This window comes from Apus apus, chromosome 4 (assembly GCF_020740795.1).
Source record: "Apus apus isolate bApuApu2 chromosome 4, bApuApu2.pri.cur, whole genome shotgun sequence".
In the NCBI taxonomy this organism is placed as follows: Eukaryota; Metazoa; Chordata; class Aves; order Apodiformes; family Apodidae; genus Apus; species Apus apus.
Window position 1 is genome coordinate 75,702,062 of NC_067285.1, and position 121,896 is coordinate 75,823,957.

General features: G+C 37.4%; 3 protein-coding genes across 7 annotated transcripts; 2 read left to right on the forward strand and 1 right to left on the reverse strand.

Annotated features, from left to right (window-relative positions):
• Positions 1 to 26,286: 26,286 nt before the first annotated feature.
• ANXA10 (annexin A10) lies at positions 26,287 to 53,771 on the forward strand. The gene is made up of 12 exons (XM_051616491.1): positions 26,287 to 26,304; positions 35,960 to 36,041; positions 39,961 to 40,055; positions 44,040 to 44,153; positions 45,207 to 45,297; positions 46,142 to 46,221; positions 48,218 to 48,271; positions 48,383 to 48,476; positions 49,927 to 50,022; positions 50,642 to 50,700; positions 52,739 to 52,861; positions 53,703 to 53,771. Exons 1-12 carry the CDS (start codon positions 26,287 to 26,289, stop codon positions 53,769 to 53,771), a joined length of 975 nt encoding a protein of 324 aa, XP_051472451.1.
• Positions 53,772 to 55,898: 2,127 nt separating this feature from the next.
• Positions 55,899 to 66,969, forward strand: LOC127383483 (uncharacterized). Of its 2 annotated transcripts, XM_051616473.1 has the most exons (8): positions 55,899 to 56,639; positions 58,043 to 58,129; positions 58,325 to 58,558; positions 60,263 to 60,285; positions 61,184 to 61,329; positions 61,906 to 62,006; positions 62,102 to 62,203; positions 63,274 to 66,969. In XM_051616473.1, the coding sequence occupies exons 1-8, from the start codon at positions 56,106 to 56,108 to the stop codon at positions 65,056 to 65,058; spliced, it is 3,012 nt and encodes a 1,003-aa protein (XP_051472433.1). In that variant the 5' UTR covers positions 55,899 to 56,105; the 3' UTR covers positions 65,059 to 66,969. The 2 variants fall into 2 exon arrangements, with proteins under 2 accessions (XP_051472433.1, XP_051472434.1); XM_051616474.1 differs by lacking the exon at positions 62,102 to 62,203.
• A 1,320-nt stretch (positions 66,970 to 68,289) lies between these two features.
• On the reverse strand, positions 68,290 to 114,733 carry LOC127383479 (probable ATP-dependent RNA helicase DDX60). 4 transcript variants are annotated; one of them, XM_051616438.1, is made up of 39 exons: positions 114,649 to 114,733; positions 114,208 to 114,285; positions 112,871 to 113,239; positions 112,667 to 112,736; positions 111,570 to 111,747; positions 111,106 to 111,447; positions 110,554 to 110,661; positions 109,746 to 109,907; positions 108,662 to 108,820; positions 108,022 to 108,163; positions 105,450 to 105,611; positions 104,836 to 104,938; positions 104,219 to 104,334; positions 100,442 to 100,599; positions 99,138 to 99,390; positions 98,081 to 98,244; positions 96,438 to 96,590; positions 95,216 to 95,365; positions 94,042 to 94,161; positions 92,549 to 92,644; positions 91,769 to 91,884; positions 91,101 to 91,246; positions 90,808 to 90,917; positions 90,596 to 90,700; positions 90,381 to 90,509; positions 88,231 to 88,358; positions 86,980 to 87,138; positions 84,783 to 84,927; positions 83,197 to 83,349; positions 81,806 to 81,910; positions 80,744 to 80,944; positions 79,620 to 79,724; positions 78,143 to 78,281; positions 77,384 to 77,505; positions 74,699 to 74,846; positions 72,331 to 72,473; positions 71,216 to 71,367; positions 69,059 to 69,121; positions 68,290 to 68,938 (listed from the first exon to the last, which is right to left on the reverse strand). In XM_051616438.1, exons 3-39 carry the CDS (start codon positions 113,223 to 113,225, stop codon positions 68,836 to 68,838), a joined length of 5,463 nt encoding a protein of 1,820 aa, XP_051472398.1. In that variant the 5' UTR covers positions 113,226 to 113,239; positions 114,208 to 114,285; positions 114,649 to 114,733; the 3' UTR covers positions 68,290 to 68,835. The 4 variants fall into 4 exon arrangements, with proteins under 4 accessions (XP_051472398.1, XP_051472397.1, XP_051472399.1 ...); XM_051616437.1 differs by having other exon boundaries at positions 112,871 to 113,260; XM_051616439.1 differs by lacking the exons at positions 77,384 to 77,505; positions 78,143 to 78,281; positions 79,620 to 79,724; positions 80,744 to 80,944; positions 81,806 to 81,910 and having other exon boundaries at positions 112,871 to 113,260.
• Positions 114,734 to 121,896: the final 7,163 nt, after the last annotated feature.

Consider the following 121,896-nt stretch of genomic DNA (forward strand, 5'->3'; position numbering starts at 1 on the left):
TGAACATCCTTGTTGACAGAAAGAATCACAAACTGGGTCTGCACTAATAAAGAGAGCAGTCCAACAGGAGGAGATCTATCAGGCAAAACAGTTGGTGCTGAAGACATAGCATCCACACTGAAAATATCTCAGGAGCATTTCCATTCATGCTAACCAGAGTCTGACTCTGTTGTGACCAAAGTGCATTAGATGCATTTCTGGAACAAATTTTCCCATTAAGCTTTGGCTGAAATCAAGCCAGTTCACAATTTGGGAAACTGCTCTGCAATGCAAACCAAAGCTGTGAGAGAAGATATAACCAGGAGATTTGCTTCAAAAGTTCATTCTCCATCTGAATTAAAACATGAAACTGTTATCATTGCAGCACTGCTGGCCTTAAGCTATACAGTTTGAAATGGACAAAACCTTACCTTTCCATAGAACCATGTACCCATCCCTGCAGCGAAGCTACAGCAGCAATTTCAGCAGATGTTCCTGACCCTGGTTTTGCCATGAGGAAAACATTTGCCTCATTCCCCACAACTGATGGCATGAGAGCACCATTTAGTATAATTGAAACCACAGGTCAAACACATCCTCTGCTAGCAGGCATCACCACATCTTATTTGAGAAGTAGGAATTTAGTATTTTTTCTATCCTACCCTATGCTAATTAAATAAAAGCATAAGGAAGTTTCAAGGCCACACTGAATTAATTTTGAAATGTACTCTACTCTGGGCTTTTTTTCCTCCTTTCCATTAAACCATCAATAAAACATTAGTTGTGAATGGCTGATTTGTTCCAGTTCCAGCAGGTACACTCCAGGCTCACTGCAAGACTTTTCATTTTGAAAATGTTTTTCACATAACATTGCTATACTACCATCTGCCTGAGTGACAAATCCCAGATAAACAGCTTTACTGAGACACCCTCTGTCCCTTAACACACAATTTACACTAAACTTCTAGAGGCAGTTTTAAACATCTTACAACCAAACCCAAACACTACAACTTGCACCGTATGGAAGGTTATACTAAGCATATAAGGTATTAGAGGCTCATATAGAGAAAGGGAATTGAAAAATAGATACTGTATTTCTTAAGAACTGGGGGGGGACAGGGGAAAAGTCTGCAATCCAACCCATGCTGGTTTTCCATCTTATGATGGATGTCATTACAAGCTGCAAGAAAGGAACAGGAATGGAAGAAAGGTGTCCTTTCCCTTGGAGGTGGTGTAGGAGTCTGAAAGCTTTCTGTACTTCATAGCATATGTTTTAAGAGCAAAGGTCCTTTACTGCCATCACCTGGAATAAATGAAATCAAAAGAAACTTCCTCTTCAAGCAATACAGTCAAAACTCATTAAGTTGTGTGCTGTTTTGCAGATACAGTGACAACATAAGCTTAGTTCCTCATGACAGTATTGGGAGAAACAGTGAAATTAGAAAATGGTATCTCTCAAGAGAAATGGATCTATCTTCACTCAATATCTGCACAGTGAAACCAAGTATGATATCTGCAAAGCACAGATTCCATTCTACATCCAAGCAGGGTCAGGGCTTCCACACCTGGTGTGCTCACAGAAGAACCTGCAGAATTAAATCTGCAGTTACCAATGCGATAAGAAAAGAAAATTAGACTCCAGAGCATTTAGGAGAAAGTGTGTGTAAAGCAAAATCAACCAGGTGTATCAGACAAAGGCAGTGGGGCTCTCAAATCTCCATTTGTTGATTATAGTAAAACGGCTAAATATTATTATCTTCCTTTGTGTTACATGCTGACATCAAAATGAATGCAGGTGATATTAGGAGAGAAAAAAAAAAAACACAACACAATGTTCTAATCCTTATATATATATATATATATGTAATTTGTCTGCCTTTTAGTAGATCTCATATAGGAAAATATCCTGCAGCTTCATGTGACAGACATTTCTACAGCTGAAACCAACAAAGAAACAAAAGGCAACGATCTCTGAATCTCCCTTAACCTTCACTGCATAATCACTCAGAAGTAGACTGATCTGGTAGATATTGTAGAAGTCTTAAACTAAGAAACCAGTAAGAGCTTCCCTACCTAAACAGGCACCTCAAAGCATTCCTTGGGTCAAAAATAAAGATTAATCCAGTAGCTTTGGATCACTTCTCTAAGATTTTTGTATCCACTTTTTTCATTCACTGCAGTGATTTAGGTCTAAAAAAATACTCAGATGGTATGTGAAGCAGCTCTATGTTGTCTGCTGTTACATATCACTGTATACAATACATAACATGTATAACATTAAGGAGTTTTAAGACTCAAAATAATACAGGAAAAAGCATCCATAATTATTTGAGTGAAGTCTGTGCTATCACAGAAAAAAGCCTTCCATAAGCTTGGTGTTTAATATATTGTCTTTTCTTATTCAATAAGGTCAAGTGTCACAAAAAAAAGCTGATGCTGCATTTCAAAGTCTGAAGGGACTAGATTTCAGAAATGCTGCAAATTCATAGGCTAGAAAACTCAAAACAATGGTGCACTATATTTCTTCATTTCCCTAAGTGTGTATTAACTTAACAAAGGGGAAAAGATGCACAGTAAGTGGCACTTTGATGGTTGTCAGACACCCAGCAAAAGTTGTCTGCTGTAGGTGTGATTTTGATAAGTAGCACGAGACCTGTATTCACTCCCTCAAGTTTTGTGGATACCACTAGTTAAAAACCTAGGCATAAATTCTTCAGTTGGTACAGGTATTCATGGTTCTTTCATGTAAGATATATATTCTTAATGTTTCATTATGTCCTTTTACAAATCAAGTCAGTAAGAGAAGTACAGTGAGGGCCAAAAATAAAAATCAACTCAAAAATGTATGCATGCTCAGTTCATGTTTTTATAAAATCCTTGTGTCCATCTCTTGAAAATGTTTCTTAGCTGTAACACCTATTCCAGGTCAAAAGTAACAAGCCTCACAGTCAGAAAACTTAACATATTGAATATATTACATGAGGTAAATGAGAATGGGAAGCACGAGAATAGAACAGCAGTTCTGTGGGGCTGGAGTGCAAAGAGTACTTGCTCTACAAGAAGAGGTTGGCTTGTGGTGGCATACATGAAATAGCAGTCTTTTGAGGTGGTATGTTGCACTAGAAATTCACAAATTTGCACACAAATCTTTTCAAATGTACCCTTGAACACTTCACAAAAGCCATTTGACATTTGTTCCCACGATCAACTACAAAATACAGGAATTTGGCCCAAAAGAGAAGGCCTATTGAAGACAAATTTCAAAAAATAAAGTAAAATGCCAACACTAACTATGAAAACCATCAAAACCAAAACCAAACACTAATTTGAGCTTTTTATGCAACACCTTAGCTTAAATATTAAGCAAAACACCTAAAGAAAAGATTTCAAAATCTGCTAAAGACTTCAGAAGCCTGTATCCCACTGGAAGTCACAGACATAAAAGAGTTTATTATGCTATGAATATAGGGTTTATTTTGTTCAAGGTTCTGTTAGACCAGCAAGATTAAATTTCATGTGCCTTTGCCACATATACATAGAAGCAAAGACTCACGAATAATGCAGGTCAGAAGACACCTTTGAAAATCATCTAGTCCAAGCCCCTCTCACAGCAGGGGCACTTCTGCAGTTAGAACAGGTTGGTTAGGGTCTCATGCTGCCAAGTTTTGGAAAGCCCCAACAATGAATATTCTGCATGCTCTGCAGGTAACTCATTTCACCTTTGGCAGGTCATTCAAACAATCTGATTCCCACCTGTAAAATGGGGTAAGGACATAGCCTTAATTCAAGCAGTCATATGGGAATAAATTCAGTGCCTGTGATACAGTTACCTTAATTAAGAGATCTACATACACATATAGGCAACATCTCCGATTCCCACAAATTTCAGTATCTCTCTGCTAATATTTAAGGACTTGGGAATCTAATTTTTAAAGGTTATGAATATAAAATACCTCTGGAATGCAATTCTGATTCAAATACTCACTTTTCCATAACATAATAATCAAAACTGTAAGAGAAACTGGAATCATCTGCTTTAGGAAGCTCTACAATACTTTTTTCAAGACAGTAAAAGCTTTTTGAGAGGAACGGTCCACTACTTTGTTTTTGAACAGCACACTGCAGAACAAATCTTTACCTTTTCCGGCATTATCCCCATTTTAGTCCAGTCCTTCTAGAGCTGCTATAAAAAAAATTGTAATAGTACTTTTTAATAAACCAATTCAGACTTTATAAGTAATTGCTTTTCCCATAGAGTCACCCTCCCTCAACTCAGACACAGCTGCAGAGTGCCAAGCAACAAATTCAGTCTAAAACGTTTCCTGATAAATTTTCTTTGGATGAAGTTAATGGCCCTGAGTCTTGTTTCAGGTCATTAACCCTCTCAGTCATTAAAACCCAGAAATTGCCCAGGACCTCAATTGTTACTGTTTCAGCACAATAAATTAGGTTTTGAACAAACAAAGCAAGTGAAGTTTGATATTAGGAAGCAGAATTCAGTGAAAATTAAAAAAATTCTGAGAAATATATAATAGGTCTGAATCAGTTCAAGGGATACAAGGACTTGATTACAAGGTCTTTGGTGCTTACTGAGGACAAGGCCAGAAGAGTAGAGAGTTTACCTCTAACTTCAGTGGGCTTTAGGTCAGATCCTTAATGCTCTAAACTCTCACTTCTGGCATGGGGTCATAAAAGGTGCCTATCATCTTGAAAACACAAAAAAAATATAAATGCATGATATTTTTCGTTATCCTGGGGTAGACAGTGCATTTCAAATACACTGTTGATACTAGAAATACTTCTTCCTAGATTTTCAAAAAGAAAATTATTTGGGAACTACTTTCATGATGGATTTTTTTGGGGCCCCTCCTAACACACACAGAAAAAAAGCATATTGCTCTTGAATATTATAAATTATATCCATGTTTCCCTGCAAAATGTGTTTTTTCCCCTCCTTATTCCACTAGCCTAGCTTTATTACATTATCACTACTGTTTGTAAGCAGCTACAATCAACTCTCTTAGCCAAAAAAAAAGAGCTTTACTTTCCAGCTTCCTTTAGGTTAGTTTTCCTATGCAGCATTCAGCTGGTTACAGCTGGCCCACAGAGAACTCCTCCTGCAAAGGTGAATCTTTCAATTCTACAAAAACAGTTGAGGTTGCACCATTAACACCATCTTCCTTCTCAGTTCCTAGGGAATTTATACATGAAGACAGGGAATTTATTATGAAGACAGGCAGAGAGAACTGGGGCTGTTCAGCCTGGGGAAGAGAAGGCTCTGGGGAGATCTCATAGCAGCCTTCCAGTACCTGAAGGGGGACTAGAGGAAAGCTGGGGTGGGGCTTTTTACTAGGGCTTGTAGCAAGAGGACAAGTGATGATGGATTGAAACTTGAAAACGGTAAATTTAGAATAGACATTAGGAGGAAATTCTTCACTATGAAGGTGGTGAGGCAGTGGAACAGGTTGCCCAGGGAAGCTGTGGATGCCCCATCCCTGGAGGTGTTCAAGGACAGGTTGGACGGGGCCCTGAGCAACCTGATCCAGTGGGAGGTGTCCTTGCCTGTGCAGGGTTCAGATCTAGATGATCTTTAAGGTCCTTTCCAACCCAAACCATTCAATGTTTGTGTTTCTATGAGTGTAGACAGCAGCAGCATATGGGCTAACAGGACTTAACAGACCAGAATCAGCTCAACCATAGTGCAAATATCTCACAGCTAGAAAGGAAAAGTTTTGCGCTACATTCGTAAGCCTAAGCCAAATACTACTTTTCTAGTTACAGACTATTATATACCTATGGAGCTCTTACTCACAGTAGGAGAGTAGCAGCAAATCAGAAGCTGTAAACATTGATAATAAACTGATGTTGTAGAAGTACAAAACACATCATGTAATGTCTATAGAAGATGTCAAAGTCATAATTTTATAGGCCATTAAGTAACCAGTGAAACATTTCAGGAAATTTAATGCCAAATAATTAGGTAAGCAGAACTTAATGGTGCCTTAAGTCAGTCACGTCAGATCATACAGAGTAATCAACAGAACAAAGACGAGTGATATTCACACACGCTCACTATTTTCCACAGATTTTGGAGATGCTGTACAAGTAAACCTTCTTCTTGTTTTTGCATGGCCCCTGCTAGAGTTCCTATATGTTTGCACAGTACTAATAAATCACTAAATTTACACAAATAGATCCACTACCTACCACTACAACATAAGCAAATATTATGCCAAAAGGTTCGTTATTTTCTCCTAATAAACGATTTTTGTTAGCAATTCCTTGCTTTCACAGCTTTCCAACAGTGTAACAGCACAGGAACTGTGGGGGTATCAGTCACACTTGATCTATACTCCAAAGAACAGCTCTTGCTACTTTTTATCAGCATAACAGACTGGGCCAGCCATGGAACATGGCAGATATGGTGGTTTTATCCTCGTTCCCACTATTATCTCAGCTTAATACTGCAGCAAACAGATAGATACCCTTTTCCATTCTGCTAACAAAACCAAACATTTGTACTAACTGAGACCTTAAGAACATAATATACTTTGTTTAAAATCTATCAGTGTGTACTGAACATCTTACTAAGCTAATACTATGCACTAATGCATAGCAACAGAAAACTACATAAAAACCAGATTATATATATAGCAATATATTTTAATATGTTTTTACTACTGCCTTATTCTGGATAATAAGCTTACAACCTAAATCTGTCCTGCATTAAACAAAGACTTGTACAAGAAGTCGTTTTTACTCTGCTATTGCTGCTCCCTAATACAGATCACATCAAGCAATAGATATTTATGTTTCCAGAGAAAACTTGTGCCACTCTGAGCAAAGGCGAGCCAAACACAGCTAACTAGCTGCTCCCTTATACCAAAGGAAATAGGGATCATCCGTTAAAGTACCATGCATATCTGTACAGCCAAATAGGCCTCCTTCCTGCAGTCTCTGACTGAGTGTCTGCAATTTGGTTCCAGAGTCAGCTACTGTTTTGGGAAACAGCCTCCTACAGCACAAAGAGTTGCTACCACTGCCCTAGTCCCATCCTGGCAGCATCAGGAGAACATCTGCCCAGGGCTCCCCTACTTACGGAGGGCTGCTCTGTTCCTGAACAGCCATTCAAAAGGCACAAGGGCTGCTGCAGGGAGATGTGAGCATCCTCCTATGGCAATGGAGAAGGTCACTGCAAGTGCACATATAGTGGTTTTCTATAACAGGACACTGGAAGAGGAACAGGTCTGCCTGAGAGCAAGAGAAGAAAACCCTTCCTTCCCTGGTCTCTGAAGATCCTCTGAGCTCTTCCAGCCCACCTCCCATGCTGAGAGTCCTCCTTCACCAGCAATCTCTAGCAGTCCATCATTACCCACTGGCCAGTTCTAGCATCATTTCTGAGCTTCACAGATTCCCTTGTGCTCTTCCTGCAGACTTTGAGAACTCCTACAAGTCTCTTCACAATCTGCCATACCAACCCTGCAAAGCCTCCCCTGTGGAGCTCATCCTCAGCCCCACATTTATCCTTCTCAGACCCCCACCAGACCTAACTTCATCAAAACCTCCCAACATATGTAGAGAAATATTGCATGCTTATAAAGAGTATTGGATGGGAAAACTACCTAAATAGACATAAGTATTTTATGTTGTTTTTCTTTAAGTGAGCCATAATGGTTGACTTTGAAAAAAGCAGAAAAAAAAATATATGGAAAAAATCTATAAAGGATTTTCCAAGATTAAACCCACCATATTCTTGGCTTATTTTCACACCTTTTTCCTGATCACCTAACTATTGGCTATTCTCAGTGTCAAGAAACTGTCTTAAATACACAACTGGTCTGACATGCATTTACAGTCATTGTCAACACCAAGTAGTTGTTTATTAAAATCTTAAGCCACTCATCTTTCATAAACTATTTTTTTTTCCTCTGCTCTTCTTTTGCTTGACATTGTGAGAATTACTAATCCTGTACATCTGACTTCCAAAGTAGTTGTCATGGAAATTTAGGTCAGCTTGCAAAGAGTAAATAATGATTTCCCTCTAAGAGCGAACAGGGAGAGAAGAAAGTGGTCTTGTTTGAAATTGAAGCAAGAAATTCTGTTTTGAGCTAGACAGCCACATTTTTACTCAGTGGTAGACAGGAAGATTTAGTTCACAAGCCAGCAGAAACCATCCTATCTCTACTGTAGAATTTATTTAAATTTATCTGGGCTAAGACTACAACATCCCTCCCTGAAAATTTTATAGTCATCTTAAAATCAGTTTAGAGTTGCATCAGTAATTATTCAAAGACATTCATTTCTGCTTATTTCCAAAATGTTGTGGTAAATAAAAAATGGATGTCAATTCTCTTGCCACAGATTCTAAAATGCAGTAAAATACAAGAAATTTCAATATTAATCAAGTTAGCAGTAGGGAAGTGACAAACCAAATAAAGTATTATTTATCATTCCAATGCAGATGGTTTCTGGCACAAACCTTTCAAAACAATGTTTGCTCTCAGTAATGTCCTTGAGTAGAACTGTGATACCTCACTTTGTGGAACTGGATTTTATCAAGTTATAATATGACTACTTTGCTGTCTGATCTCTACCACAGCACTTAAAATATCAACTTAAAAAAAAAAAAAACTAACAAAAAAAACCAAACCAAAACAATAAACATCTACTCTCCTTCTTGTTCTCTGGAAGTTTCCAGGAGGAAAATATGCCCTTAACTCACATTTCCCTTGCCAAGACAAAGTCAGGGCCTCCCAGCATCCCTTATGGAGTATCCCCCTATACAGCTTGCTTCTGTATTTATTGACTTATCTTTCTTCAAACTCCTGATTAGCCAGAAGCATCAGAAGATTGTGCCACCTCTTCATAACTGTTCAGAAGAGAGGCTAATCAAAATTCTACCTACTATATCTTTAGCAGCTCCACTTAACTTTTTAGCTACTTAAGATTATTTATTGTTACATTCTCAGCTCAATAACATCTCATCATACTTTAAAATATGTCTGTCTTACCAAAGCTCAGCTCAAACTTTGTACTTGTGATAGAAACCAAGTTTTTTTCTTTCCAAATTGCTTGTTGCACTTGCTTCTGTATTTTAAGCTACAAAGGCTGGTGTTTGTTTTGTTGGTTTTTTTTTAAAAAAGTAATTAATCACTCACAGCCAAGTTTCAAAGAGTGGTTCATCTCCTTTTTTTATAGATGCCACTGCCAAGATTTGAAGACAGATGCTAGAAAGAGAGCAACGTTGAAAATAAGGACATCTAATTAGGTGTGAAAATGAGATTTGGGAACTACATTTCATTGATTTCAGTTCTGAAATCTTGGAAACAATATTCACTAGTATATCATCAAATTAACTTCACATCGAGGTTCTGCTGTCATGGTAACATGGCTCCTAGAAGATTTCCAGATATTTTTTTTTTGAAACCATAAATGAGAAGAGTGGGGGAAAAAAAGACACTTTCACTTACAGTCATACATCAAACTGCTCTCACTTCAAAATTTTAAGGCATAAATGCCTAGAACTCTGGCTTAGCTTTTCAGACAAGGTTTCAAGTGACATCTCTCTAAGAAAAGCGAGCATATATGCAGTGGATGCTTAAATGTGTTGCTACTTCATCTACAGACACAATTTGAAATGCTTATGAATATAAGACAGTCATTTGGCCCCTTGGATTTTTGTCCTCAGCCTAATCAGACAGTGTAGAAGCATGAGAAAAATAAAGCAATGAGAGGAGAGCAATTGGGCACAGTGGGTTTGGCTTCACTTGCATGCTGATTGATGATCTGATTCTGGAATTTTTCCTCCAAAAAATTCCTCATGGAAGCTCTACCCTACCCTCAAGGAAAATATAATTTACTCTGCTGGATTTTTCACTTCCTTCCCTTCTAACTATACCTATACAACTAAAGTAGGGATAGTTGGAAATACCTCAAATTTGGAAAGGAAAAAGGTCTGCCAGCCCGTAAGAATGGGTTTCTTCCTTTCTTTCCTTCCTCTTTTCAGTACTGGAAATATCAGAAGTACAGCCTCTAGCTGTAGCCAAGGATGCAGACACAGAGTTTAACTACAAGCCTCTAGTGTTGTTTCCCCTAAAGATAAATAATAAAAGATTTGTTTCAGTTGCCTACAGTTTTGTCTTTTCCCATACTAAAAAGAAGTGGGATGTTTACAGAATACTGAAGCAGCTTCATTCTCCTTTTCAATACAGTATTCATAATTCCACAGCTTTGGGACGACTCAGACAATACTTGCCACACATTGTCCTTTAAGGATTCAGTAGCTTCAATTTCCCTTTTTGAATGCATAAGCTTTGCCAGAAAAACCCCAATGCACTACAGCACATTAACTAGCAAAATGTAATTATCTAATAAACAGGCTCACAGATCATTTTGGATAATTTGCTTCTAAAGCACTGCCTAGATCATCATGAAGTGCAAATGATTATAAAAGCAGTTTAGCTTCATTTACAGAGTATATCACATTAAAAATTTAGGCAGATTTTTACAGCATTATTAAAAGAGATTAACAGCATTAACAGCATGTCCAAACCCGCATTTTTAGCAGTCTGCTGAACTACACACAATACAGGATATGTCTACACAGATGCATAGTTCCGCTGGTTTGGAAGATGCTACTTCACAAGTACATGATATCCAGGTGTTTATTTTTCCAAACAGTTCTGCTCCAAAGCAAGTAAAGTTGTATCCTTCCTGCATCTAAATAAATTTAAGCTAATCCATATTCATCAGAACTAGGCTGGCATGAGCTGAATTCTTTTTAAAAGAGAAGATAGGAAACAAACTTGTAGGATGTCTATGTTAAACATGTTACTTTCCTAACTATTGTACCTGTTAACTCCTAAAAGGAAATTTTCTTACCAGGAAAGCTCAATTTAATGAAAGATGTTTAGACATATTAAACTGCTATGCTTTCCTAAGGTCTGACAACATATCAAATTTCCCTGAATTGTAGCACGTTAAGTGTTGGTTTTAAATGATCAACGTGTCAGTATCTGCACAACCAAGAGTCTCCTACTGAAGGTCAAATCATAATTTCTCCAGGCCTTTTTCCCCAAAGCTGTGAGAATTCTCCTTTGTAGAAGCCAGATACAAGTAATTACAGGAAAACTCAGATACCCTCAATTATTCTTCTGCTGTTCTAAACTTTACTTAGCTGTTTCAAGATGTTTCTAGACAAAAATAACTAACGTAATGACATAATGCTCAGTGGTAATATTAATACTCATAAATATATAGCTATGATTCCAAAACTGTATTTCTAAGTCAGTTGCTGTGCAGTAGGCTCAGTTAGGAACCTCATGGTGGGTCTATAAGCAGCACAGACCCTGACACTAGCTACAGCATCAGTAGGTAAAGAAGACGAGAAGGACAGTCGTTCATGAAAGAAACTTAATTTCACTATGTGCCATGCTCTTTCCATGCTCATGAAACAACACTGACTGGGGGTTGGGTTTGCACTCTACTCCACTCCTGGGAGCAGCAGCTGAAAAATCTTGGGATGATAGAGGATGCATGAAGCTTATAGTGCAGCAACTGAGCCATTTTGGGTCAGAAAGCATGAGCTATCAACACTGCTGATTGCTAGCGGCTGGTAGCTAACTAGTGTGTCGAGTATGGTCGCTGTCCTCAACTTGAAAAGTCACTGAGCAAATTACTTTAACTGGAACGGGGCTCAACTCCCTTACAATAGTTTCAGGACTCTTAAATCTTGATCTGTCCCCTGAGAGTAACAAGATCTGGCTCCAAGGGATCTGCACAAGGCACACAGATCATTTCTAGACTTCCAGTGATAGGCATTTGTTATCACAACAGTGTCCTCAGAAAGGACCCCTGTGAAGTTAATCATACAGGTGTTTCAACATTGTCTTCTTCCACTTGTCTGTGGTAGTATATTTGTCTTTTTAAGAAGCTTATAGAAAAACAAGTCAAGTAAGGTGATTATGAAGCTTTACCCTTGTATCTTCAGAGAGCTGTGACAGAAGCCAGGTAAATCTAAAGATGCATGCTAATCAGCACACAACAGAAGATGTAAATTCAGATTTGATGATCAAGGAGGAACTAATATCTGAACAATAAACTTCTACTGGGCTGTGATTTCCCATTGCCTAATCATTGCTTGGGGAGGGGACGTGGAGGCCAAAACAAACCAAAATTCTCAAAAGGAAGCTTGTGCTTTCCAGACTGACCAAGGAATAGCAGGAATCACAAGGGTTTGTTTTTTTCCTCTGCATTTGTCACACCCTGTCAGGCAAGAGGAGTGGAGAATCAGGAGAAAGTCCTCTGGCAATAGAAGCAGGGAGGATGACAAGAATTTCACAGGCAATGTTGGACTTGGGGTACAACAGTACATTTAGGCTGTTATTCTCCTGAAGAGGAAAACACTGAAGTAAATAAAGGACAACCAAAAATGAAGTAAAAAACAAATATGATTGAAAAATACATTCTGAAATGTGATTGTGTGCCTTCCTTTCATACCCATTTTCATCACAGAAGTGTTCTCAACTTCCCATGAATAGGATAAAATAAAACCATTCATTCATGGCTAAACCTTGTCTAATAAAATAATTTATTCTCAATTATCTAATTAATAGACTATACAGTACTTCTCAAACAGTGGTAGGGTTGTTGCTGAAGCATTCCACAGCCAGAGTAGGTTCTGTGCCGTAACCCCTCCCCTGCAACCCTTCCCAGCCTGGTGGTGAGCTGCCTAACATATTCAAGACCCACCTCTGACAAAACAGAGCTGGATCACCTCAACTCAGACAGCTTTTGAGCTGTATATATGTCACTCAGAGCTTTTCTGCACCAGCTAAGGATGCCCAAACACACCAACTAACCCAAAAAGGAAGGCATAGCAGTGTGAATGCCTTGCTGAAGGCAAACAACACTTGCTTAAACTTTTGAAAAAATGCTCCCCTAACAAGAGCTTACAAGCAGAAGCACCATCAAACACAGGTATTCCTGCCACCAAGGCAAGTTAAGTGCCCTGCCAGGCAAACATGGATCACTTCAACAGTTCCAGGCAAGCTGGGTACAAATTACACCCCTTGCTATAGACTACCATCAGTGGTATTTGTTTAAACTTATCTTTTTTTTTATGAAGTTCTGATATAATACAGATGGTTATCCAACAATTTATTGAAAACCCTGTAAATCATTAATGGAAAAAAAAAAATTATATATTGAATCAAAACCAGACTGTAGTAGCCAAGGCAAATGGCTGCAATATTTACATGAGTCACCTGTACAACATTTTGAAGTACTAAGAAACAGAAAATTTAAAAAAAGAGCAGAATAGAGAAAAAAAGATTAACTGACTACAATTTTGATGACAGATTTCATAGAACTTGAACTGAATGGTACTGAGGTTACTGATGGGAACATTAAATTGCCAGCTAAAGGCAAAACAGTGTTACTGGGTAGGACTTCTACTGAGAAATCAAAGGATTTCTGTATTATTTAAAAAAAAAAAAACACAACAACTTAGAAGAGAGTAAGCATAGACAAATAAATAAAATATTGACTAAATAAATCTGACAAACGGGTTTCTCAGTATCATGCAGTAATGGCTCCGCTGTGGAGAGATATTAATCTGAATACTTAAATATTGCAGGATCAAAGTTGTTTTAGTAAATGTAATGAGCTTGGAAAGAATAAGAAAGACGTACTCCAAGTTGTGCAAGTCTCTACAAAATGAAAATTCTGTATCATTGCATACATCCTCCAGCTTAAAAACAACATTCTATATACAGAAGACAATAAGAAGTTTGTTTGGATGTACATAAATTCTGCAGACTGGAGTCTACTTTGCTTTTGAATGTACGTGAGAAGTAGTAGTGATCTTTCAATATGGAGATCAGATCCAATAAAAGAAACAGAACTTCCTTGCCACGGAGATACCGGATATCAACCTCATACTTATTTTCAGCCTAATGTATTCTTACCTGCCTCCTGCTTTGTAAGTTATTTATATTCTCAGGATAATATATTGCATACAAGACTTTGTTTTTCATGAACAGCATCTAAGTAACTTTATAAAAGGTACCATTATACCCATTTATAGAGGGAAGATGGAGGCACAGAGAAGTTAATTTTCCCATGGGTCCTCAGCCCATTGATTACACATCTAAAAATACAACCCAGGCATCCCAAAGTCCATTTGAAGGTTTTATCAATTCTATCTCACAATGGTAAAATTATTATTAAAATGCAGAGATTATAACCTCAAAGTATCACAAAGAGCCATGTTCACATGGGGAGATGGTTTAAGATTATTCTTACTTTTTGTGACCAACTTCAGTAGGTTAGGCTGATGTTATCAGCTATGTCTCTAAGTTTTCTTTTTTATGCATGGTGGACATAAATATTTTTTTTCCAGATTAAAGTCCATATGCTAGTGCTAACCTTACTCCAGTTACTAGGGCAACAAGAATACACACACAAAATGCAAAAGCTAGATAAAATCAACTCCTGTTTATGCATGAGTTGTGACTCTCAGCATTGGCAAAGATTTTAAAAAACAGACGACTACTGCTACGGTTTTAAAGAGGTAACATTAATTTTATTTTCTTCTGCTGCACACACCAATTTTCATCACATTTTAGTTATGTCCTTTTGACTTCACTCTCAAGCAGAAAATTGTTCTGCCTTAAGTATGTAAGTTATTATCATTCCTTCCTTCATATTCAGGCATCCAAAGAAATGAAATTTCAACAGTGCTTAGAATCAAGCAGTTTCTAGCCTCTAAGGCTAGTGGAACCATTAAGGATTAAAAGTGGTAAGAACAGGCTTAACCATCTGGAATAATGTAGGCAAAATCTAATGTCACTTATGTGAAGTAATTTGACAGTTAGGGAATAGTATTATGCCTTAAATTGTACCTAATCAAGGCTAAGTTATAGCATCATATCAAACCTTTATTGAACTCATCTTTGGAAAACAATTCTCATAGAAGTTGATTCACTTTATCAATCACGCTTTACTCACAGCAGTCACAACGCTGCTGTAAAAAACTTGCTAATTGTATTTCTCAATCTTTATGGTGGGGAAACATGCTAACGGATTTAAGTGTGTCATTACAACAGAAGAGTTCCTTGCAAGAAACAAAAGCTCACAAAAAAACTGCACTCCCCAGCTAAATTGTGGTTGCCCCACGTGCACATCCAAAGCCACTTTGCTCCTTTCTGAAAGCTTGCATGAGCGATGAGTAACATCCATTATCAGTACAAGCAGCAGCAGAGAAATGTTCCATCCTCTGCAAGATCAAGTGCTTGCATAATGGAAATAGTGCTGCAATGGGACAGGTTAGCATACAAGAAATCATACATTCATTATGTTTTCTACAATCTTCTGTGTAAATCAGTGGCCTATAACCACTGATTCATTATATGTGCTGGTTTTGATAAAACTTACAACACATGCCAAGATATATAGTATTTAAACCAGGGATCAATGTAGAAAGTCACAGTTACATCTTCCAAACAGAGCTGGGCTTAACGAACTGCATAAATTCACAATGTTTCATATTTTATTTATATATATTTCCTTTAAAACGTTATGTGCTGTCTATGGGAGTGTAGTGAACATTACATTGTATAAATAAATCTTTACATGTTTTTCATAAAATATATCAAATCCTTGAAATGCTTGCAGTAAGTTCTATATGTATAATTACACGTTTATTTTTGAAACTTATTGGATAAATTACATACATATATTATTTATCTGCCATGGTACTAATAAAGTTATAATAAAATGCTGTGCTAATCAGAACAGATTTCATCCTTATACAACTGTATTTCCAGAGAACTGTATTAATTTTAAACTGGAACACAATTGGACCAAGAGGGCTAGGAAACATTGCTGCCATCTACACAAATAAGTAGTGAAAAAAATTGGTGACTGTTTCCTTTTCATTTTGCAATAATATTTCAGGTAGCAGTTTTAAGAATCTTAGTGCTGGGATAATTCTGTGGTTTATGGTGCCTTCATTTTTTTTTTTTTCCGTTTCTGTTTATACTGTTATGGCTATGTTATGTTTTCCTGTTATGGCTATCTAGAGAAAGTGAATTTTGTTGAAATTAATACAATCCAGCACTTTTGAACACTGTGCAAGACATCCAGGGAAATGTTTTAAGTAGTATTCCTGCTTAAGCACAAGAAAAAAAAAAAAACTCTTAGGAGGACTCATTTCCACTCACTCATATTTTCACTACCTCACCGCATAACTTCCTGAATACATCAGAGGTGCACTATATTCTCTAAGTTTACATTTGCCCCAGGCATAAATTAATTTTCTCCACAAAACTTCCTAGTTCTCCCACCCAACCACCCTTTGAACAGTCATTAAAAAAGTAAAAATAAATGAATATTTCATACAGTGCTGGACTTCAGCCAGTTTTTCTAGGTCAGCTGAGATCTGTCTTAGCTGATACAAGTATTTCCTTCCTATGATTTAACATATTTAAAGCTTAGGTTTCAACTTAAAAATGTTAATTACTTTAGCCTTCTGAACTATCAAAGAGAAATGACTAGAAGGAAATAGCTAAAAGAATAAATCCTAGGGCAAAGTTAAAAGAAAACATTTTCTTACATTTCAAGAAACATGCAATGCCTTTTTTTCTATGGACCCTTGCAAGGGCTCCTTATGCCTCAAAAGTACAGCTCTGTTCAATAAACTTTCTTTGAATGGCTTAAGAAAAGCCTGAAGAAAAGGACTTGGGGGTTTTGGTTGATGACAAGCTCAACATGAGCCAGCAACATGTGTTTTAAGTCCAGGAAGTCAACCATACTCTGGGCTGCATCAAAAGAAGTGTGACCAGCAGGTCAAGGGAGGTGATTCTCCTACTCTATTCCAATCTCATGAGACACCACCTGGAGCACTGTGTCCAGTTCTGGAGTCTCCAACACAAGAAGGACATGGAACTGTTGGACTAAGTCCAGAGGAGGGCCATGAAGATGATCAGAGGGCTGGAGCACCTCTGCTATGAAGACAGGCTGAGAGAGTTGGGGTTGTTCAGTCTGGAGAAGAGGAGGCTCTCAGGAGACCTTACAGCAGTCTTCCAGTACCTCAAGGGGAGGCTACAGGAAAGCTGGGGAAAGACTTGTTACAATGACATGTAGTGATAGGACAAGGGTGAATGGTTTTAAACGGAAAGAAGGTAGATTTAGATTAGATATTAAGAATAAATTATTTAGTGTGAGGATGATGAGACACTGGAACAAGTTGCCCAGGGACAGATGCCTCATCCCTGGAAGTATTCAAGACCAGATTGGATGTGGCTTTGCACAACCAGGTTTAGAGGGAGGTGTCCCTGCCCATGCAGAGGTGTAGGAACTACACGACATTTATGGTCCCTTCCAACTCAAACCATTCTATGGTTGTAAATTCCTATGCAAGTTCTTTAATCTGCTTTCCAAAACATAATTCATTTCTATTTCCATAGCAAATGTATTTTTGACAACTTTACATGTATTCTGCTGTTTACATTAGTATATATGAAGAGTAATTCAAAGAGATGTCACCATAGGAAATAAACGTAGACATGTGCACACATACTGAAATGAACAGTAGACAATAATTTGAACCACAGGTAGACAAGAAAAAGTACAAAAACTGGGCACGTAACAGTGTGGCATAGAGATCCCCAATGTAGCACATACCCAAAGTTGGTATTTATAACTTCACATCCCAGAAGCAGTACAGAGCTGTTGGTGCTGTGCTCAGCCTGAGTTAATAAGGCCTCCCACTCAGAAGTAAATCAAAGCTAGTTCCACCAGCTAGACCATGTGGTTGTTATGCTTGATCATTAGTCTCACTCCCTTGAAATAGGCTTAGTGGGATGTACTTCAGTAAACCCACCACCATATAAGACTGTTTTTGCTAAACCAGCATTTCAGAGTCTTCTTTAAATAGGAATCTGCACTAACAGCAGGACAGCAATTTTACTAAAAGTTCTGAAAGCTTTGACACATGCTACCAGCTCTGCTACCTGCTTCCTAGATGAAATACACAAATCACTTAATCACTACTTTCTTCATCTGGAAAATAAAATAGTACTAGTTTTCTGGGAACAGCATATAATAAAATAAAATATTAGGCATAATCATTGAGTATAAGGTGCTACAGATACGAATAATTAGTAGAAACTTCTCTGAAGCAAGACATTGATAGGAAAAGCAAATTATGAAGTTAACCACACAGTTTCTAGTCAGGGAATTGATCCCTTAAGCTTCATATTCAACAAAGCCTGCAGTTGACAAAAACTTCTCCAAATTTCAGGATAATTTACTAAGCACTGGTAAAATACAGAGAATACTGCTCAGCAAGAGATAAAACCTGTAAATAATTATGGTTGGGAAAAGATCTTGCCTTTAATTTGCCCATTTGAATGTCTGTCCTTTTCATTCATTAATCTTTTTCTCAGTTTTACTGTAACCTTGGGAAATACAATAGTTGAGAGATAAACAAAAGAAACAGGATTAGACAAACTATCAAATGCAAAAAAAAAAAAAAAAAAAAAAAGCCAGCTTCCAAATAAAGGAATAATAAATTAGACAAAGCAGAACGGTTTTATTGTACACTCAAACTTTGAAGCAAGATCAGTGCTACGCATTTTTTTGACAAATACGTACTGTATTTTTATATATATATATATATAGCTATGGTTATATAATATACTGCTATTATATTAAACCCATTACATTGACCTTTCCTTCCATCTGTACTGCACTATCCATAGATACTGTGCTATCCATTACTAAATGTTTTAAACTAACATTTGTAACAAAACATCATCTGTGAACAAGGACAAAAATCAGTTTGGTTTACAAGTGAAATAATACTTAATACAAATTAGCAGTTGCCATGGTAATGACCAAGACTCAAGAAATCTGTATTTTTGCTTTTTTGGCATACACAATCTACCTTCCAGAAAGGAGCACAGTTAAATTTCTGTAGGAAGACAATACCAAGGTCAGATACTCATTCTCCTGTCATTTACTTAGTGCCATTAAAGTTACATGTTAATATTATTAATTACACTTGGCTGCCTCCTTTTCCTGTTTTTTTAAGCATGTAATTCGAAATTTCTCACTCTAGTGAGAAACTCTTTCCATGGTAGTTAAAGAAAAATATTTTTAAATAATGTTATTTTATTTGCAGTATTAAGTTAGCCACTGTAATTGTTAATTTTCGTTGCATTAATTCCAATTTTATATTTCAACTGTGAAATAGAAAATGCATCCATGGTGCTTCAAATACAACCATTCCAAAAGTGTCAGAAGTTCTGTTGAAATTATTTTATACAGCTTTAATAGGTTTTTAATGAAAAGTTTTTCTTGGCTGGAAGCATATATTTATTTTTCATTTAGCTACCAACCTTTGACAATGGATATGTTGAGTCGTTCATTGACACAGGTTTTAAAAATATCACATGTGTACAGATGTTTGCTTTAATACTTTCTCAATGTTCAGGAAAACAGTTATAAAGAATTTAGAAACGTATGTAAACTGGCCAGCAGAACAGAGGTCCAAAGAGTGAGATGTTCCTTAACATGAATTCACATCAACTGCGTGCATTCCTAAATACAAATCTGCAGAAACAGTTTTCACACCCTTAAAACAGTCACCCACAAACACTAGCACTGTGTCATTAAACAAGAATAACTTTATAAAACAAATGTAAATAAAATATCTAAGTAATACATTAAAATTATATATTCTTCCACAGGAAGAAGCCAAGACATCTTGTTGAGAAAAGAAGGCCCTAACCAATTCCCCAAAGCCAGTAAGCAGAACCCTACAAATCTAGGGGCACATATCTACCATAGTGTTAAACAGGTTAAACATGAAAGAGCTATAAAAAGTCTAAAAATTAATGCAATTCCAATAGCAGAAAGAGACTGTAGTGTAAAATAAAAATCACAAAAGAAATTTCAATATTCTTCCCATTAAAAACAATCTCTATCCAGAAAACAGTCTAAAATCACAAATACAGAGACAATTGTATATAACCATGATCACCCTCCTTTGTCTAACAGTAGATGAAATTAAGCTTTCACATTTGAGAGGGGCAGATAGAAAGAAAACATCTGAGGGATGAAATGAAGAGTTTTTTATGTGAAGCAGTAGAGCTAGAGGGGGATCTTAGTCATCAGAACTGCAAGCTAGTGCACATGGGCTGCCAGAACCTAACAATCCTTTCATGGCATTCAGAAAGTCTTAGACTGTTTAGCATAGAAAGAAATAATTTTGTATGTGTAAAATTTTTTTTTAATTATTCTTCATTAATTTTAGTACTTTCACTTTAATCAGGGATCTCTGCTTTTGATATACTGAAAGATTGTTCTTTTTTAGACAAACTATGCTTTTCCCAAGGGTCATCCTCTGAGTTTAGGGGTCTTAAAAATCTGGACTCTCTTTTCAGTTCCTTTCCCTTCCCTTCAGTTCCTTTCCCTTCCCTGCTTCACACAGCTAATCCTGTAAAATCATAAAACTTTTTTGTAGATTAAAAGGTCTGTTTAAAATAAAAACCACTGACCTTTCCAAAGTCTAACTTGCAAATTACTCAAAAAACTTCTGAGACCCAGTCAACAAAAAGGCTTAGCTACCTGGTTACCACTTTAGGCAGCTATGTCCATGTGACATTGACATCTTTCAAATTCTCATGGCCATGCCCAGCTCACAGGTCGAGGCAAGCATCCTTACTACACCCCAGCTTCATAATGGAACAACTGATCACGTTTTGAGCCTTCAGCCCTTAATCTAGTTTAAGTGGGTGCCCACCAAGTATGAATAATCATGGGATCAGAATTGCGGTGGAGCATGGGGCTGACACGCCATGATGGTCACAAGTATCAGCAACCTCTGTTAATAGGTTACATCCCATTCTTATACCTTTTTCTACTGTCCACGTGCCTTATGCTTCCTTCCCATTGGTTAACAGCTTCTGTTCACGCATTCTGTCTTACTTTGTGATAGGTTACAAGTTGCTTACATTTTCTTACAAGAATGTCAACATGCATCCCTACGGCTCTCATACCTTCTTTTCCCACAAACATGTTTTTCTCTAACAGCCAAGGGCACAGCTGTAGTTTGTTAAAATCAAGGCCATTTGGGGCCCGTAGCTGATGCCCACACAGAATGAGCAGGGATGATAGACAGTACATCTGTCCCAAAGAGTAAATATTGCCTAAGAAGCTGCTGGTGCAATTCCTAACTCCTTCCCAATAAATCTTCCCTGCAGCACACCACCCAAGATCTCAAGAACTGAACATGCTTGTTGGCCTTGTCTCTGTATTGGGATGGCAGGTTGGGAAGAAGGAAAAGGGAAGAGGAAAGAGAAGACTCACTGGACCTCTGCTTTCAGGAGCTCCGTCAGGGGCACCAAAACCATTAATGGTGTCTGCAACAGAATCGTCTCTAGGCTCCAGCTGGGGAGACTCACGACCACTTCACAGCTTGTGGTAGCACCAAAGGACATCACAAGATATGCACTTAGGAGCTTTATGGTTCACATTATGCAAAAAGCCTCACATTTTTTGTGGGAAAGAGTAAAGACTTGGAGAAATCCAAGGAAGGGATTCTGCATTTCCTCTAACTTTAAAAACTCTATGAACTGATATTTTTAAAATGAAGACACCTCTGATAGTGTTGACACTGGTAATTTGGAGGATTAGAGTTTTGCCATATTTGTGTCAGTTTTGTTTTGGATGGTCAGTATGCAGATATTTTAACAAATCATCTATTAGCTATTGCCAAACTAGAAGTCTGGGAAACTCCTACTTCACTACAATTATTATACTACTTAAAAATACTTTACAGCATAGGACTCCGAGCTAGGGCACTTCCAGAAATGCAAAAAAGTGCAAGTCTAGCATAATTTCCCCGTATCCAAGTCAGTGACATGCAGGACTGAGAAGCAGTCTGTAGAACCAAGACCTTTTTCACCTTCTGCTGACAAACCACCAGAAACTGTAATTCTAAAATATAGACACAATGACGAAAACAGAATTTTACACTCATTAAGTAATAATGCTTCTGCTGCTTCTAGAAAGCTATGCCCACTACACTTTTCATTAACCAGTGTCTCACTCAAACCCCATTCTCTTCTTTAAAAGCCTCCATCATTTAATGTGGTCAGCCTTCTGCCACTATGCCCCAAATGGCAGCTGTCAGTCATACTTCCAAGGCACAAATCACCAGCTCCACAGTCCTCGCAGTCTTTGGTATTTCCTCCTATGTGCACACATTGTGAACAAAACAATTCTCAGAAAAAGAGAAGAACATGGTCCTGGCAAACCTAATGGGAATTAAAAGGTAGATAAGTGCCCACATTTCTTTTGTAATATAAATACAGACCTGGGAGTTGTGAAAGTTGAATTTGACTCATGGATTTTACAGTGATTCATTGTGTTAAGGTATTTACCACTGTATACTGCATTTAATCATGATGAGTAAGATTCTACACAATTCTTAGGTCCTACTGTGAGTATAATTCCCATGGCCACATTTGTCAAATGTGCAAGACTGTTAATATTACACTAGAGCAAAAGATTACCTTTCCATTGATTCTTCTTGACTTCTTTCATGTGCTCATGAATTCCCTACTCTGGCAAATGCTAGCAATTCCACCCACTCCAGTTATGTTCAGATTTTTTTTCCACCACAAAACCGACATGCTCAGCAGCACGGAATAAAAATTCCATGCTTTTAACATATTACTGCTTGCCACTACAGCAATATTGGACAAAAATTGTAGTACAAATGTGGCTTTTGGATTCACATTTCATTTATCTGAAGAGACTGCAGAACAACACCTGAAGCTTATTGTAAATTCAAACCAAATTTCACATTATTGGTATATGTAACTGATATGCTAGAACCCCATTTTTAAGGAAAAAAAATAACTTTATATTAAATTATTCTATTTAACTTCTTGCTTTATTAAACCTTTCTCTTTAGAAGTATATGATCTCTAATTCATTGCCTTCTTTTCACTGAAGGTTTCCTTAGAACAACATGGAAATGATCACTTGCAATGTCTAAACCTATATACATCAATGAGCAGAACAGAGGGAGTTTGAGAAAGAACCATTAGCACAGGTGAGAAATTCCATGGTCTGGGAGGACCTGAAGAAGAGGAACCGACCCCTTCTCACTTGCACAGAAAATAATTAAGTCTCTCCAAAAAGGAAGAAAAGGTAAGAAAGTGAGAAAGTAGAAAATTAAGAAGGAACATAAACAGGAAACTTACTAGCAAGAAGCGGAAGGAAAGCAACAAGGTCCCCAGAACAGTAACAAGACTACAAAATCCCATCTTATAAGTGGGTGAGAATTGCAAAGATTCAATAGAGGGAGAAACAGAAAGAGCCTTTTATCTGTCCACACCACTGTGAAAAGGAGGACAAATTGATTTTTTTTACTTTCTCTTGCTACAGCCTTTATTTGCTTGAACTGTTAAGGTTGCCTTCATTTTTGTTTAGCTTATATAAACTGTATTTCTGTATAAATAAATATTCCTCTTGTCTTCTCCGGTTTCTCCGAGTAGTCAATTTTCTTTTTTAAAACATGAGACTGCCAAAAATCACCTGCAATGCAACTCCTTTGCTTTTTTCCCCCTAAAGGCAGGATAAGCTTCTCCCCTAGAAATGATTCACATCTCTGACCTACTGAGTCTTGAAACAAATGTAAAGGTTAGATTAGGTTCAACATGTTCTCTCTGATACACAAACACTGGATCCATTTTGCTGAGCATTACACAGTCAAATATATTTTGCATTTCCTTGTTGTAAGTCCTGCCTTTTGCCTTGGAGGGGAGACGGCAGGAAAGTACAGCCAAAGGACATTGATGGAAAAAAGGAGGCTGAAACCTCCTCTTTTGTTGAACACTTTCTCTCCTATTTTCTCCAGACTCTCACAGCTTCTCTCAGAATGATTCAATAAAACCAGAATCTACTTCAGCAAGCAGTTAAGTGCTTTCCTCGTATTACATGCTAGGTATTAATACTTCGTACAGCAACAATTTTTGCCTACTTATTTACACCCTATAGTTCCTGACCACTGAAGGTTTTGACACAGGCAGACTAAAATATTATTGCAATCCTGTAAACTTAATCCAATTTGTGTTCCACTGAAGATTAACTGTGTTAAATTTTAATCACAGCAAGGAAATGCATGTAAAATCAGAGCCTGAAAGAGAGAGGCTTAAAACATTCTTATATTCTTATCGCTGCTTTAAAATATGTATCATCAGGAGACTGGCTCCTACTCTAGGTATCACCCTCAGCACCTCACATGTACCATCTTCCAACCAGCCAGACCAGCTTCTTATGGATTATTTTAATTACTTGTACAATGAGACTATATTCCCCAGTCATTCCCAAAGAGCCCTTGAGATACAGAAACTAAAGTAATTGGTTATAAGGATGAAAAACATCTACCACAGCCCTAATGAAGAAAAAGGAGAGACATGCCAGTCTGAAGCATGTTTCACACACATATGCTTCTCTGTGAAACACTTCCAACTACTTCTAAGGACACATATGTAGTGCATATGCATAACAGACTGAGATGCAAAAGCTTTCACTCAAGTCAATGCTGCTGAGGTCATACAAGCCCCAAGATAGTTTCTAAAGATTAGAAATGCTGCTAAAATATTAAGGCTTCAAAACATAGAGGTTTTTTGTTCTTTCCAAAGTCTTCCTAAATTGTAAGAAAACAAAATTCAGCTTTTAGTAAGTTCTATAAGGCATGTGATGGATACTGTCACAGTTTTAGCCAGTAATCCCCCATTGCCCTCACAGGCAAAGATAAAAAAGGGGAATAAGAGAGGGAGACTCTAAGGTAAGGAAAGAAACTGGAATAGATTTAACAAAGTAGTAATAATAATGGTGAAAGTGAATTACAAAAAAATACAAATATGTAAATATGGAACCCATACTCCTCAGTTGGTAATTACTTCCCAACTAGAAAAGTCCCAAACTGGACTCAGCAGCAGGTGAGGGTACCTGAGTAAAGTACACAAAAGCCTTGGAATGGCCATACAGGATGTCACGAACTGACAGTGTCACAGTCTTATGTGGGGGGAGAAGACGGGCCGTTCTCCACACGGGTCCTTCTCAGGAAGGAAGGGAAAAGCAACCTGCATCCCTAAATTATGCTCTCCTTCAACAAGAAACAGAACTAAGGATGCAGGAGCAGCAGAAGGAGCCACGACAACCAGACCCCACACCGGCCAGGAAGGGCAGGGCTTTCTGAGGAGCCACAGGCCGCAGCGGGGCTCGGGGCTCTCGGGTCACGGGACCCAGAGGCTGCTGTTATCCTGGTGGTGTCACACCAGGGCAGATATGTTAGGAACAATTAAAGTAAGTTCATTTAGATGTTGAGCTACTATTCCTGTCCAAATATTAAAGAAAAATTTTGTGTCTATACTGGTACTTAATCAGGCACTAGAGGATATATAAAATGATTCTGCAATTCTATTTTATATTCCTCTTTTGTTTTTTTTTTCCTTTAAGAAAGATTTGCATTTTGTCAAGGGTTTATCACAATAATAGTTATCATTCATAGAAAAAAACACACGGTACTAGCTGTGAAAAATGTGGTTTTGCTGTCAGTTGGATAGGTTGCATTCTGCTTAAGTCTTTGAATAGAGCAATTTTACAGAATTTTAGCTCTTTGCAGGACTTTTGCAAATTGTAAGTCTTGTGAAAAGTCTCTCATCTACACAGTTCCACTGAGGCCCACAGATCTACCTCATTACTCCAGGTAACACTTTAGAGCTACAAAGTATCTTCCTATGCATGCCAGGTAACAATAGTTATTAGAACAAGTGATGATCTGAGCAATTTTAGTAAAAGGGAAAAAGGAACTAGACCAGGCCCAGTGTGAAAAGCAAATCATTAACAAAAGCTGTTTCTGTAGGTGAGCATTTAATTCTGTGATTAGCTGAATTCTGATTCTTAAAATCAACACAGCAGAACAGAGGGTGTTGTGCTAATGACTCTGTTTACTTACTTATAATCATACATATTCACACATGATTAATGACTAAGTATACAGTGAATCTATAAAACCCAAGGACGTACAGTACCAACTGGTGTTCCTGCTTCATTGTTACCTTGGAGCCTAACGTACTTGGTATCGATTTGATTGGATGGTTTCTCTCGATTCTCCAAAGCAGAATAGGAGTTAACTATAACATTCTAGATTACTGAATTGTTATTTTTATTCTAGGAAGGCTACTCTTTTCATCTCAACAGAACTTGAAGACTGGTATCAAAATGTATTGTGGAGATTATGTGAGTATAATGATCCATTCTCTGAAATCTTTCAAAAGTTTTCATTGCTTTTGACTTGTCGTCACACATATAGGGACCCATCTTCCTCCACTGGTAGAAATTAACCTCAGGTGAAGCTTATTTGTGATTTGAATCTAATCCTGGGGTTGCTTATAGTATATATGAGGTGTCTGAAATGAAGATTAAAAGATAAATATTTTTTATTTCCTGTCTTATGATTTTAGACCTTTCAAGACAAAATAATTTTTCATTTATCTTTTAGTGAGACTTTTTGTGGGTTTTCTATACTTGCACTTAGCTGTTACACAAGATACAAAATTGCTTACTGTCACCTTATTGTATTAAAAATGTGAGTTGTTCAGAAGATACTGATTCATGGCACTATTTTGGTGGGTTTGTATTTTCCCAAGACAGCATGTAACTGCATAAAGTAACGAATAACATTATCATTCATAAATATGTGGTTTTGTTCACAATGTGAAAAATATTTTAAAGGAAATGAATGCTACCTCTAAAAGGGCCATAACACAGGAAAGCTATTAACTATTTTTCCCCATCAATAAATTATAACAATTAATTGATTTTTTTCTGTAGCACTCTTCAAAAAACTAAGTAAACACAGCAAGTTTAAATCTTCATTCTGAAAGCAAGTGTAGTAATTATTTCATGACAGCAAAATATGAAATTGCTTTATCTACCTGGTTTACATATAATTATGTTCATGAAGGATTTTAATATTATCTTAATTATTATTAATATGAATAATTCATTCCTCTCACATATTTTTTGCATGTGTATTCCCAATAAATTTATATATTGATAGAGAATTTTCTAAAGGATTAATATTTTTTCCTTACTTACTATATTTGAAAGTATAATTGCACTACTTGTTCCGATATCATCAGTAAAGTATTTCTTCCTATTTAGATTACATAGATTAGTTTTTTAAAAGTCATAGGTATTGGGTGGATTTTAGTAATCAGTTTGGTTTTCTGCAATTTGGGATCTTGCATTCTTTACTCAACCAGTTAAGAATTGAAAAGGTATTTTTTCTTTTTTTGAGGAATCCCAAAACATTAATATACCTTCAATTCAGAAGCATATTAAATAGGAAAAATATGAAATATGAAATATGAAAAATAATTGGAATTATTGCTATCAAAATCTACCTTTTTTTCAGATTATTGCCTTTCTATTTCATGTTGCAAATATTAGTAATTATGTATGTTATTGTGGGAAACTGTTATATGTGAATATATATATATATATATATATATATATATATATATATATATATATGAATAACTGGGTAGGATGGAGTTCCTCAAGATCAAGAGTGAGATGTTAACAGTAGCAGTTCTGCTAGATTCAGCAACTCAGAGTGACATTTTTATCAGAGATTACACACACAAAATGGCTCCCCCCCTGTACCACTGAGGTAAAACTACCTGAAACTAGATAAAATTAATTCTGTCATGTCTCCAAAAGACATTAACAGGGAAAGATGGGAGGCTCTGGAGAAAAAAACTTCTGTGTTTAAAAGTATCCCTTACATTACCATATTATAGACTAGTCAAATTAAATGTAACACATGCAATAAACTCACAGTAAATGAAAATACTCAAGAAATTTTTATTGAATAAAGTTGCCAACAAAATATACCTTTGCAAAAGTAAAGCTAGCTCGTAGCATGTAATTAGCTAATAAAGCAAGCACTTTATTTTAGTATGGGAAAAAATTCAGACGCAGGAGTTTGACTTCAATTGTTTGTTATCAGCTGAATGACTTACTAAACAAATATTATTAGAGGCTTATTCATACTTTAGATTGTTTTTCCATCACAAGACTGAATTGCCTGAACCTTACACATCATAATCTGATAAAAGCTGCCTCAGCTTTTACTGATACTTTTGCTGAACTGTTTACGGCTTTTGTCAGGAAAAGCTGCAACCCTTCTCTGTGCAAGGACAGTAGAGTGCAAGTATCATTTTTCAGATTTATTACAAATTTTACTGTCCCTTTCCAATCTCTTACATTGTTTCGATTCATTCCACTAACACTACACAAACCTGTTCTGTCTGCACAGCTGTTTTGGAATCAGTTTCTTTACAAGAGTTACATGCACAAGTGCAAATGCACGGAGATATGTATATAGTGCCCACTTGGACCACCTTTGTGTAAACAGACCTGTGTTTGTTTAGATGAGGATATCTTGATGTCAGAAAGAGGATTAAAATCCTTACAGTAGAAAATCACTGAATCACCTCTGGTGGTTTGTTTGCCTTAACTTTAGATGCTTGGATACTTTATGGGGGAAAAAGCAAAATATTGTTCATCTTCTTCCTTCTGAATAATAGATACCTTTTTCATTAGGATGTTGCAGAAGAAAGAAAGCATGAAAACTATTTCTCCATGCTCAGATACGCCATCTAGTCTAAACTAACTCATAAAATGCCACTGCCTTTTGGAAATCACTTTTCTTAGCTGCTCTTTGGAGGCATTTTCTTTCTACTGCAGAAAGCCTTGCCATGCTGAACACTGTGCTTGCAAACAGTGCTGCAGCAAAATGGTGCATGTGATGTGGGATGCTAGAATCTAGATATCAAAATTAAAACAGGCTTTTAAATTGTGGGATTTTTCATGTTCTTTCAATGACCATACCAGGCATTTCTCTTCCTGGTTTCTTCAGAAAAATTGGCTGTATTTCTGTGTATTTGTCCATCCATCCGTCCCTACCAGTAACTTTGTACTCGATAGTGATTTGCTATTCTATTTGGCAGAGGAACCGCTATCTATTTGGAAGTTTTGTGAAAATACTGCTCGACGGAGCTGAAGGAACCAAATTCTTTAGCCAGGATTAAGACAATTTTATTTTTACTGATTTTTTTCTTCAGTGAGCTCTCCTACAAGCAGCAAGTTTTCCAGCTAGTGCACTGATAACGCCTGAATGTTTATAGTTAGTGCCAAGAGACCAAGGAGACTTGGCTCTATTTGTCAGATTTACTGCTTTAGGCACTAAAGGCGCAGAAGAGTTGGATCTACAACCCTGCCATAGGGAGGAGAGAACTAGACAGATGGCAAAACTGACCAACCATTATTCCATTCCATATATCTACGTAGAACTTGGTATAAATTCAGGGATCACAAAAGTCCACTCCCCTCTTCCTTCTTCTTCCCTTCTCTTCCGTCAATGACTGGCATCCAGGGTAGACTCCATCCATCCATCACCATTGATCCCTTGGCTCGTGCATTCCTGACCCTCATAACTCTCCCCTCAGCTCCTGTCTCTGAGTCATTTCAGATCTAAAGAGAGTGCCGTGGGGGTTGCTGGGAGTGGGGGAAGTGACAGGGTTTTGCACATTCCAGCACATACTGGTATATAATTGTACATATTTTCTTATCATTAGTATTTAATTAAAGCTGTCTAGTTTAGTTTTCAATCTGGAAGCCTCTCTCCTTATTTTCTCTCTCCTTCCCTACCTGGGAGGGTAGAGGAGATCAAGAGTATTGTTGTCACCAGTTTAATTGTCGATCTTGAGTCAAACTGTTAAAAAAAACAGTTAAAAACATCAGCAGTTTAAAGTCAATAATAATTTATTCCATTGGCCTAGCATTAGCCATACTTAGGATATAGGACAAACTCTCTTTTATCTATCCAGTGGTTGACTCAGAAAGAGTGGGATGGTTTGTGTGTGTAGATGGAGATTCAAGGAACAAAAAGGGGAAATTAACTGCTGCTGTTATGGCTGGAGTGAAATAGAATACAGAGTCAAAAGAAACTTGAAGAAACCAGTTCTTAATAGCTGTGGTGCTCACAGGACAACTTTCATCACAAAAACAATGTATTTCAAAACAATACATCATGCTGATACCTACAAAATCCACGTTCTTGCACCCAAGCTAAGTGAATGTGACATTGTTTGGCCAGCAAAATGCCTACATAGGCACTTGTGAGGATGGATATTTTTCAGTGCAGACAACTTGAAGGAAAAGTTCAATGCTACTATATGCTTTCCACTTTACCTAATAAATATATCTAAACACATGAAAATCTGGGAAGAGACAGAGGAATGCATGAGTTTTCACAAAATTCATTATGAAGATAGTGGGAACAAGCAGTGTATTAGTAAGGAGGATATTTGAAGGATATCTGAGTAAGAGGTGAGTTAATTTATCTAAGTTTAAACAACATCTTGTGCAAAACAAAAGTTTACTTTGATAAAGTTATGTACATTTACCCCAAGGACCTAGCCTAATTTCTTCTGTACACTTTTTAGATCAGTATTTCCTTAATTTTTTAATGGAATAACTATGTTGGCAATGGAAGAGCTGAATAATGATTCATCCATGCTGACTCTGATCTGGTTCCAGATGCTTGGAAGTTAAGCTCTGCAGTTATGCTAATGTCCCTTTGGAAAGGTGTAAATACATTCAGATCCTGGTGAAATAGTGAACACCTTACTTACTATGGGATCTGCCCTAGATTACTATAAATAAAACCCAATTAGGGAAGGAATCTTTTTCATGTGATTGATTTATGACTGTTGAAGACAAACTGGTTTGCTTTTGCTTCCATAGAGACATGACAGTCATGCTCACTTAAACAAAATCTTAATTTTCTGTGCAAGGAGAAAAGTCTGTCACTCCTAATATTCAAATCTCTTATGCTCCATGCTCATTATAGCTTCACGAGTTTCCCTTTTAGGAAATGAAAATGTATAAATAAATTGCACTTTACTTTCATAGTGGTTTTATACTGACAATATACACAATTCCTACCAGCATGATCACTCAAATAGTCACATTATGTACAGTGAACATGAGTGATCACCAACACCAACTTTGTGCCTGATTCTGCAAAATGTTTAGAATTGTTCAAAGCATGTCTGGAATTGGTGTATGCCTTACAAGAATGATCCCCAGAGCACAACAGAAGTTTCTTTATCACTCAATCCCATGTCACTGAGACCAATGGGTATTTGACAATATTTACTTATTTTTTAAAATGCTTTTGAAGAAATTTTGTTTAATTTTTGGATTTGAAAAAAATTATTGAATTATTAGTTTGAGTGGTGGGTTGGTAGATCACATCTCCCGGTCTTCTTACCAAAACAGGGTCAACACTGAATTCAGATCCAGTTCAGTTTCTAAAACCTCTGAGGATGGAAAATCCACAACCTCTTCAGGCAACTACTTCTGTTGCTTGGTTATCCTCACAGTAAAAACTGTCATCTTCACATCAAGCCAGAGCATTCCCCACTTTGTTTTATGACTCTTGCCTTTCATTCTTCATGCACCTCAGTAAAGAGCGTGGGTGCATGTTCTCGATGCTCTTCCCATTGGTGCTGCACAGCAGCTGTTGGGTCCCCCCAAAGCTATTTCTTCTCCAGGCTGAGTCAAATTCCTTCAGCTTGTCCTCACACAGCAAGCACTTCAGCCTTTTGACCACCTTGGAAACCCTCCACTGCCCATCAGCCAGCTCTCCTTGCTTTTCTCAGCAAGATGTAAAACAGTTCTACTCATTAAGGGCATGAGCCAAAGCTCCTGATATCAAGAAAAACACCTCCATTCACACTAACCATGTGATTTGGATAAAGTACTAATACTAAGAATGTTAAGTGATCCAAAACTGTCCCTACTCTTCTCAGTTTTCAAAAATATTCCTGTTACTTCTGAATCACAGTTTTGTTTTCTTGTGTGCATGGGTTGAAGAGCATTGTATTTACAAAAATGGTATTCAGTGAAAGTACCCCTAACTCTACCTCTGACATCACAAAGACAACCACAATGCAACTTTCACTGCTGTGAATTTAGTTCTGCCATGAAGTGTAATTTCTTCTCACAGCAAACAGGAACGTCACATTCATTTTAAGTGTGAAATTCAGGATCACAAGGTTGATGTATGACTCTAAGATCTTTTTTCCCTGCCTTGCCTTGTCTTGCGTCTTCCTGACTTCAGCAGTTCTGTATTTCAGCACCTACGTCAATTAGTTATTTTGTACTTCAGTGAGACTCTGAATCACTTTTATTTGAAAAAGGGAGACACAGAGCACACTGTTGCTTGAATTACTCAGAACCCTGTTGGACATGTCATTCACTGGAGATTGTTAAAAGGTTTATTTTTTTCTCTATGTAGATAGCTTTTGTTCTTTCACATAAATTTCATTTGGTTCTCAGGACATTCTGGTAGATATTTGGAAGAATTAAGTGTATTTCTAAAAATATAAAAAGTATAAAAATATAAAAATCTCCACAGGGAAATGACCTGGCATCCTGTAGTGATCATCTTAAGGCACATGGAAGAAAAGTCACAAGGTTATTCCCTATCCTTATCAGAGCTTAGGGGAGGAAAAAGACGAATAAGCAAAACAGAAATGGCCATAGACTCAAAACTGACTGTCCTGATATTAGAGTCCAATACTCTCTCACCAGGTTTTTTCAGATAGTCCACCCATAGGAGTGCTAATGTATAATATCAAATTTGCTTCTTTAAATGCAAGTGATTTTACACAGGATTTTCAATCTAGCTGAGTAGTACAAAATGTACTAAAATACAATACAAATGTAATACTGATGAGATGCCCCTTATTCATCTCTATGATATGCTTACTGCTAAAAATGCTGGGCATCACCAGGAAGTAAAATGCAGGTTACAGGTAGCTCAAGCCCATTGTTCTCTTCCAAATTACTTTCTTCGTTGTTCACTGTTTACACTCTATGCTGAGCCAACACATACCCACTCGCCTCATGCAGGTCTGGCTAACTCAGGGAGGCATTCACACCCTTTTAATGAACTCAGGTATAAACACTTACAGACCCAGCTGTTCTTGATAGCTGTTATCTAAAACAAAGGCCACCCATGGTCCCATTTGTGTTGAGATAGAATCAGCTTTTTTTTTGCCACAGCTGTGGTTAATCACATCCTGCATCATTCCCAGAGTTTCATGGGCACACTCTTTGTTCAGATCTTCTGAGCCTTCTTCTATTATAGGGTATATTGGCCAGTCACAGCTGACTTCAGTGGAAATGAAGTGATATAGCAGTATGTGTAACTACACTCAGGTGTTCAATCAACCCTAAAAATGCCCTGCTTCTACACAGGGCAGTAAAAATTCTCTAACCAAAGGAAATGAACAACGTATCCCCATGTAGCTGTCTGCTCCGTGGTCAAAATTCAATTTTGTTGATTTTTCAGTCATAATTTAATTCAGTTACCAAACGCCTCTACTGCTCTACTCCCTCGGCTTGTGCAGTAATGAACATTGCCGCTAGGTATGCACTTCCTAGGCACATTCAGGCATGCAAACCCTGAATACTTTTTTGAAGAAACATGATTTTGCAACCTGGATCCTAGGTTCTGGAAGCAGACCCAGCTTTCCCAGGGCGTTATTTTGACATATTTCCTCATTTTCTTGAGGAATGTCAAGTAAAGGAATGGTTTAAATATAGATGTTTCCAAAATATTGTAAATCTTTGTAAAACAAAATGCCTGCTACAGCCTCCAGGTTTATCTCTTGGTACAGGAGATAAATGTAAGCATTCAAGCTTGCTCAACAACTTAAAATACACCATCTCTTTCACACTTTCATGCTCCCCATAAAACTACACCAAAGGACATTAGAGCAGTTGCTTGCTCAGAAAAGCAATCTCTCGGATTTCTGGCTTACTTTTGAAGCAAGTTTTTTCCTTCTCACCCGCTGTGTAGCATCTTGTCACCACAGAACAGTAGTGCCACCTGCCATCACTGCACTAAGGCCCCATCCTTTGTGACAATGTAGGGATTGTCCACGTGGGATTTACTTCAGAGAGACACAGACAGCACTGCATGTGTTCAAGAATTAATTGCTGTCCCCACTGAACTGTCTTCTTTGGCTTTGCTTTCCACATTAAATATCATACAGCACTCAAATTATTTGATACCGCTTTAAAAAAGAAAAAAGGCTACAACACACAGCAAGCAGTACACTATCGAACTGTTATCACATTGAACTCAGACCCCAAACTACCAAAGTCCAGCTCTAAAGGTTTGGACCAGACCTGCTTGGGCCTATATTTAAAAAATTCAAATAAAAACAGGTGGAATAAGTTTAGTAAGTAATAAATTAAAAAAAAAAAAAAAATTGAATTAAGGGCATAAAATGAACAGTAAATCCTTCTGCAGACTTCTCAAAGACTGAAACTATGAAAGTGGTTACTGGATAAATCTGACAGGTTGTGATGGGATAAATATTCTTAAAGGTTAGACTGTAAAAACACTGCAACAAGGTAGCAAAGTACTTTCTTCAAGGTACACATAATTGCAGCAATAACTCTGTAAGCTATGCCAGCAGTAAGATATCATAATATTTGATTATGTGTTTGATATGGATTTGTTTTGGTTTTTCTCTTAAGATTGATGAGGTTTTTTTATGTCTCAGACATTTTGGGAGCATAAATTACAGACCAAGAAAGCCTTTTTTTTTTTTTTCTAACTCATAGCATTTATCAATACACATTTTTGATTCTGCATTCTAACAGTGTCTTCTAGCACTTCCTTCCATAGTGATTTTGTTTATTAGTAAACTTTAGGGTTATTCGTCCAGCTGTCCAGCCACAGAGCTCAAGCATTTATGTCTCCTGAGTTGTAGAGAATGAGGATTGAACTAAAGTTAGCTTTATTTGATATGCTAGCAGGGTGAGGGGGAAATGGAGCCTCACGTACCCTCTGGCGAAACAGGACTCTTAAGTCCACACTGCTGCAAAAAAGTACATGCCTAGGAAACATCTGATGAACCACATTTAAAGAAGTACATGTCTTGTCAGTAACTAGGGTGTCATGCGGATATAAACGCTCAGTTTCTGAGGCCCTACCCCAGAGATACCTAAGTGACCAATGTGGCCCAGGGTACATAGACAATACCCACACTGACAAAGGAAGATGGCATGGAGTATATCTTAAGGATGAGTTTGGAATTCATTTTAGATACAACATATATCAGCCTACAAAGATCAGCATGATCTCATTGTCTTCTCTATGGCCAGTATTTATCTCCATATCTGCGCAGTATTTTTTTCTCATTTTTCCCCTGATTGTTTTAATGAGTAAAAAGTGACTATGTATTTTATGTTCATTTTTCAAAGTAGGACCTTGTATTTAAATTATAAACAAACTGCAGAAGGATATTTATCTATTGCTGTAAAAGCATGTTGCGCTGTTAGTATTTTTTAAAGTAACACCATTAAAAATCTTAAATTTCTGACAATCCATTCTTTTCCTCACTCAGCCACTGACAATTTGTTGCCCCTACCTTTGCTTGGTGGGTTTAAAGTAATGATCAAATATATCATATCAAGAAATTACGTCTTTCTTCTCAACTAAAATATCCACTTTTTGCTTCATACTTTTTAATTCCTTTGTTTAATTTGTTTAATTTAATTAGTATTAATTATATTTTTCAGGTCTAAATCATGCTAGGGGCAACTTCCTCTAATATGGTCTGTTTTCCTAGGAATTGCTGCAAGTTTAACTTCTGTTCCATAAATTAAAAGCTTTGCATGCTGTTCCCCATGAAGCAAAGAGAAATTAATGTTATGATTGTTGGTTTTCAGCATAATTATATATGCGGCGTTGTAAATCCAAAACACCTCAATTAAAGGCTGCTTTCTCCTTTAGCAGATACAAGGAACTATTTTCCCTGCTCCGAATTTTAACCCTATTATGGATGCCCAGTTGCTAGGAGGAGCCTTACAGGGAATTAGTGAGTATCTTGGCTTTTGACTTTTTTTTACTTTTTTTTTTTTTTTTCAGAAAGCTCTCATAAAATAGCAAGCATTAGGCAAAATAAAACCTCATAAAATTAAAAGTGTCAGCATGTATCTGTTGATTCTTCAAGATACCACAATTAGACACACTGCTTATGTCCAAATGAATCATATATTTGCATTTACAGGAACTAAGAGGTGATTAACGTTAAGCTAAGAACTTTACCAACATATGTAATGAGAATCAATATGGAAAGAGTAAGGAGGGCTTTCCTTGAGAAAATAAGGAAACAAACAAACAAACAATCAGACTTCTGTGTTATGTACTACAGTAAAGCCAAATAAAGGAAAGAGTTTGATTGTAACTTCAGCAATTAACTATTACCAGGGATTGTTAAGTCTTTTAATTAGTCATCAAGAAATAAAAATAAATTGAGTAGAAAGTTTAAACAATTTATTCTCTGTCCCTCAGGAGCACTTTTTCTTTCAGTCTGTGTGAAAAAAACATAAAAATCTGTTCACCTAAGCATTTTTCTCTGATCAGATTTTTGTGTTTTCCTGTTGAACATTGTTGGTATTGCTGAGGGTCAGAATATTGATTTCATTTTTTGTTTTGCTACCTGAAACATTTTCCTCACATTAAAATTGTTGTCTGTATCAAAATTTTTATAATCCTTGGGCCTTTCACAAGGCTATATAGGACCAAATCTTGCATTCTGTTTTCCATTTCTCTAATGGAAATTACTTAACATCAAATGATCCAAGATGGGTATTATTGATCAAGAGGAACCTGACACTTCTTTTTTATTAAGTAAGTTGGCTACAGATGAAAAGTTTTAAGCATTTTGCTAGACTTCAAATAATACCTTTAATGCAACACTGCTAACACAACAGTGCAGAGATTATTCTCTTTGTTTAGTACTAAAAAGAGATTATTCCCTTTGTAAATAAGAGTGCGTTAACACTGGTTTTAATTTACCTAACAAAGTACATGGAACAAAGTTCTGATTTCAAGGACAATCTATAGAAAACAAAGCTCAGCTTCAGAGGAGTTAAAAGTCTCCATAGCCTTTGCAGGCACTGACACCCCTGACCCTGAATCTTGCACACAGCATTCATTCTTGTGAAGAGGTTCCAACAACTATGTTGTCAGATTGGTACCAGTGGTATTATGCAAATGAATAAAGTTATTTAGGTTTTTTAATATTTCCTGAATCCTTCTTAGTTTTTACTGTACAGACTGTATAATTGTACAGATTCCTAGTTATAATTATTTTCTGAAAAGCAAAAAGAAATCCTTATGCATAGGGTTTCAGTAAAACAGCTATTTTGTGAGTTTGATGTAAAACAATCAGACTGATATTAAATCAGTGTCATGCTAAAAAGCTGGTATAGTTGTGGTGAGATAATGCAGGGTAAAAACCAAACCAACCAACCAAACAAAAAAATCAAATGAAAAAACCAAACAACAACACCCAAAACTTAAAACAGAAAAGTATTTAGTATTCAGTAATGTTTGCATTAAAATTGAACCTACCAGTTATAAATCATATAATAAAATCTGTTTAACAAATCTTTAATAGGTACAGAATGTGTATCTGTAACATATATATATATATATATATATATGCCTATATAACAGTGACTGGTAGAAACATGAGAGACTACCCTAATTCTTTCAGATGTTAGCTGATCCCCCTGCTTGCTAGCCTCATTCATCTCTGCTGCAAGTGTCATAAAGTCAATTGATTTACACTTGGAGATACATTTATGCTGAAATGTCATTAAAATGCTAAGCCATCTAAACTTACCAAGAGTCACCTTTTGAGGAAAAAAGATACAAAACTAATAAAATAGTTTTCAGAAGAAGATAACCATAACAGAATGTACCCTCAGCAAGTTTGCTGATGACACCAAGCTGGGAGGAGTGGCTGACACACCAGAAGGCTGTGCTGCCATTCAGAGAGACTTAGACAGGCTGGAGACTTGGGTGGGGAAAAACCTGATGAAGTTTAACAAGGGCAAGTGTACAGTTTTGCATTTGGGGAAGAAAAATGTCATGCACCAGTACAGGTTGGGGGCTGACCTGCTGGAGAGCAGTGTAGATGAAAGGGATCTGGGGGTCCTGGTAGACAGGAGGATGACCATGAGCCAGCAGTGTGCCCTTGTGGCTAAGAAGGCCAATGGCATCCTGGGGCGTATTAGGAAGGGTGTGGTTAGTAGGTCAAGAGAGGTTCTCCTCCCCCTCTATTCTGCATTGGTGAGGCCGCATCTGGAGTATTGTGTCCAGTTCTGGGCCCCTCAGTTCAAGAAGGACAGGGATCTGCTTGAGAGAGTCCAGCGCAGAGCCACAAAGATGATTAAGGGAGTGGAACATCTCCCTTATGAGGAAAGGCTGAGGGAGCTGGGTCTCTTTAGCTTGGAGAAAAGGAGACTGAGGGGTGACCTCATCAATGTTTACAAATACGTAAAGGGTGAGTGTCAAGAAGATGGAGTTAAGCTTTTTTCAGTGATGATCAGTGATAGGACAAGGAGTAATGGATACAAATTGGAGCATAGGAGGTTTAAGGTCAATATCAGAAAAATTTTTTTTACTGTGAGAGTGACAGAGCACTGGAACAGGCTGCCCAGAGAGGTTGTGGAGTCTCCTTCACTGGAGACATTCAAACCCCGCCTGGACGCCTTCCTGTGTGATGTACACTAGGTGACCCTGCTCTGGTGGGGGGGTTGGACTAGATGATCTTTCGAGGTCCCTTCCAACCCCTATGATTCTATGATTCTATGATGATTCTATGATTATCTTCTTTCTCATAACCAGTTAATATTAATTCATTCTATTGTTAATTTCATATTATATTTTATATTGCTCACTGTTGGAGTGCCACAACGGAGATCAGAGGCCTGAAAAACCTCTGCTATGAAAACAGGCTGAGAGAGTTAGGGTTGTTCAGCCTGGAGAAGAGAAGGTTCCTGGGAGACCTTATAGTGGCCTTCCAGTACCTGAAGGGGTACAGGAAAGCTGGGGAGGGACTTCTTACAAGAGCATGTAGCAACAGGACAAGGAAGAACAGTTTCAAACTGAATTAGGGTAGACTTAGGTTAGATATTAGGAAGAAATTCTTTAGTGTGAGCGTGATGAGACACTGGAACAGGTTGCCCAGAGAACCTATGGTTGCCTCATCCCCTGGAAGTGTTCAAGGCCAGATTGGATGAGGCTTTGAGCAACCTGGTCTAGTGGGAGGTGTTCCTGCCCATACAGGGGGGTTGGAACTAGACGATCTTTATGGTCCCTTCCAATAAAAACAATTATATGATTCTGTGATTATAGATATTTAGCAGTATTAACTAGTTATCAAGCAAAAGATCATATGTGAACTTAAATAAAATGCTCCTGGAAATTGGTTAAAATATTGTATTTTTAAAACTTCTTAACTTATTTTATATAGTTGCTCTGAAAATATCTTTCAGTTTTTCAACAAATGGTCTGACTGTAATTTGCCATCCTCATAAAAGATATGCCTAACCCTGAAATGACAATTTAATCAATATCAACAGTGCATAAAAGTATGAATTCCTACACTCAGCCACAAATACTGCTAGTGTGCCTAGTTCTGAATAAATTAAAGCCTCCCTCAATTTTACTGATGCTTTCAAATCCATTGAGCTGGAGAAAGACTGTGATGCATCTGATAATGACAGACTATCTCACTTTTGCTGGTGTTACACCAGCAAGTGAAAAGTACATAAACATGATAAGTATAACTAATGTTGGTAAATACCAGTGGTATATTAATCTGTTGATCTATTTTTTAAAGAATTTAGGTTAATACTCATGAACAAAACATGAACAATCACAAATGTTACGTAAATAAGTATGTTTTCTTAATTTTGAATCTGTGTCATGTTTCCTTACAGGCTGTGAAAAAGATGTGTTGATTGATATCCTAACACAACGTTGCAATTCACAGCGGCTTATGATTGCCGAGGCGTACAGAGACATGTATGGCAGGGTATGACAGAGCCATTTCATACTTTCATTACTTCTGTAGCTCCTGTCTCCAGTGCAGTTGGTCAGCCCTTCTCTGAGGTCAGTCACTGGAACCAAAAACCTGACAGACAGCTGGCCAGTACCAACAGACTGGCACACAACTTCAGTCATGCAACTATCAATACTTCTGATGGTTTCCAATTGTCATTTGTATAGCAGTAAAAGTATGTTTAAAAAAAGGGACATGGAAAGTTTCTTCTTCTAGAGCTCATGCTCCTCTTCTATCGACCAAACCAGAATTTCTGGACAGGCTACTTCTTCTTCTATGTGCTATTGGGGGTTTCAGCATAATTTTTTTCAAGTTTTTGGAATACATAATAAAGTAGTATTGTAGTAGTATTGGCTTGAACCACCAAAGAAAAACACCATACCGAAAATTACAGGTAGTTGTATCTTACTCATGCACTGATTAGTGCTCTCCTCTCAAGCACTGACACTCTCAGACCTCATACCCTGTACTCACATCCCTATACTAAGCACAATACTTATCTGAGTTGTTTAATGTTAAATTCACGAATATTGGAAAGGTATTTCAAAAATGTTAAGGCATAAAAAGTTTGCGCTTTTTTTTCAAGTGTGTTTCTTCCATATTTATGTAACAAGGTTATTTTTATTATATGAGTTCTTAAACATACACAGAGGTAGATGTCCTCTTTCTGTTTCCAGATCTACTATTGCTAACCAAATAACTTTGGGAAAGCTGTAAAGCTTGCATTTTCCTCAGTATACCACTGAGTTTGCCCTTAGTTATATAACAGCAAAAAAACTAGCAGCACCTTTTATAAAATTCCTGTGAAATCTAGTGATGAAAATTGCTGTAAAAGTAGATACTATGGGAAAGCTAAAGAAAAACACTGTGATCATAATGACAAGATGTGCCCTTCCCCTAACAGAAGCTAGACAAACTTTTTAAACAAAATCCATTTTTATTCTTTCCCTGAAGCCTGAAAAACTATCATCTCACTGGAAATTGTGTTGAAGGTCAGTGTATGATTGTCTTTGAACTGATCAGTGTGCAGGAGAACAATGTATTTGCAGAAATCCTACCACACAGCCATCAACCCTAACTGGAGTTAACTGGAAATGGTTCATTCAGAAACTCCACATTAGCTTCTGCTGTGGTAGTCTGTTACACCACCAGTCTATCAACCAGTAGAACAGTGTAACTTCTTCCTGGGGTAGCAGAGCAGTTTTCCAGAGACAGCCTTTGTGCCACCTTTATACCAAAACATCTCACAACTGTTGACCTGTAAGTATGTTGAAACAGACCCTTACTCTACTATAATTGATGGGAAAAGAAGAGCTGGATTTAATCAGCATAGTGGGTTGATTTTGTGCTGTTACTCACTTATAGGAGATCACAGGCTTCATTTGGAATTTTATAAGAAATCAAACACATGGTATTTGTGATATTTTAGATGCAGCCTTGAATGGATGAGGATGTTTTAAATAGACCATAAAAGAACAGTAACTGAATCACAGATCTCCTTACCTTCCAAAGACTGTAATGATGATTGAAATCAGTAGACATGCATGAATAAAAGTGTTTTCCATCATAAGTTATTTATTAGGTTACCGTTACCATTACACATACAAACCACACAGAATCAGTGTTTATCCTCAACATTCCTCCATGAGTTTTAGATTTACTTACAGAAAACTAAAGCATGTCAAGCTACATTTAAAAGCTTCATACCTCTTCAAATGCAAAATAAAAATATAAATAAATAAATGAAAATACACCACCTCTAAATTTATATCTCTCAGCCATATTCAATCAATCTGAAGTGCTATTAAGTGGCCACAGAACTAAAAATCTCAAAGAACTAAAGTAGCCAAGTAAAACCTCAGATGTCATTTTTAAGAATTTCAGTCTTCAAAACTATGAATAATAATAGAATGGACAGGCAAGCAAACTATTTTTGTATTCCAGCAAGGGGTTACAGAAAATTCTGAAACTCTTGCATATACATCCACAATTTTAATTTAAATTAATCTGTTAAGCACTGGGTATACTTTACAGTGCAAGATACATTAAGACATTCTTCACAGCTTTCCAAAAAGGCTCACCTAGTTCTACTTTTTGCCATGTGGAAATGGGGCAGGACAAATTAGCTTTAATCTAGTGCAGAGACAAAACGGGAATGCTGTTTAATTGTCTCACATGTGACAGTAGATAGACTGAACTGGGTAATCTGGTTAGTGCTCCGTGCAATTTATTTGTCTGATCCCTCAAAAATTTGCTATCTTGGGCAGGAACTGCCAAACAGGATGGGATGTGTCTTGTCCTGAGTTGCTGCAGTTTACACTTGAGAAGATACTTCAGCACACATTAGTGATAGCATTTCACTGGCTGCAACCTGTATTAATGGATATATTGCATTAAGCAAGTGTGCCATTCTGCAGTCCCAGATGATGAGAGTTAAAATCCCCAGGACAGAGCAGACAGACAGTGAGGCAATAACAATTTTAGCCTTCTCAGTTTAATTTACGGTAAACTTGTCAGTCCAGTTCTCAACCCTCTTAATTTCAAAGTGGTCTGTTCAATATAGTAGCCACTGTGCCCATTTATTTTACAAATGTAAAGTGTGACAGATTAGAAGGAGAAATATATTTAATAAATAAATAAATAAATGAAAATATCCCTGAACTGGTTGCATGATTCAGACATACAGACAAGGTGTAAGATTCTTTCTTACAATTAGCCTTCAAGGATTTCATATAGGAGAGACGATTAGGATATATTGTAACAGCAATTTAGAGTTGTCTTTTCATATTTGTCAATATTTTACTTCTCTTAGTTCTAATTGCTGGAGTAATTTTAATTAGCATTCATTTGTATTATTAATCCATTTTCCCACAGGCATGTTGTCAGAAGTGAAATGTCTTAATGAATTAGTTTCTAGACCATGTGTGATTTAGTGGTTGTCAACTGCATCTAATGTGCACTCACTGAAGACTGCATGTTTCTTCATTATAAATTTAATTTTTAAATATATGTCCTCCTTAATTTCTACTCTAGATACTAACTTAATTATATTCAGACATGTATCAAAACCAAAGTACAGGACTGAAAAAGATGCTGCTCTGAAAACATAATTTATATAATGGGAACTGTTCCTGGTGCTTCTTTAAATTTAGACTTAGGCCAGAACATATCCAACCACTGCCTAGTGCTGTACACAAAACATAAAAATGAGTACACAAATATCCTCTTAATCAGCAACAGCAATAGTATGACTAACAAGCTTTTCGCATTTGCAGTGTTTTGAAGGATGCTGCCTGGAAAGGGGAGGGTGGGGAGGAAACACTCATCCATTACTGAGCTACTGCGACACATGCAGCGAAAGAAGAGGGCTCCCTTTTATTAATCCAGCATCTCCCAAAAGTAGTGAATTCAGTTTGAATGTAATATAGAGATAAAAAGAAGTGCATAACCCTCCAGTAATCCATAGCAGATATGTTTTTAAACTAGGAGCAATATGGATGATTTTTTAAAAATTACTCACATAGTAACCTCTGAACAAAGCACATCATCACCTGTGTTGCATGGGATTTAATTTCCAAAGGTGCTTAGCTCCCACAGATTCACAAAGGAAATATGCCAAGCGAAGCTGCAGATGCTGTGCCATGGTATTTCAGTTTCCAAGCCTTTAAGTAGATGTCCTTAAACCCCTGAATTTTCTTCTATATTCTACTGAACTGAAAATCAACAATCCTATATGGTCTACATGGTTGTGTGTCTATTGTCATCTCACCCATACTATTAGAAGAAGCAGGCACTATTTAAAAGAATATTTTTGTTACTTAATTTTAGCCAGAATTCATCTTCAACAGTTCATCTTTATTAATTTACAGAGAAAATCACTAATACTTTTTGAAGCTGTCTTCATAAAGTGTGACTCTTGAAAGAATCCTTTCTATGCATTTTATTTTTCTTCTCAAGGATCTGATATCAGACTTAAAAGAGAATCTCTCTCATCACTTCAAAGAAGTAATGGTTGGCCTGATGTATCCACCTGCCTCCTATGATGCCCACGAGCTCTGGCATGCTTTGAAGGTACTTGTGAAATTCAGAACTGCTTGGAGTCATAGACTCTAATTACAGTACTGAACATATGTTAAATTGATTTTTTTTTTACATTTAAATGGTTGATAAATGGCTGGGTTAGTACACTGCAATAGTGTACTACTACTACATAGTACACCAGGTCATCAGAAATACAGTGCTATATGAAGTTTATTCATTGGTATGCTAAAACCAGCATCAAAATATCCTTGTCATGTAACAAGTACAACCCATTTAGCACCCATGGGAAACTTGGTAAATGAAGAAATATTTATCAAGGGAAAAATGTAAGGCCGTGATCTTGCAAGCATTGATGTATGTTACCCCAAAAAACTAATTGGAACAGCTAATGCCATGCACTAAGCCTCCACCTCAGAAAACACCAATGCTTCTTTAGCAGATCATGTCTTTACATAAACACTTCAAAATTACTCTGTGATAAAACAATGATCACTCCACTCAAATTGAACTGGTTGCATATTTTGAAGGAAATCTTTCCTTTTTTTCCCAGGATCTGAGCCTGTGCTCCCTAAACAACTGAAGATGTTAAACAAACAAAAATATTTTTTCAAAGATCATGTAATTAAATGGTGAAAATCATTGTTTGGGGCATTGTGGAGACCAAATCAGTTCATGGAAGACTTCAATAAATTCTTAGAAAACAGGTCCACTGTTGGCAATTGAAAGTAATAATCCTTGATAAATTCCTAAATTGCCAATTCCTGGAGGATGGGAAGGCATATCAGAGCTCAACTGTTTTCCTTTTATTTCCATGAATATGTGCTACTTTCCACTGCCACAAATAAAACACAGATTGAGACAGATTATATGACTCTGAGCAAGGTGATATACCATAAATATTTGGGAATCCCTTAAAAAAACCCAAACACTTTGTCAAGGATGAGCATACTCTGCAAAAGTACCCTGCATTGCTCCAGCAGCGACTGCTATTCTTTAGCTACTTGTGATAAGTGCCACATGGCTTTCTTCTAAAAGCTGTGGTTTCTACTAACAACATTTTTCATATTTACTTTTTCTACACAGGGAGTAGACACAGAAGAAAAATGTCTAATTGACATATTATCCTCAAGATCAAATATGGAGATCTTCCAGATGAAAGAAGCCTACTTAATGCGTAATCAGAAAAAACTTATTTCCTGTGAGAGTGACAGAGCACTGGAACAGGCTGCCCAGAGAGGTTGTGGAGTCTCCTTTGCTGGAGACACTCAAAACCCCCCTGGACACGTTCCTGTGTGATGTGCTCTAGGTGACCCTGCTCTGGCAGGGGGGGTTGGACTAGATGATCTTTCGAGGTCCCTTCCAACCCCTAAGATTCTGTGATTCTGTAATGTTTTTTACAAATGCACAGTAGCAGTTGTACTACATGTGCTCTGGATGTATTAGCACACATGAAGGAAATTAACTACAAAAATGAGTTCTCAATACTAACTGGTTCCCTTCCCCCTCCTCTCCTGTAACTAGACACAAAAGACTGAAGCAAAATATGTAAAGGTGAAAACATGTCACAGTATTTTTGAGATGTATTGCTGCCTGTGCATGTGAAATATTGGCAGACACATCTGGGGATTTTCAGAAACTTTTGCACACTTTATTCAAAAAAATGGTTTCCTATGAAAAAGTGCTTACTCAGGCTGACACTCCACTCACCTGCTTTGATGGGGCATTTCCAAAGATTCTGCCACCACACAGCAGCAGCAGTGGTGGTGGGGCTGTGCCTGTGGGTAGGTGGACACGTGAGCAGGGGCAGTGACCGAGGCCCCCCAGCAGGGCCCTGACAGACCTGCCAGCCCCACACTAGATCTGTGTAGAACCAGCAGAGGTCACAGAGGAATAATCACCATAGAAAATGGACATGTATTAGCACCCTATGTATTTATTCTTTGTTTGCTAATCTTCACTAGTACTCTTCAGAGCATGTTCATCTGCAATTAAGATTATATGTTTTTGTTTTAACCTAGAATATAATAATGATCTTCAACAAGATATTGATTCTGAGACCTCAGGTCACTTCAGAGACACGCTCATAAACCTTGCTCAGGTACTGTAAAAACAAGTAGTATGACTTACATTTCTAATCATAATAACTTTTTAGACTATTTGAGAAGTCCTAAATTTTAAGGGGAAAAGCAGAAGGGAAAGAGAACTTGAATCTTTCATCTACTTTGACTTTGGCTTATTTTCTTAAACCATGGACCTTGATAAAGAGGCCTAAAATCATCAACTTCTTAGCTAACAAGATATAATTGCTATTTTCCTCAAGATAAAGAATAATGGCAGGAAATTCCAACTTTATTCAGTTATACTGTACACTGGATTGTTCATTGAATCCTCCATGTTCAGATACAACCTTATACTAAAACTCAGTGATATTTCACTAAAATACAGCCTTTCTAGTTCTAGTACCATGCAACATAGAGAAGATTATTATATAGCAACATTTTCAATGCATCCTTTAGTATGTTTTTTTCAGACACCATTTTGCTTTGATTAAAAAAACAAAGCAAATCTTGGCAAGTTAAATTTTGGCATTGATGACAAACACATCTGACTACAGATAGAAGTAAATGTGCTTCACGTATGAAAAGCAAACTATACAAATGCTACAGTGTGGTATTTGTAGTTTTCATGTCCACACCGAGGCATATTAGAAGTTACAGGTTCTAGACCTCCCCAGATAAGCTAACAGAGTTAAAAATCCAGGCTAACTAATATTCTAGTACAAGACAAACAGAAGACTTTTATTGTAATCCTCTTTTTTTTCTTTTTTTTTTTTTTTTTTTTTTTTTGGGGGGGGGGGCTATTAATTGAAATATTATCATTTTAAAATTAAATTTAAAAAATAATTATACCTGTCATAGAATTCTTCACAAAACTATGCCAAGAGTAGTCACTGTTAAATGTTACTGGGGAAGGTGGGCATTTGACTATTTAATTTATTTTATTGTTGCATGTCTTTTTTTTTCCTGTGTTTTCTTCTGTATGTAGCTATATGCAATCATTCCAGAAAGATTTCCTTCAAGTATTTTATCTTGTTACTAGGAATCCCAGTCCCTACTGTGTGAAATTCTTATAATCTAATTAAAAGATAAATCCTCATTTTTTAACAGCAAAGCACTACAAATCAGTCATTCTACAAGTTGACAAGAAATACATTATTTTAATCTTCCCTTTCACATACAGTGTAAAATAACTCTAAATTTTAAAATAAATTGTTTCAAACACATATCATTAAGGCAGTGATTACACGCAGCTTGAGATTTTTGAGAGTTCTGCAACCAGTGCTGATTTGTATGCTTACAAGACAATTATGGTTAAAAAATCAATTCCAAGAGTCGTGTGGTTTTCTCTCTTTCTAACTATGTAATTCAGATCATAGTATGTTTACTAGAGCATATCAGCTTGATTTGTGTAACTGAAAAGCTATTAAATATAAGGATAAATTAGAAGTATTCTTCTGTGGTTTACGTATCAAAGTTGACAAACAATTTTCTAGTTTTGGATCTTAATTTTAGACAATTATTATGAGCCAGCAAAATCTCTGTTATTTGATGTGCTTGCTCCTATGGTTTGTGCAGGGAGGGGAAAAAAATATTAAAAATTCTGGTAATATGCATAGTGATCGGAAATGATCAGTGAATAACAAATGTCATTCTTGTTTTCCCCTCATAGTAAGATATTATAGTGAGGACTAGAACATCCATAATACTGGAAATGGCAGTGAGATGGTGCTCGTATTATTAAAGCTTATTAAAATGGGACTAACAATGGGATAGGTTTATCCACTGCCCCTGTTTTTTCCTCTCACAAGACTGTTCATCATTCCAGAGTCCTCTGCTTAGGGGAAAGGAGAACGTAACATGACAACTCAAAGATATTTTCTACAGATGCAAATTCCACCACTGGATACACTGATCCAAACCAAAATCCCATATGTGTTATCTCAATAAATGAAACATACCTTCTCAGATAGACACAATTTTATATTCCTACAGTCTTTTAGGATTTTGAAGAAAGTATCTTTTTTAACCCCCCAGGGAACAAGGATGGAAGGATATGCAGATCCTGCTACAGCTGCTCAGGATGCAATGGTAAATACAGTCAGTCGTGAGCTTTTCAAACATAAAAAAAGAGCTAACACAAATGTTGAAAAGTGATTTAGGCCTTATTTAATTTTTTTTTCCTTTTTTCTGGTATACTAGATTCTATGGGAAGCATGTCAGCAGAAAACAAGCGAACACAAAAACATGCTTCAAATGATTCTCTGCAACAAGAGTTACCAGCAGCTGTGGATGGGTAATCCAGCAGTTCAGCTGTTTGAACATAAAGGGGAAAGGAAAAATCTGACTTGCTAATAAAACCATGGTTTACATACCAAGAAGCTCAGTGTGCAGCAGCGTATTAGCTTGAAACTTAAGTGTGAACTGTTGGAGCTATCAAACTCCCACTGATGTTAATAGGATTTTGGAAGTAATGCAAAATTTAACTTTGCCTGGTGACTACAGACAGCTGTAGCTAGAACAGCCAGACATCAGACTGCCTAATAGGCAGAAAGAATGCAGACCAAAGAAAGGCACAGGCTATGGTTACACCAATTTTACACAACCAGAAGAGGGAGATTTTTCTTAACTGTTTTCTTCATTTTTCTTAAGCAACCCTTTGCTGTGAGTGGAAACACCTTGGGAGAGGCAGTCGTATTATTTTCAATAAAAATCAGTGCGTGAAAACACATTGTTGTGCTGACACTTTCACAGAAGTTTCAGTTTTTGATGGGAGCACTTCAGGGTCCACATCTGCTCTCTTGTAATGACCACAAACCCAGAAACATAGTGGGATGCTTTTATTTAAAATAGATATCAGACTTAATTGCAGATTGTGAGAAAATTATGTGAGGTCATGTAGATCTTCCTCTGTAAAAATGAAACCTGTTGTATCTGTTTGTTGACAAGTCTGAGATGTCTTTTGCTCTGCAGTAGAAAAACAGTTTGTTCAGTGATAAGTTTATCACTGTGCAGCCAGCTGCATTTCTTATGCCAACTTCTAACAGGAGCTTAAAACTACTTTGCTGTCATGGATGAACACATTAATTCTTCTATCATGACTTCTGTAAGGCTGGTGATGATAGCATTAACATAATGTAGCACATGTGCTCATGCTCTACTGTCTGTAACAGAGATATGAGAGTCTGCCCGTAATGTGGGCTTCTGTAGGATTAGTGGTGGGCAGTGAGTTGCAAGTTTTCCTCCTTCCCTAAAGAAGTAACTACACCCTGTATATTTGTGTGTATAAGTCTGGATACCTGCATTATCCAGAGTGTTTATGTCTGGACACTGACATGGTATATGTATCAAGCCACAGCTTCTTGTCACGATCTGTGAATCTCTGGCCAGTTCTAGCAAAGCTGAGCAAGGAAGTTGTCTTAATGGCATGACATTCTTAAAAGTTTTGTAAACAGAGGTTGCTAGATAGAGAATTTATTAAAGCTTCCAGTGAAACACGCTTTGGTATATATTCATTTTATACTGTATACTGGAAAAACCCAGAGAGAGAATATCCTGAAAGCTGGGTTTCAGGCTCCTCATCTAGATAGCCCTACCTGAGGGATATAAACATAATAAAATAGTAAGAATAAATAGGCAAAAAAATAATTCCACAAGACTGGGGGGAAGCAGGGGAAAAAAGGCAAATTGATAATTATTAAGGAACTAGAATAAAGCAAGATTATTTTATTTTTTTTCCCTGCAAGCTTTCCAGGAGTTCCAAAACATCTCTGGACAAGACATAGTAGATGCCATTAACGAATGTTATGATGGATACTTTCAAGAATTACTGGTTGCAATAGGTAATGTAAAACTATTCTTTTACACTAGCAATAATATCTTAATAAATATCTAGTATGATATCTCTAATGCATCAGGAACATTATTTTTCTGATATTTTTATCCACTTTACTCTCCCTTATTGTGTAATTAAATTTTCAGAGATAATTAGTATATTCAAACTGCTTTTCCATGTTTGTGGAAATCTAAAAATGTACATATGCAGCACTAGATTTTTACTAAATAGAACTAGTATCTGCTCTTTGTTTTGTGTGATCAATGATAACATCATTACCAACTGAAAATAACTGGATAAGTTTCCAGGACTTGAATAGTATAAAAACAACTTCCCAGCTTTATCGGCCTTTGTTTTTTCATTCAGAAATAATATTTCTACAGAGATGTCATGTGTGTTCACTGATAGTTAATAAACCTTTTGATTCAACAGCAGTGAGTACCCACTTAATATAAGTACCAGACGTTTAAAATTATAAATACAGTCATGTTTGTGAAAAGTGGTAGCTTAATTTTAAGCTGAGTCATGGACAGAACGACCCAGCCTTATATTTCAAGAAACCCAAAGCCAACAGAAATTATTCTATAATAGTCTTATGTCTACCTCTTGCAACTTTTCTCTCCTAGTTCTCTGTGTTCGTGACAAGCCTTCCTACTTTGCTTACAGGCTTTATAGTGCAATTCATGTAAGTACTCCTTCTTTTTCACGTCATAAAAGTAGCTTCCCTATTTTTTTGTTTGCTTGATGGTTCTTAAACAAGTACTTACAAATCAGTCCGTTCAGTCTTTAAGGTATGATTGCATGTTTTGAAACTGTTGGTACCTACATAAATTTCAAAGCAGTAGTGCTTAAGTAACACTTAGGCTTTAACACTAACAGTAAAAGGTTAAATATTTAGAGTCCTTTAAAAAACACCTGGTAACTTTGTCAGGGTTTTTTTTGTAATTTAAAACCTTTCTTTTCTATGGATTGTATCCCCCTCTGCTGTGCAGAACTCAAAGTGCACCTTTCTTACTATGTAATTTTTGTTTCTAGAGATTTTGTAAGTATCACTAAAAATTAAATCATAAATTAGTGTTACATAAAAACGAGTGGTTATATTTCTTGTGGAACTCAATGTACATATGCAGGTTCTTTGTTTGTGTGGAAGTGATAACACACTAAAACAAATCAGTGCTGAGAAGAAACATGAGCAAATGCAAATACCTACAAATTCTATCTACTGAAGAAGTCACTGAAGACATTTTATTTTGTTTTACATACCTTACTGAAAACATTAAGCCAATATGTTACATAAAAAATGAAGTATACTGATTTAAGCTTAATTTTTTAAGAGTAATTTTTAGACGATGATCACAAAAGCCAGTCATGGGTGAAATGTCAAGTATCATCTTAGAGCAGGAATGGTAAAGATAGGATTCAAGCGAAAATCATCAAACAAAACTATTCAGCAACACTTCAACAGAGCCTCGGTATCCTCTTCCAGGTGCTGCCCCTGCTGCTGTCCCGTTTCAGCTAAATCAGCAGCAGCAAAGAACCACGAAAAATCCCAGGGGCTGAGAGGAACAGGCAGTATTTTTCTGAGTGGTCAAAAGAGGATTCTGGCACATGATATGAGTAAGGTTTGCCAAGAAGTACCAGGAAATACCAGCTATCTGGAAAAATTATGTTCCTCAAAGGTCCTCTATCAAGACCACTTTTCAAGTTAAAACCTAATTTTTAATTTTCAGAAATATCACATATTTTTTTTTTCTAATGTATAGTCAGATGATGGATATGATGCAGGAAACAATTTTTAATTATTAAGAACAGACTTTTCCATTTTGCTTTAATTAATATTTTACCTGTTTTCTCAAAGCATTTTAATGAACACATAATTCTCAAAAGAAATGCAAGACTTTAGAAGTGCCTGGTTTTGCAGCCAGGTTATGTTCAGATTATTCCAAAAGCTGCTTACATGTCCATTTAGAATATAATAAAATAAAAACCATTCAGGATTCTAATGCTGAAAATCATACTCCATAATGGTTTATAAGAAAGACTTTAGTCATCAAACAAATACCAAATTCTCTATATGCAGTTTTTTAATATATCTCATTACATATTTTTTGGAGAACAAGATTTCAGTATCAACGTCCGGGTGATAAAATTATGATTTATCTTTAAACAGTCTAAATCGGTCATCGGTCATCAGAACCCTTTATCTGTATTGATTCGTGTTGTTGCCAGTAGATGTCCTCATTAACCACACAATTACTATACGAAAATTCATTTAGAAACAGTTAAAATCCAACATAGCTGAATAAAAACTATGTAAATTCTAAATCAATGGTTAACAAACCTCACTGAATTCACATTCAGCGGCAATTGTTGTGAAACAGATTATAAGGACTCCACAACGACAGTCCCAACATCTAGCTACAAACTGAGTACCTAGGACTACTGACGAGTTCACCAGGTTTTTCTTTTTGAAAGCTTCAGTGCATGGTTAACACACTGATACGTTGGGAATCTCTGGTATTCAGTAACATGAATTCTATTATTTCAGCATGAGAAAACTCTGTAGGATAAAACCTTTGAATGCTTGGACTCCTTAGAATCTAGGATGTCTCGATGGGTAGCCTGATTCATTAGCTTATCTATCAAACATTCATATGAGCATATACAAATAGGCAAATGCCTATCTTCCAGCTGTCACGTTTCCTCTCATCTTTCCTTTTTAGGACTTTGGGTTTCATAATAAAACCGTTATAAGGATTCTCATTGCCAGGAGTGAGATTGACTTGATGAATATACGACAACGATACAAAGAGAGATATGGGAAATCACTCTTTCATGACATTAAAGTAAGTTTTTACACACTTAGGCATGTATTCAGCACTGGCACCACACAGACTGCCAAGTCCTACCAGAAAAACAGAGGGTTAATCTCCAGTGAAGCACTTTGTCTTAAAAAAAAAAAGAAACACACATCACAAACAAATAAAAATGTATAAAAACAATAGCCAATAGCTTCTCTTCAACAGTTTATCTTCTCAGTGCCTCAGGCTGATTTAAGTAAATGAGCAGTGAATTCTCAGCTCACTCTCATTCCCTGTCTCTCCTCCACAGCAAGAGGAGGATACAAACAGGGCAGACTATGCTGAGGGATAGTTTGCATGAATAATTTCTACAGCACCCGATACCATATTTTTTACACTGTCCTACAATGTTAGGCTGATACCACTTTTGAGCAAAACTGAGATAAATATCTGGTTTTATTCTTGCATGTAAATAGTATCAACCTTCAGGAAAACTATTTCTCTTGTACTCTTGCTCTTAAAAGAAAGCTCTTACACTAATTGTACAAAAATTAGTCTTGTTAAGACACTTTACCTTTTTTATATTGCTATAACCAACTATGAGATACACAGTAACTGCAAGAAATTACTTCGGATTTTTTTGTATTAAACTTCAGGAGTATTAATTAGGTTTGATCCAACCTTTGAAAGGTACATTGCTACTAGGTGCTAAAGCAATAAAAGCCCAAGGTATGTGACATTTTAGAAACTTGACCTAGAATCCTTATGTAAACACTGTAATATTTTACAAAACCTTACAACATTAGTCTAGTCTTTGTCACACACCAATAGAAGAAAAATTCCTAAAGCGTATAGTCACAGAAATGTTGATTTCTATTTCTTGCAGCACTTTGCTTCAGGGCATTATGAAAGTGCTTTACTTGCTATCTGTGCTGGGGATGCTGAAGATTATTAATGAAGAAGATGAACTTTGAAAGCTGTATAAATCTATTTTAAATAGAAATTGAAGCAATACACTAATTGTAGGAGATCCCTATTCTACAGAACAATCAGTGCTATACATTTGCTAGTATTAAATCTTTCCTGAGAGAGGAAAAATGTTGGAAGGAGCATGGTTTTATCCCTAGTTCTAATTATTATTTCTGTTTCTACAATTAATGTAAAATAATTAAGCAAGTAGTAAAGTAACTGTGTAAGCGTATGTTTATCATTTAGTCTTGCATCGTACCAAACATTAGACAATAGGCTCTGGAAGAACATATTCACTTCTACACTGGAGAGAAAAAAAAATAAATCCTTAATTTACCTTCAGCAGCCTGTTTTCTTCCTTTACTTTTGTTTTTTCTTTCCCATCTGTTATACCTCATGTTTTATGCTCTCAAACATCACTGGTTTAGTTACTATCAAACAAAGCAATTGCCCCAATCTGTTGTTAGCAACTCAGCAAAGAGTCCTTTTGTATTCTGTTTCATTTAGCCCACACACTTAAAATGCATTTCCCTTTTTCCATTTGGAACGAAAGAAAAAATTACAGTAAGGTATCCCAAACCATTCTTGATCTAGTACCACACACTGGAAACCCCTGGAAGACAAAGCATTACATAGCTGTGATCAGAGGAGTTCCAGAGGACTAAACTCTGAAATTCCATTTGTGCCTCTCATTTTCATCATTAATTGAATATGAACCTTCAGAGCACTTCAGTATTTCCAGGATGCCCCAAATGGTGTAACTGAGGAGTTGACTAGTAGTAGGTAACACTGCACCTCAAAATCGGGCTGAAGGATGTGTATCACTCCTCCGAATTCCAGCAAAGACAGCCCGACATCTGGTGACAACTCATACTGCAATGGGGAAAGGTGGCAGAGCCCAGCCTCAAGTCCTCATCCCACAGGAAAACATGACGCTTCTTTTCAATACCCTGATTCCATTCAGTTCAGCCTATGGATGAGACTTCCCAGTCCACATGTTTGTATCCCCTGTCAGTCTCTTCTGTAAACAGGGATAGGTAAGGGAAAATGTGGTAATATGCACTAAAATAACTTTGTCTCCTGCAGCTACCAGGTTTCCAACTTGACAGAGACATCTGGTATCTTTTTTTTTTTAAGTAAGTTGTCTCTGCCAGAACAGCTCAGCACAACTGAATAAAGCGCTACCATAAAAACATACAAGTACGTGGTTCCTTTATGCTGTTTGCACCTGCACCGTCCCCCAGCCTGTGAAAATAACATTATTTTTAGTCTATCTTGCTTTTTTTGCAGATGCTTACTTTATGTTACAAATTATTTATTTACAGTAAACTTAGCACTTCAGTTGAGTCCTTCTTGAGTTTCATAGAACCACTTGGAAAAGACCCTTGGGATCACCGAGTCCAACCATCATCCCTACTCTACAGAGTTCGCCCCTAAACCATATCCACCAGCACCACATCATTTAAAAATATTTCAAGCGGATAATGTAGTAGTTAAGCTTTAACTTTGGGAAAAACAGCTCTGGGTGGAAGAATAAAAATGGGACCGAGATGAGCACTACTCCAATTTGTCAGCATGAGTAAAACCTTGAGTCCTATTATGATTCTGAATGCCTGGTGAGAGGTACCCAGTAGCAGCCGCACCTCGGCACTGCGGAGCTGCTCCGCGGCAACTCCGCACAGCTGCGGACAGCAGCAAGGGCCCCTCCCTCCGTGCTGCAAACGCCTCGCTAACGCGCCGCTTCCCACCAGAGGCGCTCCCCAGCCGCCCTCGCAACGCGCAGAGCGGGAACTCCCCGGAAAAACCGTCACAAAAGGGCGGCAGCGCCGCAGGGCCCGGCGCGCCCCGGCGGCCGCAGCGCTCACGCCCCGAGAGGGAGATGGGCGCCAGTGCCCCCGCCCCGGGCAGCCGTGTGCCCAGCGCCGGGGACACGCCGACAGCTCCCACCGGGACCGCTCCAACCCCGGCCGGGCACATCCCGGCTGCCCCGCGCCCCGCCCCGGGGCCCCGGCTCACGCCCCGGCCCGTCCTGATTGGGAGCGGGCGGTGTCAGTCCCGCGCCTTCCCCAATCGCCACCGCGCCGCTCCTTGCCTCTCCCCCCGCTGCCGGGTTCCACTTCCTGGGAAGTTGACGGTTGGTAGCGGGGGCTGGAGTTTGCGGCTCGTAGAGCTCGGTTCTCCCGCCGTGGTCCAGCGGCGCCTCGCTGCCGCGGAGCTGGAGGCAGCGGGAGAGCGGGAGGAGCCGGGGGCTCTCAGCCAGCCCGCCCGCCAGCCGGAGGCGGGGCAGCAGGAGCGGCGGCCGGCTGCCTGCCTGACGCAGATGGAGGCCAGCCTGACGTGCGCCGTCTGCCTGTCCCTCTTCGAGGAGCCGGTGACGCTGCCGCTGTGTTCGCACAACTTCTGCCGGGACTGCGTGCTGGAGTGCCTGGCCTCGGCCGAGGCCGCCCGGCTGCAGCAGCAGCGGGGCCAGGGGCAGGCCCGCCTCTCCCGGGGCGCGGCGGGGCCGGGCGGCGGCGCGGCGGGCGCCCGGGTGTCGTGCCCGCTCTGCAGGAAGCTGTGCCCGCTGCCCCGCGGCGGCGCCGCCGCGCTGCCCGTCAACACCACCCTGGCCGAGGTGGTCAAGCTGTACCGCTCCGGCACGGCGGGGGCCGCCAAGGCGGGGGAGGGAGAGCCGGCGCCTGGCCTGCTCTCCCCGCTGGCCCTCGGGGGAACCTGCCAGAAGCACCCGAGCCGTCCGGTGCAGCTCTACTGCCGGATGTGCCGCCAGGCGGGCTGCGGGCAGTGCATCTCTGAGGACCACCAAGGCATCTTCCACTCCGTCAACCTCATAGACACCGTGTACCAGGAGGAAAAAGTAAGCGCGGCGCCGCTTCTTCGCCTCGGGGCTCCGGGTGGGAGGTCGGGCTGCCCCACGGGGTATCCTGCCGGTCGCGGGTTGCCTTCCCGTGGGAACGCAGTGTGTCGGGCAGGCGGGAGGCAGCGAGGCCGTGTGCTGCTTTGAACCGGGAGCGAGCACTTGTTCGTGGGCTGCTGGGGGTGCCTTCCCCTGCTGCCGTCAGACTCCATCCTCCTCCTGCCAGGGGACGTTAACAGTATCAGCAGATCTGAACCAAACATCCCAAAGCACTTTAAGAGCTGGGGACTTTTCGCTTGGCTTTTGGGGCGTCGTTTTGGTATTTTTTTCAACTATAGAGACTTCCAGTCTGCTGGAAAAGCACACTGATGCTAAGAGTTAATTGCATGTCTGAATCCAGTTTTCTGAAGTTCAGGAAGAACTACTAGGTTAGTCTTACTAGCAAAAGAGCCCACACCCAGATTTTTATATTTTTTTTTGTGTAGGCTCTCTGAGTTGGCATAAGTAATTTGGGTCACAGATAATTACATATTTAGAAATAGATGGCTTAGGCAACTAATAATAAACTTTAAAAGCAGAATGCGTTCCTGTTTGCACAAAGAAAGCAAGTGTTTGGCCTAATGGCCAGTTGCAGTGGCAGTAGTTGTGATTTTTTTGCCACAACAACTACTATTTGGATAGAATGAGCTTTTCATGCCCTATAAAAATTGGGTGCAGGCTGCAAGGTCGTACAGCATTCCGCTGTGCGGTAATTGAAGCAATTGCAGGGCAGTGATGAAGAGTATGGGTAGAAGAGTTTAAGTTCAGCACTGACCATTCTCTCAGCCAGAGGCTGCTTTTGCACGGCGTGTCCTCCTGCCTCTCTAATGACCATTTGCATGCAAGTCGTGAGACGAGGGGAAAACGGTCTTTGCAGTAGAATTCCTGTGTCAAATTTAGTGATAATGTAGTGAGGCCAAGGAGGGGAAAAACGGTGACAATCTTGACTTAAAACAAAACAGAAATAACTGTTATGGACAGCTTTCTACCTTATCAATGTGAGGCAAAAAAAAAAGTGACTATCGCACCGTTGCTTGTCAATCGGGAACAGCATTAAAACTTACATTGTGATAGGTGCGTGTGTGTGAGGAGGGAGCTTGAAAAAAAAAAAAAGACTGAGGGAAGCAGTGTTTTAACTGTACGGTAACCCTACAGCCATTCTAGAAATATGTATTGCAACTGAGCCTAAAAACATTACTTAGAGAAAGAGAGATAGTAAAAGGAAGTTTGTGTACTGATCCAGAAAAGTGTTAAGTTTAATATGTTGTACAGAACCTCCCATGCTGTGAGTCTCAATAACCACTGTAATGTAGTTCTTTTATGGAGTGGATAAAATTGTAGTAAGCGTTTCATTTGTCTTGCAGTTAACCTTCTTCAGCAGTCTGAAAAAAATGAGAATAATAAATGAGAAGCTGATGAATGAAATATCAAGTCAACCAAATGATACAGATGTGAGTTAAAGATGCTGGTTATTTTATATATATATGTATTGGTATTTGTTTTTCTTCTCATGCTTGAGTAATCGTAACATGGAGCACACTGGAGTTTCTTGTGGCATTGATGTGCTCTGGGCATACTTAGGGAGGTGACTCCATGTAGACATGGCTACTGCATTTTCATCTGGTTTTATGTTCTCGTGCTTCTAGGTGGTGCTGAACAATGATGCAGATATAATTGCACTGGAATTTGGAGAAATTTTCAAAACTCTGGAAAAGAAGAAATGGCAATTGCTAGAAGATGTTGAAAATCAAAGAACAAAAAAGGAGAAGGAATTTCAGATTTGGAAGAAAATGAAGGAAGCTCACAAGAAGACCATTGAAAATTTTTTGAAGGATTGCGATAAGCTTGTCCATGAGTGTGATCCTCAGCGTTTCCTGGAGGTGATGGCATTTTTTATGTTGGATAATGAATGTCAAATGTCATGTAAAGCCTGCATATTCTAGATTATGATTTCCTAGATCAGGAAAAACAAATTCAACAAACAAAAAAGACAGACTAAAATTACCTAATGCTTCATACTTCTTAATTTTTTTATTTTTTTTTTTGTCATTTTAGAAAGGTCTGGAATGATTTCTTTGCAGCTTATCAGTGATACTTGGTAAACTCAGTAGACACTTATTTTCTTTACTGAAAACTAATGAAATTAGTATTGACTGTATAGCTGCAACACTCACTGTATTAAGCTGCCAGATTGAAAGTAAGCTACGTTGGTGCTGGATAGGGAGTTATTTACTTGTACTGCCTTCAGAATTGTCTCATGTTTAGTTCGTTTTCCATATTTGTTTTCAAATGCTATGTGTACTAAGCATTTCCATTGCATTTTTAAACCTGCAAGACATTAAAATTGCCTTCTGGGGAAGGATTTGAGCCAGAATCAGTAACTTGTCCGTACTGCACAGGGGAGTACTTGTGTTGGGATAACTGAACTAAGGTGGTTTTAAGGATTTTAAAACCTGCTGTAAACTTTGCACCAAGCTGTGCAATGGAGATAAAGCAGCCTAATCAAAGGTGGCCTAGATGCTTCCAACACACACTGTACTAGATGGTATATGCACTTCTGTATGCAAGACCCTGAACGTCTTTCTTATAGTGTTTAAGGGAATTAGAGAGGAAAACACTGTTTCTGATTTAGGAGATAAATGTTAGAGGAACCCGAGACGCAAGCTTAAGCTTCACTGTTACCTAAGCTAGTGTAGACCTTTTCATCTTTATGCCAAACACTGTGGCTGCAGTTGTATGGAATATTGGCAGATGGTAGATATAAGGCAAAGTCCTTAACTACTGAATTGAGTGTTTAACTTCAAGGCTTATGTTTTCCTGGTGGTTTCTGCAATGGGTCTTTTTGCTGCCTTCAGATAAATGAGAACCTAAAAAAGTACTTAGTGTTTGACTAAGTTTCTCTTAACAACTCCTTAAGGAAAATTTCACTTTTACTCGGAGTAAAAGCAGCTTCCACTTTCAGAAGAAATACTCTGACTCCAGTGATTGGTATGCTTTAAATGTAGCACCTTCCAGCCTGCCACCCATTACAGTACACAACTCATTTCAGTGAGGTGGGGTTTGTTGTTGTTACTTTAAGACTTGGTACAGTCAGATCACCAGGTTTTTATAGGGAAGCAGCCAGTCTATAATCTAGTAATTTTTTTTAATTTTCATCTCCCATTCTTTGGGATGTGTCACTTGACTACAGCACTTCATACTGCCATTATCTGTCTGGTTTAAAATTAAAAGGCATTTTTTTTAATCTTGGTGTAATAGAAGAGATTCAAAATAGTTTTTCATCTGAATATTTATCAATACCTGAACATCTGAAATAGAGTAGAAAACTATGCGTGTCATGATTAATTATTTAAATGCCTTCATTTGGCTCTGAAGGAGTTTTTTTACATAGAATGATACACGCCCCAGACATAATTTAATTTTTTTATACTCTTTGTTTGTTTGGGGTTTTTTTAACACTAACACGTTTATTGCCTATAGTTCTGTGAAATGAAGACAGGGAGTTCAGTCTGAAGTATTTTGATAAAGCAATTTTCGGAGTTGGAGGAAAACTCGTATCTTACAAATTCTTGTTTTATTTATAGGTGGCCTGTGGCTTGAATACAAGGTATGTATCTTTTTTTTTTTTTTTTTTTTACATGCTTTGTTAGTTCTATAGTGTAATTTTAAGCTTAAAAACAATAAAAGAGTTAGTTTGGATATGGCCAGATATAGCAAGTTAAAATTAAAACGGTATTTATTACTTAAGACATTATAATACACTCAGATTTTTTCGATGCTCTGTATTCCAAATTTTAGGAAATGTGTCAAGAATTTTAGTGCTATTTTTTCTGGTATTAGAGTTAATCAGTCTTTGTCAGTCCCTTACAAAAACTGAGTATAGGAATTGATTAATACATAGTGACTGGATATTTTTAGATACCTTATCTGTAATTGGGAACACTGAAGCATGCCTGGATCTTTTAGAGAAATTTTTAAGTTTAAGAGCATTAATTTTAAACTTTAGGTTCTGCAGTGTCTTCATTTTTGTGTTTGCAGTGCACCTACCCTGTGTATTTCTTTCTAAAAATTCTTAATACTTTATAAGCAGAATTTAAGAGAGAATATTGGAAATGGAGCTTTTGAAAATACGTTCTGGTCTAGACTAATGTTAGCGATGCACTCTGAAGAAAGTATAATTTAGATTCAGGTATAGTACACTAAGAAAAGTGGGGGGCTTTAATCTTGTTGCTCAACTGCCAGCACTACTACTTGCAATTTTCATTGTGTATGAAACCTAATTCAACTGACTCCTCAAGTAGTAGTGTCTAAGAAAAAAAATTAGGATACTTGACATTTTATTGAAGACTTTTTTTTTCTTATTTCTTCTCCCCTCTTCATGGTTTCTTTATTTGTTTTGGGTTTGTTTTGCTTTTTTTTAATTAGGTAGGTGTAATTTAGTTGGCATGTGAGCCTTAGGAATAGTGTTTAAGTTTGTGTTTTGTTGGGTTTTTTTACATTTCCAGAATGAAGACTCAGCTTGACCTGATGAATATAGCATCCAGCTATGAAAAACCACCAGAGTATACTCAGAAGAAGATGGATATCAAACCTGTGGTTAATGAAATCTTGGCTTTGAAGTTAATGCCTGTTAATGTAGGCATTGTTAAAGGTAGGGAAGAAGTCCTTTCACTATAGGACAAGATTGAGGAACTCTAGGAACCTGCAAAAATGGTAGAACTAATTGCTAATAAACAATTTGCATGGCAAAAGTATGCAAGTGTTCAGAAAGTGCTTGAGCAAATTAGTGGATGGTAAAATCATGAAGGGGTTTGAAATGCATTTTATGAAAGTGCTTTCTCTAGAAACTCTCTAGGCTGTGTTTTTTGGAAGTTGGGAAGGTATCATAGTTTTTCTATACAACCAGTATCACCACTGTCAGAAGTGTCCTGCTGAACGAGTTCGCTATTTGTTGTAGTGTGATGTGTACATAAATTATGCTCTGATTAAATGTTTTTACCTCATAGGAGAAAGATGATAGGTTTTGTGCCAGGGCAGGCAACTCCAGGCAATTAGAAAACTTCCTATATGGGCCTTTTGCTTTATATCACAGAAGTTTAAAGAAGTATCACTTAGGGCAATATACTTTTGTTCTTAATTGGAATCTATGCTTAGATGCACAGAAATCTTTAAATATTTTCCATACTTAATATGCTTTCCATCAGTATTCTTGTATTCTTTCTAATAGATATACCTTCTGGAGGAACTGAGAACTCAACAAAAAACACTCTGTTTAAAACTAACACAAAGCAATGGCGGGACCAGAAGAATATAACCAACACATTTCTTGTAAGTTATTGACTATGGGTCTACAACACTGTACTGTTTTGTTTAGTTTGTCTTATGAAAATGACCTGTAATCTCTGCTGCAAAACATTTTTCAGCCTGTAGCAGGGCAGGAGGAAGCCCTATCAGATGGCAGCAGGATCTGTACTCGCTTAATGTCAATATCAGAAATGTCAGCGTTTCAAAACATGAGTCACGAGGTATGATTAAATGTCTGTTGTAAGTATGGCTAAGTTACTACGTGTTGTGACACAACTTTCTAAGTAAGCTTTTATCACCTTTTTCAGTTTCCGTAGTAGAAAGATACCCTTCCAATTCTAGAACATAAATCTGACTAGGTTATTAAAGCTGTCAGGATTTTACTCTTCTTTCTTCAGAAAGCTGGAACTTAATCTTACTACTGACTTTAAATACTTATTTTTCTATTTTAGTGTAACTTTTTGAGTCACATCTCTAGCTTTCTAATGCAAATAAGCTTCTTTTGCCTATTTGAAGAAGTCATCTGCCTGCGTTCTGTTTTTTGAAGATAAATAGTATTTGCTCTTCTAAGACTACTTAAATTCCCAGTAATTTGACACGAAACTGAATCCAGTCTCTTTTGTTTCACTTCCAATTATCTGGTTCTACAAATATTTTTTAATTCACAAGCAATTCCATTTGATGGCTGAGTAAGTGTTGTGATGTACGGAATGATTCTAGTTACAGCTAGTGAAGCATGGCTAGCAGTGAATCACGTCTCTGTTCTGAGGATACCAATGGCAGATGATGAAATGAAAGAGTTGCTTAGGTCCTTTAAATATAGAATTATTTTTCTTTTGCTCTAGGATCTTGTAGAAATCTGTTTTCCCATTGAGAATACAATTTACATGGTTACTGTATTTGTTACCAAAAAAACCCCCACCACCTAAATAGGTTTCAGGTTATTATTTTTCATGACAATTTAAGAATTTGCCACTTAAGGTCTAAGCTAGTATGTTTAGCTTTTTCTGATTTTTGGCAGAGTTGAAATACAGTTTTCTGCAGTCTCCTATTTAAAAACCTGCTGTATTATCAGTTCCAATGTGTATCTTGTTTAATTTATTTTTTTTTTAAAGAACATATTTTCCTTAATGATTTATGTTTTTTTCCCTTCGAACAGCAATGGAAAAAAACATCATAAATGCTATAGAATATATTAAAAACTTTTAGTCTTAGGGTTGTATGTGAGTTATATAACTTTTGAATCCACGTATGCTGTTATACTTAACGGGATTATTTACTGTCATTGTAGGAGTTACGTTATAAATACTACATGGAATGTCAGAAGCTCACCAGTGATTTCAAGACACAGACTTTACCTGCGAATAAAAAGTATAAATTTGTAACTGCAGAGGCTTTGCAGGATAGGTCCTCAGGAACTGATTCTGTGTCTTCACCTACCAAAGCAAGTAACAGAGACACAGTGAAAATGGGAGCCCTGCAAAAAACAGATGGCTTTGATGGGAGAAGCTTTTCTGGAGCCAGTAATCACAGCACCCCATCCACAAGTATTAACTTTACTGAAACAAATGGTGACTTAAAATTACTCCAAGAGAGAAGTTCCCAGGAAGTAACCACTCCAGCCTTACCAGAAAACTCTGAAGACTTAGTAATGAAAGAGAAATTACCCATTCAGGCATCATCAGTTACTGTTTCCAACAACATAGATACAAATTCTGGCATTTCATCTGGCTTAAAAACAGCAGCACCAGAAGCTGTTAATGTTTCAAATTCAGAGTTTCTAGATATTTCTGCGGACAGACTTTCTGCTTCACCTTTTGCTTTCAGTGCATGTAATAACTCATTACCCAGATTTATTAAAGATGGATGTACATCTTCTTTTAAAAAGAAGGAAAGGAAATATGTTTTCCCTCAGTTTTATCTAGGAAAATGTGATCATGCAGGTAAAACTGATAGCCAGGATGAAGGCAAATTTAACAAACACGGTCCTGTAACCAAAGCCACAGTCTCTGATGCTTCAACCAGTTCTAATTTAGACTCAGCAGAACAAGATAAGCCTGATCTTTCATTTCCCATTGGCAATTCAGAAAGAGATTGTTTTGCAGAATTGGGAGTCAGCAATTCATTTAAGGTTTTTCCATTTTCCTCAGTTTTTAGCCGATCTGAGAAGCCGTCTGACAAAAATGCATCATCTCACGTGAGAGAGAGAACACTTTCTTCAAAGGAAACCACAGAATATGGTACACAGAAACCATCTGCCTCATGGGAAAAAAAAGCTAATGCGTCAGAATGCACCACAAATGTATCTTGCAGTACTTCAGAAACCAACACTGCAGCTGGGATGAATGATGTTTCTGAGTCCCCTCTTCTCCACAGCAACTGTGTATTTTCCTTCAGCAATAACTGTTTTCGGTTGCCTTCACCAGTATTTACATTTGGAAGTGTCGTCAGGAATACCTCTGATTCACTGACTTCCTCTGGGGTTTTGTCTGGAAATGGTACTGAACAAACAGAAAAAGAGAAGATGAAATCTCCTGGCAAGACACTAAGTCCAGGGAAGCCTCTGTCTGCAAAGTGTGCAGAGCCAACTTCTAGACACAGTCATCCAAAATGTGAAGGTTCTTTCTTTCCTATGAGCTCATCAAAGAAAACTGAAAGTGCAGAAATGGTGGTTGATTGTAATTCTTCTTGTAGTCAGACTTTGTGTTCAGTTCTTCTTCCTGCTAAACACAAGAATGCATCTTCCACTTCACTCATTACAGCAACAGAACAAGAAACAAAGGTAAAAGATGAAGAAAGTGTTGCTGAGAGCAACTGTTCCTGTCCTGGGAGGGAAAATGAACCTGACTCTGAACAGTTTCAGAATGGAGCTTGTTCTGTTCCTGGCACATTCAATGATCCATCATTAGGAGATTCTGGGCTTACAGTAAATGAGGCAGGAGGAATGCCAAGTGACAGCGATTCTGACACTGAAGATCTAAGTCAGACATCTGTCTCTACTGACACCAGCAGTGCATCAGAGTATTTTTCTGTTGCTGAAGACAAAATAGCTACTAGAAGAAAATCAGAGACATGAAGAGAGCTAAATGGAAGATAACTATACTTAAATAAGCTGAAATTAAATAAATGCTACTTAACACATTAAAAAGTGGGGATACCTGTGATTTTTACAGCTGTTGTTCTCCCTAATTCTTGTCAATTGAGGTATCTCTGAGTTAGGAACAAATACTTATTACCAAGTATAATGTACAAAAGTGATTTTTATAGTACAAATCCAAACTGAAGAAAAAAACAAAAATGTCATGTCTTGCTAAAGATTCAAGTATGACAATGTATGCTGTGTATTTAAGAGCACAGACCTTCTGAGAAGTACCACCAGGGTAGTGTGGTAGTGGGGCACTGAGTTGTCCCAGTGCAGTGAAGGTGCAGTGAAGCCTCAGCAAGAGGAAGCAGAATATTGCTGTTTCAGTAAAGCAGCACGTGCACTAGGGTTAAATCAGTAAGAGTACAGGCAATAGTATTCACTTTATAGGGAGGGAGGAAAGCCATGGGGAAAATAAAGGATGTTGAAGCGCACTACTGACTGTTGCCTTGCATATCTCCCTTTGGCTGTTTTCTTTTTCTGCGATTTGTTTGATGTATATTGAACATGCAAATTCTAGTGTCATTTCAATAATTTTTCTTAGCCTTTGAAATTGAAACACCACATGGATGTTCTTGTTACACATTGCAGAAGGGTGTCAGCTACACTTGTGAAATGTTGCCTTTCAGAAAACGGTCACAACTCATGTTCCTTTTGGCACCAGTGTGGGAATCAGTTGACAGTTATTAACTCAGTGTTTTGATGAAAGCATTAGGAGAAGTGAGCTTTTAAAACACAAAAATCTTCATACAAATTTTGTGTAAGGGCAGGAAAAAAGAAAAACAGCACTTCTCACTAAGTATAAATGATCCAGAACTCACTGAATTTATAGTCTGTGAACTATGATGCAAAGTGAAGATAAAAATACCATCTTTTCTAATTTATTAACAGTTTTGTTGCATCCAAGATATAACTGTTCTTTAGCTATTAGAATACACAGGTGGTAGTACTATTTCAGATTAAAGTTCTATTTCATTTAGTGTTCACTCTAGCAGGAACTGGTGCAGGATTTTAAATAAATTAATCCTGCATTAGGTAGATATGTCAACTGGCAAATACAAGATCAAAACATTTAATATCCCTTCAGAACATTTTACTGGCAACTAGATAGTCATCTTTAAAAAAAAAAAAGTTTCCAATTTGTCTTTGTCATTTCATAAGAGAAGTATTACTTAAGTTTAAGTGTCTGCAGAGTACTTAGAAATACTCTTTTTAGTTTAGGAAACACTGCCCTAATTTAAATTTTATTTATGTTAAACTCTTGGCCTCAACTTTTCTGTGGCATTGCATACTTCTTAACATGTGCTGGAAAATTGTTTCTAGAACTTACAAAATTTACTAATATTCCCTTTGCATCTGCATTACAGCAAGGAAGGTGGTAAAAGTTGTTTTTGTAGTTAGGTTAATATCTTAAGTCCTGCTGTACTTCAGTTTTCTATTAAGCATTGTTCTACTTCCATCTCTAGACAATCCTGTCATGTCCTTCTGCATGTGTGGGAGAAAAGTGTTGAAAAGGTATTAAATTACTGGAAGACAAAGGCTGGGGGTGATCATAGTGGCAGAAAGTGTTACATGTGCAGGTTGTTCTTGCTATAATGAAAATGAGAGTAATGGAACCATTTTAGAGAGATGGATAAGGCATCAATAAAAACTTGTTCCCAGAAGGTTGTAGAAAATGTTTTCTGCTACAGTAACAAAAAAGTTTCTAATGAGTTCCAGTTATTCAGAAATCCTGCTGAGTCATAAAATTGCCTATTTTTTACGTATCTTCTGTTCATGTCTGTTACAGTGTTTCTTGAGAGTCTAATAAAGTTAATTTTTCACTAAAAGACCCAGTATCTGCTTTAAAATACACCTTATACAATTATAAAGCAAATAAACAGCTATGACACTCCTAAAAACAGAAATTGTTGATGTTTGGGTTCCAGTCCAAGTGTATTATAGCTCAGCATTAAGGTTTTACAGGGAAGATAAAATGACAGGCAGGAGGAGGTTTTATTTACAATAGATCCCAGTAAAATTACAGTCCACTCAGAAATTGTCAGTAAAATTATCAGTTTTTCTTGTATTTTCACAGGTTGATTCCTTGGTCATTTCTACTTAACCACTTGGTCATCTTTTACTATTGACTCCTTACTAGAAGCTGTAACAGGAGAGAGGTGCTTTTTGTGTACCTTATTGAAAGTGAAATGTTGGCTGCTGTTAGTTACTAGGAACCACTGTTACTAGTGCTTTAAGAGGCATTACTTTCTTACACATATAAAATTACCCTGTGATTGACCTCATAAGTTTGTCTTTGCGCCAGGATTCCATCCTGATTTGTCAAATTACTAAGAATACAATAGGGGCAATTTCTGACTTTATTCCTAGGTCAATTAATTGTGTCTTAGCTAAAAAGAAAGCTCCAGTTATACTGGAGAAATACAAACATGGAATTGTTTAAATAAGGTCACTTCTGCCCTAGCTGAGCAACAGTTGTGCAAGATTTATCTACATATGGCATGACTTCCCAGACAGTAAAGAGTAATTTGAGTAAATCTTACTGTCCAAGCAGAGTTAAAGCAGACTTTTCTTCCACTGTGTTCCATTTCTGTCACAATTTTGTTTCACAAAACAGGAAAGGAAAAATGGTAGCTCAGCAGTGCAGACTACATAGAGGTTTTCCCCCAATGTCTCCTCGCAACATGTTGCATGTAGTTAAATGCTGACTAAGGAGACTTCAAGTCAAAGACTTCATGAGTGATCATTTGCTGAGCACCAGAGCTAATTCGAAGAAGTAGGATTCTGAATTGTCCTTAATGCATATTCTTATTAACAGAGTATAACTTCCATCACTATGTTGGTCATTATAAAATAGTGTGTGGCAGCAAGGACTGCTGTCAAAACCCAATTTTCCTAAATTACCTAAACATTAGCATGTGTGAGTATATTTTTTCAGACTATGAGTAGCCTAAAATGTAGTGTTAAACTGAAAAATTTTCAGGAATAGTATGAAAATAATGCTGAAAATTTTTGTCTTTCTAGCAAAAAACAAGAATATATTTTACTGAACTCAGTAATTTCTATTGCAAGGGCCTTTTTGACAAGTATGCTAGAGGCATCCTGGAACTTTCTGTATATTAGGGATATGAGGCAAAAATTGAAGCAATTCTATGTATTGTTGGAACATTTTATTAATCACACTTCATTGTACAGATACAAAGCCCTCTTTATACTTAAAATTTTGTAGACTAAGATTCCAGACAGATTTAAAAGCTTTTTTAACGGTGCATGAAGGTACTATTTCATAACTTCATAGAAACCTTGGAATATAATTAGAACAATTTATTTTATTATAATTGCCAAAGTAATTGCTGACCATTCTTCAAAATAGCCTGAAAGTTTCCAGTGCCAATCTCACAGCTGTCTGAACTATGACATTTGTTAAGTGTATTTCTGAGAGCTGTCTTAACATACGTATCACTGCCTGAAAAAAAAAAGTACAATAGCAGTTTTCTAATCTATCAGAAACAGTTATTTGACATTGGAGCTGCTAAAATATCAGTGTACAGGGTTAATTTTCTAAAGTAAACTTGGGATTATTAATAGTAGATATTACTGAAGCTTTACTATAAAACAAATTTGATAACTCGTACTTAGTCACTTCTTTATTTAAAAGGCAGCTGATCTCTATAGTAAGAGATGTTTGTTGCTTTTCTTTTTTTTTTTCCTTCAGGTAATACAGTTCAGCTTCTCTTCATAGATTTTACCCAGTTCTTGAAATGCCAGTAGAACATTGTCATTTGGATCATCACACAGTTCACTCAGTGATGTTCTGTTGTGTTTTGGTTTTTTAAAACAAACAAACAAAAAAAACAAAACAAAAAAACATGGTTTCATTTTAAGTAGCTTTAAAGATTAAATATATTCTATATTAAAAAGCAGTTTATCATACCCAATAGACTTTATGAGGAGTGAAAAATCCTTGAGGGCATAGTAAGCATCTCCTTCATTTAACCTAAAGAAAGAAATAAATTCAAATGTTTGTGCATTATAACTTAGTCTCCCTTTAAATAAAGCCTGTCATGTAGCTTAGGATGCAGAGACCATATTCCATGGCCTCAAACACTGACATATTAGTTCATAGGATTACTGTAGAGTAACTGCAAGTTTAAAATAATTCCTAATGCTTAGAGCAATGTTTCTGCATTTACACTAAGCATATAAAAGACTCATGAGGAATATCTGGAAAGATATTATCTTGGGAACATGGCATCAACAGTTTGTGTCAGGCTAATTATTCAAACTAAACTGGAAAGATGAATCTGCTTCAGATTCATCTACTTCAGATGAATCTGCTGGATAAATTGAGAAGGAGATAGGGAAAGCTTTCTACAGAGGCTAAAGACCCTGTATTTTCCAAAAAGGACCACTGATTACCGACAAGCAACTTAATAAATTTAGTAATTAAGAACAATTTTTAAAAGATTGCAGTCAGTATTGTGTTGAAAATAATAGCATTACAGAATGGTTTGGGCTGGAAGGAAACTTAAAAGATCACCCCTGCCATGGGCAGAGGCATCTTTCACTAGATTGGCTTGATAGAATCAAATAACGTAATAATGTAATCAATATGTTTGTCTTGATAATGTCACATTAGTGCCAAACTCTGCTATTGTAACTACAGCAGTGCATGGAATATATATTCTAATTGCTCTTAACGGAATATTCTTTGAAGAGCTTACAAAAAAGCAGATTATATGCTCCCAACATCACCCTCAGGCAGCAGAGTGAGGTGATATTTTCTTATTCATAAATAAAAGTTGCTGACTGTGAGCATGGGGGCTAAATAAAGATACTTGATACAGTAGTTGGGAGAGAGAACTTGTGATTCAGCTTTTTTGAGCTGAGGCTGGGAATAAAACAGGTACATGAATGGCATTAAGAACTGCAAGCTAGAAGTTTTATAAAAAGATGGATTTAATGAACAAGATTCCAGAAGGCCAGTGAGGATCCAAGATGAAAGTGATAAAGATGAAATGGCAAGACATCTTTTTAGCAGGTGCATCTCTAGAAGACTGAAGAGGACAACAGAGCTGTAGATGGTAAGAGCAGAAGAAAAAAATCTCAAATTTAGCTTCTGAGAAGGAAAAACAGAAGACTGATGCAGTGTGTAAGTTGCTTAATTAGGAAGGTGAAAGTGTCTCAAAGATTATTTATTTGGAGCTCTATCGAGTGTAAGAGCTTGACAGGCTCTTCAGAAGTGGTTTTTATCATGGTTTTTTCACAATGAAAATGATCAGCGAAGTCCCTGAAATGAGGAAGCCCAATGCCATAGTCTAGAATATGGTAACATAGTAGCAAAGAGATGTTCAAAGTTTAGGCAAATTATAAAGGAACAAACACATTAAAGGAGAAATTCATGATCTGTGTTAAACAGACAAGAGAGTGTAAAAGAAAACATTAAAACTCCAGTTTTGGAAAAGTTAGAGCATAAGTGATCCAGGAGGAAAGAAGAGAGGAAGAGTGCAGGTGACACAGACTTCGACATAAATAGATAACAGCAGTGATCAACCAGCTTGGGCACAGCATTTTTAGTGGCTTGTTTTTTTTCCCTTTAAAGAGAGATGAAGGTATGACTGAATTATCAGGACAAGTTGCTAAACATTTAAAAATATTAGGAAAAGGGGGAGTATTCAAGTAATACTGATACAAATACTGAATTGCTGGCAAATTGTGCTTTGTTACTGTGAAAGTCAGGTTTCCATGATGACAGTCTTCCTGCACCAGAAAATAATTTTGTTTTGGATGCAGCAAGCAATGAGAGGTAGTTAGAGATGATGCCACTCTTTGGTCAAAATAACCCATGTCACAAAAGTCAAGACCTCCCATTTATGGTACTGTTTTGGATACCTGGCTAAATCCTTTACAGACATTGCCTTTGGACTTTCATGTAGTGTATCTTTTATTCTCATTAAAATGTTCAACTAATTAACCATATTTAACAGCTATTCCACCCCTAAGTTCTGGAGGGAGAAGGTTTTAAAAGCAAAGAGATGCCACATTGTAAACAATGCTGCTGTTTAACAGTATTTAAAATGCAAGTACATACCAGTTATCAGTTGTCAATGCAGTCAAGGAGCCATGCTTATAAAAGTCCAGCGCATATGCATTGAGTGGCATCCTCCTTCCTTGTCTATCATACTTTTTCAAAGAAAGCAGGGGGCAGTTTGTGACATTAATTCCAAGGGATTGGAACACAGCCTTAAAAAAAAAGGAGAAAGTATCTGCTGAATAGCTATTGTAGTTTTGTTTATATGCCTATTTTGTCAAACCCACAGCTGGAAAGTCCCAGTCTTCTAATCCTGGACCTCTCAAAAAATCTGGAGCCAACAAGTACGTGTAGGCTGTAGACACTGTAAGTCACTTTTGTTAGTGAAGTGACTTAGATGGCAAGTGCAACTCTGGGACCTTCTGAATAATTAGTTTGACTAGGCCACTGGATTTCTCCAGAGTTTTATATGAGGATTTTTCTATATGCATAGGTCATGTATTCAGACTCTCTCACTGATGCTTTGAATGCATTAATTAACTTTAAGCATGGAGCATTTTAAGAGTGGAGGTGAGTTTCAAATCTACAGTTCTAGGAATTTTATTTTTTCTATTAAAGAATTATTAGCCACCTGATAATTCCCTAGTGCTACAAAGCCCATGTAGAAGATGCCAGTTAAATGCAAGGTAACAGTAAACATGTTGATGTATATTACAATTAAGCTAATTCTAATGCTATCTAACATGATGACTGAAGTTCTAGTCGAGAAGCAAATAATCAATGTAACAATGCATAATGCATCCTTTTGCTAGTATCCTTGAGGCTACTGTGTGATTGATGTTTTTTTTTAAAAAAAAACAACAACAAAACTCCTGATGAGAAAACAAACAGGGGATATTCACTTGTCTCAGAGTTGAAAGGAACAAAGGCCTTACAAGAAAGCCAACTACAGATTTCTTTTCCTACCTCCATCTATTCTGTGTTTCTTGCACTGTGCTCATATGGTGCTACTCAGTGCTGATTTTTTTGAGGGGAGACTTTTCAAATTGTTTCTCCTAAAGAGTGACGCTTGAGCATAGTGCCATAATACTAAAGAAAGGCAAGGAGATTGAAATTAAGATTTATTTTTATTGAAATGTAATAAAATTCTTCCCCCCATTAAACTAATAACTTACTTTATTAATCATCTCCCCATGAAATAGATCATTATCAACTGTTCCAGATAAACATGCAAATGGTGAGATGGCAGATATACTTTTGGTGTTGTCCATCAAGTAAGAGGCTAGTTCAGAGCCATGCCAAATATTGGATGTAAAACCTAGGCAAGAAGTTTGAAATGCAACATAAGCTATGCAGTCAGAAGATCCCTTTCAGCAGTCTATTTTAAATGCAAGAAATTTTCAATTCAGTATATAATTATAAGAAATACAGTTGATATTCTAAAATTAAATCCTTCTTGGTATGTTTGCTTCTTTTGCTCATAAGAACCTCTAGGCAATTGATTATAGTAATAAGAAAGCTTTTTATGGTGGTGAATAATTATGTTTAAATCCCCTCCCTCACAACTTAAGCCTTTCTCCTTGACTCATCTGCAGCCGTAATTGCTAACAGCATGAAGTTGTGCAAAGGGAATGTTACTATTAGAAGACTTATTTTACCTCCATCTTTTATTCTGTCCTATATTGAAGAAAAATGGTGCATTTTTTTCAACCTATATTCACAGGTCTTAGTAGCTAGAAATCTAATAATTTGTACTGCTATCTTTTGGACTCCCAGCCAACATTTTTCTTGAAGTGTGGAGCTCTAAAGAATGATTATCCTAACTGTGGCTGTTAGGGCTTAAGTATGTGAAGGCAGTCATGTACAAGCACTCTGCTTTATTTAACCCACTATGAATTTCTGTTTTTACAGCAGCATGGTCTTTCAGTTGGATTATGGTCTACCTGTAACTTCAGTCACTATCTGTGTAAGACCTGTGCAGTTATTTCTGCATGTATTTTTACTTTTGATTTTCCTTTTCTAAATAGATACTTATTCTTCATTTCCAAATCATTGAATCAACTTTACTTTCAGTCCTTTTGATGCAACCTATTCTGCTCTGTGTCATGGAAAGTATGCTGTAGTTACACTGTTTATGACATTCATAAATTATCTCAGCAGTTTGACTTTTTCTTTTTCTTTTTTTTTTTTTTTTGCAGCCTTGCCCCAGATTACGGTAAGTAAGCGCAGGCAACTGTATTACACCTTCCATTTAAACAAGAAAATTAACTATTCAAGTAGAATAGGAAATTGCATTTCCACAGCTCACATACTGGGTAAAAGTTGCATTAGTATCACTAGTATATATAAAGGAATATATACCGAAAATGCAAGGCAGTCCATGCTTCACTTTTTAATTTGTAATTGCATCATTCTGTGATTTAGAGCTCATTTCCTATATTTTTCAAGCAAAATACCAAGCTGTGGGGTCCCTCCCTTGTTTAAATAAGCAATCTTACATTGAATATGAAAAAATAGGATTTCACTATAGTGTTGCTAATGTTACACCATTATGCAGCACTTTCCAGTGCTCAGTACCGGAAATGGAAACTGCTATTTAACATTTCAAGCCATACATAGTACTCAATCTTAGTTTGCATTCACTTTATCTGTTCATCTCCTCCAGTGCCTCATCTTTGTATTGACAACCACTCAACACAAAGCCTTCTATGATCCAGGAATTCTCTTACTTGATACACAGAGCAGATGATCAGATATGGTAGCTTGCGAAGTTATTTGAGCTTTTTTTTTTTTTCATTCTTACAGAGCAGAGACTAAAACAGTCACTGTACCAGTGTAGGGAAAAAGGATGAATAAATGTAGTTATCTGCTATAATAAAGTGCTTCCTTACCTCAAAAATAGTATTTTTGAAGACATGTTATTTTTAGAGTAGCTAGGCAATGGAACAGTATATATTACATTGCATTTATCTCTCTCGCTTTCAGGAGGTAATGGAATTATGCAGTAGTTAAATATTTTTCACCCAAATTGCTTGGTAATTTTTATAGTCATGCCTTTTTGTATTGCTTTGGTTAACAGAACATCATTTATTGGCATAAGTAACTTAATTGATTGAAGAAATTGTACAATTTTCTTCTTTAACTGTTACTTCAGTCTTAAGGCTGTTCAGACATTGAAAATCTAACCTTTGTAAGACTCTGAAAGCAATTCCAGTATCAGAGGCATTTGAAGATCTGCAAGTGCATTGATCATTAAATAAAAAGGCTTTTATTCAATAATTACACTTTAGATATTTTTTCTTAGATAAAAAGTCCCTTTTTTATTTTCTCTACAAAATAAAATAATAGCAACTAAACTGAAACTTCTACCACTTACAATATAATCTATAATTCTTGTAAAGTAAAAGTGAAATAGAAATTGTATCTCTTTATTAGCATGTCTGAAGTTACCATATTTTTCTTTACAAAACAAGAATTAACCTAACTTTCCTAATAAAGCCAATTTCACAAATTAAGACTATGCATTAATTTTTCACTTCCTACCTGTCTTTGACAGTGGAAGTCTGTATTCTTGTTCCATATCTGCCAGTTTTGCAGTTGTCAGAAGAAAATGAGCAAAATTTTTCTCTACTTTGGTGTTGTACTCATTTATAGCATCTTCAAAGTCTTCTGGCAGATCTTCTAGAAATACCTGAAATAATATGCAGTTTATTGCTTAATGTGAGTAATTTTCCCAAAAGTGTCAGTTCTATATTGGTTCATCCATAAAGTATTAGCACACAAGTAGCTGATTAGACGGAAGAGTACAGCTTCAAACTTTACTTCTCAGACTGCCTGGCCATCTAGAAGTCAGGAATCTTAAAGATGAACATGAATTTCATCAGAAAAAGGCATCAAAGTTAAACAGTAAATATAAAATTCCTAGATTTTTACTCACAGAGGGCTTGGCAAACAGCTCTATGAAAGATGTTTCAGCTAGCTAAAAAGGAATTTTGAAGGGCTGCCTTTCACAGGTCTTGTTTTGCACATCTTGATGTTCAACAGGTTCTATACCGACACTACACACTGATGCTTTGCTGCCATTAGCCACAACAGTTCTGTAATCTCTCCTACACAACTCACAATTTTTCAGAAATAAATAATATTTTTCCTCTTGGAATGGTTGCTTTAAACTGGCTACACAGAATGATAGAATTGTTTTGTTTGGAGAAGACCTTTAAGATTATCAAGTCCAACCATTAACCTAGCACTGACAGGTCAACCATTATGGGTTTGATGATCAGGCAGTGAGGTGGATCAAGCACTGGTTGAAAGGAAGAAGTCAGAGAGTTGTAGTCAATGGGGCAGAATCTAGTTGGAAGCCTGTGACTAGTGGAGTCCCTCAGGGGTCAGTACTGGGACCGGTGTTGTTCAACATCTTCATCAACGACCTGGATGAGGGTACAGAATGTACCCTCAGCAAGTTTGCTGATGACACCAAGCTGGGAGGAGTGGCTGACACACTGGAGGGCTGTGCTGCCATTCAGAGGGACCTAGATAGGCTGGAGACTTGGGCGGGGAAAAACCTGATGAAGTTCAACAAGGGCAAGTGTAGAGGAAGAAAAACGCCATGTACCAGTACAGGTTGGGGGCTGACCTGCTTGAGAGCAGCATAGGTGAAAGGCACCTGGGGGTCCTAGTAGACAAGAGGATGACCATGAGCCAGCAATGTGCCCTTGTGGCCAAGAAGGCCAATGGCATCCTGGGGTGTATTAGAAAGGGTGTGGTTAGTAGGTCAAGAGAGGTTCTCCTCCCCCTCTATTCTGCATTGGTGAGGCTGCATCTGGAGTATTGTGTCCAGTTCTGGGCCCCTCAGTTCAGGAAGGACAGGGAAGTGCTTGAAAGAGTCCAGCGCAGAGCCACAAAGATGATGAAGGGAGTGGAACATCTCCCTTACGAGGAAAGGCTGAGAGAGCTGGGTCTCTTTAGTTTGGAGAAAAGGAGACTGAGGGGTGACCTCATCAATGTTTACAAATACGTAAAGGGTGAGTGTCAAGAAGATGGAGTTAAGCTTTTCTCAGTGATGACCAGTGATAGGACAAGGAGTAATGGATACAAATTGGAGCATAGGAGGTTTAAGGTGAATATCAGAAAAACTTTTTTAATGTGAGAGTGACAGAGCACTGGAACAGGCTGCCCAGAGAGGTTGTGGAGTCTCCTTCTGTGGAGACATTCAAGACCCGCCTGGACGCCTTCCTGTGTGATGTACTCTAGGTGACCCTGCTCTGGCAGGGGGGTTGGACTAGATGATCTTTCAAGGTCCCTTCCAACCCCTATGATTCTATGATTCTATGATTTTATGATTAACCACGTCTCTAAGAACCACATTAATGCATCTTCTAAATACTTCCAGGGATGGTGACTCAACCATTTCCCTGGACAGCCTGTTCCAGTGCCTGACAACCCTTTTAGTGAAGAAATATTCCCTAATATCCAATCTAATCTCCCTTGACACAACTTGAGGCCATTTCCTCTTGTTACTTGGGAATAAAATCCAACACACACCTTGCTACAACCTCCTTTCAGGGAGTTGTAGAGAATGATAAGGTCTCCCCTCAGCCTCTTTTTCTTCAGGCTATACAACCCCAGTTCCCTCAGCCACTCCTCAAAAGACTTGTGCTCCAGACCCTTCACCAGCTTTGTTGCCCTTCTTAGGACAGGCTCCAGCACCTCAATGTCCTTCTTGTAGGGAGGGGCCCAAAACTGAACACAGGATTCAATGTGTGGCCTCACCAGTGCCAAGTACAGGGACACAACCACTTCCCCAGTCCTGCTGGCCACACTAATTCTAATACAAGCCAGGATGCTGCTGGCCTTCTTAGCCACCTGGGCACACTGCTGGCTGTCATTCAGCTGGCTGTGGACCAACGCCTCCAGGTCCTTTTCCTCTGGGCAGCTTTCCAGCCACTCTTACCCAAGCCTGCAGGGATGCAGAAGGTTGTTTTGGTGCAAGTGCAGGACCTGGCACTTGGCTTTGTTGAACCCTATATAACTGGCCTTGGCCCATCGATCCAGCCTGTCCAGGTCCCTCTGTACAGCCTTCCTACCCTCCAGCAAATTAACACTGTTGCAAAACTTAGTATCATCCACAAACTTACTGAGGATGCACTAGTCTAACTGACAAAAGGAAAAAAGTGCGTTGAAGTGGTATACAGCATAAATTACATATCAGACCAATGTTTTCTCTACCTTTGACTGGCAAAATTTGCGTTTATATCTCATTGAGCAGGCTGGAAGATATATTCTCCCAAACAGGTTTGCTAGAATGAGCACTAGATTTTCCAGGACACCTTCTGAAAAATGTGTTGAGCCTATGTCAAAACAGAAAGTACTTGGGTTACATATGAAAGTGTAACAAAAAAATATTATTTTTTGCTTAAAGTAAAAAACCTCCTATTCAGGAGTTTACTTCCCAACTGCCATTGTCCTTTCAGAGGTTATGACAGATCATCTCATTACATACAAAAAACTCTAGTAGATAATTAAGCAGCTAATATGTACCAATTAATACTGTACTCTTATATGTTCAGATACTGCAGCATATCTCAGCACATAGAATAGATTTTACTAATTTAAGTAAGCATCACTTCATTTTTTTTAATTTGTTGATATTCACGTGGTCATCCATCTTATTAGACAGAATTCTTACCCTAGCATTCTCTGGGGTAAGAATTCCTACATTTTGTGTGTATAGCATTCTTTTTCATTTGTTCCAGAAATAGTAAATGTAGGTTTATGTTACTAGCATTACCATAAGTGTGTCTTGGCTTTCTCAGACAGAAATATGAGCATATGCAGGGTATGCAGAGGCAGAGGCCAAGGATATGAGGATGAACGCTAAGCAAGCAAAAGGTGGCAGCAGCAAGAAGGCACCCAGAAAACTTCAGAACCATTGGGGTTACAGACCCTTACGTAGACTACAATTAAGATGCATGGAGTATTATTTACCTTTAATAGGCTGGCACAATTTGTGGAATAAACCTTTCCTGAGAAAGCTCACCAAAACAAAATTGGAAGGTTCGTGATAATACAGGTGTGTCACGAGTCCGGCAAATCCTATGGGGTTACCTTCTTGATCCAAGTAGCCCTATTTATTTTAAAATCAAGAACAGCCTAGTTGTGACAGATTAACTTGGATATAACAAGAATATAAAACGATGGTATTCAGAAGAACAGTCATTCTACCTAATGCATCAGTACCTATTGAGATTATTCAATTTCCTGAAAATCAAAAATTTGTCCTTACTGAAAAACAAGACACCAATTATTTGAGTATTTTCATGGGAGATGTTAATCTCCCTGTGCAAAGCATGTATCTTGACGTGATAGTTTTAGCACTGATTTAGATCATGCTGCAAATGAAAAATACATACATTCACCAAAGCAAGATTTTAATAATATTTTTTTTTTAATTAATGCAAATGTTTGACGGATGAAAACACAGCAAGCACTGATCTGTGAAATATGTTGGTGCAAGATGTTTGAATGCTAGAAGCTTATACAGTTTCAAAAAAACACAGGACAAACATGGAATAAAACTATCAAAGGCTATAAATTCCAGGACACCTCTCCTGTCAGGGATCACTTTGCATCATGATGTATAAAAAAGTAGGGAGTATCCAGAGAATCATCATGGTATGTTTGATTATATGTTTGTATTTTATTTTGTTTTATTTTTTTTTAATACAGCTCCCTGAGAAAATTGAGACAGGATACTAGTTATGTTGGCCAGGTTGTCAAGTTCTTATGCTAGTTGTAGCTTTTCAGAAATGTTACTCATCTCTCTTGTACATTGACTAGATTCTTCACTTTAATGGGAGTATCAGACTCCTGGTCTCACCCAGCAGACACCCAGCAGAGGAAGTAAAAATGTTGATTATGGCTCCTATTGGAAGCATGACTGGGATGCCTGGGCACAGGTGACTTGTTATTGTAATTACATTATTGGTGTCTCTTACTGTCTGTAGTTCTGGGCTGTAAAGCCAAAATGGAGTAATGCAGAAGACATTTCCAAGTCTTCTCCAAGACCTACTTCCTAATTTTTTTAGAGATATAATTTGTTCCAGCATTTTGGAAATCATGTAATCTTTAGAATGTTTTAAATTCCTGTCATTTCACATGCATGCATCTTCATATACAATATCAATGCACAACTCTTACTTTCCTAATCAATTTGTAATAATATAGTCCAAACTATATGATTTTCTTTATTGAATTTATTCCATAAGGTAAGTAGCTCAGAATTAACCTCAAACTTACAGCACTCTAATTTTATCTTTTTCCTTACATTTCTTTTTAACAGAAAGAAATGGGCTGTTGCTATGAAATATAAAACACGATTCTATAAATGAAAGCATGCTGATAAAAACAAATGAGAATCTGTAGATTTAAGAATTACCCTTTATGAGAACAAGTTAAAACCTACCTCTTTGACAAGAAATTGCAAGCAAAACACAAAATAGATTTTTAATATTTCAGCATATCTTTCTTTTCTGAATGACATCAGTGAATGCTTCAACACTGACAATGCCTGGTCAAACAAATATATATTAAAAAAAAAAAAAAGAAGGAAAAAAAAAAGAAGACGTTAAAAATCCAAGGTAATATTGATATTTTAACAAGCAAAGAAATTCAGTATCCAGCTCTTACACACTGTTTTCTCAGTTGGTTTTCAGGGTGAAAATGTTGGGTGGGGATTATGTTCTATTTTTATTTAAACTGAATGCCTAACTTCTGAAATGCTTGTGTAAAGTTTCTAAAGTTAATTACATAAAATTCATATAAAGATCTAAAAGACAAGTATTTTAAGTATCCTTAAACTAAAACCACTAAGTTTTGAAATTATTCCTTACACTTTAAAACCATTTTAATATTTAAAACACAAGTTTAACAATTTGCTTTGTTGTCTTAAGACTTATATTTGAATTCATTCAGTGAGACCTTGAAAAGAAATGTCTATTTGCTGAAGTGAATGTAAAAGACAGATCATCTGGAGTAAAGAGTTCCTTAGTAATTACAAGAGGAGATCTCTGAACAATTTGTAATCATGGGTTGGTTTACTTAAATTACTGCATTAAATGGCAAGAATAAGAATTCTTTGATTTCAGAGAGTTAGTATGCAGATTCAAAGAACTGAGTAATAAGTATAATTTTCTCATTGTTTCAAGTGAGATAGCATTTCTTAGCTCCCCTCTTCCCTATGGAAATGTATGTTCACATCTCTTCCCCAAAGGAAGAGGAAATTGTAATTATTGGAAGACTTTCTGATCCTCCAAGTTAATGCAAATATTGCATCAAATGAGAGTCAGTAAAAATACCTTCCTAATAGTAACATTCTTTCTGGTGACAATATTTATTGCAAAGAACATATGCATGAAAATGGACAGTACAATACTGTGGAGAAGATGGCGCAGGTACTAGAAGCAGTATAGGAGACTATGCAATTTCATTTGGAGGCCAACTTCTTACTTCTGAAGGGATTAACTTTCTGCTCATGTTAAGGAGCCACTATAATGTAATTAAATTGCTATGAAGAAAAATATATTAAACCTTTGCTCTGGCATCTGCTTTGTCATCAGCCTTTGCAGCCAACAGCATGAGTCTCAATACTAAGGTAACAGTCAGAGGGAACTGGCCTTTCAACTGAGGTACATTAGATTTGATAAGTCTTTCAACTTTGGGCAGTGGGATGTCATAGAAGAACACATTTCCAATCAGATCTTGTCCCCGTCTTCCAGCACGTCCTGACATCTAAGAATGAAGTAATTAATAATTATATTACTAGAATAATAACAGTATTAATTTTAAAATAAATACACCTGATTTGTATATACTGGTACCATCTATACAGTCCTAATAGAGCATTTCTGCAGAATTATGAAAATAATGTGTGAAAAATATGTTGTACTACAAATACAACTGGTTTAAAAATGTGGTGAGTTTATTTAGTTTCTTAAATATGAACTTCCAAATTTGACAGAAAACCTAAAGACTTACCAGAATACTTATATTCTTTCACGTCTTTTTTACATTGATATTTCTTCAAGGTAAATTTTAACTTAATTTATACCCATACAACAACTTTGTTTTCAAGTTATATTTAACTGAATTATTTCTGGGTAGATTTGGGGCAGGGGAAGTTTCAGTATGAATAAAGAACAGAGAATATGAATAAGGAAGACAGAGATGCTGCATAAGTGTGTATTCCCTTGCTAGGGTCAGCAATCTTTCTTTTCCTCATTACATCCCCATTTTATATTCTTATAGCATATTTTTCACACATTTGTAAAATCCTGGCTACAACAAAACAAGCTTTTGTCTTACCGGTTCCCATAACTGAAAACCAAATCTATGCCTTTAATTCACTGACCAATTGTAGCACTTCCATCGCTGGAATAGGTCTTTTGACTGCATACATTTGTTGTCTGGCAGTTTTGAAACATTAGGAAAACCACCTTGGCTGAAACTATTACCATCACCAAAATGAAAAGCTAAAACTCACAACATACCCAAAAGTATATGTAAAAGAAAGACATTTTTCTGAATTTGTGAGGCACGACAGCTTCATGTGTACTGTTCTTGTAATAAACAGTAGATATTCTATTTCCATACCTGTCTGTAATGTAAGGCATCTAAAAATACAGAATCTTCAGCAAAGACAACAGATCTACATGGCATGTTGATTCCTAGAGCAAGTGTTGACGTAGCTGTGACTACCTATAAAATATCAAACGTGATTATATCTATTTGAAATTGAGATATCCAATTTTAAGAAACAACTGTAATATCCAAATTAAATCAACAGTAAATTTACCATAATGTTTCATGTAGCTGAAGTTTAATCTGATGAATTTAACACAGCTACGAACATACATGAATTTCACTGTTTAGTGTAGTTCATATAGCTATTACATATGCATATTAAACTTTTGTATCCTGAAAGTTTATACTACACCTCTTATGGAGCACAAATTGAAATTATATTGAAGTTGGTCACAAACTGAAAAATTCTGTGAATATACTTCAAAATATTGTAGCACTTGCACCAAAACAACCTTCTGCATCCCTGCAGGCTTGGGTAAGAGTGGCTGGAAAGCTGCCCAGAGGAAAAGGACCTGGAGGCGTTGGTCCACAGCCAGCTGAATGACAGCCAGCAGTGTGCCCAGGTGGCTAAGAAGGCCAGCAGCATCCTGGCTTGTATTAGAATTAGTGTGGCCAGCAGGACTGGGGAAGTGGTTGTGTCCCTGTACTTGGCACTGGTGAGGCCACACATTGAATCCTGTGTTCAGTTTTGGGCCCCTCCCTACAAGAAGGACATTGAGGTGCTGGAGCCTGTCCTAAGAAGGGCAACAAAGCTGGTGAAGGGTCTGGAGCACAAGTCTTTTGAGGAGTGGCTGAGGGAACTGGGGTTGTATAGCCTGAAGAAAAAGAGGCTGAGGGGAGACCTTATCATTCTCTACAACTCCCTGAAAGGAGGTTGTAGCAAGGTGTGTGTTGGATTTTATTCCCAAGTAACAAGAGGAAATGGCCTCAAGTTGTGTCAAGGGAGATTAGATTGGATATTAGGGAATATTTCTTCACTAAAAGGGTTGTCAAGCACTGGAACAGGCTGTCCAGGGAAATGGTTGAGTCACCATCCCTGGAAGTATTTAAAAGATGTATAGATGTGGTTCTTAGGATGTGGTTTAGTGGTGGACATGGCAGTGTTAGGTTAATGGTTGGACTTGATCTTAAAGCTCTTTTCCAACCAAAACTGTTCTTTGATTCTATGATATGCTAATCTGAAGGATAGGAGCTCTTAGTTAAAACTGAAGTTCTTCAGCTAACAGTTCATTATTTTACTTTTTTTAAAACCTTATTGTCAACATTTTTTAAATGAATGTGATAAAGTCAATGCAATGTATTTTACCACTGGTTAAATTAATCATATGGAGAAATACTTATTAAATATATGGAGAAACTACAATTTAAAAAAAAAAAAATACTGATGAAAATTTATTAACCTTGATATACCCCATCCTGAAAAGCATCTCCACTGCTTGTCTTGACTTGGCGGACACAGATCCATGATGATACCCAATGCCCCTCTCTGCCATCACTTGCTGCAGATAACCTTTTCTCTCGAACCTAAGTCGACGAAAAATCTTCTCTAAAGTCTACAAATAAAAAGAAATGTTAAGTATTAGCTACAACCAGGTGTTGCTAGTGAAAAAAAGTATCTTATCTGATAAAATTCCAAGCACTACAGAAAATTCAGCTGCATATGATCTTCAGTGAACCTTAGTATATAACTGGATGTGTACCATCAGAAAGTTCATTGTGATGACAAATCCAGACTCTTCAGTACACTTTTATATATACTCAGATTTTTTCACCTTTGCAACAAATGCCCTTACAACAGTTCCAATTGTCATACCATGCAAGTAGATGCAAGCAGACACAGCAAGCTTGCATGTTGATAACTTTCCTACTCAAAGCATGGCCTCATGGCCATGTAAATGTGTGCCACTATCACAAAACAAATCCCTAAGTAGGTATATAAGGCCGATAGTCTTTTGCTTTCATTTGTCATCCCTGCTAGGTACCACCTTCTGAGCTCGCTACACAGTTAGGAGCTTCCCTTTCCCAAACTCAGAAATAGCAATGAATTAAGCAACTGAAAAGCAACGTGCTGGCTGACAGTAATCCAAAAATGCCATTGGGATCCCAAGTTCTCAGGATAAAGAATCATGAATTTTTAAGTTTGGTCCCAATACACAGATTATCTCTCTATTTCAAGACATATCATAATAAACAGAAATAATTACCAAGACACGTCATCAAAATGTTGAGTACTTTTTCTCTGAATTAAGAGCTATATATCACAATTATTTTTTAATTAAAAAAACAAAACCAAACAACAACAACAACAACTACACACAAAAAAAACAACAGTCAGGAAGAGACAGCTTTATGAGCTACAGTCATGTCTCAGGAAGTTTAGATGAAAGGGGATCTCCTCCTGTATATCAATATATACACTATTACTGCTGATGGACATCTGCAGATTTACAGTACTTTTCTCACCTTTCTTTTCCTCAGGATGCATAAACACATTAAAGAGCACAGAAAATTTTGCTTTGTGGGGACTAGAAATTGTAAAGCCTAAAATAATTTATTTAGTATTTTTACTAGTTATGAAGGGCTTAAAAATGTTTTGATAAGCACACAAAGGTGCCAAATGGCCTATGCTGATAACTCAGTCAGAAAAATAGGCATTCGAGATGTAAATCAAGAAGTAACTGAACTTCATTGCTGATAGTTCAAGGAAATTAGTTTATTGTGCTATACATCCCAGGATTCCTATCACAGGGAGCAGTCAGCTTCTTTTATTTGGCAGAATGAAAGTTGTCCATAAGTCTTCAAAATAAAGTTATCTAATTATAAAATTTAAACAGAAATATTTGTAATGTTTCATGAAGTCAGTGTGTACTGTTATGAAGCACCACTGCATCCAACATTATATGTGCTTTATGTATTTATGCACAAATTCGTGCATTTTATACATACAAAACAAAAACCATGTTATAATTATCAGTGAATTACTTACATATTTATCCACTGCTTTAGGATCAGCATAAGTACACATAGAAGGGATAGCAGTTAACTTTTTAAGCTTCTTTTGTAACTGTTGTTGCGTAGTCAAAAGAAGTTCCAAGTTTTCTACTTTACTGGGGCTCAACTTTCTGGTATCCCTTTAGAAAATGTAAAATTAAAAATATTATTTCTGTAATTAACATAATTTGCTTGATTTTAAAATATTCTTTGGTTACTGAAAGATGCACACTCATTCCCTTTTAAACTGTAGGTTCAACCATGTATGTAGATCATAGGATAACAGAATTATAGGATGGTTTGAGGTGGTAGAGACCTTAAAGATCATATACTTCCAACCTCCCTACTCAGGCAGGGACACCTCCCACTAGCCCGGGTTGCTCAGAGCCCCATCCAACCTGGCCTTGAACACTTTCAGGATTGAGGCATCCACAACTTCCCTGGGCAACATGTTCCATTGTCTCACTACCCACACACTGAAGAATTTTTTCCTAATGTCTAACCTAAATCTACCCTCTTCCAGTTTAAAGCCATTACCCCTTGCCCTATCACTACATGCCATTGTAAAAAGTCCCTTCCCAGCTTTCCTGTAGGCCCCTTAGGTATGGGAAGGCTGCTATAAGGTTACCCCAGAGTCTCCCCCTCTCCAGGCTGAACAAACCCAACTCCCTCAGCCTGTCTTCATAGCAGAGGTGCTCCAGCCCTCAGATAATCTTTGTGGCCCTCCTCTGCACTTGCTGCTACAGGTCTGTGTCCTTCTTGTGTTGGGGACCCCAGAACTGGGCACAGTACTCCACGTGGCACCTCACAGGAGTGGAGCAGAGAACAATCATCTCCCTTGACCTCCTGGCCATGCTTCTTTTGATGTAGCCCAGGATATAGTTGGCTTTCTCAGCTGCCAGTGCACATTGCCTTAGACACATTTTTAGACATCAAAGTAGCTTGAAAATCTGCCTCTAAATAGTTTTCTGTCTCCTCTCCAAGTACTGTCCTAAATCCTTAAAGTCCATGTCATTATTGGCAGTAAATCTATCACATTTCTCTTCCATGTTTAGTTACACAAAATTGTTAGAGTTGGAAGGGACTCTAGAGTTCATCTAGTCCAACCCCTCTGCTAAAGCAGGATTCCCTAGAGCACATTACACAGGGCTGCATCCAAGCAGGTCTTGAATGTCTCCGGAGAATGAGACTCCACAACCTGCCTGGGCAGCCTGTTTCAATGCTTTGTCACCCTCATAGTAAAGAAGTTGATACCCCTTGACCAGATTTAATTCCAGGTGGGCCTTAGGTTTCCTCATTGCATCTTTGCATTCTCTGACTACATTCCTATATTGCTTCTAAGGGGCCAGTCCTTTTTTCCACATTCTGTAAATTTCCTTCTTCCGTTTAACTTTTTCCAGAAGACCCTTACTCATCCATGCTGGTCTTCTACCTCCTCTGCTTGATTTCTTCTTCATAGGGATGCACTGGTCTTGAGCTTGGAGGAAGTAGCGTTTGAAAATCACCCAGCTCTCATGGACATCCATACCTTCCAGAGCCCTGACCCATGGTATTCCATTGCATAGATCTTTGAAGAGGCTAAACTTTGCTTTCCTGAAGTCTAGTGTTGTAATGCTGCTTATTTCTTTACTTCTTCCACGCTAAATACTAAACTCCACCATTTTGTGGTCACTATAGCCAAGGTTGCTCCCAGCCTTCACATCTCCAACAAGACCTTGTTTGTTTGTTAATACCAGGTCCAGCAGTTATGGTGAGGCTAAACTATGAAAACATCTCACAGTGGCTGACCCAGCACCAGAACCAGATGCTACATTACTTTTAAGAGATGCATGACAAAAGTTGCTGTTTGGAGAAAGAGCCATTCTGGTATCTTGACATCTCTGATATGAATTATTTGAAATTGACCGATTTCATGTACTCAGGTGTCTCTCTTTGATTCTTAAGTTGATGTGCCAGCACCTTACACAATGTTAGCAACACCAGTATCTTCGTGCTGCCTGACTATGCCCTAAGTATGGCTGATTGACACCTGCCATAGAGCTGCTTCTACTGAGTGGGTTGCTAGCACACAAAGAGGAGCAAGCTGGATGAATGTGCTGCTGCAAGGGACATTCCCCAGAAAGAAGTTATCACAAAATAACCATCTGAAATAATCTGTAAGCTTTTTAACAATACATAGTTCTAATACTTACTCAAGTTTGAATTTTCTTAGCATTTTTGTCACTTTTCTTAGTTCATCCTTTAAACGTTCTTTTTCCCTCTCAGTGTTAGGGTCTTCTTCACTTTCTTGTTTTTCAAGCAAATTGAAGAATACATTCCTGGCTGCACGTTCCACTGAATTCACATTAAATCTTAAAGCAAATAATATACATCGGTTAGGTGAACTCTAATAGATACTTATTTATATGTAATGCTGTTACAATAATATTCAGTGAGCCTTACCATATGACAATAGTTAGACTCTCATCATTAGAAGCACAATACTACTACATCTCCAAATCACAGTCTGCATTCATTTTCGAACTGTTATTCTTTCAAAACTGACTGGTAAAATGTAAAATGATACTGGCAATAAATTACCTATTGAAAGTCTGCTCAACTCTGCCTTTCTCAAATATGAGGACCTGGACATACAGATAAAGGAAACTGTAGCTTAAATAACTAATTCTTTTCAGCTACCCAGCTGAGAATCTGGTCTTCCCTGGTCTTCTGCTTTCCATTTTTATGTGATTATTCCTATGCCTTATCAATCTGAGAATGTGTGCTAGAGAACTATTTACTGATAAGCAGCTTCTTTTATTATTAAGTCCAGCATTGAGGTACGTGCCTACTTATACTGGCAATATCACTGACAATAAATGGTATTGTCAGTAGGCTTAATGTTCTGCATGTCTCATGTTATATAATTGCATCTCACATTTATGCGAAACAGGCTGATTGATGCATTTTTCTGAAAGTAAGTTTTTCAGAGGCTATGCAGTAGAACCACCACCACGTGTCAAATGCACACATTAATAACTTGTCATTCCACCCCCTTCCCTAGCAGACCTACCTCTGCATAGAGCATTTACTCCTCTAAATACAAAGCATACCTTTTCTACAAGCTTTACTTACTACACTGGGACTAAGCAAATGAGAATCGGACTTTTGTTTTAATGTTATTCAGTTTCTTATACTTTTCTCAGATATCAGGCATGGGTTCTACCTTTTCCACACAATAATTAAACACTCCCAGTTTTATAGTTTTATTTCAGCTAAACCTTTAGTGCTACAAAGATACATGGGTTGATAAACCTTGTAGGCCTTTAATTTGTATGTTTCAAAGCAAAAGTAACAAGTACCATATAAATGGCATTTACCAAGCCATATCAGTGCTTAGCTCCAATACCCACTTTCCTGAATATAGGCAATACACATATAAAACAAGAAATATTAATACTTACATAAAAAATATGGCAGGCAACTTCTCCATCTCATGTAATTTATCAACAAATCTTGCAAAATGCTTCCACTTCTCCCTCTCTGAGCAATCCACAGGTTTTGGTTTAAGGTGCTCCAGTAGTTCCTTTACCTGACCAAAGTAGTATTATTTTGGAAATTTTAATGGGAGAAACTTCTCACTGGAGGCTAACTAATATGAAAGTGCTATTTTCCTGTGTCAACTTCTATCACTCAATTTTTTTCATTAAATCAGAACTGCAATAGCCACATACAGCTTACAGACTAAAAAGGTCTGCAAGTTATCAGCTGACTTTGGCAAGAGCTCTGTCCTGGTTTGAGCCAGAATGAGGCCAGTTTTCCTTTTACTGATTTTTTTTCCTTCAGTGAACTCTCTTTTAAGCAGCACACTTGCTGAAATTAGCAGCAAGTTTTCCAGCTAGTGGACTGATAATGCCTGAATGTTTGTAGTTAGTGTTGAGAGACCAAGGACACCACGGTCTACTTGTTGGATTTGGTACTTCAGACACTAAAGGAACAGATCCGTCATATCTACAACCCTCCTGTAGGGAAGAGCAGACTAGACAGATGGCAAAACAGGCAAACCAAAGTATTCCATCTATATATCCATGTACCTCTTGGCTTAAAGTCAAGGATCACAGAAGAAAAGCCCTTCTTCTTTTCCATTTCTTCCGTTCATGGCCAGGATCCATGGAGGACTCTCTCTATCCATCTCCTTTAATCCCTAGGCCTGTGCATTCCTGACCCTCATTACTCTCCCCTCAGCTCCTGTCTGCTCTGCCACTCTCTCCGACAGCACTCCGGGACATTTCAGAACTGTTTACAGCTCAGGAGATACTGTGGAAGTTTCCGGGGGTGGGGAGAGGTGATGGGAGTTTTGCACATACTTGTATATATTTGTACATATTTTCTTTTATCATTAGTATTGCACTGAAGCCACCTACTTTAGTTTTCAATCTGTAAAGTGTCTGGCCTTATTCTCTCTCTCCTTTCCCTACCTGGGTAGGAGGGGGAGGGGATTGAGAGCATTATTGTTCCTGTTTAATTCTGATCCTGAGTCAAACCATGACAAGTTTGATTGCCTAGAGCACATTACTCAGGGCTGCATCCAGGCAGGTCTTGAATGTCTCCAGAGAAGGAGACTCCACAACCTGCCTGGGCAGCCTGTTCCAGTGCCTTGTCACCCTCACCATAAAGAAGTTTCCACTCATATCCAGATAGAACTTCCCATGTTCCATTTTGTGCCAATCGCCCTTTATCCTATTGCTGGGGACTACTGAAAAGAGTCTGGCTTCATCCTTCTTTCACCCACCCTTTAGATACTTATAGATATTCATAACATCTCCCCTCAGCCTTTTCTTCTCCAGACTAGAGTCCCAGCTCTCTCAGCCTTTCCTGATAAGGGAGATGCTCCAGTTTCCCAGTCATCTTTGTTGCCCTCTGCTGGACTTTCTCCAGGAGTTCCTTGTCTCTCTTAAACTGGGGAGCCCAGAATTGAACCAAGTATTCCAGATGTGGTCTCACTAGGGCAGAATAAAGGGGGAGGATGATCTTTCTTCACCTACTGGCCACACTCTTCCTAATGCACTCCAGGATTCCACTGGCCTTCTTGACTACAAGGGCATATCACTAGCTCATAGATAATTTACTATCTACCAGGACTCCCAGGTCCTTCTCCTCAGAACTGCTTTCCAGCAGGTCTACCCCTAAGCTATACTGGTGCATGGGGTTGTTCCACCCCAGGTAGAGGACCCTACACTTCCCTTTGTTGAACCTCATTAGGTTCCTCTCTGCCCAGCTCTCCAGCATGTCCAGATCATGCTGGGTATCAGCACAGCCCTCTGGAGTGTCAGCCACCCCTCCCAGTTTTCTATCATCAACAAACTTGCTGAGGATACACTCTGTCCCCTCATACAGGTCACTGATTAATATGTCAAACAAGACCAGAATGAGTATTGACCCCTGGGGAACACTGCTGGCTACAGGCCTCCATCTTGATCCTCCACCACTGATCATTATATCACACTTCTTTTTTATTTTTATTATTATTATTATCATCACCATCATCATCATTGTTATTATAATATTAAAGCTGTACACAGTCTTAAGAAAGCACCCTGCCAACAGCTGTTACCTTCTGCCTTTGGCCAAGCACAATCCATTTGCTTAGTTCCTTCTTCAGTTCCTGTTCATACTTCCTCACATCTGCCTTTTTTATTACTACTTTACTCTTGAAAGAGACAAACTCCTCAGGATCTAGCTCCTGAAAAACAACATTAACATAAAACATTGCAGTACCATGCCATCTATTTATTTAGATATATTTTGCCCACAGCTGTGTATACACACCTGTGCCCTTGGCCACTCTTGCCAGACATTCACCATAGTGTCATACAACTGGATACTCTCTCGTGGAGAAAGTGAAAGATCTGAAGGAATACCATAGTTCTCAATCTGCAAGGAGTTTAAATAAAAGAAAAATAAAGAAATAATTCTGATGGAATCCACGTTCCCTAAATGTAACAGTTGCTAAACAATGCTGACATGAGTATTATGCTTACATGATTGACTGTCAATGCAGCACATGGGTGATAATGTTCAATGTTAAAATCACTGCCCTCTAGAGAACACACATACTTTTCCAAATCGTTGTATCTCTCTTCATATAAGACTGTGAAGAGATAAAAATGCTGTAATGATGCACTTGGTTGTTTTAAAAAGTATTTAATCCTGCAAGATTTGCTTTGATTTAAAAGAAAAATAAAAACAAAATATACCTAAGTTCACACATGATTATTAGTTTTTGCAGAAATAACATTACAATTTTTTTGTTACAAAATATTCTGATACACACCTAGTCTAACACGATATGATTTCTTTTGTTGTTGTACTTTAGATGTCAGTTTACGTTTTCCTGCAAAGTTCTTTTCAGAGTTTGTAGAGCTTTCTTTTAATGTATTCTCAGTACGTTGCCAATACCTTTTCACAGATTGCAACCATCTACAGTGCAAGAATAAAATAAGAGTTGTAAAAAAAAAAAATCATAAAACTGCTACAGCTGTAATAGATGAATTACTACAAATTTGCTCAATTTCTGCTACAGAATTTCCAGTTTCCCTCTCCTCGTCTTCAGTGTAATTTTCTCTAGCTTATCCCAGCGTGCAAATAAGAGATGTGAAATAGCACGCTTGCATATATATATAAATACAGTGCAGGTTTCTTTGACTGATGATGGACATGTGTGCTTATCAGGCTTTGGCAATTCAAACAGACATCAAATCCTCCTTAAGTTCTTCCACACAGCCCAGCTATAGGGTCTGAAGGAACAGCTGTGCCTGTTCTCATGAGAGAGATATGGGTTACAGTATTTTTTCCTGTCAATTGGGCGAGTAAGGGTAGCATAATACACATAAAAACAAAACTTCAAATCAGTTGCCTCCCAATAGTAACTAGTGTCTCTATTTAAACCCACCCATATCCATGTTAACTATGTTCCTGTGAGCAAGAAAATTGCACACGTACTCAGTTAGGTGTTCTGGGTTACTGACAGTAGCAGAGAGAGCCAAAAATGGACATCGGATAGTTACCAGAAGATGCTCCCAAACCTCTGCTCCAATTTCACCACCAAGACAGTGGACCTATGTTTTGGAAAAAAAGGATTAAAAGAAAATAAGAAATGTTGCTTATAAAAGTGCACCCATAACAGGAGTTGCTTTGGGTTTTACAAAAATTAAAAGTTTGGCAAGAACAGTACTGAATAATTCTTATGTTTTGGAAAATGACCACATGATCCAAATCAAATGTCCTGTAAATCCCTCTCTAGCCTTCACTGCATAACAAATAATTCTAAATTTCAATACTACATGCACTGTTTGTACCTAGATACTCACTGGCATCATTAGCAATTAATTCTATATACGAGAAAGAATACAGCAGGAATTTTTAATTTAGCAAGATTAATCACTTACTTTTTCCCTGTAAAGGCTGACAAATACCATATGATGTGAATGGGCATCAACCCTGTGTAGAATGCTCTGTTTGTGCCACTGAGATGAGAGTGATGGCTTTTAGATTTTCAGTTGACTGAATCGAGAGAAATAACAGAAGTTCCTGGTAGTTTTGACTGAACTGTATGTACAATAACATTGAACAGGAAAAAGAAAGTGTGTCTGAAATAATATTCCTGAAAGTTGTGGGGTTTTTTACCAGTGATAGCTTACATAATGAAAATTAAGTCATTGGCATTTTTCCTCAAAATTTTTCACATATTTGTTAAACTGGTTACTATTAAAAGATGCCTACCTCATCAAATATAACATACTGTATCCGTTTTACCCATTTCTGGCAACGAGGAGACAGCATCAAGATTTCTAAACACTGAGGCACAGTCACAAGTATCTAAGAAGAAAGGTTTGTAAAGCATTATTTTCAGGTAAACTGACTAATCAACTACAAGTACATTCTATACCTAAAAAAAACCATTTTAAATATGTATGCATTTGATTTCAAGGTAACCAAGAATGAATGAATGATTTGTCACTGCCGTCTTCAAGAAGGTCAAGAAAGAGGACCCAGAAAACTACAGGGTGGTCAGCCTGACCTCAGTCCCTGGGAAGCTGATCCTGAAAATCATTTCCAAGCACAAGAAAAATAATAAAGTCATCAGGTGTATTTAGCATTAATTCACAACTTGGCCAACTTCTGTGATGAAATGACAGGCTTTGTGGATGAGGGGAGAGCAATGGATACTGTTTTCAGTAAAGCTTTCAATAACATCTCCCATAAGATCCTCACAGACAAGCTGTTGAAGTATGGGCCAGATGAGCAGGCAGTCAGGTGTACGTGAATTGAAAACTGGTTGGAAGGTAGGCCCAGAAGTTGGTGATTAGCATTACAAAATCTAGCTGGAGGCCAGTAACTAGTGGTGTATCCCAGGGGTAACTAATGGGTCTGATCCTGTTTAACATCTTCGTTAATCATCTGGATGATGGGGAAAAGTATACTCTCAGCAGGTTTCCAGATGATGCCAAAATGGGAGGAGTGACTGATATGCCAGAGGGTAATGCCATCGAGTGGGTCTTAGATGGGCTGGAGAAATGGGCTGACAGCAATCTCATGAGGCTCAGCAGGGAGATGTGCAAAGTTCTCTACGTGAGGAGAAAAAACTCTGTGTAGGCCCATCCAGCTGGAAAACAGCTCAGTAGAAAATAACCTGAGGATCCCAGTGGACACCAAGTGGAACATGAGGCAGCAATATGTCTGTGTAGCAAAGAAAGAGAGTAATAGTATCCTGGGCTGCATTAGGAGAAGTGCTGCCAGCAAATCAAGGCAGAGATTGCTTCATTTCTACTCAGCACTGATAAGGCCATAACTGGAGTCCTGTGTCCAGTTCTGGGCTCCCCACAAGAGACCAACTGCTGGCCTTCTATGATGGAGTGACTACATCAGTGCATAACGAAAGTGCTGCTGCTGTATTTTATCTGGACTTCTGTAAGGGATCTGCTGTATGCTGGTAATCAAAGGATTTTAATGTTTTTTCTTTTAACCGGAACAAGCAATCAACTGCATGTCCCCTAAAGATGAATAGGTAAGGTTGTATACTATAGACTATAGGTCTATAGGGCCTATAGGACTATAGGACTATAGACTAAGAATAGGTAAGCAGTACAGGTATGCTTAACTTTTCCTTAACTTTGTATTTAGCAACGACACAATTGTTACAATTAGAATTAACATTTTCAGAAGTCAGATGGAGGTCAGTATTACTATGTGTTAAAATACTCATTAAAATATACCTGAGAATTCATGACATCGTTGCGATAATCACGTGTGAAGACTCCACACATTACCAATCCATCCGGAAGTTTCTTGGTGAATCGACTGTAGATAGTTCCCACCACTTGGTTTACAAGGGCCTTAAATAAACAGGTTATTAACAAAACTATACAGTGTATGTCTAAAGGCATATGATATTCTGAGACATAAAAGCATTCAATTTTGACACTGACATTAATGTACTAGACTATAATGTCCCATGTAATGTACTATTAAGTTTAGAGTGTCAACAATGTTTACTTAAAAAGATATGGCACTTGATTTTCAATTATACTCAAAAGCCTTCAAATTTAGTGTTGTGTAAAATCAGTTAAACATTATTATTAATTCTGTATTTTAATTATTTTCAAAGCAGTTAAAAATAAATCACATTCTACTGCATCTACAAGCACTTCAATGATCTCAAAGTCCTGGAGCTGCAGGTATAAAGTCCATTTCTGCACCCAGACTAATATTCAAATGAAAATATTATTTGGATGCCCAACCTGAGAATAACCACAAAAATATTTATTTTAACTGTACAAAACATTCCACAGACACAGTTATTGAATAACAGCACATGTAATTCACTATCTAAAAATCACATCACTGAACATAAAAATCAGTTTTGGAAGAAACTGGAACATCATGTCTCAGCACTTAAATCAGTTTTTAACATTTAGAATAGAACTCTCATTAAAAAATATCCCACTGCCTAGAGTTTTATAAACTTTCTCTTGAAGCACCTAACATTGAACTCAATTACAAAAAGACAAGTTGACTTGCTTGGGCATTGTTCTGTTCTAATATTACCTTCATCATGGTGGTAAGCTTTTAGTACTCTCATATTTAACTAACACAGTACTTACAGCACTTTTGTATATATAAATATTTCTCACATTAAATTAGCTAAACAGATATTAATAGACAAAAACTCTATATGAGCTTAAATATTTTTATATTTTTTGTAAACATACTGTTTCTAATAAATGTAAATGTAAAACAGAATGTAAAGATTCCATTAACTCTAATAATTTTTTAAAAAAAATTAAAATCAACTAAATTTGTGTAACAAGTTATCCAAAACTGTTTCAGAATCATACTGTAAAATATCATAGTCATACACACAGAACATGTAGTAGGATGCAGCCTTACCTTTGTAGGAGCAACATAAACAACTACTCCTTCATCGCTCGTCTTCAGAACTTTCTCCATGCAATAGTATGATGCATATGTTTTTCCCGATGAAGTAGGAGCAACAATCACAGCAGACTCATTATTATCTACAGCATCAAGAAGTTCTCTCTAGGAGAAAAACAGTTAATTATGTCACAATATCTTGTTATGAAGTTTTTATTAAGCCAGCTCTTTCTGTGAAAAAATCTCTTTATTTTTGCATCTAGACTTTATACACAGATTTTACACTACAGGAAGTCAGAGTTAAGCTAGTAATTTTGTAACTGCATTCTCTTTTCCTAAAATGTTAATGGAAAAAAAATTATCTACAAATTACAACTTGTTGATTTTGATTATTTGGTCTGAGATACTGATACCAGAACATTCTGAGTCCAAACTTGGACATTTTCAAATCATAAAAATAAAACCAGTTAATTCAGCAGTTTATAATTTAGTTCCAAAAATTTAACTGTTCTATACAAGGTAGTATTTTTTCCTTGGATTATAGCAGTTACAACAATACTGTCCAAATCTCTCTGCAACTTCTAGCATACAGTGTTTATTAATCTGTTTTCTTCCCCATTACTGTCATCCTCCATCCTTACATGAGGTCTGTGAAAGTATGGGGGCAGGGGAACAGAAGAGGAAAAAGAAATAGTACTAACAGTATGTTTCTCTGTCAGCAAATACGCCAAGTTTGAAGTTGCTTTTCAAGCAAGCAACTGTTTTGCAGATATGGATGTGCAAAGCAGCAAATTCAGCTGGCCTCCCCAGTCTAATAAAAATATCTGAGTTTGAATTACTCTGCTTTAGACAGAAAAGTTATTTCTCAACTATTACTATGGGTAATTATTTAAGGACAAATGTGAAGGGGATGAACAGTCAGAGATTATCCAAATGGGGCATTACCACCATCAAATGTGGAAATAAGCAATGAAATTCCATATATTCAGCATTTGTTAGATTGAATTCTCTAGGCCAAGCATTCTGTATAAAAGCTCTCAGTGTAGAAAGAACATATAATACAGAAAAAAATTATCTACTGCATTTGTTAAACATATTTTTTAAATAATTTTTTAAACAACAATATTTTTGACAAGTAGTAGAATAATGTTTATTTTTTAATGGAAAATAAATAAAATAAAAAAAACCCAAAATGTAATTTACATTCACTTTATACAAAAAGTTTGTGTCTCATTACCTGCCATGTGTCTGGTATGAAATGTTGTACTCGGGGGTCTGGATCATTTCTCTCATCTCTGAGCAAGTAATAATCCATGTATTGTAGCTGAAAGCGAGCTGGACCCACTTTAATAGCATAGTTGCTTGTATTCTGATCATTACTTTCTGTTTTCTAGAAGGTCAAACAAAAATTCAAGTTGATTTGAAAGCTAGCAAGAGATTAAGGAAATGGCACATTTTTCACACCGTGGATCTCTACAAGCTTTGAAAAAAGACATTAAATTGAAGGTGATTTTTAAATAGCTTCTTGCAGAAATCTACACCATATAGCCCCATGTCAGGGTTATACTTGTGTCTCTTCGAAGGAGACTGTGTTCTAAAAATACGTCTTCTATAGCTGGTGTTGGTGTTGTTTTTGTTGTCAGAAGAGCTAACAATACCGGCTAGCAGGCAAAGCTCAGCCTCTTCAAACTACTGCTTGCCAGAGCCTTCACATCTAAAACGTATGTCTCTTTTTGTCAGCCTGCCCTGACCCCTTGTATTAATCAGAAACAAGCAGCTGCGAAAGGAAAAGTAGGTCCAAAATGCACTGACTGATTTAGAGCCCTCCTGAGTCAGACATTAAGCTTGCCAACATATCCCTTCTACCATCAGAAACCTTTACAACAGATCTTTTGAGATCATCAGATCCTACAATTCTACTTCCAGACAACCACTTCCTCCTTCACCTCAGTCCTTATCCTCAGTAAGGGTGATAAACACTTTCCAGAAATGAACTTCCAAAAATTCCTAACTGCACTGTGCCTGGAAAATGAGACACTGAAGTGGTTGATACTGGTTTAACAGTTCACTGTAATCTTCCTTCCTTTTGCAATTGTCTTCATATTCTGCAGGCTGTGAGTTATATTCTCCCTCTTCTGCCTTAGAGCCACTTTAGCACCCCTTCTCCCTAATAACAACACATCTACACACAGAGATATCAAACTATTCTTAATATTAGAGCAGCCAGTGGGTAGGTTGCTTACATGCAGAAAAGCATAAGGTCAATGCTTAGAGGAACTACTTCTGAGCTGAATTCAGTGGAACTACTGCTGGTCTCAGCTGTGCTATCAAGAACAAGCAATTCAGGATCTGAAACTGTTTACTTCAGAGGTGAGAGTATTACCATACCAGCAAACAGAATAATTTTCATGCATTTCTGCACTTTCAAAGATTTCTTTTTCCAAAGTAACACATTTGGGTCTGTTATAAAGCAGCTACACACCACTCAGCTTTGAACAGTTATTTTTAACACGCAGAGTTCAGGTGATGTGATTGACAGCAGGTACCTCTCAGAAGTGTTTAAGGCCTCAGGCACACATAACTAGAGCCAACTAATCTTGATGCATATTTCAGAGGATATCTTTGCAGCCATATCTTTGCTAAAGGGGAAGTGGCCTGTTGTGCCAGTTAACCCTCACATCCAGCAGCAAAATGTATCCATGGAACTAAAGAAGATTAATACCTGAAGGAAGAATAGAGAGTTCCAAATCTTAGGGCACAATATAAAATAAAATAAGCTCAATATAGATCTTCTACACACTATTCAATGCTTAAGGAAACACTGTTGATATTCAGCTACAGATCCAATTACAGTAGAATCATTACAGTCTGTAAAGGTACCTGGCCAGATAGAGAGCATGCCAAATTCTCAAATCCAAGAAGTCTTAGATATCTGGTCAGCTTCTCTAGATGTGGTTTCTCCAGGAGATCCTGATATTTTTCAAGGAGTATATGAACTCTTCTCATAACCTGAACAGCTTTGCTTAAATCTTTAGATTCATTACCTTTAAAAAACAAACAACAACAACAAACAAACAAAAACAAAACCCTACAGTTATCTGAGAGCAAATTTTATCATTGGAAGTCTTTTAATACCAGGTATTTTTAGAACAAACCTTATCTGTCCATTCACTTTAATGAAAATTTAGAAATTAACTTAATTTAAAAATTAATTTTATTTAAAAACAACTAGAGAAAGACAACCCACATTCCTGTGACCTCTACAAGGAGTGCACTGAAGACCAAGCACACAAATAATTCTATCTGCTTCAGCACACTCAGATATAAAATGAAGTCATACTTCTGACATCTACGCGATAACCAAATTTCTTCATTTCGCCTTCCTGACCCACACATTTGTTACTCAATCTTATTAACAACGTATTTCACTCAAATCTTTACAACTTCCCTCAAAATTTTTAGAGCAGCATGTGTTTGGAACCTCATGACTGAGGACTAGGACTGAAAAAGTTCTGATGGAAGAGGAGGCAGCTCACCATGGTAGCACAGATTTCTGTGCCAATTATCATCATTCAGACTGTGAGCTAACCACCTTAGCTAATTAAACTATCCTCTTCAATACAGACAGATCTTAGTATGCATGATACATAAGCATTAAAGATATATACAATCAAATTATTTATATATGCAATGTTTACAAAACAAAACAGGAAAAGAGCTACAACATAATTTCTTCGGATAATTTATGCTTGACTCAAAGGATCTTGAAACTGCAAAAGGGGACCAGAGCCTATCAGTACTTATAAACAACTTTCATGCTCATGAGACAGGGCTGTATTTACGCATCTTTATTCCAGCAGAGAATGTCCAAAGTCACTCAGTCTCTTGCTTAAAGGGAGCTAAAGTAGAATACTGAACATGAATTCGGCTATCATACCTTGCTCTCTGCAGTGTTGCTTCCACACTTCTAAACAGGCAGACAGTCCTGTCATTTCTACATCAAACTTCACCGATTTATTTTTAAGGGTCTTGAGCAGCTTCTCTAATTTATTTATTCCAACAGTCAGATTTGCTTTTATTTCCTTTTCAGTTGGTAAACACAAGGCTGTCCATTGCTCCCGTTCTTTCTTTTCTTCTTTAGTTTTCAGTCGCCTGTTGTTCTCCTCTACAATTGCTTCAGCTTTACTTTTCTACCCAATAAAATGAGATATTTAGAACTTACCATCACTGTGTGCAAGTATCATCTAAAAAAATTAATCCATAAACTCAATCATAGCAGGTACATTGCAGCTTTCAACTCATCTGTGTGATGCACTGTGTTTTGGGAATTGTTTGTAATATTTCTTAATTCTGAAGGAAATACAATTCCTGAATCCCAATATGTGTTGCTTGAAAGAGGTTTCCTAAGTTTCAATTTAAGTCAGTATGAAGCTTCAAAGGTAGTATAAAAAAAAGTACAAATAGAGAAAAATAAAATAGCAGATGTCTGAAAGTTAAATTTCAAGCTTTTATTTTATACATGGGTGATAGTAATTGTCATCATACTGAGATGATCAGAAATAAAGTTACTTTCAATAAGTTAAATAAATTATTTAAATTAATTAAAATTAGGAGTTCAACTTTATTTGAAGTTAACAAAAGTATTTTAGATACAGGCTTTGACAGGTAATTCAACAGGCCATAATCTGTAATCCATAATAAAGTCTATTATTAAATAGTAATCAAATTACTATTTCTCGGTGTTGTTCACGAGTACACAAGTACATGCTACTTATCCTGTGCTGTCTGACAATGTTCACATAGTATTAATTGCAATACCTACAAGATTTTTCAGACAGAATGTTTCCAAACAGTGCAGGGGAATAAATAACTGAATAATGTTTTTTCCAGTATTTCTCAAGAGTTTCTCAGATTCAAAAATGAACTCCTGTTTCCTTCACTTCACATTATAATACTGGCCATGAGGCTAAATCTATGACCCTTTACAGAGTCTGTTTATATTATTTTTTTAATTTACTTGTCCCTGTTAGAATATAATCAGTCATCAGTATTCCTAACTAGGAACAAAATACTTTTGCCAATTAGATAATTAAATTTGAAGTACAAAGGCAATTTATTTTTTTCAACTGAGAACTACTAGTGCATTCAGAATATACAACTTAGTTATGGGACTCATATAGTAGGAATCCTTTCCCCGAAAATAGAAGAAAGATTTTGAAAGAGCAACTTGAATATACTCACATGCTTTTTTTGTGTCTTTTTGACAGCAGCATTCCTTGACACATCCTCTTGATTTACAATAAGTTTTGAAGCACTGTCCTCCAAAGTGCTTCCATAAAATTGATGAAAAGTCTGTAATTTTTGTATTTGTCTCCTTTCTTCTGGAGTTTTGGATTTTGCTGCAAACAAATATAATTGATGAAAAAACACTCTGATAGAATTCCAGCCTAATCTATTTCCAATAAAAGATACCTGGATAATTGTGGTAGGTTGACCCTGGTTGGCTGCCAGGTGCCCACCAAAGCAGCTCTATTGCTGCCCTCCTCAGCTGGACAGGGGAGAGAAAATATAAGAAAAGACTCATGGGTTGAGATAAGGACAGGGAGAGATCACTCACCAGCTGCCATCATGGGCAAAACAGACTCCACTTGGGAAAATTAGCTTAATTTATTACTAAAAAAATCAGCGTAGGGTAATGAGAAATAAACCCAAATCTTAAAAAAACAACCTCCCCCTTCTTCCCTTCTTTCCAGTCTCAACTTCACTCCTGATTTCTCCACATCCTGCCTGTCAGTGGTGCAGAGTGACAGCAAAATGGATGTTGTGGTCAGATCATCACATATTGTGTCTGCTGCTCCTCCCTCCTCAGGGGGAGAACTCCTCACATTCTTCCCCTCCTCCAACATGGAGTCCATTCCATGGAAGACAGTCCTCCATAATTCTCTCCAATGTGAGTCCTTTCCATGGGGTGCAGTTATTCACAAACTGCTCCAGTGTGGGTCCCTTCCATGTGGTGCAGTCCTTAAGGAACATACTGCTCCAGTGTGGGTCCTCCGCAGGGTCACAAGTCCTGCCAGCAAACCTGCTCCAGCCTGGGCTTCTCTCTCCATGGATCCACCGATACTGCCAGGAGCCTGATCCAGAACAGGTTTCCTACATGGTCACACATGCTCCTTCAGGCATCTACCTGCTCTGGCATGGGGTCTTCAATGGACTGCAGGTGGATATCAGTCCCAGTTAACCTCCATGGGCTGCAGGGGGACAGCCTGCCTCACCACAGTCTTCACCACAGGCTGCAGCGGAATCTCTGCTCCAGCAACTGGAACACCTCCTCCTTTCCCCCTTCTTCACTGACTTTCATGTCTGCAGAGCTGTTTCTCTCATATTCTCACTCCACTCTCTGGCTGCAATTGTACAGCTGCTCTTTCTTTCTTTCTTTCTTTCTTTCTTTCTTTCTTTCTTTCTTTCTTTCTTTCTTTTCTTTCTTTCTTTCTTTCTTTCTTTCTTTCTTTCTTTCTTTCTTTCTTTCTTTCTTTCTTTCTTTCTTTCTTTCTTTCTTTCTTTCTTTCTTTCTTTCTTTCTTTCTTTCTCTCTTTCTCTCTTTCTCTCTTTCTCTCTTTCTTTCTCTCTTTCTTTCTTTCTTTCTTTCTTTCTTTCTTTCTTTCTTTCTTTCTTTCTTTCTTTCTTTCTTTCTTTCTTTCTTTCTTTCTTTCTTTCTTTCTTTCTTTCTTTCTTTCTTTCTTTCTTTCTTTCTTTCTTTCTTTCTTTCTTTCTTTCTTTCTTTCTTTCTTTCTTTCTTTCTTTCTTTCTTTCTTTTCCCATCTTAATTATGTTATCCCAGAGGCACTACTACCATCATTGACATGCTCAGCCTTAGCCAGCAATGGGTCCATCTTGAAGCCAGCTGGCATTGGCTCTGTTAGACATGGGGGAAGTTTCTAGCAGTTTTCTCAGAGAATTTCCTAAAAGTTCCTCATTGACCTATAGGCCAAAGCTGGCTAATAAGACTCACTGAAATCCAACAGTACTTTGAATTATCTGAGAGCTGGGCAATAGACTCAAATTCAAATTATACATTAAAAATGTTAGAAAACTTAACAAACAGGTTGCCTCGAAAGAAATAGTAACTATTGAAGCAAAATGCCTAGGCTTCTCACACAGTTCATGAAAACAGGAAGATGTCTTCCAAAGGCAATTCAAATTATCAGAAAGAGACCTCTTCTCCATTAAAACAAGACTGTCATCAGAATATAAGTAAATAAAGCTATTGGAAGAACACTTATGTTAGCCAATGAAGATACTGAATGGAGACATGGATACTTCACACTCAAGCCTAGTTATTTCTGTCCTAAAACAATCAATGAGTCAGTTTCTGAGTGTGAAGACCCATCTCAGAAGATCTTTCTGTTTTTCACAAAAAAGACTGAGATGACACGTGTCAGTATTTGGACTACTCATGCAAGGCACAGGAGAGAGGGCCCTCTCTTTAACTGGACATAAACCTTCAACTCCAACATTACAGAAGGTGCTCTAGCTACTGTTCTGCAGGTTATGCTCTCCAAACTTCCCACTGAAATCACAGAGCACAGAAGAATGCAAATAATCATCCAGTCAGAAAGACAAGCAGATGGAATTCTGGTTTCATAAATCAAGTGGCGCAAATAACCACTAAGAAAGCAACATTTCTAAGTCACTGAATGAAAACCATTAATCACACTGGAAATGCCAACAATAACTATGACTTCTTAACTCCTGATACGTTTTTCACTGTTTAAATCACTGTATGATGCCATAGGTGATGGGAACATCTTCAGGAGAAAGTTTTGTGTACCTGCTGGTGCATATAGTATTGTATATTTTGTTTAATGTAAACATGCAAATCTAAGATCAAAACTAAGTCCACAGTTTGTCTTCCTTAGTATCTCAAGCTGCAAAAAACTTTTTGGGGAACTATAATGCATAACATCAAGAATTAGTAAAAAACTTTTATTTACTTTTGTGCTCGTTTTAGTGCGATAGAGTTAATTTTCTTCATAGTAGCTTTTACGGGGCTATGCTTTGGATTTGTGATGAGAACAGTGCTGATAGCACAGGTGTGCTTAATTATTGCTGAGCAGTGCTTACACAGAGCCGAGGCCTTTTCTGCTTCTCACTCCACTCCACCAGCGAGTAGGCTGGGGGTGCATAAGAAGTTGGGAGGGGACACAGCTGGGACAGCTGACCAAGGGATACCCCACACCATATGACATCATGCTCAGCATATGAATCTGGATAGAAGAAAGAAAGTGGGAGATGTTTGGAGTGATGATGTTTGTCTTCCCAAGTAACTGTTATGTGTGACGGAGCCCTGATCACCTGGCTGAACACGTGTGTTGATAGGAAGAAGTGAATTAAGTCCTCATTTTGCTTTGTTTGCATGCATGGCTTTTGCTTTACCCATTAAACTATCTTTATCTTAGACCACAAGTTTTCTCACTTTTACCCTTCTGATTCTCTACCCCATCTCATCAGTGTGGGGGGAAAGTGAGAGAGTGGCTGCGTGGTGCTTAGGTGCTGGCTTATTTTACTTCTTATTTTAATTCTGTTCTCAAAAGATAAAATTGGCTATGCATGCCCTATGTAAATGCCTGAGCAGATTTTGCATGTGCATGGGTGTGCGTACCATGCGTTATCCAAACTGTATCTTTAAACATTAAACTGCACACGTTGGCACAATTTGCTTACAATCTGTGAAGCATTTCACAAGCAAAAGGGAATGTATCATGAATATCTGACAACAAGCACTCATTTTGTTATACTCATTAGAGCTGTTTAAGATAAAACACAATGCACACAAATAATGTACAGGCACGTCAGCTTAAGTATAAATTAGCTATTGCACTAGTTCCAATTTGACAAGTATTTATACAGTTGCAAATATTTCTGAAATGAGAAGTCCTTCTCCAACACCACAACAACCTTTACAACACTGTTCTGGCCAATAAAGAAACTTGGGGTTTGTGGTTTTTTTTTTCTTACCATCAGCATTGCAACGTATTCGCTCATATTCCTCGGTCAAAGGTCTGCCAGAATGCCAGTGACAAAGCTCATCAAATTCTTTGTATTTAACAAGTGAAGCAACTGCAGGATCATTGCTAAAATAAACAAATATTAAACAGAGCAGAAATTAACATGTTTTCCAGCGACTCCAATGAAACATTCCAACATCTGGTATTTATCAAAACATGATTTTACTGTGGCAGAAAACCAACACAGGGTTTAATTCTTCTCCAAATACAGTGTGTTAAGATAGCCTCAGGTTTTTCAGAAACAATTACTAACAAAACAGTGAACACCCATTTTTTAACTTATTTTCATCCACACTCATCACATGATGCAATGTAATTACATACTTTGCACACTGGCTAAAAAATACTCATTGTGCAGAACAAAACTCACTTCCACAAGTAGCAGAGCAAATGTAAAGGATAATCTAATTTTGTTGGGGGGGAGCTTTTTTCAGTATTTTTATTTAACGTTTTTCTTTGTGTGAAATCAGTCTAAGCTTTGCGATTTAGGATAAGACCTACTCCTATGGGGAGTAGAAAATAAGCCCATATAATGTTATTTCATTAGAATAAAACTCAAATACTTACCTTTCTAAAACAGGTAAGTCTTTCAAAACATCTCCAGCATATTGTTCAACAAGATGAGATTTCACTGAGATTAGTCCAATGTTTGGAATTTCTTCTTTATAGACTTCACAGTGTAAAAAAATAATTAATATTGTTTAGTTAACAATATATATAATTACATATCATACTTGAAAATTTTGTCGTCATATTAGAAGTTAAATTCTATAAAGTAAAACTTGCTAAATGTAAGCAGCAGTTCACTAGTCCATTCCCCTCTTCCTGTTTCTTCTCAAGCATGGGAAGAAGAATGAAGCAGACATCAATATTGCTTCTGAGTAGATATTCTTATAATCATAATGCTAGTATAATTTAAGACACTTATGGGCAACTCACATTTCTACAAACTTCAAGGATTGCAATGTGAGCTATAGGTATGGCTGGACTCTCTACCATTAGGGCAACAATTCTACACTTGATTTAATCTGCTGCTCCTATGCCCAATACCTTCATAAGCCTATGTCAAGTTTTGGATTAGATTTGTGATCAGGATAAATTCAGATCACTACTCCTTAAACTTTTAGTGATAGTAAAGAAAACTGTGCTTCTAACTCTGCAATTTGTGGAGGGGTCCATACCTCTAAGGAGTGTCTGTGCTTCTTCAAGAAATAGTTGGGAGGTCTTTCGTATTGGGAAAGCATCTCCAAAACTGTATTTCTGAGTCAGTTTTGTTACAGTGTTCCATAAACATTGGTATTCATTCTCTGTTTCTTTCCCCAGCTCCTTTTTGGACTCTAGTCCTGCACAGGGAAGAAAAGAAAGGGAGAAAGGCAGGGGAAAAAAAGGCATTTTAAAATGAAAAGTTTCCTCAAACAGAACCTAACTATTCATCTGTGCAGCATCAGACACAAAGACTGCAGTCCTATCCAAGGTCTTTGTTCATTATAACAAATAAGAACAGAATTTTGTATATTCACAGTTTTTAATAGCCCACGGTAAAATAACTAAATGTACTAGGAAGAGATATTTTGGAAAAAACCACCAGATTTAGAATTTCCGTGGAAGTCTGCAAGCTCCACAGCTAAAGAAGATTTTCACAGAATCACACAGGATCACTGAATCCTAGGGGTTGGAAGGGACCTTGAAAGATCACCTAGTCCAACCCCCCTGCCAGAGCACCTAGAGCACATCACACAGGAACTTGTCCAGGCAGGTTTTGAATGTCTCTAGCGAAGGAGACTCCACAACCTCTCTGGGCAGCCTGTTCCAGTGCTCTGTCACTCTCACAGTAAAGAAGTTTTTTCTGATGTTTACGTGGAACCTCCTATGTTCCAGTTTGCACCCACTGCCCCTTGTCCTATCACTAAACATCACTGAGAAGAGCCTGGCTCCATCCTCCTGACACTTGCCCTTAACATATTTGTAAACTTTGATGAGGTCACCCCTCAATCTCCTCCAAGCTAAAGAGACCCTGCTCCCTCAGCCTTTCCTCATAAGGGAGATGTTCCACTCCCTTCATCGTCTTTGTGGCTCTGCGCTGGACTCTTTCCAGCAGTTCCCTGTGCTTCCTGAACTGAGGGGCCCAGAACTGGACACAATATTCCAGATGTGGCCTCACCAGGGCAGAATAGAGGGGGAGGAGAACCTCTCTTGACCTACTAACCACACCCTTTCTGATGCACCCCAGGATGTCATTGGCCTTCTTGGCCACAAGGGCACATTGCTGGCTCATGGTCATCCTCCTGTCCACCAGGACCCCCAGGTCCCTTTCTCCTATGCTGCTCTCCAGCAGGTCAGCCCCCAACCTGTACTGATACATGGGGTTGTTCTTCCCCAGATGCAAGACTCTACACTTGCCCTTGTTGAATTTCATCAAGTTTCTCCCCACCCAACTCTCCAGCCTATCTAGGTGCCACTGAATGGCAAGTTTGCTGATGACATTAAACTGGGAGTTGTAGCTGACACACCAGAAGGCTGAGTTTTCCCAGCAGTTCCTTGTTTAACCATGCAGGTCTCCTGGCTCCCTTACTGGATTTCCTACCCATTGGGATGTTCTGATCCTGAGCTTGCAAGAAGTGGTCCTTGAATGTTGACCAACTACCTTGAGCCCCTTTACCATCTAGTACCCTGTCTCATGGAACTTCTTTCAATAATTGACTGAAGAGGCCAAAGTTGGCCCTGCGGAAGTCCAGGGTTGTGGTCCTGCTAGGTATTCTATCCCTCCCACACAGGATCCTGCACTCCACCCTCTCATGATCACTGCAGCCAAGGCTGCCACTGACCATCACCGCTTCAACCAGACCCTCCTTGTTGGTGAGTACAAGATGCAGCAGTACTCCTCTCCTAGTCAGTTTGTCCACCATTTGTATCAAGAAGAGTTTCTCTCACCTTTGCCTCCTTCAGGGTAGGATCTTGAATTGATAGTTTGCTTTTTAGTGCTCAATAATAGCTATATTTCTAAAAATAAACATTTCATATTCCTAATTTAAATTTCCTATAAATATGCCTCTATTTTTTCTTTACTGAGGTACATATAGGACATCTTGTGACTATATTCATACAGAAAGGGTTCTGGTTTATTATCAGACAGGCAGACAGACTCACGGCAAAGGATTTCAGGTAAACAGAATTACACTGAAAAAACATTTGCTACAAATCTTTTTCCGTACTTTCTTGCTCTGTCAGCTTTTGTAACTTTATTGTGAACCTTATCATATCTGATGGTGTCTTAAAGCTCCAGCTCACAAAGTCATGTATTTATAAGATAATATATGATTTTTGTCTGAATCAGTCTCATCTGAAATTAAAAATATTATCCAGCATCACACTGACAGCAGGGATAGAATCTAGCTTCTGTTTTTACTCTGTTGCACTAAGACAAAATGAAATTGAAAGAAAACTGGCTCAAAACCAAATGGTTGATAACACCCTGAAACAGTGACCCAGAGCTCATGCTTCCTATGCTATATCACTCTTTCATTGCATAAGTACAGGTGGCACACTGAAGATATGACTGGTGAACAACACTCACATTTTCCAGACTTGGGTATAGAAAAAAATTTCCCTATTATTCCATAAAATGTATCCATTTTGATACGGGTAATAAGAAAATTGTGCTCATTCCTGCTTGTACAAGCAGTTTCCTTCTCATTTTGCTGCTTAATAAAGTTAGAAATGTAAGAAAGCAAACTATTCAACAAAGATAAATACCTTTCATGTATTCGACCTCGTAGTAATAAGCAAGGTTTTTGAGCAATGAATCATCATTTAAGTCAGGCAGGTAAGTTAAATCCAGTTTCCAATCATTTGCATCACTTAGCTGTGTCAGAGCAAAATGCGTACACAACTGTTGCTGTTAAAATAAAGCAAACAATTAATCCTCGTGGAGAACCTTTTCATGTGGAGGGACCAAAGCATTTCCAAAGGAAGGTTAACTACCACAGATTTTACTGACATGAAAAGCAACACATGCTACTTGACTTCTCTGTAATCGGGAACCTACCTTCACTGTTCTTCTTCACTGTAATAACCAACTTCAAACAATAAAAAGGCCTGCCATCAAACTTCCTATACTGGAGGAGAACAAAAGGTCCATCTAGCCCAGTACCCTAACACTGGCTATCAGGAAATCTCTAAGAAGAGGTCAAGTATAGAGATTTTGCCCCAAACATTCTCCTAGCCCCACTGATTTGTAGCTCACAAAGATTTCTGAACCAGGTAAGGTTTGTTTCCATCAGGTACAGTCATTCTTTGATCTCGTCAGTTGACTAAAGTAGCAGATAAATGAAAATTAAAACTGAAATTACAATTGCACCTGATGACAGGGGAAGGAAGACAGTGCTTTAATTACCATTTTTATTAATGGTAAAACTTCCTGACTCCAGCAGGATTTCACGATCCTAATCTGAGCTCTCTGTGAAAGAGGCATATGAAGAAGAAAAGCCACCGTGAGACACTGCATTCTGCAGAGGTCAGCTGCTTCTTCTGGAGAGAGGGGTTTACTTCTCCCCTGTTGAGAGACAACAGATAAAAAGTTGACCACATCCTTCAGTAAAATAATTGTATTCATCTCTGTTTAATTCAGAGGTTTGCTCTTTGTTAAAGCAGTTTATAGATGTTGATGTATTTAAACAATTTGTGCATTGTAATTACTTGTGGATATGTTTACTTCAAAATGAACAGTCTTGTAGTGCTTGTAGATGCAGATCAGTTATGAGGTAAAAAAAAAATCTTTTCCAAAAATAATATGACTATGAAAATCAAGACAAAACTTAAAAACAGCTGTCAGTGGGTCTGGCTAGAAATATTATTTTAAGTGGAAGAATTAATATCTAGATATAGGCCTATGCTCTTTACTCAGCTACACAGCAAAATGTCTGAACAGAAATGCAGCTGTGCTGCATTCATAACTATTCATAGTTATCCTGTAATCCACTGAATATGTGTCTCATAAAATATTACTGATATACTGTGTCTGTGTTAACTTGATGAAAATATAAGGCCTGTAGTATGGTCAGAAAAACAGTGTCATGACCACATCTAGAAAGATTATTTTTTTTCTGAAATGTCTTACTAACTTGAGGAGAAGTGCATTCCTCTGTAAAACCTTGCACGCCACTGAATGTTACAGAAAGAAAAATAATGAATGGGACTACCTTCTAAGGTAAAATGTCCTCCTGAAGGAATTGGTTTTAAGGTAAAACTTTCCCCAGGAGTGGCCACTGTGGCAGAGGGCATAGTGCCACTCACAGACCAACCATGCTCCTTTGGAATATCTGTGGGCACAGTAGTTATCTGAAACAGATTGCTTACAGACTGCAGTCACAAAAGAAGCAGCTGGGCCTCTCTTCAGCTTGGGATCTAGGAGAGCTATGTCTCATGTTAGCAAAATGCTTATGGTTACTGTGCTGAAAAGATATTAACAGAATTCTTACTCTTGATGATTGCCTTCTCTTTGCTCTCATGGAAGTATTTGAATTTTCCAACATGTTGCTGTATATTTTTAATCCCACAGCACAAACAAGAACACAGACCACACGCCGAATGTCAGATCCTTTAGGCCACAATTGTTTCATCAGACGGAGAGTCTGGAAAACCTGCAGTCATAACACTATGAATTGCCAAATGACCACTACAATAAAAATTACCCAAAAAAAAGCCCACAAGATGAATCCTTTATAGCTAACAGTGTGAAAGCCTTTGCGGATGCGACAGAGAGGTTTTGATTTTGAGATATCTCTACAGATGAGGTTGCTGCAGGCAGCAACACTGAGTCTTGCCTTCCTGTGCTGAACATACCCTGTCACACCCTACCCCCAGGAGCCAGCTGCTGCCCTGGGGCTGAGGCAATGGCCACAGGGCTCTGGGAGGGTAGTAGCCACAGCCCTCCAGGCAGCTAAGGGTGGATTTATTCCACAGATGGCATTTTCTGCTGAATGGGCTGGTTCCCCTCTTCTACAAGATAAAGGCCATCACGAAGATGGAAGCACCCCTTACGTGGCATCACACTGATCAGCTTAAAGCTGAACTGTCTACTCTAGTGGACTTTAAAGAAAGAAACAGCTTAAAGATGCTGTGAAGAGTTGGCGCAGAGAAGACTTATTCAGAGTCAGGGTGTGACTTCAGCTTAAGGAAGAGAGCCCCATGTCCTAGCTAGAAAAGAATTTCAGGTAAAGTAAAGGAATGGTGGAAGACAGTCAACCTGAAAAGAAAAAGGAGAAGGTACAAAAGAGGTCCTGTTACCTCTTTTTGTATGCTTTTCAGACTCAGCTTGAGATCTTCGTATAGACACAAGTATGGCTCTTTGTACACAACTAGGTTTTCACAGGCATCTTTCAGATCTCGTCGATACTAAGATGTTCAGAAATCAAAGTTATATGCCAAAGTCAATAGATAGGATGCATCAGGCCAGCACTGGCCAGCCAGTCAGTAAACATTCAGATACGTAACAATCCTCAGCTTCCAAGAAGCATCTAGTCTAAATAAAACTCCTTTAAAAATGACATCTTTGGTCTAAATGCTAGTCTTACAAGTCAACTAATAAAAGTGACACTGAAGATATGGGAAAGGCTATATTGAGACTACAGGGCAGAAATTTGCCAACAATCACAATGTTTACCTATTAAGGATATCAAGACTAGCAGATAAAAATTAAATACATAAATTGAGCCACATATCAGTGCTTTATAATTTTCATATGTAAAATATAGTAGTTATATTGAAATATTTTAATTAAATCTATGAAGTAGAACTAACACTGTTATTGTAAAAAAACAACAAATTTGTGTAACTTACGCTTTGAAAAAATACTCGGTGTCTCTGCACACTCTGAACATGATATCCATAAATTCTAAGAATATCATATTCCATTCCTGAAGTAAGGACAACATTGATTTTCTTTGACAATGAATGAGCAATTAAAATAGAAAAATAGTCCGTCTGGAGAGGGGTCAGTCCTATGTCAGATACGATGATAAAGTAAGGATAGCTTTTCTTCAGGAAATCCTCCCATTCAGATGATAAACAGTTGGAAAATTCTGTATGAACAGTAGTGCCTGTGTTATGCCTCAGATGTTCTATTAACGCAGTACGTAAGAAAAGAAAATGAGGATATAGAAAGTACATCTGCTCTGCATCCTGTGGGAAATAAAAATAATGAAATAGTTTCCTAATCCTGATTAGAATCAAGCAGTTGGTTTTGAATGAGTGCAGGGGTTTAAACAGCAAACAAATATTACTTGTTCAGTATTGTTCAGTACCTTGAAGAAAACAACAACATATTTTGCTCCTTTTTCAGTGAAATCCTGCAGGAAGCATTCAATTTGGTAGAAGAAGTTTAGATATTGTATTTCCTCATCTAAAATCATAAATAATAAGGAATCCCCATCAATCACGAAGAATTCAGACTCAACAAAGTCTTTTAACAGACTTACATACCTGAAAGAAAAACAAATAGCACATAAGTAACGTTACTCCAAAAAAAAGTTGGGGATGTGAGACAGAAGAAATTTGCTTACTAATAGATTTTAAAATAAATATTTTTGTTAATTAAATCAAGTAAACATAACATGTATAAAATAAATCAATAGCAAACTATCTTTCTTGGATCTGAAGTTAGTCGTAAACAGCTTGCAATCCTTTCAGTTATTGAATGTCTTAGCAATTGTCTCCTTCAGAACTCTGGATACTTTTGTAACATTTGAGGCTTCTGGAACTTATGTACCACCTCTTGTCCATATCTGCTTACATATTATCTGTTCTAGAAGAAATAAGCCACAGGATATAATTATGCCTTTAATTAATACTGATCTCTTAACATGTCAGCTCCAAAATGTAGAGAAGACATTTCACTGTCAATGTGAACAGCACCACTGCTAACTCTTTTCCATATCAAGCAGGGAAAGGAATAGGAATCTGAAGATGCAGAAGATAGTACATGAGAACTGATGTGCAAAAATACAGAAGATATATATGAAAATGAATTTTTTTCATGAAAACTGTTTTAAATGTTGTAAGGGTAGCCTTAAAATACATGAAGAAACATGATCCAAAAAAGCATGACAGAGAATTTGAAAAGGAAAAAATACCAATGGTTAAAATTGTAGATCAGTTCCTAAAAAGTGCAGACAATCCCTTTGGGCAGACTTCCCATTATATTAGCAAACTTCCTTCATGTGGCTGGACAAAAGATGAAATCCTAAGCATGTCTTACATCCCCTGGTTTATCACAAACTTAGGTGACAAGGACATAGCTTCTTCCTCTAAGGCATACTAAACTGTGATGTCTACTTTGTTCAAATAAACTATTTATATTATCATTTATTGCAATTCTTTCCATGAACCCCCATGTACTTACTGAGCTCTTGACAGGAATTCCCAAATGTTTAGCTTCAAACTCTTCAGAAATTTAATATGCTTTCTTATTTCTAAAATAACAACATAGATGGTTATTGATAGAATATTTTAACTATAGCTCAACAACTAGTTACAAAAAAATCAAAATGTAAGACGTTGCAATAAAAGCCACAGATACAAGCATAAGCTAATAACGGCTCCTCACCAGGGCTTTGAGAATCACGTGCATGCTGGACAACTCTGAAATCCTTGCTTTGAGTTTGTGATGGCTGCTGTGTTGTTTCTTCAGTGATACTATCAGCATTACTGTAATCTAAGTCTTCGGCTTCTTTTTCTTTAGCTTCCACTTCTTTAAGCATCCGTGCAACAGCTGCTACTTTGTCATTGGTGTCTTCCTCCTCTTCATTGTCACTTGTAATCCCACTTTCTTTATCTTCCTTTGTTGGAATGAAGTCTATTGTCTCACTGTTGCTACTATCACTATCCTTATCATCATTACTAGCATTCTCACTTGAATCATTATGAACCACTTTCTTGAAATGACCTTTTGTAGAATCCATCACAGATCTTGATTCTGGCATCCAAAAAGAAAACTCTGAGTAATCAAGAGATAATTTTCAGGAAATACAGTATGCTCTGGGGCTTAAACCATTTAATTACCTACTTCATGATAACACAGGAATAAAACTTTTTTAAAAATCCAAATGCATTTTGTGAACATCCCTGTGAGACATATTTTAATTTTTTAAAAAATAAATATTTTATGGACTAAAAGGAAAACATCAGCTTTTGTCTTTCTTACGGTTTAACGAAGAGGAGCATTACATATCTGCTTTGTGCTTTGCATGGAAGGACCCTTGGAACAGGGGTTAGTCCTAATTTACTATATTAGCTATATCTACATGGCATGCTCCAAGGAGTGATTCATGTTTCCTAGTTCAAGTGCACCCACACCATTTATGCTAGTACAGTCACAAGTAAGCACAACACCACATCTTCACTGCACAATGGGAGTAATCATAGTTTGGTATCAATCCCACTCTTTAATTCAATTTAGCTTTTTTTTTTTTTTTCCCCCAAGGGTAGATTTCTCAAATCTTTAGTGAGAACACGACTGTAATAGTTAGGGTGACTCCTCACTTTACGAGGTCACAATGCTTAGATCATTTGAGCTAAAGAGCAAACAAGCAGCTTGGGATAACCCTGCACAGTGCCTACCGCATCAGCTCGGTTCTTTTGAACTTCAGTTTTCTCAAGCTTGCATTGAGGTAACAGGCTCATGCAGTATCTGTTGTTGCAGTATTTGCCATTGCAATATTCCTATGCCTTAGATAAGGTTATAGTTCATTATCCTGAGCCCATAAAAGTACTATTTCCTCTTTAGATGTCATTTGTAGTCTTACAACTTTTCATAAAACCTTTCTTAAAAAAATAACAAAAAAAAACAAAAGTGCAACCTGCATTTTTTGGATTTCACAAACTCAAAACTAAGCTGGCCATTACTACTTCAGCAATCTCCTAAGCAAGCATAACTTTCCATACCTTAAAACGTGAAGTCAAGCGTTCTCAAAGAAAGCAGAACTGTATCTGTTCATACTCATGTATAGAGAGCTGTATTTCCTGCCCAAAAAGAAAAAAAAAAAAACAACAAAAACAAACTTCGCTACATCGGTGCTTTCCCGCAGCGAACACGCTGACATCTGTGGTGACTGAGGCTACAGTGAAGGCAGAGGCAACCTGGTGGCTTTGACACCTGCCAGCATCCCTGGTGCTCTTCCGCTCTGGAGGGCGCTTCCTTGCTGCACTCAAAATCCCAGATGTTCCCCTGCATCCTGCCCAGCCATCTCACCCAGCCCTAAGCAGACTGCAACCCTAATGCAAACCCTACCAGCTGGCTGCCTAAACCCAACCACAGCCCTCCCCCCAAGCTTAAACCCAACCACATCCCTACACGCAACCCCAGTCTCAGCCCCAAAGCCCAACCTGAAGGCACCCGTTCCCAGAACGTCTCTCCGAGCCCCGGCCGGAGGACACCTGCCGCCGCTGCCCGCTCCGTCTCCCGCCCGGCCCGGCCGCCGCCCGCATTTCAGCCCGAGGCGGGGGAGGGTCCCGGGAGGTTCCCGCCAGCTTTCGGTTTCTGTTCCCGGCGCGACCCAGCCCCTAAGAACAGGTTTCGTTTCCGAGTTGCCACGAAAACTGCGCTGCCTGGACGCGGATGTTTGAGTTTCTTTTGCCTGTGGTAGTCACTGCATAATTAGGCAAAGAGGGAAGGGGTAGAGATAGATACTTGCGATGAGGATCCAAGACAGACATTCTTAAAAGCATGAATCAGCACACCTAAAATCATCGAGCAGCTGGCAGTAACCACATAGTGTGGAAACAAATCTGAAGAAATTTTAGATTGAAACATCTTACAAAGGGGAAATTCAAATTGTAACTGCTCAGCAATGGTAATTGGAGGCTGAGGAATTACTTGGTAGGCATAAATCCAGACCCAGGTTGAAAGTAGAAACAGGGATGCCATGGATGGAATGACTCTATATACATGAGAATAAATTCCCTTGTTGATAAAATAAGAAATGTTACAGTATTGGTTTGTAATTATATGACTGGTGTTGGCACAAGTGTGCATAAGGAATCTGCACATGCCACATCTTTGCAGTTCCCCTAGCAGTAAGACTCCATCTCATATATTGTCCATTAAATCACTTTATACTCAAGCACAAACATGTATTTAATTTGCCTCAAGTGGTGCAATAAAAATTCCCCAATATTTACTTGAAGGTGTCAGGAGCTACCTATATGAAGCTAAGCCAAGATCTCTCCTTTAAAATAAATGCATAGATTCAAATTTTGCATAAGTTGTGCTTCAACCAATTTTGGAACTGAGCCCTAAATTTAATACAGATGGTGGAAAGGCTACTACGTGTCTGAATGGGATACTTTTTTGATCCAAAGATTGAACTAAATATATTAATATTATAACTTATTTCATTAACCTTACTGTACCAACACAAAGTGCAGAAAGTAGTGATAAGAAATCTGATAATGCTTTGATTACTTTTCAAACAATAATAAGTGAAAATGCCCTACCATAAGGAACCTGCTGCTTGTCTGGCCTAATACCAGCCATAGAACTTTCACATTTCCCAGATGTCACCCAAAGAGACACTGGAATATGAAAGGAAATTATTAAATGTACACATGGTTTTATGTAGAAGAAAAATTCGTTGCTTATTGTTAAGACAGAGTTATTATGAACTAGCTAAAGTTTTAATTTAGGAACTACTCAGAGTTACCAAATAATTTTTATTCATATTTTTACTGTGCATTTTTTCATGCAAAAAACCTTGCAAAGACAAAACCTTGGAAAGAAAAATACCTTAAATAATGTTCTTGTAATTAGCTGTTAATTGTACAGTGATGATTTTGAGGTGTCTGAGAAAAGGAAAAAAAAAAAGTTAGAGATTGGAAAGGAGTGTCTCTTTTACCTTCTTTCTGTTTGGAGCAGGGAATACTATTCTGTGAACACAGATGAGATGTGAACCATAGATGAAGATGTAAGCTATAAAGACTTGTTATATACTTTTTTTCCTATAAAATAGGGACCACTCTATTTTCTTTCTCAGCATAACAGCCTTCTCCCCTCCATCCTCCTGAGGAAGTAACAAATAATTTCTTCTGAGTGGAGTGCTCTGTGAGCACTTTAAGTAGATAATAGAAAGAAAACAGGCATATTAGACACAGTACAGAATAGAGAAAGAAAAATATAACAATTTTTTATCATTTAATGTATCTGAAATGCTATTTTTTAACTGTTTACTGACAACAGAATGCATATTTTTCGGCTTCACAATATAATACATAGATTTAACACCTTTTAAGATTTAAAACATATGTTTAGCTAAAAGATACAGAATTCATTCTCAAAAGGAGAAATAAAACTGTATCGTATACCTTTGCTTTTGCATCATGCTGCTTTGGCAAAAAACTGCATAATCCTCAATACCAATGTGATACTCAACAGAAACTGGACTTTCCGCTAGAGTACACTGGTTTTAACAAGTTATCTTATTTTGGGCAGTGGAATATTATAGAAAATAATATTTTCCAGCACATCTAGTCCACAATATCCAGCCTATCCAGACATCTGAAAAGAAGGGTTCAAATACAAATTTATTTCATTTTCAATCCTAGCAAAGTACCATTTTGGTAATTTATGATTTAAACTGGAATGTGTTGTCAGAAGGATCTTGGGTACATAAAGGTACATTGATTTAATGATACCATAAAGGAATTTGTTGATGTTAGCACTTCCAGGAGAGTAGGTAGAATATGAGAGATTAATGAAGTCGAGAAACTTTTCACACTATTTAACAGCACCCTAAGATTATAGTCTAGATTGAAAGGGACTGAGATAGAAGAAGAAAATAAAATTTTTAAGTGAACCAGACTATTCCTTCATCAGACTCGCTGTATTAGATGTATTGATATCATGCTATCTCAAATGAAGACATTTTTTAAATCTGTGAATTCCACATCTTTTTTGACTCCTGGACAGTAGAACAATCCTCCATTAATTATAATATAGAAAAATACTTTTTCCCACTCACCAGTTTCCACGAGGACACTTCCCTTCTTCTTATACTTAATGATAGTTAAATCACCACTAAAAGACTACATAGGTAGCAGCAGCTCGAAAAGGCCAGAGCAGATATACCTGTGCAGTGGATTAGACCTCCTGAGGTTTACAAAGCACAGTCCTGTAAGAGATGTTTTACCTAACCTTGCCTTAACTATGGGCTGCAAACATGTCTTGTTTCCAGATAGCTGTCATTTGGCTATTGAAATGTCTATTTATGCTGTAGAGGGTGATGGAAAGAAATAGTCCTAGACAGCTAACACCAGAAAACTGTCCCTTACCATCCTGAGAGGATGAGAAAGAAGGATTTCAGTTTGAGTTATATTTCCAACACAGGCTGCAGACAGGAGTGTTTTTACAGAAGGCAGCCAGGGAATAACCAGAAACCTCCGTTTATATTTTCTGAACATGTGTACATGCTGGACTGGAATTTATTGCAGGTAACTGGCAATTATACATAAGAAAACAAAATATGTTCATTTATAATTGTGTCTAGTATGTACTTATACATACATATTAACTTCACATGGTCAGGATGAGTGTCATGCCTCTAATGTATTTCCATACCTATCTGAAGTTCAAAGCATTCAAGTAATGCAGTTCTGTAAAAAGACAACAGATTTACTTGCATGTTGATTCCTGAAGCCAATGTAGCTGTAACAACCTAAAAATAAAACAACAACAACAACAAAAAAGTTGCCAATTTATGTTATTAATCAGAAGTGTCTATGTTGAAAAGCAAAATTTTTGAAGCACAAAATTTACACCATCAAATGTCTCTTTTCCTGATTCCTTTAGGCAAAGGTAAGACACACAAGTGTTTCACACCTAAAACAAAAGATTTCTAGAGTCAGATCTTCCACAAGCAAGGTGGTTGTTCTGTTTAAATGATAAACATTTTGGAGTAATCATTAAAAAACTGTATGTCTCTTAATTACAGCTTGGTGTGACTTTTACATTGTATGTTTTGTTTTTCAGATATAGAAGAGTTGAGTGTTCTCAAATGGTCAGTTCGTCAAATTACAGAATCATAGAATGGTTCTGCTTGGAAAAGACCTTTAAGATCATCAAGTCCAACCATTAACTATAACTCTACCAAGTCCAGCGCTAAACCATGTCCCTAAGCATCACATCTACACATCTTTTAAGCATCTCCAGGGATGGTGTTCAACATTTCACTACGGATTTATATTGGCATAGTTCTGTATTTCATTTATACATTTAATGTCCTTAATGTTATTTTTGTAACAGACTGTGCACATCTCTATGTTTATCTAAGGTAAATAGGCATTTTACAACATAATCAGGTGAGCTGTCAGGTCAAAGGGCATTCAGGAGCAAGCCATATCTGAGATAACAGGAGAAAGAGCAAGTTAGCTGATTGAAGTACTTACGTAACACTAGAAAAAAAAAACAACAGACAGATAAGCAGCATAGTCTCATATTAATCTGCCCTTTGTACTGCCATTTTCAATAGTGCAATCAGCTGCTTTGGCTGAATAAACATTTGTACGTACTTGGTTTGAGTGAGAGACTTAGCAGTGTCTCTTTTCCAACACTAGTTAAAGACTTTTTAAAAACTGGGGCCTATTTGTTCCACATTAATAAAGGCTACTGGAATGCCTCCTCCATCAATAATAATCTCTTTACTGCTGCCAATAAGCTTTTTCCAATTAGCAGTCAGGGAAAAGGGGATGTAAAATAGCTTATCATACTTGTCTTCATATGCATAAAATCTTTGAAAAAGACCTGTATAAATACTTTTCTGAACAGCATCTCTACTAACTGTCTTCTTTTGTGGTCTATAGCTGTATAATGATACTCAGCTTCCCTCCGCACAGATGTCTTTAGTGATTTGTTCTATTTCATTGACTGTGTTCAATCAATCAATTTCTGCAGAGTCTAAGTTAAATAATAATTAAAATAAGTTGTCTTCTTCCAGATGACATTTGCAAGTCCAGTGCCAAAATATAAAAAATATTTTTTAATAGCCTTAAGGACCAAGGCTAACAACCTTACTGATAAGATATAACAGTGCTTTACAATGTGTCACTAAGGATGGACAACAGACAAGTTTCCCAGGGAATCCAAGATCCTACAAATAGAGCTAAGGAATGTCATCAACTCCTCACTTTTACTTAAAATTCATGAGTTTTCTTCTTAGTTTTATTAGTTATTCTTCTGTCTTACTGTAGAGAGGAGAAGCACATACCAAAGAATAGGCATTGTCCAGAAAAATTAAAAAACTACAGGACTGGAATACTATCTTGGGCACTTTTATTTTTTTCTTGTAAAGAAGGAGAGAGAAAAACTGTAAGAGCATGTGATGGAAATTATTTCTATACACAACAGTAGTTCCAAAACCTGCAAGCATATCATGATAGTAAGAATAACAAAAAATACATGTAAAATAATATTTTTACAAAGTCTTCCTGTAATACAAAAGGTAAGTTTCATCTTTGTAGTGGCAGCTTGGCAGTTTCCTTAAGTGTAGTCAGGAAGAATTGTAGCAATTCTCACGTTTGTGTTGCTGTTCAGCTTCACTATTTTTTAAATATTTGTTCAACTTTGCTGATTGTTATTTTCATGACACTGTACAAAGTCAATACAGTTACTAGCTTGAACCTTTACCTAAGAAAGCTATGGACTGAAATCTACTAAGTTCAGTAGAAATTATATTAGCTAATTTCTTTTTTACTTGCTATACTTCTACACAGACAATTCTCCTGACTCACTCTGGGTAACAGGGCAAACTGCAGAGAATATAGTTTCTGTTGTTCAGAACTGCCTCTCACCAAAGCTCATGGCAGAAGTCCTACTGATGTTAGGAGCAGATCACTGAAAATAAATTCCATCTAATACAGCTTTCTCACCTTCTACTTTTTACTTAAGAATGTGAGGTCAAAACCTGCTGAATACTGCAAACAAGTGAAAACACTGCATTTTCTTAAGATTGGCTCATCTTTAGGTCTAATATGTATAAAAATGATAATGTTTTTGTGGCAATGTTTTCCTGTATGTGCATAGGGAGAAAGTAAATAATGGGAAAATAGGAGTCTAGCCCTAGAGAAGCAGGTGGGGACTTGGGGAAAATTAGGCTAATTCAAAAGAATAACAAATTATTTTTGAGAAAAAAATGTTGTAGTCTTAGTGATTTTGTATTAAATCTGATTTTCTAGTTTTACGCAAAGAAGACCCTCACATAAATTAACAACTGTAATTACCTCTTCTTTGTTATGTGAAATGCAGTTTTTATGTTCTTCTTTTAATTAACATCCATATTTCCTTGCATTTATCTTTTTGGTATTGGATTATTTTTAAGGCAGACAAAATCCTTGGGATTCAGTTCCTTAAAAATATGTGGAAAATATGAAAATGAAAATTCACTTATAAAACATCTGCTGCAAGTAACTGCAGAAATAATACCAATGTGGGCCCTTGACCAATTTTTCCTGACTCCCATGAGATTTTCTCATGGTCATAAAATGATGTCTGAAGGGAAGCCATATTTTAAATCTACTATTCTGAAGGGAAAACAAACAAACATACAAACAAGCAACAACAACACCCAAACCAAAAACAAACAAACAAACCAGAACAGAAATACTTTTTACTCTTCGGATTTTTTTCATTCTTATGCCTTAGGAAATTTTTTTCACTGTCATATATTTATACCTTTGGCTTCAGTGTCTAAAATTCAGTATGCATTTTAAAATAGGAAAGAGAGAAAATGTTTATTTAGTACTTGTGTTCATCAAAATAGTCTGATTTTGAATTCTGTTCCAAATGATATGGGAAGGCTGATAATGGAGAATCTTTATTAGTTGTTTTTATAGCAGTTCTGCACCTGTCAACTTAAGCAGGAAACCTGATTTGATAATTAAACAACTTAAAAATACATTTTAAAATATTTTTACATTTAAAAATATTTTTACATTTGAATTATGTTCCCTTTTACTATGTAACTTACATGCTTCCCAGTTAAAGGCAGCACATGGGTGGTAGAGATGGATGACAAAATCACCAGTGTCCAAGAAACATACTTTACTAAATCATTGTGTATCTCTTCATAGTGCAGTGTAAATACATTTAGGGTTTCAAATCTGAATATTAAAAGCCAGCATATGAATACAGGCTTACTTAAAGCTATAGATTATCACCTTCTCAGTGAACACTCTTGGTCTTTGCTTTTACTTGGGTCACTGAGCAATACAAAGTTAAATATAAGCATCCAAAAGAATAGGATTATTTTCAGCCTGGATCATGTCAGTGATCCATCCCCACTGTCTTGTACTGATAATTGTATCAGTACAAGTATAGTTACACTCACAACTGCTGAGGTGGAATTGAGCAGCAGAGGGAAGGAGAGCCTCAATCTATCTTGCCTATCATACACAATGTATTTTGTAGTGAAGCTGTGACAGGAGAGAGAAAAGAGTGCAGAAGGGGAGAAGCAAAAAAGGGTGTCTTTTTTTTTCCCTAGCAAATTGTTAAGATTGGCCTGGTTTAGGGATTGTGATTATACTCTTCAGAAATCTCCAAATTTACAAAAATGCTTACTTACTCATTTATATCAGGGGTAACTGTGG

What these genes read in the sequence shown, in the direction of transcription:
- LOC127383479 (XM_051616437.1), bottom strand. Translation starts at nt 113,246, where the DNA reads ATGCCAGAATCAAGATCTGTGATGGATTCTACAAAAGGTCATTTCAAG. An exon ending in ACCGAGTATTTTTTCAAAGC is followed by an intron (nt 110,662 to 111,105) that starts GTAAGTTACACA and finishes TGAACATCTTAG; the next exon opens with TATCGACGAGATCTGAAAGA. An exon ending in ATCATATCGTGTTAGACTAG is followed by an intron (nt 90,918 to 91,100) that starts GTGTGTATCAGA and finishes ATCTCTTCACAG; the next exon opens with TCTTATATGAAGAGAGATAC.
- LOC127383483 (XM_051616473.1), top strand. Translation starts at nt 56,106, where the DNA reads ATGGAGGCCAGCCTGACGTGCGCCGTCTGCCTGTCCCTCTTCGAGGAG. An exon ending in CCGTGTACCAGGAGGAAAAA is followed by an intron (nt 56,640 to 58,042) that starts GTAAGCGCGGCG and finishes TTTGTCTTGCAG; the next exon opens with TTAACCTTCTTCAGCAGTCT. An exon ending in ATATAACCAACACATTTCTT is followed by an intron (nt 62,007 to 62,101) that starts GTAAGTTATTGA and finishes AACATTTTTCAG; the next exon opens with CCTGTAGCAGGGCAGGAGGA.
- ANXA10 (XM_051616491.1), top strand. An exon ending in ACAGAGACATGTATGGCAGG is followed by an intron (nt 40,056 to 44,039) that starts GTATGACAGAGC and finishes TTTCTTCTCAAG; the next exon opens with GATCTGATATCAGACTTAAA. An exon ending in AGAATTACTGGTTGCAATAG is followed by an intron (nt 50,023 to 50,641) that starts GTAATGTAAAAC and finishes TTTCTCTCCTAG; the next exon opens with TTCTCTGTGTTCGTGACAAG.